The sequence below is a fragment of the Pezoporus occidentalis genome, unplaced genomic scaffold (assembly GCF_034315485.1).
Source record: "Pezoporus occidentalis ecotype Australia unplaced genomic scaffold, CSIRO_AGI_Poc_V1 ctg130, whole genome shotgun sequence".
In the NCBI taxonomy this organism is placed as follows: domain Eukaryota; kingdom Metazoa; phylum Chordata; class Aves; order Psittaciformes; family Psittacidae; genus Pezoporus; species Pezoporus occidentalis.
The window spans coordinates 2299143-2441389 of NW_026913104.1; the positions used below are offsets into that span (position 1 = coordinate 2299143).

The 142247-nt window shown below is 45.3% G+C and overlaps 3 protein-coding genes and 1 long non-coding RNA gene across 9 annotated transcripts; 2 read left to right on the top strand and 2 right to left on the bottom strand.

Moving 5' to 3' along the window:
• Positions 1-509: 509 nt before the first annotated feature.
• Positions 510-79865, top strand: FLI1 (Fli-1 proto-oncogene, ETS transcription factor). Of its 4 annotated transcripts, none has more exons than XM_062608767.1 (9): positions 510-964; positions 2840-2948; positions 45029-45240; positions 52132-52286; positions 55710-55913; positions 62231-62299; positions 75072-75134; positions 76395-76442; positions 77401-79865. In XM_062608767.1, exons 2-9 carry the CDS (start codon positions 2883-2885, stop codon positions 77928-77930), a joined length of 1347 nt encoding a protein of 448 aa, XP_062464751.1. In that variant the 5' UTR covers positions 510-964; positions 2840-2882; the 3' UTR covers positions 77931-79865. The 4 variants fall into 4 exon arrangements, with proteins under 4 accessions (XP_062464751.1, XP_062464752.1, XP_062464754.1 ...); XM_062608768.1 differs by having other exon boundaries at positions 2840-2921; XM_062608770.1 differs by lacking the exons at positions 510-964; positions 2840-2948 and adding an exon at positions 11231-11378.
• On the bottom strand, positions 12480-13641 carry LOC134158643 (uncharacterized). Its single transcript, XR_009962840.1, has 2 exons — positions 13548-13641; positions 12480-13422 (listed from the first exon to the last, which is right to left on the bottom strand). It is a non-coding gene; the product is annotated as an uncharacterized LOC134158643 (long non-coding RNA).
• Positions 79866-87362: 7497 nt separating the features above from the next.
• Positions 87363-103643, bottom strand: KCNJ1 (potassium inwardly rectifying channel subfamily J member 1). 3 transcript variants are annotated; one of them, XM_062608773.1, is made up of 4 exons: positions 103470-103643; positions 101644-101714; positions 101134-101213; positions 87363-90096 (listed from the first exon to the last, which is right to left on the bottom strand). In XM_062608773.1, the coding sequence occupies exon 4, from the start codon at positions 90080-90082 to the stop codon at positions 88967-88969; it is 1116 nt and encodes a 371-aa protein (XP_062464757.1). In that variant the 5' UTR covers positions 90083-90096; positions 101134-101213; positions 101644-101714; positions 103470-103643; the 3' UTR covers positions 87363-88966. The 3 variants fall into 3 exon arrangements, with proteins under 3 accessions (XP_062464757.1, XP_062464756.1, XP_062464755.1); XM_062608772.1 differs by lacking the exon at positions 101134-101213 and having other exon boundaries at positions 87363-90101; positions 103470-103641; XM_062608771.1 differs by lacking the exon at positions 101134-101213 and having other exon boundaries at positions 87363-90101; positions 101644-101752; positions 103470-103641.
• Positions 103644-118396: 14753 nt separating this feature from the next.
• On the top strand, positions 118397-137072 carry KCNJ5 (potassium inwardly rectifying channel subfamily J member 5). Its single transcript, XM_062608751.1, has 3 exons — positions 118397-118871; positions 126519-127465; positions 135252-137072. The coding sequence occupies exons 2-3, from the start codon at positions 126526-126528 to the stop codon at positions 135587-135589; spliced, it is 1278 nt and encodes a 425-aa protein (XP_062464735.1). The 5' UTR covers positions 118397-118871; positions 126519-126525; the 3' UTR covers positions 135590-137072.
• The last annotated feature ends 5175 nt before the right edge of the window (positions 137073-142247 follow it).

Sequence of the window (142247 nt, forward strand, 5' to 3'; positions counted from 1 at the left end):
ATAGTTTTGGTAACCCTTGTGAGGGTTACGTTTAGAATTGATGTTGTACTGAAATCCCTGGAAGTTTCTTCCCCAGGTTAGTGCAAAATAGCATCTGCGAACCCTTCCGAGGTGACAAGATGTACCAGAAACGTGACCCGGGGGGGATCCCTCTGTACTGAAGATGCTCTTCTTCTCCTTCCCTAAACTCGTTACTATTTAAGAGGGTATTATTAAATGGCTAAAAGGGGTCTGGAGAGAGAAATGCTGGATTCTGGATCCAGCAGAGGGAATAGTTTCGGGGGGATTTCATCTCACTTTCCCAGCCCCGTTCCTCTGCAGTGTTCTCAGTTCAGCTTCAGGGGGAAATGGGTTAACTGCTTTCAAGGTAGGAGTCGGGGAAAAAAAACAACCTCAAAGTAAGAAACGATGATTTAAAAACGGATATTTGAAACTTCCTTACTTTAAAAGGGGATTTAAAGTAGCACTTGAGCTCCACTCAGCGTCTCTTTTCGGCTTCACTTCTCAGCAGCATTTCTTTTTAAGAAAGTTGTGAATTTGGGAGTTTTATCCTTTTTTTCCCCTTGGTTGTTTAAAGTCGTGAGTAACGCCCGGTGGGCTCATTGGGCGAGGATGTGATACAGCCATGATTGATGAGAGGGAGCAGCTGAAATATTGATAAGGGGGAAAACGGAAATCAAATGAAAAGTGGAGGGCATAGAAGAGAGGGAAAGGAAAGCACGTCCTGGAGCTGCGAGCGTTACAGAAGCTCCCTGAGGAAATGCCTGGTTGATGCAGCCTGTCTGGATGGGCTGGGAATTCTGACTTCAGCGCTGCTTTGGATCTACCAAGTTTAATCTTCTGCTCTTTGCAAAGCTGCAGCGGCAGGGTAGTAATCCAGACCTGGTGGGGAGTTTTATTCCTAGTCTCAACCTGGATCTTTACAAACTGGTCTGCCACTGGTTGAGGGGAAAGGGTATAAAAGGTGAGTCATTTAAATAATAGTAATAAGAATAAGCGAAAGGCGGATCTTAAAAGTAGTTTAAGAGGCCCTTTTATATTGTGACTGATGCTGGCAGGGCGATACGATTGGCGGCTAATCCACAGCAGACTCCTTCAGACGGGCTCCAAATATGCAGATGTATTTATTTATATGAATTAGGGAGGTAAGCGGATGGGGGGGGGGGGGGACGCTGATCAGGGGTGCAGAGCGGAGCGGGGGAACCCAATACGTGAATCCTTGACCCTCGAAAATTTACTGGCTAAGCAAAATTACCCCGTCCCCCTCCACCCCCTGTTGCAAGTTCAGAAGCAAAAAGAAACTGGAATGTGTTAGGAGGGAGGACGACAGAAGAAAGAATTGTACTTATCAGAAACACATTGTCGATTTTATAATCGGTTGCCCTTTTGTGCCAGCTGGCTGCGTAATAAATGCTTTAAAAATCAATAAAAGGGGGTTTACGTGCAGATAGCTTTGCTTTTCCAGAGTTCTTGGGCTGGGGGGATGTTTTTTGCTTTCTTTCTCTTCTTCCTATGTTTTGAATCAGATGTTTGGCTGCAAAGCAGGGGCGCAGCTCTGGGGGCACTGACGTGTCCGCTATTGCCGGGGTGGCAGCTCCAGGAATTAGGATTTCTTCATTAATCGAACGAAGGTTTGCTCCGGGATTCCCCAGCAGTGGCTGGGTTGTATTAGATGCTGAGAAACTAGGTGCAGAGTTAGAATCACTGCCACACGTACTGACCACTTGTGCCCAACTCAGCAGGCGCATTTCTAATTGTGTAGTGTAATTGTCTTATAGTAAATTCTGATGAAGCCTCTTTTTCCATCCCACCCGGAGGACCAGCAGAACAGCAGCATTTAGGAGCTCCCTGCTAAGGGGGTGTGTGTGCGTATATATGGAGGGGTGTGTAGTGTGGTCGTTCTTCTTAACGATGCACTAACTAAAGTAAGTTAATTGCTTTGTGGTGCTTTCCAATGGGACTAAGGATCCTGAGGGCAGCGTGTAGGGAAAAAGAGCCCCTTGTCGCTTATTTTAGTGACTGCAGATCTATTTTTCCCACACACCATTCCATTTTCCACGATCGTTGTTAATCTCGGCATCTCTGTAGTGATGACTCGGGGAGGGGGGGGAAGAGAGGCAAAAAAAAAAACCCTGTTCATCAGGAGATCATCAAGTCTTAGAAGTACAGAAAAACAGATGTATTGCCTTGATGGGAGCCTGAGATAAAGCACCGCGATGTTTGACTGAGCATCCGAAATAGAGGGGCTGAGAGTGACAACCCTGGGGAGGGGGGTATTGCTGTTTGGAATGAAACTTCCGTTCGCTATTCTTAAAACTTTGTATTTACTTATAGTTTAATTATTATTGGTGAGAAAGGTTCTTTAAATCAATAGAGGCCGGCAGGTTAATGGCTCGGAATGGTTTCAATGAGTCAGGAAAGGCAACTGCCCTTCATTTAGCCAAGTGAAACCCTTGGCTACAAGTCAATAGGGTTAACTAGGCTCGACATGAAAACATGAGTATTTCAGCTGGCTTTTAATTGTTGGCTAAGAAATTCAGTTAATCAAATGTCAAACGTTTCCACCTGCTCTGGTGAAGAAGGCTCTTTTTCCCGGGTGGGGGAATCCAAAAGCAAAACCGGACTGCTGTTAAAGCAGAGAAATAAAACCTCACTTCATCAACTCCTGTTTGCTGCTCGACTTGTAGTTACTGTGGTGGACGTTTTTCAGAGTCCTTTCAAAGGTACATTTAAATGCTTGATCACTTCTTTTTAAGTTTTATTCCTAATGTTACTTTTATAGCAATGCTTTGTTTCATTACTTATATATATAACTTTTTATTCTTTTTTTTAATTTCAGGTCAATTTTAGGACCCTTAAATCTCTCTATTAAACAAGTAAGGATGTTTCAGACTGTACCAGACACTTCGTCTTACGTCAAGGTAAGACATGACAGCATCTTTAAACAGGTAATGTCAAAAATTCCAATCTTCCCGAGTTTACAGTGATTTGTATTACTTGAAAATCCTGACTTAGCAGGGGAAAAGAATCTCTCTCTACCTTTGGTGGGAGAGGGGTTGGAGTCTCCAGTATCACAGTTATCAGTCTATGTGGGGTTGAGTCAAAAGTTGTATCATCAGGGACCAATGCTGTGTTGAAGTGGCCTTGTCTTTTATAATGCATTGATGCTTGGTTCGATCGGTTATAGTATAAATCCTGTTATAGTGAGGGTGTTTTTCATTGCATTGCATTACAGTGGTGGTTTGTTGCTCTGAAACCAATATCAGAGTGGTGCTGTGCTACTAGTGTTATATCCTAGTGGTTTGTTAGATTGGCTTCCAATTTCTCAGATACCATTTAGTCTTGAACCAGAGCTAAATTTCATTTAATAGCCTTCTACTTCTCTGCTGCGCCAGCGACTGAATCCAATATGCAAGATGATATGTGTCTTTTGAGAGGTCCATTTCAGGATGGATTTAGAGGGGGAAAATATTTAATGATTCAAACCAAAACATCTCTTTCAGTTACTGCAGATTGTTGCACCAGGCAATGCTATGTAATACTGAGATTTCTTTGACAGTGTGACTTACGGTTTTCCTTGAGTAACGCTTCCATACAATTTAGTAGGCAAGCTGACTTTGGTTGGGTTTACTGATACTGACTGGTGCCAGACCTTACACTCTAGACAGTTGTTTGCATATCCTTTTTTTTTTTTTGCGTTAAAAAACAAAAGGGTTCTTAGAATGTATTTTGAGGGGCCACTTCTGCCTCTTTCTTTTCATCAGATTGAAACAAGCCTTGGCACAGCCTGGTCCTTTTATAACTCAGTCAAGTACTATATTATATTTGACATCATATAGGGTTTTTTCCACAACAGTTCCCAAGAATGTAAATAAACCAAGCCTGAGACATCTGTGTTACACGTTTAAGGCAAACCCTGCATGCAACAGCACTTAGGGAAAATCTAAAACACAAGCCTCTTCTCTCCCTGAAGAAGGCTGAAGAAACACAGAAGGGTGTTAACTAGAGCTGGGTGGATAATTTGTATGAATAATTCATTACAGGAATTTAGCCTCTTTTTCTGTCCCTCTTGTTAGTCAACCTTCCATGCACCAATTGTGATTTTCATGTACTCACACCTTATTGGAAGTGATTTATTGATTGATTTGTGTGTGGCTCATTCTGCGGGCAGTTTTGTATTGGAAATGCCAGCTCGGTGGGATGATTCCCAGGTGATGTGGCATTACTTGATTTCCCTGATTGGGTGAACTCATAGAGCTCTCTGGATTTGGTTTAGAGACACCATCCAAACAGGAATGGTCAAGGTTTCACATGCAGTTGATGTCCCCCAGCATCAGAACTATAGTTCAGGGAATGCTGGTGATTTAATTTTGCTTATTAAATTCGTATAGCTTTGGAGAAAACTCTGGAAGAATAGAAACTCTGTGGAAAGCAAATGAAATTCAAGTCTCATGAAAGCAAATTCACTCAAAGTTCAAGTGAAGAAACATGTTACACAGTCTGTGCCCAGCTTTAGCATTAATGTCTCTTTGGAGTTCCTGTATGTGGGAAATGATCTGAGATGTGTTCTGTTTACAATGAAGAGATGAAGGCCCTTTGACATCCTATATTATGGTATCATTGCCTTTTGTTGCGAGGCTAGATCCAGCCTCAGCTCCAGTTAGTAGCAAAATTCCTTTTGAATTAAGTGGAACCAAGATCCAGGCCTAAATAATTAAACATTCCAGCAGGATTGAGTGAGTCTGTCCATAACTGTGTCAGGATAGCCTTCTCATTAAGTACAATCCTGCAGGCAAAGTGCTTGGACAAAGTTCTCTTCATATAAGAATGTGTTTTATCCACCAGGAAGAACTCCTTCAGGCTATATTTATATCCAGTGTTTCAGGGGTGGAGGGATACATGAGCTGTGTCATTTGAAGCTCTCTGCCTTTTATTACAACCCTTCACCATCAGCTGCCCTTGTTGGGGGGGGGAAGTACCTTGTCTTTGGTGTTTTGTCTGTAAAGCTTCATTCACACCAGTGTCACTGTGCTTAGAAAACTCCACAGCATTTTGACAGCAGTCTCTTAAGTCTGATTCAAAGTCTTCTGGAGACAAAGGAAATCTCTATTGACTCCTAAAAGTTTTGAGTTGGGCAGCTCAGTGCCAGTGGGGCAAAAGGGTACCTGGGCAGCTCATTCAGACCAGTGAGGCTGTGCATCAAAGTAAGAATGTGGTTAAATTTGGGAGAACTAGAACCTTAAATGCACGGGTTAGGTCAACCTCTGGCCCCTCTGAGTTTGGTGATGGTTTCCACTGACTTAAAACGCATCCAGAGGCAAGTGGGAGATTCTGAGGGTGATTGGCTTATTTGTAGAAGTGGTGGGATTGGCTAATGATCTAGTTAGGAAATGTGGGTACGGATCCAAGCCTGATAGCCTGGTGCTCCTGAGCAAGATACTTCAACTCTCTGTTCCTCTGTTTCTCCATCTTTAAAGCATGGATGGAAGTGCTGTATAAGAACAACGCTCTGTTCACATGCAGAAAGCACCTGCCTTCTCTTTCCTGCTTCCCCATGCTGAGCTTTGTGGACTTCCCAAAGAAGTCTGGAAAGCAGGAGGTAGAGTTCCAATTGCTCTCTCTTCCCAAGTCTTTATTATTATTATTATTTCCATGTCATTCCTTCTCCAGCAAAATTTACTTGCTTGTCCTGTGGGAGGAGAAGTGTTTTATTTATTGCTTCCATGGGCCCTCGGCTGATGATGTGTACACTACCCCCTTTGCAGCAGAAAAAGCAGTATTGGGATCAATGTCTTGTATAAATCCTCTCAAACAAACGCACTACATATGTAAAATTTATACTTATCCTGTGCCTTCTACAGAGAAGGCCTCTGTATGTTGTAATCAGGAGGGGGTTGCTGGCAGGGTGCTCCCCAGCAGCTCCCAGGAGGAGCAAACTCACTATTGCAGCCCTGCGGTACAAAATAGCCTATGGCCACCTCCAGGCCACCCTGGTTTTCTTGCCATGGCTCAAAATGCAGAAGGGAGGGGAGGGACTTGGTGGCTGGAGGAGGAAGAGGAGGATTTCAGTTTTAGTATGGTTTGTTTTATCAAGGGTGACTTATGTTGAGTCATACTGGGCAAGTTCAGCTTCTTGTGTTGTAACCTTGATTTACATCACAACCACATAGGACGTGTGGATCCGTATCTAGCACACTGTATAAGGTCGTGACAGGAGCACTCTGTCTTCTCTCCATACGCATTTCTCCTGTGGACCTGAATATGATGGAGAGGTAGAAATCATAAATGTAGAAGAAGGCATTTTGATTCACACTGGTTTGTTCTATGTGACTAATGAAGTATCTCTATTACTCAGACCACTATGGACCTGCTGGTCTGCAAGTACTTATTAATTCACAGTCTATCAGAGGGTGCTAATCTCATCTAAACACTCGTATTTGACTGTACAGAATGAGACATGTAATATAATTGGGAAATTAAATTCTAAAAGACAGCGCTGGAATCCTGTCTGGAGGGATATGGAAAGAATTAGGGCTGTAAGCAAAGCAACATGACCTCCGAATACTGACTTTTTAATTATTACCACTGCCACAAGCTCCTCCGGGCTGCAGACGTCTCTGCTCCCTTCTGCACTGCCAGTTTGTGGTTTAATCTGTGTGTAAAGGCGGTGCAAAAGTAATTTTTTTTTAGTGGGGAGGTGTTATTGACCCGCGCTTTTCTTATGCCCTTCGGCAGCATCCTAACACTTATCTGCTCTCTATGCGAGGAGGGGAGGGATAGGAAAGTCACTGCTTCTGCTTTCGGTTCCCCGGTTGGACCCACAGCAGAGCCTGAAGCTCTGCGAAGCGTCCTGGGACCGGTGTGTCCCCTGCCGTGGGAGCCGGGAGCACCCACAAATCATCTTCATGAGGGGCTGCAGCCCAGAGCTCTGAAAGGGCACAGGGATGGGCTTTGCTCCGGGAAGGAACCTCGGTGCAAGTGCGGGTCTGTTCACTTTAGAAATAGATTTCATGCAGCCCTAACGTTTGTGGTAGTGTATAAAGAGGCATATTCATGGAGGCAAAATAGCCTGGGTGGCTGGAAACAATATTTGGGTTGTTCTTGCTTTCACCCTGCCTGGAAAGTTTACAGAAGCCCTAAAGAGGGGGTGTGTGTGTATCTTTTAGAAACAAAACAGGGAGATTTTTCCTGGAGCAAGCAGTAAGAAAGCTGCAGACAAACACGGACACGATATCTGTCCAGTAGCAGCAAGAGGCTGCTCGGAGACAGCTTACAAGGACAGAACATCCCGTTAATATCACTGGCTTTTGCAACAGAGACCTGGTAGCGGAGGTGGTGCCTGGGGAATCTCCCCAGGGGAAGTCGCTGCATGGGGCCGGCTCATCCCGCAGGTGCTCAGGGATGCGTGGATTCCGGGAATGCCGCTGGGCCAGGAACCTCCAAAGCGCTCTTGAGAGCAGCTTTAACCCGGCAGCAGAGGGGAAAGCAGACCCTTCAGGGTGTTTTTAACCCGCAGCTCAGGTAGTGGTGGTCCTACTGAGAGCATCCTCTAGCGCGTTAGCCGTTTCTGCCCCTCTTTTAGTACTAGTACTATTACTTCTCCCCCGTTCCTGGCGTCCGGCAGAACTTTGCTTCCTCCCACCCAGACGGGAAGGACAAGACCCAGAGAAGGTGGGGAAAGCCACTAAATTGTCAGACTTCAGCGAGTCATTGATTGACACCTTGCGATAATTTGGGCTCAGCTCTTGCTGGCACCTATCTGTATTTTATACAGGAAAAAATCCCTTCCCATTCCCCATTGTCCTGTGAATCCTGGACTTCCTCCCCGTGCTGAAGCCCAGGGAAAAGCTGGCGTTGTTTCTTCCCTGCTTTACCTTCAAGACACGGTTTGAATTTGGGTAGAGAACGTGGAAGAAACGCCGTTTATCCCCTGAAAATGCAGTCTGGAGCTTTGTAAAAGAAACCAGGCTTTCGGGCACAAGAGGCAAGGTCGTTACAGTGATTCGAGCAACCACCCCCCTCCCTAGCTCCGCGACCTTCGAATGGCTCCGTTCTCCCACAGTTGATAGAAAAACACCCCCCACCAACATGCTGGGTCCAGGGAATTTTGTATCCCGGCCTTTCCTGTGTTTGGAAAGAGAGGAGGTGTGGAGGGAAAGGGGAGCAGAAAAGGAATTAAAAAGAAAGTGATGCTAAAGGGGGGAGAGGGCGGGGCGGTGATGTTTTAAATCTTTCCTGCAAATCTCCAAGTATCTGAAGTCTGAGGAACAAATTCAAAGCAGGCACGGCCGCCTGAAGAGAAGTTAGGGAGAAATATTCCGTTCCATTCAAGCGCATCAAGGGTCTAGCTGGAGTCTTGTTTGGCTAAGGTCAGACGAGCCTGGGTTCTCCAATAAAAATAAATCTCAAATTAATTATGGCCTCAAGCGAGGGGCCAGACGTTTGGAGCTTGTGCGCTGCAGTCTGTTTGCTCGGCCTGCGGGATGCTGGGGGGGGTGTGCCTTAGTTTTCCAGTAATTGCGGGAGCGGGGAGGAAAGGGACATGGAGCCCAAATAAAAGCGGCCAGGACACTGCTCACCCTACTGCTCGCCTAATTGCTATGCAGCTTCAAAGCTACTGCATCTTCTCCACCCCACTCTTAAGACGTTGTGTTTTACTTAGGATCGATTAGCAGGGAATAACTTCCCGGCTTCAAGTTCCCAAACGGGGCTGTTCCTGTAGACCCAGAGGTGGGATAGACCCGATCCTGCAGCTGTGGGGCTGGAAAACTCAACCGATTTCCTTTTGTCACTGGGAAGGAGAGGTTTGCCCAACGAGTTTAGTTGAGAATCGGCATTTGTTTCTCGGGATCAAATCCCGGGGCTGGAGTTTGGGCTTTTTTCTTGGAAGAATGTGGGTTTCGAAAACAAACAAACCACGTCGCGCTTTTCATTCTGCAACGGAGCCGGTGCCAGGGGAAACTCAGCCCCGGAAATCTTAAACGTTTGCTGAAGCTGGTGGAGATTTTTCCCTCCAGTGAAGTCTGGAGCAGAACAGACCCCGGCCTAAAAAGGGCAAAGAATGAGGGTAAATATGGTCAATAGTTTTATATAGGATAGCATTTATAGGGTTATAGTATACACACGCACTATACCTGCCTAGCAGGAGGTGCATAACTACGTAGATAGAGTTAAAGAAAAAGGTACTTTCTAGGGACAAAATCAAGGCGCGGGGCTGGATCTGGGGTTCCTCCGCCTCGGTTCAAAGCGACAGTCCCTGGGCGCTAACGAGAGCTCAGGTGATGCTCTTCAGGTGATAGAGAGGGAAAAAAGCCGGCTCCCTTTCCCAGCCTCCGAAATGAGGATTTCTAACGTGACAACCACGGCCTGGGAAGGTTTTCATTACCTTTATTCCTATAGAATAACTACACGGTTTTAATTACGAAGCGATGACCGCTAATCCCGTGTGAATTACAGGCAGAACATCCCTGTTTGAGGTTGTGTAGTCCCGCTAAATACTGGCACTGAACTGCGCTAAAGGGTTAACTGCTTTGATGCTGGACGTGAAACAGTCACTGGCCATATCCCCCCTACCCCCGCAGTGTGTCCTTATTGATTTCAATCGGATCACGCCAAAAACGTCGGTTTCGGCTTCTCCGTGCGAGGCTGCAGCCGGTGTAACTGCAAGGACGAAGAGAGGAGGTGGGGACATGCCAAGCGCTTGAGCTCAAGATCGAACTGATTAAAAACGTGGCTGGTGAATCTCGTCTCATTCATAAGCGGAGTGAAAAAAGAAATAATGAAAATAGCGGAGGAGTAACTGATTTCTACCAGCTTGTCCCAATGGAAGCATTTGAAATCTTCCGTGGTTGCCAAGATCAAATGATTTTCCAGATGTCTGGTGGTAACCACATTAAAGAGATCGTAATTCCGGCGCTGTATATACATAATGCATCCAAAACCCCAGCATCGGGTTAAAACCTGAGCACGACGAGCAGCATCGTGCCCGGCGGTGGCTTCGCTTCCCCTGCCCATCACCGCTGCCTCCCTCTCAAAACAGTTAAACCCAAAGGCTGAGCAATCACCTGGGATGATTCAGAGCTTGGCGCACGGGGGTTATGAATATTCCAGCTTTCCCAAGCAGTTTGAGATAACTTTAAGGGTGTTATTTTAGGGTTTAGGTGAAGCAAAGGTTCTATCGTTGCGTTACTGGGGGGGGGAATAGATTGTTTCGCTTGTCTATTAGTATGTTTAAAAATCTGGCTCGTTACCTTAGCCCTTGGACTTGTCGCGGGTCTTATTTTAGACCAAACACTGGAGGTAAAGCGCGGCGCAGCCCTGATGGACCCGCTCTAACCGGTGACCTCAAAAGGGTCACCCCTCAGGCATCCCAAATAAGCCCCTGGGTTCGCGGTGCCCGCCTGGCACTAAAATCCAGGGTTGGGTTCCCCACATGTCTGTAGGCGGGATAGGGATGTGGGTGTGTGTTTGACATCCTGGAGAGCACAGGGCATCCCTGCCCGGGGCACGGGCTCCTTCCAGGGTATGTTTTTTCCCCTTCCTCTCGCGGTTAAGCTCCTCAGCCTGTCCTCTCCCTCACCCGTTTTTTTGGGAGGGGGCTGGTAGTGTTGTCTAAAGAGGAAACCATTCGGGTTTTGAAAGGATGCGTTTCACTCTTCCCTTTAACCTCTCGCTTTTCTGGCTGCCGCAGCCTGCCATGCGGTAACGCTGGAGGGGGGAGTATTTGGAGGCGGGGGGGGGGTGGTGATGGTGGTGGTGGTGGCAGAGAACAGGGAAAAAGAGTAATGAGGGAAGCAAAGGGTTAACCGTGATTTCTTTTAATTGAACTCCAGTTCTTGTGGCCCTAGGCAAGGGGGGACCTGACCCCGCTAGCAGCATCCAGATGTGCTGCTCTCCGGGGAGACCCCGCGATTGTAAAGCAGACAAGAGGCGGGGGGGACGGGGGGGCGGGCTGTCCCCTCCGCTCCCCCCGCTTCACCTCCCGCCTGCAGACGGCCTCAATCGCTGGCAAGCAGCGAGCCAAAACCTCCAGGTCTGGTCACGTTCAGTCCCGTGTCTGCATCTGAACTCCCAAATTGTAGCTGAATTGATGAGGCTAATTTCAGGGGAGGGGGGAGGGAGGGGAGGGAGGGGCAAGGGGGGACCCACAGCTCTCCCCTGCCAGCCTCCGTCTTGGAGAAATAAAGTATTAATATAAGGCATCTCTGCCGCAGCCGGGTAGGAACACTAGTGGCATTATTGCATTTCCCTTTTGGAAGGGGCGGGTGAGAATAACTTTGGATAGCACTTTGACACCCACCCTCCCCCTCCCCTCCCCGTGGTTGGACTAAAGACGGGGGGGGAATCAAAAAGACTGGACACAACTGGCACTGGACAAGGTAATCCATACCTCCCCCCCCCCCCCCCAAGAGATCCGATGTGCGGGAGCATCCTCCTTTCTTGGATTCACCCTCCCTTGTTTTCATCCCCCCCTCTCTTTGCTCTTCTCCTGCAGCTGCAGCAGTTTGCAGAAGTGGGGATGAAGGAGTGTTGCATGATGTGTTCCGCTGCTGGTTTTGCAAGGGGGGGTGGGGGTGAGCCGGTGGTGTCCCTTTCCCTCGGGTCCTTTGGATGGGTTCAGTTTTTCCCGGAAAAAAAGGGAGGGAAAAGAGTTTATTTTCTGCTGATCGCTCCCGTTTGAATGAAATAGAGAGAATTGGACGTCAGGGGCAAGCCGGGTCTAAAATGAGATTTAAAGGTTGGGGTTTTGTAGTGCCCGTTTTGCCAAGGTGTCCGGGAACGGCCAGCTCAGCTGCTCTGACAATTATTGTCAATTTGGTTCATTTTTGGCTTCTAAAGTAGCTTGATTTGGTTTGGTTTGGTTTTGTTTTCCCTGAGTGGGGTTTTAACAGCTTAGTGGGAAACTGGGACTGGGAGAGGATGGTGGAGAAAATGCTCCTAGTAAACGCAGTGAAATGGATGGGCATCCTCTGCTTCGGAGCCCCGTATCCCAGGGATGCTGGGAAGGAAAGGAAGGGGTGAAAGTGGGGAAGAGCCTCCGCAGCCCCGTTTCCAGCCTGTGTTTAATGGCACTCTCGCACTGGAGAGGGACCGGACCCTCGCCTCACTCTCCTTGATGGGAGGCGTGAAGCAGAGGGGCAGAAGTTGCGTTCTAAACGTGTTTTAATCCCCACGCTCTATATTTCCCCCCATCTGCCTGCCGCCACCGACTTGTATTTACGGTTTTCTCCCTTTCCTTTTTGCCTGTGACTGGAAAACGCATTAATGAAAAAATCTGTGGGAAGAGACGGAAATTCAGTGAGTCAGGCTTAAAGCTGCTCCAGCCAAGAGAAGACAAAATAATATCGCAAAAGCTCTGTTAAACTAAACTGTGGGATGACACACGGCGCTGGGGTGCGAGGCAAGGGCTTGGACAAACAAGAGCTGCCAGAGGTAGCTATTGTTCTGCCCCTTCTTATCTAAATGGAGCAAATATCCTGTATGTAAAATATATGTCTTTTTTCATCGAGAAGGCAGGACCAGCGGAGAGACGAAAGTTTCCTCCTCGAGTGACTTCACTTCCCAAAATTAGCAGAAAAAAACGGTTCATCCGGTTAACTGTCTCTTTTTCGCTCTGCTCTGCTGCAACAACCAAAGTTAAAAAAAGAGAGAGACGGGGAGGGAGGGAGGGAGAGGAGGAGAGGGGAGAGACGCAGACCCGCTGCAAGGGCAGGGAGGAAAGCGAAGGGACAGAGAAGGATCACACAAACTTCAGGAGGCTTCGGTTGCAGGCTAAACCGGGTCAATGTGTGGAATATTGCTGGTCCCGGCTGGAAGTTATTCTAGATGGACGGCACTATTAAGGTAAAGGGGGCAAGGGGGGCTTGGGGGCGCTGGGAAAGGCAGCGAGGGTTGGGGTCTGGCTCCGTCCGTCCGCTCTCATCCTCCTCCCGCTCCGCCGCAGCGCATCGGGGCTCTCCCCTTCGCCTCCCCGGTGCTCGAGGGGCTCCGCAGCCGGCAGGGAGCCGTCGGGGCGGCCCCGGGGCCCCGCCTGGCGCGGCGGGCTGCGGCGGAAAGGCACTGACAGCTCCTGCCCTGGGGCTGCGGGGGGGGGGGGAGCAACGAGCTGGCCCCAGATGTGTGCCCCCGGCTCGGGTTTCCTTGCCCGGCCCTGCTCGGAATGCGCCGCTGGTTCTGGGGGTCGCCCGTGGGCTTCCTCCGGCAGCTTTCTGGGGGGAGAAAGCGAGGGCCGGGGGTGGTTTGGGGTGAAACATCCCCCTGGCTAGCTTGGGGCCAGACAGGGGGAAGGGGAAGCCAAGAGTGTGGCAAAAACCCACGAACATAACCAGCCTCTGGTGGCCTTGAGCAACCGAGGACGCTGCTGGGACTTGGAGAGCGGTTCCCCCTTTTCTCCCCCCATCCAACCGGCCGGTCCTTCAGCCTCTGCAAAGATAAACCAAGCCTTTCCCAAGCCCCTGGAGGTGGCCGGCGGTGTTACTCAAAGCCCAGGCAGCAGGGGGCTGGCTTTCTTGCTCTGGAGGGAGGGGGGACCCTTGTGCACTTCTTACGGGCTCTTCTTGAGCTAGCGCTGCCGTACAGGAGCAGCTTGAACAGAAGAGCCTTGAAGGGAGAGACGCTGTGGGTGTGTTTGGGTTGGAGGATTTCGAAAGATGCCTATTGCCTGGGTGGGGTGTTGAGCTCTTCTTAAAACCAGTCTATTTTTTGCTGTTTTGGTCTTTCTTTTTTATGTTGTTTTTTGCTGACCTGGTGAGAAAGAAGCTGCAAACTGACAGGAACTGAAACTTTCTCCCTTAGGTTGCAGCTTGTGACAAGTGCACTGCTTGGAAGGGTCTCAAAAGAAGGCGGAGGGAAGGAGGTGGGCAGGAAGAGAGAATGAAAAGTGGGAAACAAGAGGGAATGAAAAGGTGGATGTCAGAAAAGGAGGAGAGAAAGCGGGAGTGTTGAAAGCATAGACTTCAGGAGGTACGGCAGGAGTAAGACATGTTTCCCCCGCCACCTCCTTAGATCTGTACCAAAAGGAACCTGGGCCTCATTCACGATACATTCAGAGCACCACAACCTTCTTTGATTTGTGGAGCCTGAAATACTGTGCAGTGAAAGTGCAGAAATCTCCCATCTGTACGTGTGCCGCGGTGCACACATGGACTTGCTTTGCTGCACAGGCCATGGGCCCCCCACACCACCCTCGGAAAGGTGCTGAAGTATTGCTACGACCCATGTAGCTCACAGTGCCTACTGGGTGCTCCTTCTCTCCCCATGCTGCAAAGTATTATTGCTTCCTTCTCAGCCCCTCTGGTTTGGAGATGAGGAACTGCGACACTGCAGCCAGGCCTATAGTCACGTTGGGGAGGCTGTGGTGAAAGGAGGAACTCGGCCACATCCCAGGTCGCTTCTAGTCCAGAAATACTTTGGCTCTTTAAACTAAGAGAGATGGGGTCCAGATACATCAGTCTCCTTCTGGGTACTGAGCAATTCCAGCATCGTCAGCAAGCTGCCGCAGGTCCCCATGTCCTATCATTTTCTGTATCATTTTCACTTAGATCAACGTTCCTCAGGATTATCTAATATTTCTCATCAGAGAATCACAAACAATTTGGGTTGGAAGGGACCCTAAAGCTCAAACAGGGACACCTTCCACTAGAGCAGCTTGCTCCAAGCCCCTGTGTCCAACCTGGCCTTGAACACTGCCAGGAATGGGGCAGCCACAGCTTCTCTGGGTGTTCCAGTGCCTCACCATCCTTATATCTGACCCACACATAGCCAGATTTGCTGCAGTCCACCAGTGAAAGGAAGGGGTTAGGCTACCTTGCCTTGCTTGTCTCAGGTGAAGGGCAATGGGAGAGGATGTGGCTTGAGATGCTTCAATGTTTTGAATATGCTGAGCTCCTGCCATAACCCATCATTCAGGGGAGATTTTCTAAACTCTAAGATGCAGGAAAGCAAAGTTGTACTGTAGCCAGAGGAAAGCAGTTGAAAAGCAATCGTCCCTTTAAATCTGCTCTGCCATAGGTGGTAGGCATTGATTTGTCTCAAAGCTGTGTGTTTATGTTGGGAAATAGGGCAGAAAGATGCACGTAAGTGACTAGAAAAGACCCAGCAAAAGCTCTGTCATTACTAGAGCAAGAACACAGTGAGGGACCAAATAAAATCTACCAGTGTGGTTAAGAAGGGCTTCCCTCTGTAAATTCAGCAATGTATCCCTCTGTGTAGAACATAAATGCTGTGTAGCACAGAAGAGACATGGGAGAGGGTTTTGCCTTCCAGATGGTTGTCTTCTTGAGCAATTTAAACAGTACAAGGGATTGTTTTCTCAAGTGTACCAGAACTATTCCACAGACTAATTGTTTTAATTGAGCCAAAGACATTTAATTGCACACTTGGCAGATGCAGGAGTCTGAATTCAGTCTACTATAGAAATCTCTCCTTTCGCCTTGCAATCTCTAGTATTCGGTTTGTACTTTCCTCTTTTTTAGGCCATTCAGAAGGAGTCTTAACAACTGGTTTTGCCTACATGGAATAATTTAACTGCAAACCTGCCCAGCTGCAGTGTAACTTAGTAGTAAAAGGGTACATCCGCTGCAGGCTTGACGTCTGTCCTAAGGGCTCACAGTTGCATGGTCCTGGAGGAACAGAGCTTGGTCGGTGAATAGATGTGGACATGTTTTGTGCACATCGTGTGCAAGTGTGAATTGAAGTCTTTTGCAGAGCTTTTTAACCCATAGCTCAGGGAATTCAATGGGTTTAAACATATGTAATGGGATCAGCCTGGACTCTAGGTCATTGTTCCCCATCATGCACTGACTTGCATCCCATATGATATTGCTGAGCCAATGCACCAGGTCTAGAACATGTTTTTCTTTCTCCACAAAGAGTTATTTATCCTGAGAGGAGTTAGAGCACTTACTGAGGAGGGGGAGGCAGGTTTTGCTGTGCTCTTCAAACTACCTGTTCGATATGAACCTAGCTGATGCTATGATTCTAATATCTGGCACAGGAGGTGGACTGATTGGTTTGAAAAGTGACCTCTAGAGCAATGCTCTAAGGTCTTTTATGGCAATAGAAGTGCAGCAAATCTATATCTTTATTAGTTTATTTCCATCTTCAGTTCATATTCTGCAAGCAATGCTTGCAAAAGATGATTGGGAGTCAGTGAAACTCATGACAGCTTGTGTTTGCATGGATTTCAAATCACTGGTAACATCTTTATTGCACGCCTCCAAATCACATCTTCTTTGGGTTAACATCCTGCTCTGGCTTAATTTATATTGTGTTTGCAGGGTTTGTTTTTTATTGCCCTAAATTGAATAAAAAATGGGTACATCTAATCTCAGCAAGATGCCCATGCACGGACTTCCTCATCATAACAAATGGTGTGGTTTTAAACTGTTTAATTGTTTCAGTTCCACTTTACATGTGGACAATAATTAAAGCAAATATACTTGCCAAAGCCTGTCTGTTAATTAAAAAGCCACATTTTGTGTAACTGCTGCTTTCATTCTGTGCAAACATGTTTGTCTTTATGTTCTGGACATAAGAGAGAGACCATCTGAAGGGCATTCAATGAACATTTTGCATTACTCAAGGAGATGACAACCATACTTGTCTCCTTCCATGAGAAGACAACTTGTGTGTTGGTGTTGCTATAGCAAAGGGTGGGGTAGGGTTCTCTTGCAATCACTGTTTCTTGTCAGTTGTGAACTGTGGGCGTTCGCCTCTGGGCCTGAAACTTGGCCATCAAGATCTTGATCTAAGAACACGCTTCCTTTCTGAGCAAGTTGAAGTCTCTGTTTTGCCATTTTTAAACTGCCCTGCCTTTGGCCCTGTAGAGATGGCCTTTCCTGGCACAAAAGCATTGACCTCGAGGGCAAGATTCTTCATCTCTAGAATGAAAAACCCCTACCTATAAACTAAGTTTGCAGAGACCTTTGCTGACTGGAGGTTTTCCCTGTTGCTGTCCCTCAACAGCCATTTTGAACAGAACCATCTGAACCATCCAAGGGATGAATGACGATATTCCCTTATACCCTAGTCCCTAGTCAGATGGCATTTGTATTGCATTACAGCTTTCTAATGGACAACAGCAAAACCCCATTGGAAATGTTTGTAACTGGGATATTTTTATAAAGCTACATCATTTTCCCTCTGAAATCTGTATGACCACGTGTGCCTTTTGCCTTAGTATGAACTTACAATCATGCGCTGCGTGCTGTTGACTTGAGGTGTTTGTACTAACTCCTATTTGCAAGTAAACCACTGGGAGAGTCTCTTCAGAGCCTGAGTAGCTCTGCTGCTCTGTGATGGAATTATTCCTGCTAAGGGAAGGCAGGTTTGTCTGAAGCAAACCTACAACAGAACAGCACAACTGCTTAGCTTTTAGGCACTTGGGGTTTCACTCAGAGCCTTTACAGAGGTGCTGAGAGTCTTGTATATAGTTTCTCCCCACCACTGTGGATTTTACCCTAACAGGATGTGGTCACTTTAAGTAGTAGCGTGCATGTCTTGAGGATTTCATGCTTTTATTTTAGTTATTTATCTAAATTTTGTGATCCTCCTTTGTCACTGCTTGGAGCATTTCTTCTAAGGAGAGTTTTGTTGGAGTTCTGGTGTGCAAGGGTGGTATTCACTGGGGTATTATGGGAAAGGGACAGAAAGCAAGAGAAGCAAAGGGGAAGGTTGCACCTCGAGGTGAGGTCTTAGATGACAGGCTGATAAGGTGAGATATGCTGGGGGAAGGGCATTTATAGCAGTTTTTGCAGGAAGCAGACTTTATTTTCTTCAGGTCTCTCTGTTCTTAGAGAAGGCTTTCCTCCTGATTTCAGTTCACATCTCAGAGCATCAGGCCTAGAATGAGGTATGAAAGCAGATTATGAACATACAACCTCCCAGCACCGAGCATCTTCCATGCTTTTTCTCCCAGTAAAACATCTGCAAGCGAAGTTCTTCTGCAGCACCTCATAAGCTGCATTGGACAAACAAAACTTTCTCATTCTGCTTGCGTTTACTTGAACACTTAAAGACCCCATGTTCCATCTCAGTGCAATCAAAACTAAAGGAGCCAAGGGAGCCTTAACTTCAGATGTTCAGATATCTGTGGCTTTGCTGCACACCTCATGTTGCAGAAGCACGGCGTGAGTACTAGAGCGTGCGTGAATGTGGGCATGGCTTGCCTAGAAAAAACAGGTCTAACGCATTAAGTTTAGCTTTACAACTTGGTTTGAAGCCAATTTCCCCCCCAGATATAAAATTCTCTTTAAATCTTTTGTTCCGAATCAAACAAGAGATCTGTTTCCAGTGTCTGTGCCGCTGTTGTGCTCTCACGCATGTGTGAACGTGAGCGCACAACGCACGTGATGTGAAAAGAGCTGCTTGCGGTGTACCTCTTGTACAAAGCCATGTCCCACTGCTATGGGTGATGCCTAAGAACTCTTTCTGAGTGAACAAATGTCTTTGTGCAAGGCTGCGAGTGCATATTTATAGCTGCATTTGAAAACACAGACTAAAATATCACCACACAAATGTGGTTTTCTGCCTCCTTCTGCAAACAGTCTGCCCAAACCTTTGCTAACTTGTGCACTGCATCGTCACGGACTCGGGGACACTCGGGGTGCTGACCAAGTAACTTATCACCAACCTGAATGGTCCAGACAGCAGCGTATGGTGCAGGACAATGTATAATCTACTGAGCTCCAAATATCAAAGCCTTCAAGGCGTTAATGCATCTACTGCTTATTTTCTTTCTTCCTCTCGTTACCGAGGCCACATAATTACTGATGCGTATCTACACAGCGAGTAACGCTGGTCTAGAAACCTGTCTCTTGTAGTAAAGCCACAAATGTTACCTCCCTTCTCCCCCACCTCCGCTACCAAAAGCTTTTCCTTTAGCTGTAAGACTGAGACCTAAACAAAAGGGTTGTACTTTACTGCATATTACTGTTGAAGACATCCAAGTATGCCCTGAGAAACTGTTTCTCCAGTGACAAATAGCACCAAAGGCAAAACTTGGCAACGATGACAGGGACCAGTGGTATCTGACACCAGAGACACTCTAATTCTGGTTTCCTTCAATGTTTGAAGCCAAGCCCCCAGAATAGGTATGTAAGTACATATGTGTCTAACTAAGCAAGCAGCTTGGTTTGTAACAATATTGGCAGTCTGTAATTCTCATTAGCTTTTAAAGGTAACTGTTCCCCCTGCCATCCAGGCTGCTTTCTAGGTGCTTACCAAAGTATTTTGCTTCTATAAACATGTTGATTAGGATTTGCAAGGCTGGCTAAGGAGCACTGAGTATACAGTTCTCACTGGAAATAGATGGGAGCAGTAAGGCAAAATCCCATGGGCAGCTTGCGAGATCTCAGCCTTTGCTTCTCTTCAGTGTTGGTATGATGCTGTGAAGAAAGTGAGCCTGGCTCTTCGTGTGCATCAAGAATTCTTTCTTTTCCTGATTCTGTTCTAAAAGACAGTCAGAAGCACAGCTTGGGAGAGGCTCCTGAAATAAATGCCATGGCTACAGCTAAGTTAGCGGTTTATTTGCATAAATCTTGTCCCTGTTCTTCCAGCATAGACTAATCCAGAGCTCAACTGACCACAGGGTTGGAAAGGAGTAAGAAAGTAATTATAACACCCCAACCCCAGCCTGACAAAGCTGCATGCCAGGAACTGGACATTAGCATGATGGGCCATGCTTGTCAGTCACACAGAGGGAGTGGAAATAACATAACGGGCAGGAGAGCCTTTAATTAGTCATCTGCCTATTTCTCACTCAGCAAAACCTGCCCTTCTGTGTTTGATCTGAGGAAGGAGACAAATCAGCAAGAATACAGGTTTTTAGGTTGGTTGATGAGTGAAAACCAGAAACTGGAGTAAGGAACAGTAGGGTCAGGGGAAGGTGTGGTGAGTTCAGGAAACCGACTTCTGCCCGATGAGAGAATTCTGATTTGAACGTTTTTTATAGCAGCTTTCTTTAAAAAAACATAAAAGAAGATAAGGAAAAGATTAGGAGAGGTTAAAATACCCCCTTTTTTAACAGCTAAAAGCAGAATTTGGCTCTCTGGTTTCTTCTGAATAGCTCCTCTTGTTGTTCCAAGCTTGATTGACTTATAACTGCATCTGAACCAACCTCACATCAGTTCCTTTTTATCAGCCAAAGTGAGACTTCCTGTGCTCCACAGTCTGGCTTCCTGATGTGTTTCCTTTTTCCTTTTAACAGAACAAAGGAAACTGTAACTCCTCCGCTGCTCCTGTTCCAAATCTCCTTGGGACTTCATATAATGTTAGCATCGAACATTTGCCTTTCATTTCTCTTCTGCCTGGTGTCTGAGTCAGGCTGCCTGGAGTGTTGGTGCCCTCTTCGTATCTACTTGAGTTTTGCATTGCCAGCTGTGGAGAGGCAAAAGCTGTGCTGCTGTTGAAATGAATTGACAGCCACCATGCCCTGGTCTAGTAAAGCAAAGCAGAAAGGAAAAAGTTTGGCCAAAAGCACTGCATGTTTTGTAATGTTCTGTTAAGGCAAATAATCAGGTGTTGCGATCTCATTGATTTGCATGGGCTTGTCTTTGTGAACTTATTTGGTATTTGAACATGGGGCTAGAGCTTTTTGCTGAAATATGTAGGCTACTGGCACAAGTTTGCTCCCCAGGATGGTTACAGATACACAGTATGGATGACATTGCTCTTGTGCATATCGGGACTGTCAGCCCTGTGTGCTTGAACAGGAATTATTCTCTTCAATCACCCCACTGAATGGCTGTCACTCTCTTCTTACAGCTATTTTTCCTTTAGCTGCTATAGGGCTGCAGTTCTGTTTCAGTCATAAAATCACAGAATCCCAGACTGGTTTGGTTTGGAAGGGACCTTAAAGCTCCTCCAGTTCCAGCCTCCTGCCACTGGCAGGGACCCCTTCCACTAGAGTAGGCAGATGCCTATAAAAGTGCTTCTGAACGTAACTAAAAGCGACAACAGACGTATGGAGCTATCTGTTAGTGCAAACTGGGGCCTGGTTCTGAGAAACATACACTGAATACCTGCAAATTCCTCCTGAAATCAGTGCAATTCCTTCGTGCTTTGACTTCACCTGTTTACCCAAAACACCAGCGCTCAGCAGGCTTAGAAAGAAGGGGGAGATTAGCAAGTTCAGCCTGTCCAGAATAGGCAGCTTATATCAAGGTTCATTTATCCAAACCATCAGCATTCAGGAATGGCAGAATATGGAATATGATACCAGAGTATGGACTTGCCCTCTTTTCTGTTTATGCCCTAATGTATATATGTGGTGTGTATACATGAAAGGGCGGCCAGAGACAGGCAGTGGTTAAACAGCCTGAAGCAGGAAAGGATTACTGCACCACATCAGTTAGCAAGAAGGCAGCTTCCAGGGAGCCATCCTCACCCCAGCCTAAGGGAGCAGCAGGAGCGATGGGACTTAAAGCAGTGAAAAGAATTAACATCATTGCCCACCCACAGAATAGCCTTTCTGCAGGTTTCAGTGCGCTGATTTGGGGTTTTCTTGTGTAATAACAAAATCCTACACCTTTATATTGAAAAATGTCACTTTGGATCAAATAACTTTAGATTAACTGAGGAAAGGTATCAGAAAATTATATCCCTTCTGTAAAATCCAGGGGAAGATCAAGGAAGTTTCACCTTTTCTGCTGTGTTCTGTTTATGGAACAATTTCTATACAGCACAGTTCGATTTCTATAAGAACTCCATTGATTTATTCCCTATTTGTCCATGAGAGCCGTGTTGCAGATCAGCTTTTAGGACTGACTCCCGATTAGAATCAGAAGTCATGAGTCATGATTAATTCCTTGTATTATGGGAGTTGTCCCCAGAGGCTCACACCAAGATGAAGCATGGCACGTAGATGGAGTAAGAGCCCACAACCTAAGCAGGCAAATTCAAACAAACCAAGTAGGAGCTGAAATGCAGGAAGCAACTGGTCACTCAGGAAGTCACCATCAGAGACTCAGAGTCCTGGTGGCCATTCACAAGTTGCTGGCAATAGAATTACCCAGGGATTTGGAGCAGGGGGTGGACCTTAAATGTGGTTTTACCTCTGATACACAGAAAGATCACTAGAGCCAGAAATTGACACACTTAACGCTCAAAAGCCACATTGTAGTGATCTCACAGCATAGAAATTGATCCCAAAGGGCTAAAAGTTGTTTTGAGTAGGCACCACAGCTGTTCTGGGTGGCTTTGAGGTGTTCTGGGCGTCTAGAGTACAGTCTGGGTGACCCGTGGTCCTTCAGAGAGGCTTTGCTCCAGCAAGGACAAGATGATGACACTCCTAACCTGAACTTGCTCCCAGAATTCACGTGACATGCTGGTAACATCCTTCCTTAATTACATCCACTGTACACATGCAGATCTTTCCCCAGCACAAATATTTATGTTTTGGTGTTATTTCTAAGAGCCATAAGCAAATACATCTGACTTCATTAGAACCAGCCAGGCTTTAAAGTAAGCATGCACTGAAGGGATTTGTTAGGTCAGAACTCTGAGTATCAGCCTGCAAATATAACCCAAACAGCCTGTAACAGCTCCACTGTGACAAGAGAAGGAACGATACGATGTTAAGTGAGGGACTGATGCACAAAGCAGTGTGTCTTATCGGGATCTGGGGTGCTTTTAATTGCACAGATTCCTCCTGAATCCCATTCTCTACTGTGCATGCAAATGTCGTGTGTGCTGCGTTTTATCCAAGCGGTGGTGAATTCCCCAGTGACACTGAGATTGTACTTGAAATCTGAGACGTCTCTAGTAAGCTGAAGGGAAACTGTGACCATCACAATGGCATGTGGCCCAAACTCCAGCTCCTCGCACCCTGCCGCGGATCCAGCGGCTGGGCTGAATCTCACAGTACCTTGGTTTTGTGCCACTGTCTGCCTCCTGCCTTGCATAAAGTGGAGCACAGACAGGTCTAGACTGAAATGCGTTACTCCTTATCCATGCAGTGATTTTACAGAAGATCTGGAACAGGGCTTTGCCTTGGTACCTTCTAATCCTTTTCTTCTGCAAAGCAGCTCTGTCCTCCCCACAACAATGATTCTGGGTCATCTGGGTTTTGAGTAGTGTTATACAGAAGGCTGTGTGAAACGCTTTCCCAGTGTGCATCACCACATGGCTCTCTTTTGGTAGGAAAAAGGGTACCTCCGCTTTTAACCCTGAGCCTCAGCAAACTCCTGCCTGGGACACGCAGTTTCTGCATGTCAGTATTTAGGATGTCACCACTCCACTGGTTTCCAAAACCCAGCTGCACAGCTACAGGGATCTTTTGCCTTCACAGCACTTCCAAAGCAGTGGGCAAAGGTTTTAACAAATGGAGAGCTCCTCCCCTTTGGAAAGGGAAAGCTACACAGTGAGTTCAAGCTTCCTTGCAGTGAATCCTCTGGATTTGCACCACTGCATCTGGGTGTATCTCACAGAATATGGGGTGGCCATTAATGAATGGGATAAGCTTGCAGTTAGTTCCTTGCTGTTTGTTTTTCTATCCTTATATGTCATCTCTACTTCAGGAAGGGTGTAATTATGGTTGATGGTTAGTGTTGTGAATTATCTGTGCTACAGTGGTACCCAGAGACCAGTGTGGTCTCTGTTGTGCTAAGCAGTGTATATAATGAGAGCCTTCTTCAAAATTCCTTAGGAGTGAAGAAAAGTTAAGGCACTTAATTTGAACTCCAGAGTGGAAGCAGTCCTTGAGCTCTGCTCTCTGCTGTCAGACATGACCATGCTCTACCATTCCTTTCCCAAAAGCTTCCAGGTAAAGGATGGATGCATTTCCTTTCCACCACCACTGCTCCCCATTGAAAAGGGCTTCTGTAACTTCATGCTGAGGTTTAAACAATTTCCTCTGGTTTTGGACTGACCTTTGCTTGTGACTGATTCATACATTTCTCACACCAGCACTAGTAGCTTAAACAGCACTTTCCCTTCCCTGATGTTATGCCCCCAGTGTGTTCACAGCCCACTGCTGAACCTCTCTGCCTTTGTTTTGCTGGGATAACTTAAAATTTGTGTCATAAACCCCCTTCTCCCGCTTATTCCTCAGCCCTCAGCTGCACCTGCTCCCGGTTGCATTCGTCTTTCCACAGTGTGAGTCACTGGAGTGGCACACGCTGTTCCTGGGGCTTGGCATTGACATACACTGGAAGATCCCTCCCTGATGCAATTCTGGGATTGCGATGCCAGAAAACTCCGTGAGCAGTTAATTCACTCCAGTCTTTGTCCTCAGCGGAGCCCAGCCTCCCTCAGCCCGTTAGGTTCCTGTGTGAGTTCAGGCATTTCACTTCAGCTCTCAGTTTCTCATCTGCAGAAGTAAGCAAGTGCTTCCTTCCCTCTCTGACTTGTTTGGTCGATCTGGAGTAGATGCTTTTATAAGGTGGGAGTGGGATTCAGAGCAGCAGCTACAGTGATCTCAGTGCAGGCACTCCTGCGATGTAATGAACAGAAAGAAACCCAGTGGTTCTTCCCATAATGTCCTTTATTAACACTCAGCAACCTCCGACCATGTTCCTGAGATATGGGTACGGTTATCCACCTTTTGGGTCATGTACTTCTTTGTAATGGGGGTTTGTAGCATTGCAGCTGTGACGAGCAGCTACGTTTTCCCTGAGACCCAAGACCATTCCGAGCTGTCTGGAAGGAGTAAGAAGGGTGTGAAGTCCCAGTTGGTTTTCCAGGTTTCTGCAGCAAGTGCCCTGGCCTGCCTGGTGAAGGAGCCCAGTAGAGTACATGCATGTGCTTGTGAAGCTGCTCCATTGATTCATACGTAGAGCACGCAGCTAAAGCTTCAGCTAGCTTTAAACACCAGATGGTTTCTTACATCAGCCAAACTTTTATGTGCATTAAAAGATTGCAGCCAGCACATAGTCAGGACCCCACTCTCTCTGGCCATTTCTTCCATTGATTTCTTGCCCTTTCATAATGTTGCAGCTCTAAGATTGGTAGTTTCAAAACCAGACTTCCAAAAGGAAAAAGGAATTAATAATTAAGATAACCCTAAAGGAATCTCCATGCTAGGAAGGTGCGTGCTCCTTTCAGAACCTCTTTTATGACACAAGAGCCACCCTCCAGTTCCCTCACATTTACATCGCTGCTTCAAGATGTGTCTTTCCAAGCACTCCTCTACCTCACACACAAGTTCTTGTAGGTGCTCTTCTCTACCTCTGTGAACTTAGATCTCTAATAGCAAGTACAAGTGTGTGTGTGGGATTTTTTATAAGACATTAGAAGGCCTGCCATAGTTTTAAGTCATCAAAGTCCAAAAGCTGTAAGGAATTAAACAGTGTGAAATGGACGGTACCTGAGTGTCAGGTGTATCTGCAAATGAGCTTTGCCTATGAGGCAGGATGGTACAGATGGTGGCAGTGTTTATTGATACAAGGCTCTCAGTGAATGTGCAATATACTAAGTAAGCAAAGGGCTTTTGAGTGTCATCAGCTCCAGTGGATGGCAGGAGCATAGCACTTCTACTTGGTATAATTTGCGGGTTAAACTGGTGGAGTTAAGCAAACAGCTGGAAAATGGATCTGTCTCAGGCAATGCTGATTTGCATATATGTAAACTGCATCTTTTACACCTTTGCTGTCCCACTGACTCTTAGAACTGACCTGAACTCAGTCAGTTTGGCTTAAACCTACTTGTTTAAGTGACTATTGCTGTTGATTTCTGTAACACTGCACACATCAAAAGCTTCAAAAGTGATTTTGTGGGACAAAACCTCTAGTTTTTCATCTGAATCTCTGTTACTAAACCCAGTACTGCAGTGAGATGGATTTGTGCAGCTACAGACCTGATATGTGCATGATATTTGGTCTGGAGCTGATATGGCATGAAGCAGGATGGCCAGCTCCCACACCCAGGAACTGTGTCCAAGTTGTGCACTTGGTTATTCACTCTTTGTTATGACTAACTTAATGGGTTATGGAGATAAGAGAAACATGTTCAGAAACCTGAAATTATCTATGATAAAGTTTTCTTAGCATCTAAGATCATAATCAGTCATCTATTATTTAGCAGAAAAATGAAGAGGAAAGATCTCCGGTCTGGTATCTGCTCAGCAGATAGCAATCACACTCACATGGCTTCAGAAAAGCTAGACCTTTCTGAAGAGTGCTGTTCAGTCATTAAAGCAAGCCCCCCTCTGCAAGAGGAGTCTCCTTGGCTTTATTCCTCTTTCTTACCCTGAAACCCTGAGCAAATCCTTAGAGGTTTCTGTGCCTTGCTTGTCCTAATTGTAAACTACAAATGGGTAATGCTCTTTGGAGGAAAGGCTGAAAACCAACAGATCTTCACAGAGATTGTAAGCTCTGGATAAAAATGCTGTAGGTGCCTCAAATGTCAATAGAAAATCCTCGCTGAAATGAAGTTCAAAGCAGCTGGATGTAAAAATGGTGGTTTTTTTTGCAGCTAGGAAAGGAAAGACACTATTTATAGGACATAAGATATTCTAGTCACTTATGAAACACAGAAAGAAACCAGGTTCTGCCCTGGAGCCCATATAACCTAAACCAATCCCATCAACAGATGACACATGACACACATATCAAGCTGGAACATCCACAGGCTAGGTGGTAGCTGCACCACACACACCTTTCTAGAAGCCTGTGGAAGAGCAGTGGCTGTCACCAGCTCAGGACTACACACTCAGAGGGACACTTCCTTCTTTCCAGCCCTGATAGTCAAAGATGTAAAAGCCACATGAGCCATGGGTTGCTTTTCCTGAGCAGAAGGGTGTATAACGTGCATGTGAAGCACAACAAAGCTGGTTGAAAGTGTGTGCTGAGCAGCAGTGGGGCAGAGGCTGCCGTGCCGAGGGGGCTCTCCGCCGTTCTGCTCACCAACCAACTCGCTGTCATTGTTTGATTTTGGCCTGCTGAGACAGGTGCTAATCAGCTTCCAGATCACACTTGGGTACGTGGCAGGCGACTTGTCATTAGGGGCTGCAATAACAAGAAGCAGCTCTTGTCTCTCAATGCTCTATAGAACTGGGAACCTCTTCTGCACGCACCTGACAGTGGCTGTGAGCAGGGGCGCAGCGCCTGGCTTGCTAAGGACAAGTGCTTCCCAGTGAGGGGGGGTTTGCATTTTGTCTTGTTTGACAGTCATTTAGCAAGTGCCATTTGGTGCAAGCTGATCCTTAAAAAACAAAGGGTGTGTGTATGTGTGTGTGAATGCAGCTAACATGAGTTTTGCCTTTTGAGCAAGCTCAGAGCCTGCCCCCGCTTCTTCATGGAACTCTTGAGTGCGGTTGGGTACGGGGGTGTTGGAGGAGTGGAAACCCTGACCTCAGATGTTTCATTGAGAGAGGCTGGTTCTTTCCTCATCCTCATGAAAAAAGATGCAAAAGGTAAAGAAGAAAATGCACAAGGCAACCTGAGTCATAGAAAGCCTGGTTTCCTGATAGTTATTCATTGCCATTCACAGTCATCTCCTGCAGTTTTAGATAGAGAATTATCTTGCAGGTTAGATGAGCAATGGAGATCTGAGGTGAGGAATGATGCATGTGGCTTGAGTAACACAAGAACCAAGTGAGATGCCCCTGCAGAAAGTAAGAGGGAAGCTTGGGCACCCACCCAAAGGCTGAGAGGGCAGCCCTGGTATTAGGCTTAAAAGCATTTCCTCTTTGCCAGAGAAGAACTAAGAAATCTGAGGACGGATTCAGTTGAGGAGAGTTATCAGGCAGGTGAAAACAGCAAACAAGGCCAGCACAGTTGTGAGCTGCCTCTGCGTTCATACTCTCGTGTCACCAAGCTGGGCTCATAATAAACACTCTGTATGATACAAGCACACGTGGCAGAAGGCACTTGGTTCTGGATACCACATGCCAGAGAGGCTTTGAGAAATAAGAGTAAAGAGAAGCACGAGACAGGACAGTGTGGGGCTAATCATCTTCTATGGAAGGACTGAAGTAGAAATGCTTGATGGCATGGCAGTGCTGTTGCCAGCTTTTGTGGTATCTGATTTTCATCTGGAAAGCCTGACTTGCATTCTAATTCCATAGGAATATCAGCATTTAGTTGATGAAAGTGAGTTTCTTCAGACTGCAGGGAAGAGATTGAGATGAGATGTGAGGAAGAAGTTCTTTCCAGTGGGGGTGCTGAGGCACTGGCACAGGGTGCCCAGAGAAGCTGTGGCTGCCCCATCCCTGGCAGTGTTCAAGGCCAGGCTGGACACAGGGGCTTGGAGCAAGCTGCTCTAGTGGAAGGTGTCCCTGCCTGTGGCAGGGGTTGGAGCTGGATGAGCTTTAAGGTCCCTTCCAACCCAAACCAGTCTGGGATTCTGTGATTCTGTGATGCACTGTGCTGGGTCCTGTGGGCAGCCCTGCCTAAAGGTTTAGACACAAGCCAGCGAGGGGAGGGCATGGGAGTGATTTGACAGGTAGGTGATGTAGGTGATGCCAAGGAAGTGCTGTGTGAGCTCCTCAGTTTAAAATTAAACCTGGCAAACCCCCAGGCAAGAAAAAGGAAAGGCCTTTTTGGGAGCTGAGGTCAGAGAAGTCATTTTGCCCCCCTTTCCCCACCCATTCCAATTCTATTATTCCTCTATTACACACATGAGAAAAGAAGGAGGGTTTTGAATCATGTTTATTAATTCAGAGTGACAATAGGACACCTGGACTAGCACCTGTCAGAATAGGATGCAAATTAGCCCAGGAAAGCTAGTCTTGATCAGTGCAGCCCTAATGAAGCACTAATAGAAGTGATAATGCTTTGAGGGGTATTCAGAGGAGCAAGAACTGCTCGAATATCGGCTCAATTGCATTAATGCAGCCCTGCTCACATTCACAGGGACTTCCTGATGCTTTTCTGCTGCTCTTTGGTTTTTAAACAGCCAAACGTGGGACTTATTATAATATTTGCAAACAGTGGGGTCGTGGAGATGCTGTGATTTACTGCAGAGATAGAGCGGGGGGGGGGTGATGTTTGAAAGCTTAAATTAAAGCAGGATTTGCTCCTGTTCTCTCAAAGGAGAGGTTAACATTTTGCCAATAACTGTCATGGGCTGTAAACGGCCTAAGTGTCATCTGATGGATTTTTCTGATTGCTTTTAATCGAGGTCTTTAGGCATCATGGGGTGTAAGCAAAGAAAGGAGCTGAACATTCACGAGCCTTTCATGAGTGGAACACACCTTAGATGTGACTAGGGTAAGAAAGAAACTGCCCTGACAATGAAGTAACAACAGGTTCTGTGCTTCCTGAGTTACGCTTTTTTATCATCATTATTTCAATGTTCCTCATTCTGTATCTCAGGGAGATAAACTGCTCTGCATACATGGATATAGGCTTGCATAGGTTTTGAGAGTAGGTGGAGGCTTTTTCATCCTGCAGAGATAGTAAGTTGCTGTGCTATCTATTTCATCTCCCATATGTGGTGGGTTTTTTTAGCTCTATCAAACTTCAGACCAAATTTAGGCAATGGGACTGCATTAGAAAACCTCACTTTACTATGTTCAGATCAGAAGAAAGACAGCAAAGCTGAGGCTGGGATATGTAGGTGATCTTCCCATGAAAATGATTCCTTTTTGCTGAGTGCCTTCTCAGGAGAAAGGAATAAATGGAAGGGAGCTCATTGCCCTACCTGAAAACAAAAGACAAAGACATGGAAATGATTTTCCAAACAAAGAGAATCCTGGGATTGGGCTAACCTGAAGATTGAGATAAAAGGGTTTTAGTGTCCTCAGTTTCTTTGTGAATAGGACCCCAAATGCACCAAAGGGTATTTGTGTGTAAGTGTACAAACTCAGCGGTTACGAGGGCTCCTGTTTGCACTGAGGTGTGGCCCTTTGGGTCAGCTGCAGAGGAGTTCTCGCACACAGTGAACCTTTAAAAGCAAAGACAGGTTTGGGGGGGCTGACACCAGGACTGGGAGCCATACAGGTTTAGCAGAGAGCGTATTGGGTGAAGTGCCTGCAAACCTCCAGCTGACACAAGCTGTATCCTCTCCCACGAAAAGCTTCATAATAATCTGTGCAGAACATCACTTTGGGATAAACACAATAATGCTATAAATACCCCAGGCCATTTCCTGTTGTTCTTGCTGCAGCTTGCACAGGGTTTGTGTCTGGGTGAGGGTGTGACTGTAACCCACATAGTAACACATACGTTAACCTTCTTCTCTGCTTCTCGCTGACTGCGTTATGGGATGGAGTGAAAACATGGGCTTTTTCTAACGAAAAGCATCCTTTGTCAGTTAACCTGTGGTTTGTTCCACTGAACACGACATTCATCATTAAGCAATATTCTTTATGTAAAGCATTTAGGGCAGCAAAAGGATTAGCTCTTGTGCTAGTGAAGCGATGAGCTGACTGCATATAGCGAGCCATGGTCACATATACTTCTCACTCTCATACTTAAGGGAAATTAAACACACCTTAGAACATGAATTGAGAGCAACACGAATGCAACCGTCTCGCTGAATGTTTAGGGTATTGCTTGGTATTTACTGAATTGTATATTTTAAGTGGGTTTGTTGTTTTACTGAAAGCAGGAGCAAAAGTTACCCTTGCACCTGCTTGCAAATTACATAAACACAATGTGAGGAAAGCAAACAAATTGCAGAGGGAGGCCCCTGACTCCTAATGAATGAATTCAGTTTTTAGAGGACCAGACTGGAAGTGCCTGGAACGACATCAACTTTTAACCCAGCACTTTCATTCAAACCAGTATTATTTTGGTTTGAAACAGCAATGTGCTGTTTGCTCCACAGAACAAACTGAAACCCTGGATTATGAATAGTTGCCGAATGGCTTAGACTTTTTGTCTAAGTTAAACCAGAAATTTAGGGCCATATATAAAGAAGAACTTGAGTACCTCCAAAGAAGATACTGCACTGCTTACATCTTTAAGAGTTCCCCCCTAAAGTGAAACCCAAACTCAGATTGACATTACTCCAAGTCCCTAAGCTTGGATCTGCTTTTGAAGTATGTGGTCACTTTTAACCAGGTAGTAAATCCCATCTCCCTTCAACAACAGCAATTATCATTTCTTCCTTCAGTTTATAGAGACAATAGTTAAATAAGATGATTTTGCCAAGAGAGAGATGGACAAACTGAAGAGAAACTGCCCCAGCTGTGAAAAGAACCAGGACCCATCATTCATCTGCTTGTTGCTGTCCCTGAGCGAAGAAAGAACTGCTCAGAAGCAGCATCTTTTTTAAAGGAGATCATTGTAAACCAATTTCCCTGTGATTGTGGCCAAATGAGGCAGAGTGGGTGTGTGCAATGGATATGTTTCATGTGAAAGGCAAGGAAGGAAATGGTAATAGCAGGCAAGTACAGGAGGGAAAGGCCTGATGAATGAAAGAGGCAGAATGCTCCACTCCTGCTTATTGAGGTTTTACCTCCATGAAGTTTAATATTAAGCAAGTTGAGGCAGAGAGTGGCATTTGCAAAAGCTTTAAACGAAGGGCAAAATGTATTTTGCTCATCTGATTCGTATTTGCCTCTGAAGATGCCCCTAAATGAAACACCTTACTTATGTGTCACATGGTGGCTCAGCACTGTGAGCAGTGAGAATCATATATTCTCAGCAGTGAGAATCCATACCATTGGGCTCTCAGCCTGACTTTACTGCTCTTGTGCTGTTTGACCTTCAGAGAGTGATGTCTCTGTGTCTTGCCTGATCGCATGTTAAAGAAAAGCTTTTCACAGGTGAGAAAAGTGGTGTGAAATCTACCCCTAAACATGACCTTTAGTATGGAGATATAGCAAGGCAATATTTTGACATGTTTAACAACACCCACTTCACATTTTTCTTTGATGGTACTGAAAGAATTGCTTCCCTGGTGACTAATCCTGTGGTCTGCTGGCATTCCTAAAGATGTTACATGTACTGTGACGTGAGGAAGTATCAGAGGAGAGTAGAGCATCTATAGCTTCATTAGTAAAACATATCTTGCCATGGCTGTTGCCCAGAGAAGCTGTGGCTGCCCCATCCCTGGCAGTGTTCAAGGCCAGGTTGGATGGGGCTTGGAGCAAGCTGCTCTAGTGGAAGGTGTCCCTGCCTATGGCAGGGGTTGGAACCGGATGAGCTAATAAATTTGATGCAAGTTTATCAAAGCCCTGTTCACTGAAAAGGCTGATTTTGGCAGTTTTCTGAAAGCCCTTCCTGGTGCTTTCTCAAGTTTTCCAAGCTTTGTTTTGAAACTACTCTTTATTTAGAAGCATAGGCCAATCACAATATTTTAAAGCAAACCGAAAAGGTTAAAACTGCAATGAAACACTCAGAATAGCTGAGACAAAATATTTCACTTAACTTCAGGTGGGCTTCTCCGAATCATCGTTTTGTCTCTCTGTCCAACATCAGGATTGGAAAATTTCCCCCAGCCTCCCTCATTTCCTCAGGCTATAACAAGCAGTATCTCACACATTCCAGGTTTGTCCATCTCTTACCCTGTCTTGACTCCTGCTTTTGCCCCTCATTTTACATGGAGAACTTTGACCTGAACAATTTTGCCGCCTGGATGGTAAATGATCCCACAGCTCCCAAACATCACTCCAGTACTGAAACCACAGAACCACCTTTTCTGTGCTTCCTGCACACTTCCTCACTTGAGAGCTGAGGAAATGAAGTATGTTGGTGTGTGAACATTATTAGTGTCTTTCTATTGTGAAAGCACTAAGACAGCAGAGATACAGACCATGACTAAAAATGGACAAGCGTGGCAAGGTGCTGGGCTCAGGAAGGAGAAAACTGAAATCCCAACAGTCAATTCCCCTGTGACATTTACAGAATATTCCTTGCACTGCCCTATCCACCTGGATCTGTGTGCAGGTATGGCCTGAAACTCTGAGTTAGGGCAAAAAGCAGTGTTAGTGCTGGTTTGGGTCTATGCCAAGGTGTGTCCCAATTCGGTTTCTTTTTTTAAGCCCTCAATTTCACTAACAAATCAGAAATGGGGCTTTGAAGGGTGGTTGGTCGCTTGGTTTTGGTGTTTTGTTCTTCCTTCAGTGCTCTCATTTTCTTTAGAAAGAACTGAGCAGAGGCAGGAGCAGAACCATACCTGTCTCTGAGCCAGCAGAAGACAGTGGTAAAACTCATACCCATTGAATTGACACCCAAATTCCTTGGGCCGGGGATAACTCCTTCAATGAAGTGGCTTGAAAACTTCCAGCCAGGCTGACACCTATTTGCTTTGACTCCTCCTAAGAGTTTTAATAGCTCGTGTAGGTTCTCACTTGTGCACAGAGCCCGCCGTTGCCTCTCTGTAGGGTGGCTGTCTGGTTAGCACAGTCAGAATTAAGAGGCAGGCTATTTTATTAGCCGGTAAAGCTGATTGATTTATTAGAGCAGAAATCTCTTGCTAGCTCCAACACAGGTTATTCTCCAAATGCAAACTCTATTTCATTTCACACACACCAAATAGCCCAAGTGCCTGTGCTATGAATAGGCCCCTTTGTTACCCTGCGAATCGACAAGACAGACTGTTTAGTTCATGTCTGTACATTAGCGAAGGAGGACGGGGTCTGTGAGACAGATGTGGCCTTTAATTGCATGGAAATATTAGAAGATCGTTAAGCCATTTTTGACAGGGTTTTCCTCTGACTAAGGGAGCAGAGCCTTGTTTCAGGGAAGGAGCAAGGAGCAGCCCTGTCTTGCCGGCCCCACAAATAGGACCTTGTCCTACTCCCTCACCCCAGTGCTAAACAAAACCAGAGGAGATTTAGTCAGAAGCCCCACTTCCCTGCCAGAGCTGCAGAACTACATCTCAGAAAGAGCTTGCTTTAAATTGCATCTGATAAAAGGCTTTTCAACACAGCTCAGGGGACTTGCCCTGGTAGAGATAAGAGCAGCCGTATCAGCTCTGCTAAGAACATGGAGATGTGCTGAGGGGCCTGCTTCTTATTTACATTAGCATGATTTGAGGGTAAAAAACTCTTCAGCAAAAGGAAAACTTACTGCAGTCATTGCAGCAAGCATTGGAAGCAGTCCTCCATAGGAAAGTGACCTTTTGGGGGGCCTGGGGTTCTGGTCTTAGTTTAGCTACATGCTACAAAATGACTTTAAGCAGAGTGTTCAGTTGCTTTGTGTTGGTTCCCATGCTGTGAAATTAGTGTGAGAAACTCATACCTGTCTGCATGGCACCTCTGAGATACTGGCTTGGTCTATTAGACACTTGGGTATGAAGGTAGGAGCCTGACAGCTCTGTATGTCACAGTTATCAAGTCAGAGCTAATGATCTTCATTCAAAAACCAAACCAAACCATCACTTCAGTTGCTGCAAGTGGGAACTTGCTCAGGGATAGCGTGGATCATGTCGAGATCGGAGCAAAGGTCCTAGAGATGACAGAATCCTGACACTCACCCCAAACTGGCCCTTGGATGTACATGTTTGTAGCATCACCTTGAGCAGAGGAGAAGGCTGGGATGCAGAGCTAAGTGACTTACCTGAAGCTCTAGCACTGAATTGCTCTGCCTGCTTCCCCTGCAGCAGAACATTTCAAACTCCCTGCCATGAACTCGATCCTTGCTCTACTTCGCCAGGACCAAGCCATTAGATCTCACAGGTGTGGATAAGTATCCCTGGGTGCAGACTTCTTAAGGTGGCAGTAGCAAGAGACCTCATTTATCTAAGCCAAGCCCAAAGCCCTTCTCAGAACCATGCTGATAAAGCCAACAGACTTTCAGTTAATGGTTACTGATAAGAGATTTGGTAAGATTTTTGCTCAGCCTCCCAGGAGAACAGGTTTTGTTTTGTCTAGCCCTAGGATATTACTTGTTACTTCTATGACCTCCTTCTTCTGATGACAATGGAGCACTCCACAAAATCTGAGCTCCTTTGGAGTCAGGCATCATATGTATAGGGAAACTGAGGAAAGGGGATATTAACACAACTATGTGTTTTCTCTCACCTCTTCTTGCTATGGAGTTAGCCAGGAGGCTGAGTGAGTCTGGTAGATGTGACAGCAGTGATGGAGTTAGATGTATATATTTATCATAGAATCATAGAATGGTTTGGGTTGGAAGGCGCCTTAGAGTTCCAGCTCCTAAAATGTAGCCTATGTGTTTGTCTTCAGCAATGGCTTTGCTGAAGTTTTGGCATCAGAAGTTATTTAACTATTGCAGTGTTGGTAGGATACCCATTTCTCTGTTATGCTCCAATCACTAGGAAGAGTAGCACCTTGTCAACTCCTTTTTGTGTTGTAGTGTTAACTTTGGGTTCCAGCCCAGGTGCCAGGATGGGATTTGGACTTTCTGTCCAGGAGGTAATGGTGATGGCTCTCCCTGAATCCTTCCAGGACCTTTCTCTTGCGCTGATATTAAAACATCAGTGTTTCTTTGTAAAGAAATCAAATGCCCCTGGGAACTTCCACTGGTGTAAACCAGCTTTTCCTGTTCAAATATCTCGATGGAGATTGACAAAGAAAATATCTCAGTGTAATCCTGCGGAGCTGTTTTCCTTGGAATGCTGCGAGCAGGCTTGTTCACAAAATCTCTGCTTTTCCTATAGGCGTATGCAGAAACAATCTCGTCACTGGAGCCACAGGGGCTGGGCTCGGTGCACAAGAAAAACACAGATCTGTGCCATCCCAGCGGGGTGGCAGCCCTCAGTTCCACTGCCAAGTGGAGGAGACCAGTTGGGAACTGGATAAGGAGCCAGCAGAGGCTGGGTATTCTGCAGGAGGCATCAATGCATGGCTTTATTAAGCGCTCAGCTGGGCATGGATGGCATCAGCTGGCAAAGAAAATGGAAAACCTGGTCTGAGTGCTGTTTCTAACTGCTCCTCTCTTGGCTGGTCTCTCTCATGAGGTTTAAATCAAATATTTCAGAGTGATTCAAGGGGCTGTGGCTCCCAGCTTCTGCTAAATGTGAGTGTGATTTGTGTAACTTCAGGCTCTTCTGAAAACCTCAAGGTCAGGACTTGTCCATCGCAGTAAATGCCACTTTTTTCTGGTTAAGGGGTAGCTAACAGTTTCACAGGGCTCTATCAAGCGCCTGCATATGCTTCTTGGGGTAGAAATAGGTTCTTATGTGTCCTGAACCACCTCCCCCATTTCCTCTTATCTCTGTACTCTGTGTGATGCGCGCTTGACAGCATGCCTAAGTAACCAGCTCTGGGCTGGAGGACTGAATTTATGCGCCGAGCATCATGAGCACTGAGACCCTGAACACAGATTTAATCCAAACGTAGCTCAGGGACCGAGGCCAAACCCAGAACTCAAATAGACTTGAGCCCTAACACTTGAGATCTCAAGCCACATCTGGTTAAGGATTCAGCTGCAGGACTGCCTTGGACTTGTATTTGCCCTTTCTGATATAGTGTCCAGACCTTGCAATATGCAGTGTAGATGTCAGTGATGGATTATGCCTTTTATTTCCTTTTGGCTGAACCTTTCCACTGCTGAGCGTTCCCTAGGTAAGAGGCTTTGAGAATTGCTCTGGGCTCCTACCCCTGTTTCAGGGGAGAAGCACATACTGCGCGCTCTCCTGGAGACTCTGCTTTGATTCTTTCATGCTGTTGTTTTTCCTTAGTCTGGAATAAGTCATCTTGGGCTGAAAGTGCATGTTTTGTTCTCTGCGGATGGAAACATAACAGCACCCGATGAATGTTTCCTGATGGGCTTCCTGCGATTGTGAAGGGAATGGTGTCAGGGAACAAAACAGGATACGAGTGCGGTGTTTGTGAATGTAACTGGGACAATGGTATCAAAGTGAAATAAAAAATAATGAATGGGCATTGCTGCAGCTGTGACTCAGAGCTTGGAGGAACCTGAAATATTTGTGTCTCTCTAAGCTGCCACCTCCCAGGTCTGGAATTCCTGGGAGAACACGGTTTTTACAGTGCTTTGCCAGTAGGAACCCTACCTGAAAAGACAGGATTTTGTGCTTGCACCTATTCCTTTATACTGTTGAGACTCTGCTTTACATCCTTTTCCAGGGCAGTCTGTGAAAGAGGAGGCACATGGATGTGACATACCCTCCGCAGTGCTTTCGGGTTTCTCATTTAACTGTTTTCCTTCCCAGGGTGAATTATCTGTAGTGAAAAGATTTGATTGCTTTTTGTATGCAGAAAACAAACCCAGCAGGATCGTTTTATAGAATCAGTTTCTGGTACAAATAAAAGTACCTCCAAAAAGTGAGAAATGGTGGCACTGTCTCAACAGGCAAACGCAGCTTAAAGGGCACTTAAGCCTCCTGAAACCAAGTGCTTGGTCAGCCTGCAAACTCCTGATACCTGCCACTGAAAAGCAGCCTCTGGTGCTGCATCAAGGAGAGTGGGTGCTCCAGGACAAAGCTGAGGTCAGCACAGGGTTTCTGCCTAGCAGTAGGCTGCATTTATTCCTTGGGATAGCTTGGGTTTGTCAGGGAGCCAGGCCCTGAAACCATCTTGCAGTCTCCCTCCATGTGTCTTCAGCGGCAAAGACCATAAAAACGCTACAATAATATTTACTGGAGTGTGTATGTTCACAGTTACATAGTTACATCCATGTGTCTCTGTTTACAAACGCAGCTGCTCAGTGCAAGCCCGTTATTGTACAAGGGTGAGGAAAGCAAAGAATTAAAAGGAAGGTGAAGTAGATCCAGGTGGATTTGACAGCCCAGCTATGGGAAGCAGTCACACATGTAGCAGCAAGTTATTCCTAGTGAGCATGGGCAGCTCTGGAGCAGCAAAGCTGCGGGCAGAGATCGGTGGTGATATAGAACATAGGGGAATGGATTCAAGCTGAAAGAGGGGAGATTTAGATTGGACATTAGGCAGATATTCTTCCCTGTGAGGGTGGTGAGACACTGGAACACCCAGAGAAGCTGTGGCTGCCCTGTCCCTGCACTGTCTGGGTTTCTATGATTCTATGGTACAAGCAGAGTAAACTGGCTGAGGAGAGTGTTAATACATGGCAAAGGCTCATTGATTTTCTGGAGACATGATACAGCTTGGAGAGGATTTTGAGAGCTCACATTGACCTCCCGCCTCAGCAGAGTTCTGTTGATTAATTCATGGAGGTGAATCCTTTTGTAGTGAAATTATCGGCCAAAAAATGAAACCTGGCTCAAGCCACGCCAATGGCAAAGCTTTACAGCACTTTGAGCAGGCTGAACGTTTACCTGCAAGGTTCAGTACTCATCCTAATTCATCTCACATGTCTTGGGTGGCAGAACTAGGGAGGAATTCACCCAAAACTTCTGGGAACAGAAGCCAGAAGCTGTGATTTGCCCCCCCTCTGCTAATGGGCACACACCTCATGTGTTGCTCCCAGTGTGTATCAGTACCAGCAGGGCATGAAGCACCAGAGAAGTTCAGAGTGCTTAGGAAAACCCTTCTCTATAGGTGCAGGGGTGTGGGTAACCCATCTGGGGACTGGCAGGGATGTTGCATGCTCCGAAGAACAGCTGCTGTTCTCTCTAAAGGAGAACTGCAGCACGCCTACAGGATTTAGGAACTTGCATGATGGAGCTGTGAACATCTATCACACACATCCAGTCTCTCCAGCCTCAGGTTTCATCATATTAACAGGTGAAAAAGCCACAGCAATAATTTGGGCAGGTTCTTTTTGTTGGGTTTGTTTTTTTCACTTCCTCTCCTGGTCCTGTGCTAAGAGTGCACAGGGGCATCTCCTGGAGACTTCCCATGGGGCTGTTGCCCTTAAGCCTCCTTATGATCAGCCCTAAGGCAGCAGCTTGCTGGGGAGGAGTACTGTGACCTGGTTATTCCCATTTGGTACTGAGCCTGTTGGAAACAAACCAAAACAGGCTCTGAGCTGATTTATGTCAAGTCTAGACTGAGAAAAAAAGCCATTGGTCCAGATCCTAGAAACGCGTGCTTGAAGTCAAGTGATTTTCTGAAACGTGAAGTAGCGGAGCATGATTTAATAGTTTTCCCTTTTTGAATCAGGTTTGGGGGATCCTGAGAACAAAATAATGCAGCATTCATTTTAGCAGCTTTCTTTTATTCATTTGACATGAAATTTCATGGAAATGGGGAATGCAAACATAAAAAAAGATGTATTTCCTTATGAGAAATTTTGCAAAAACCTTTTTTAGCTGTTTGATTTCAGTGTGGTTTTGCTCTTTAGGCCTATCTTATTCCTGCTTTGTTTCCTCTTAACATGAGTTGCTAAATTGTGGTTTCCCATTTGTCTGAATTGTGAAGACATGATGCTGTATTCTAAGACTGCCACATTTTGCTTCGGTGCACTAGTCTGGGTGGAAAGTGAAAGAAAGGCACCTAAGCAAAGCTGGTGTTGCAGTTTGTGCATTTAGTTGACCTGCTTTGTAGTTCTGAGCAAGTCCTCAGCACAGAGTAAGAGCAAAATTACTGCAGTGTAGGATGTCATCACAAGGATTAAATGAAACCCCTCCTTTATGCACAAAGAAAGCCTCAAATCTGCAGAAGCTTTGACACAGTCTTAAAAGTACACTGCCCTCTTGATCTTTACTCTTGCTGCAGCAGGGAAAGCAAGACTCTATCTCCCCCATCCCTCCTCCTCCTCAGGGCAGGGGCAGCTCTGCAGCAGGATTACCAGCATTTGGGTTGCCACAACCCGGATACCATCGGCTCAGCTGGAAAATGCTGTCAACAGAAATGTGGTTGGTCATTGTGCAATGCTGCAGAGCTGACAGAAGAGGTACAAAGTGATGCAGTTTGGCAGCGATGGCTCTCAGCCTGCTGTTTTCACTATAGGGTTATGATGGATCTCTGGTGCTAGCTGCAGCCCACAAAACCTCCACTGGAGAAACAGGCCTTAAATTGATTGTGAAGGGCATGAGATTGGATTGTGGTTGTTGGCAATAAAATGCCTATGATTATAATTTTCCAGGGGGAGTTATGTGGAGTCCCTGTACCAGTCACATAATATCCTGCAAGGAAGGTGGAGCAGCATGAGCAAACCTCAAGAAAAGTGTGCTGAAAAAGCTGCAGATTCCTTTTTGGTCTGGTTAGGTGCATTGTAAAGACTGGATAGATTAAAGTGTGGTATTGCATCAAGCCTTGCTTTGAATTATCCAAATGATTCCTGTTTGTGTTCCAGTAAGAGCACTGGACAAGGCTCTGTGCCCCACAGTGCATGCATGGGGCAGGACAACAGAGGACTGAAGGGAGAAAAGCTGTGAATGCCCCATCCCTGGCAGTGTTCAAGGTTGGACAGGGCTTGGAGCAACCTGCTCTAGTGGAAGGTGTAAGGAAGGTGTAAGGTCTCTTCAATCCAGACTGGGATGTGACTTGATGAAAATGAGGCACAGACAGGGGAATGCATCGCTAAAGGTTATGCCAAAGATCAAGAGCAGGGCTGGCAATAACACTGCCTTCCTGCCTCCTAGTTCAGTGCCCAGTCCCTCTGAATTTGCTGCTCTGAGATCAACACAGACTCAGCTCCTTTTTACATTTTATATTTGACTCATTTTCTTGTAAGTCTGATGTTATCTCTTTTCTGCCTGTATGAGATTTTGGCAGCAGAAGTGCTGACTTGTAAAACTGCAGTGCCAAAGTCATTTCTATTCAAGGAATAGATCCTCTGTGCTAACCTCAAGCTATGTGCAAGACTGGCTGCTGCTGGCACCTCCGATTTTGGTGTTTCCCATTGTACTCATGGGCTCTTCTGATGGTGGGTCTGTGTCAGTAACATAGTCTTTACAAAACTATTTCAGGAGTGATTTTGTCACAGGACTAGGGAAGGAAAAAGTCACCGCTCTGGAGGTGGGAGTTATCTTTCCATGCATGAAATGAGGGTTCAAGGTATTCAGCATTTTCTTCTAAGTAAGACTTTGTGGAGGAGGATGAACCTTTGATCTTTTGTGATGCCTTTTAAATGTGGTTATGGCCAGAAATGTGAATGTAAAGAGCTCAAAGTCTATATTCAGTGAAAAGGCATTGCATGCACCTGGGAAAAGCTGTTGCTGTAGATCCTGGGTTATACTTGGAATGAAAGCACTGACTACTCTCACCTCACCAGCTCTTGTTTTCATGACTCTTCTCCTACTGTTCAATCCAAGGGGCTTCTAGGGAGCTTTCCTTGCTAGGGAACTTTGGATAAGGTTAAAAGATTGAGCTTTTAGGGGCTTTATCCAAGGCAAACCTCTAGAGGTTAGTGAGGACATTAGGATATACTGGGGCTAGGTCTATTATTAGCACAGTCATTAGCGAAACAAAGACTGTGTTAGGGACTCTGAAGGGGAAGGACATCCAGGTAAACCATGTTTCACAGGTTTGCATTGAACAGTTGCCCCTGGTTTTTACCTAGGGGCTGTTTCTCTGATCCATTCTGTTCATATATGGGCTCAAACGTCCTACTCAGTTCATTAACTAAGTGAAAACTTACACTAAAGCTTGCATGCCATCTCCATCCCACAGTTAGGAACCAGGATAACTTGCTTGAAGCTTTAGTGGGCGGTCAATCCTCCCCACCATGCGACTAGCAGGACAGACTGGCTTTCTTGCAGCACCCAGGGATGCAATCAAAGTGTACCTCACCTTGCTGTGGCACTGAGACCTGGCACCTGGGGCTAGATGGCTCCTGTAAAAGAAGTTAAAACTGCAAATTCAACCTTTTACAACTATAAACTGTTATTAATAATGGCCGTATCGCATGGCCAAGGCATCCAGAGGTGTGTGCCAGCTCTTTGAGAGCTGTTTCTGTGTCACAGCAATGGGAGCCTTTCATTTGTGGTGGCTCAGCATGGCTGCCCTGCGGAGCCTGGGGCTGTGCTTCACAGCGCCTTGAACTTGCCTATCGCCGTGCTGCAAGCTGCCATAGACGGGACTTGCCACATTTATGCCAGGAATGTGATTAAAAACTGGAAAAACTGAAGCTAGCCTATTCCCAGAGGCAATATAATGTAACATATATGCCAGAATAATACACACAAGACCCCTGTCTCAGACTCAAGTCTGGCCAACTCAAGGACACAGCCCAGGAGGCAACAGCACAGGGGGAACCCTGGCGAGCTGTGGCCTGTCTGGTTAGGTTATGTTAGCACCTTTAACACCTCCATGTGTTTTCCCAGTTGCCCGTCACCAAAGACTACACAGCTCTTGCTTCCAGGGGATAGATTCCAGGGAATAGACATTTGCCCTCTGGTATTCAGTTTAACTGTTGATCTCTTCCTCAGCCAGAGCTAAAGCCAGCCACTTCCTGAGCAGACTAGTCCCTCAAAGCTGAGGCTAGCCAAGCAGATAGTGAGTGCAAGGGAGGTTGTACACAGTCCCTGTCTGGGTCTGCAGGGCCAGGCAAGCCCTGTCCTCCTCCAGAGAGGTAGTCCTCATTGCTGGGACCTTATCTGAGTGGTCCCCATACTCCAGCCCTGCCAGCTAAACTCTATGTGTTGCTTGCCACCCCTTTGTTTTTCTCTTGAGCCCTACATGTACACACCACAGAGAAGCTGATTGCAGCAGGGACTGGCATTGTGCCACCCAACTTCCCTTGCATGCAATCAGCAGTGCTTGTTTGCTATTTGGATGCAGGACCCCGCTGTAAGCAGGTGTTACAAGCCACTATCTCAGCCTGATCTGCTCTGTGTGCCTTCAGCTCCCCCAGAACCTCCAGTCTGTAGCTTTTGTGGCTGTAACTCACTCAGGGGTTTAATTCAAGCCATTCCTGGTTCAGTAACTACTTGAGAGTGCCCTGATGGCAGCCATCACGTTTGAATTGCTTCTCCTGTGTGCCACAGGTTGCAGTCTGCATGCAAGAAGCAAAATGCTCCCTGCCTGGCAATGAGATTGCCATGATCCCCATTAGCACCAGCTGCTGCTATAGGCAGGGCATTGCAGGTCTGGCTTTCAAGGAAGATCCTTACCTGAGGAGGCAGACTTCTCCATCAGATACGCTGTATATGAGAGAAAAGTGTGTACTTGCTTGTGTATTTGAAGATAGTTATACTTGGATGCAGACCTAATCGTTGATCCTAGACCAGGGTTGCTCCTTCGGGTGGGTTGTTTTGGTTTTGGGGGAGGGATATGGCTTTAGGCAGCAAAAGCGTTTTCCCAGGTGGTGTTTCCCTAAAAAACCCATCTTTGTGTGTATTTTTAGACTGGAAATCTCCAAACCCAAACATATAAATACTTTATCTCATGACTTGGCAGTGGCATGGTTTCCTTGCCTCTGACCAGAAAGACGCATAGCTGAGACTGGGTCTAGAGTCGTAACTCAGTCCAGCACCGTGGGTATTTGGGGTTCACCTACCGCCTACTGCCATAGTGTGGGGAACCCCACCTTTTTTGTACTGAGAGGAAGCGGGATGTACAGAAGATGTGTCATTTAGGAACCCCTGCCTGACATCCTGACTTCAGTCAGCCAGAGAAGCAGCGAGGCTTACCTCTTATGGAAAGGCAGAGCCATCACCAGAAGATCTTGTGCTCTTGTTCCTTTCTACACAGGCCAAATCTGTAGCCTGGAGATAATCTCAGCCTCTTTAAGGAGTTTCTGATACGAGGCTGTGATCATACAGGCTTACACCACATGGAAATTCTTCTTCCAGCACCTTCTACTGCTTTGCTCACTCTCACTATAGCAGAAGAAGCTGCTGGAGAGGTTGAACATGGTCTGCACTCCTTGTAACCCACCACATCAGGCAGTGTGTCCATCTCTGCTCATCAGTGTGAGAGGTTTTACAGCAGACTTCAGCAGGATGGGCACAGATGTCGGAGGGCTCCTCCGAATTCAACATTAGTCAGGCCACTTACATTCGAGGCTTATTTGGTTTGGTTACGTGATCTGAGATCAGGGCTGGAAAAGTGCTGATGTTTCTGAATGCTGAGCACTGACCTGACTCTTTCGAAGTGGGTTAATTTCAAGCTGAGAGGGATTCTCATGTTTACCCAGTAGAGACTCCAGCTATTGACATTTTCTGTGATGATATCATGAGCCTGGTAATATCTGATTTGCACTTAGATTCTTGTGTAATCGGAGGATTCCAGCAGCTGCGCTGTTCTAAGCTGTAAGATTTTCTGTCTCCCTCGCTGGTTATGAAAGAATTTGCAATCATTTATTGTTTCTAAAAGCTCGTGATTTGGGCCATGTCTTGTGAGCTTTGAGCACTGAGGGTTTAGCAACACACCAGCTTTCAAAGCAAAGACAGGGTCTGGATGCTCCCGGGTAACCCACCACTGCACCCACATCAGTGTTAAGGGTCTTTTGAATGTTCAGTCTGCAGAAGAGGTGAGTCTGTTGCTTCCTTTGTTTTGGAGGTCTGCTCCATTAACTCACATTAAAGTTGTGTGTGCTTTTAGTTTGGGAGGTTCCTCGCTCAGTTTCTGGCTTGCCAGCCATAATGGCAGCTGTGTTATGTGCGGTTAACTCAGCTCCATAAAGAACATGCAGACCTTGTCAGATGCACTTTGAATAAGGCAGGCCTGTGCCAAAGCCTTTATGAGCCTGGCATGCTCCATTTACAAAACCCAAGCACATCAACACGAGGAAATTGATAGTCAAAACTTTTTGTTAACATTTGGAATTTCTGCAGGGGGAAAAAAACAAAACCAGAAAGGAGAACAATTTCCTGTTTTTAAGCATTTCTAGAAATGCGCAGTTTGGTAACTCACCAGTCCTACACTTCCCACAAAACAAACAAAAAGTGTCAAGTAATGCATTCTTTGCCCCACCACTAACACCCATATCTGACCTGGGCTGACTGCTTCTCCTTCACTAGTAACCTCAAAACATAAACACCACACAGAACCCTCTGAAAGCAGATGTATAGACCTTCAAGTGACACTCCAGAACGGTTCCATGATGCACATATCTCTGGTTGGTTTTGGACCAGCAAGTGTGGGCAGGTGGGCAGGTAACTATGAAGCTGCTTACAGCAAGCAATGAGAATGGTGCACCACCAAGCAGCCACCTTTCCTCTTTGCAGAAGTTAACTCCTGCCCCTCCCAGAGCAGCACTGCAGCTCTCAAAGCAGCCCACTGGTTTTGCATAGGGGTTAATGGACCCCAAAGGATCTGATTCAATGCGTAATCCTGGCAGATGGCAATTTCAGACAGCGCTGGGCAGCTGTGGGGCCCTTGCAGGTGCTCACCAGCTCAAAGAGAGACTGAGAGTGGAGTTACTGGTTTAGTCATGGCTCTGAGCACTCGGTTCTTCTTTCTCCTCAGGAGGCTCTGTCGGTGGTGAGCGACGACCAGTCCCTCTTTGACTCCACGTACGGCGCTGCCACTCACCTCCCCAAGGCAGACATGACAGCCTCAGGGAACCCTGACTATGGCCAGCCGCACAAAATCAACCCTCTGCCTCCCCAGCAGGAGTGGATTAATCAGCCCGTCCGGGTCAATGTAAAAAGGGAATATGACCACATGAATGGATCGAGGTAAGGAGCTTTCCGCATCTGCTCAACCTTACGTAAAAGCAAAGCTGGTATCGTCCATTCGTGCTCTTGTCCTGCACATCAACACTCCACTCTTTGTGTAGGACCGTATCCCTGGGAATGTCACTAATGGCCTGCAGATCTTGCTCTTGCAGTTCTGCATCACGCAGCCCTGCCAGTTTCCATGAATGCTGCACAGACTGGGACAGGACAGAGTTCATGCTGCAGACACTGCTGTAAATCACACATTTCATCACTTAGTTCAGTATCCCACAAATGTGCCATGGTTCAAGGAGCTCCTGAGGATGGAGTCATGCGGTAATAGATGGTGTTTATAGCAGTGCTCCAGAGTGAAGCTAGTGGAAGGGCACTCCTTATTGCATCTCCAACTAGATTTGTGCTCCACCAGGGCAGAAGCAGCCATGGGAAACTGGAGAGCTATGTGATGGAGAAGGGAAAAAAGTGGAGACTGAGGTCCTTCATGGCAGCCTATGAGGTGTAACAAAACTAAAGGCACATACCCATGGCGTTGATGTGAATATGTGTGGCCACTGGTGAAACAGAGCTCAGGAGTAGATTTGAGCATCAAGGGGATGCCAGTTACGATGTATCATCTACAGGCAAAGATGTAGGTCTGCCCCCCATCATTTGTACTGAGTGCTGAGGGAGATGGATCGTTTTGCTGTTCAATGCTAAATTTGAAGACTTGATAACATTTTATTGTCACAGCTCAGATTCTCTCTTCTAAGAACATTTTTACAAGTCCAAAGCCTTGGAAATGAATGTCACCTTCTTGGACAAACTTCTAGGTGCAGAAATTTCTTTTTTAGCATTAGCTTTGGAGTTCCTTTTACTTTTAAATTTGATTTTAACTTCAAAGTCACCATTGTACCTCTAACGTTTGTACAAGGACAGTTGAACAATTGAGGGCTTTTCTGAGTAAGGGTTAGCTTAGGGCTTCTGCAACAGCCTATTTTCCTGGTTTCTGAGAAGCCAGCAAAGTGCAGAGTTTGAAACAGAAAGCAGCCTTGCACTTTCAGGGTTCTATAGCGAGATGCTGGTGTTAAAGACTTCAAATAGCAGCATGTTTTTCTTCCTAGTAAGTACACAGTAGATGCTGATTTTACTATCCGATAAAGATCTTTGTGACAGTTGGTCTTTGGTGGTGATCATTTGCAGTCTGAATTTGATCTTGCCCTGGTTGTACCTTAGGATTACTTCATAAGAACTGCATGGATTGTTGCAGTAGTGTTTCCTAGCTTAGAATTGAGGCTGAAACATGGGAAAATCAGTTCTTTCCAGAAAAACACCATCCCTGGATAACACAGTCTTTTTGTTGTGATCTTTGTGTTATGATTTCCTCATCTGCTCAGAAAGAAAGGGCAATAATACCACTTTGACCAACTGCTCCATTAACAACTGGAAGCGCTCTGATGCCCTTGGAGAAAGGCCCTTCAGAAGTGCATTTAGAAAGAAAAGGAAGTTTTCAGAAAGGAAATCCTTCTTCCTGGGCTTGCTCAAGACTGCAAGATTCTTAGGCAGAAACCAAGTGTCCTCAGTCTCTCTAAAAGAGGGGTAACAACTTCTCAACCTGTTAGAAAAGGAGAAAAGACTGTTTTGAATGTCAGAACCAAGCACCAAAATAGCTTCCATTCTTGCCTTTGACACCATTTTAGCACAAGAGCTCCAATCCCCCCAAGAAATGAGAATGTTCATCTGACTTATCCATCCTCTCCTCTTCATGGCTAAAACTTTGCCCTTTCCCTGCATGTCCATCACAGTTCATTGTTAGAGATTGGACCACTCTGGTTGCTTGTCCCTCCGCCCATCAGCTGCCTGGCAAAACCATCTGAGAGGCAAACACCAACCTCAATACAAACGAACTCAAAGTGCAGAGTGAATAACAAAACCTCTTCCCCCTCCCTCTTTCTGTGCCTCTCCTTCTCTCTCTTGTTTTTCAAGCACGCTCTCTTAGCGGGTTCCAGCTGCCTCATTAGAGGGAGCAGCCTTTATTCTACGTTTCACCTGTATTTGAAGCATTTTCTGCTTGTTGAAAGAGTGGTTTATGTACTCTAGGGAGTGATAAAGCTGTAGGAAACCTGGCAGTGAAGGAAGCAAGGGACAGTGTCCAGATTCTCTTAGCAGCCAGAAGCAGGTCTGACTGCCAGGAGGTAATAGTGTGATGAGTTGGTTTGGTCCTCAGAGCAGTGGGAGAAGGAGTCTTCGAAGAACCTCTCCAAGCCTGTTTTGCAGGCTAAACAACATGGAAACCCTCATCAACTTTCTACCCCATGTCAGGTGTTCCTGGTTTTCTCCCAAATTGGAATGAATATCCCAGATAACTGCATACTGGCTGTGTACAGGGGATGTTCAGGCAGTGGCAGGGGTCTGTGTTTTAGGGCAGAAGATGAGACTTGTGTATTATTACAAGATTCAGCAGTAGATGCAGTGTGTGGCCTCAAAATCTGCTGTTGCCTTTAGAGACAGCTGCTTGCTCAGAACAAAACCCCATGCTGCTTTTGTGTTTCAGAGTGATCCAAACACAAGGCAGTTAAAATCCAACATGGAAAACTTAGAGTCCTCATGCTTCTTTCACCCCCTTAGGCTTTGGGAAAGGGAAATGGTTTTGTATTCATAGCAGACTAAAAGTAGAAGTCCAGCTTTTCCATGGGTTTACTGCAAGATATTCTGCTACCATCCATCTCTCTGTGCATCCATTTGGGAACTGGAAGCATGGTGTGCAATCCTTATTCTTTGCTGGGTTTGCATCTTTATTTTATAGCATATTCAGGGAAAGATCTGTCTCCTGCATTGTGCAGTTCCCAACAGACTAGGCCTGGATTCCTCTTGGGCCCTCTAGATGCTTTTGTGATAGAAACACAATAATTCCTGTTTTCTAAAACAAAACAATCTTTCCCATTTTAAATTCCAGTGAATATTTAGAAAAACCCTGATTAAAGTTTGCACACGCTTTGGAGACATTCTCTTGCTTCAGCACATTCAAATAAATCTCAGGTTCAAGGATGTCAGAACTATTTTTATGCCCCAATAACGTGCTCAAAACAGAACAAAGGGACCATCTATGATGTCTAGAATAAAAATCCCCTTTAAGCAGCGTGTGAGCCCTCTAGTGGGATCCGCTGGGTTCTTCCAGTCCCCCGCTGCCTGTTTGCATTTACCTGCATGCGATAACCATGATTCCTTTAGATGTGACTGAGCCTCTGGGCTTTCCTCGTGCAGCTTGACTTGACCTGTGTGTCTTTTCCCATCCTTGTCACAGCTGTCCCTTCCTTCTGCAGACTTGGTGTTTTTCAGTGTGAACCTCCCCATGAGAGTGGGATGAGAGGCAGGTTAAAGCGTGCCTAAATGCAAGTTTCGAGGAGCTGTGGTTCTGCCCTGTTGGCTCTGTTCCGTGCCCTGTAAGAGGGCACCGCAGGCAGAATCACAGTATGTCTGTTCCTTCCTTCACCGAACAAACCCCCAACATTAAAATGGAATTTCAAGGGTAAAGGTTAAAGCGGAGGTGACCAAATGGGGACTTACACCAGCAAGTGGGAGCTTTAAAATAAATATAAGATGGAAAGGCAGGAGGGATGAAAGGATAGGAAGAAAGAGATAGAGAGCAGCAGGAGAAATAGCCCACTGATGGCTGCTTAGTCTGGTTCAGAAATCACTGTAATCCCTTCTTTTGCTCTTTTGAATGAAAGCTAAAGGTGATTCCTAGACAGAGGCCCTGCCTGGGATAGTTAAGTGTTTTCTTTCCAGGTATCTGGAAGAAGGCTGCAGCTTTACACAGGATTTATTAGTCAGTGCCAGGCTAGCTGCTTGTCCATTTTGGCCAGCCTGGCATAAACTTTCTCAAAACACCAAGCTCTTGACATCCCTGGAGACTGCTACTGGAACTGCTGGTACGGAGTCTTTGGAAGGACAGTAGGAATGAGTCCTGCTTCATATTCCTTGGACTCTGTCACTGCCACAGTGAATGTATTCAAGAGATCTTGTGAAAGCAGCTTATATCCATTTATCTTAGTAGCTCTGCAATGTTTTCTGCTCTGAGCAGGTCCAGCATGTGCAGCCACTTGAAAACCTGAAGTCCCTGTGAAAAGTCCAGGATTAATCTGGTACCTGGAGCACATTTAATGTCCTGTATGCTTAACAGAGTGGCTTCTCTTGCCACAGTGTTACATCAGGGTTTGCTAAGGGCCCCTCAGTCCCTAAAACTTCTTTTCAGATCTCTCTCTGATACTTGTTTGTCTGATTTTGGCTGCTGAGACATACAGGGCAAGGCAGAGGACTGGCAGGGTCCTAACTGCCAAGCCAAGAGTCTGCAGGGTAAAAAACCATCACAAAACCACTGAGGAGATATCTTACAGTGTTGGTGTTATTTCTGTGACTCTTCTCTATCAGTCACATGCAGAGAGAGCAGAGACGACCAAGATCCCTGCGGGCTTTGCATATTGTGTCATTTCATGCCACTGGAAACCATGATAGGCGGATAAGCTTTTCAGAAGATGTCATTGTCTGAGGGTCCGGATATATCCTATAGTTTGGTATGAGCATTATATCATAGAATCGTGGAATGGTTTGGGTTGGAAGGGATCTTAAGCTCAACCTGGCCTTGAACACTGCCAGGGATGGGGCAGCCACAGCTTCTCTGGGCACCCTGTGCCAGCGCCTCAGCATCCTCACAGGGAAGAGCTTCTGCCTAAGGGCTCATCTCAGTCTCCCCTGTGGCAGGTTAAAACCACTCCCCTTGGCCTGTCCCTACATCCCTTGTCCCAAGCCCCTCTCCAGGTTTCCTGCAGCCCCTTCAGGCACTGGAGCTGCTCTAAGGTCTCCCTTTCAGGAGCCTTCTCTTCTCCAGGCTGACCCAGCCCAGCTCTCTCAGCCTGGCTCCAGAGCAGACCTGCTCCAGCTCTCTGAGCATCTTTGTGGCCTCCTCTGGACTTGCTCCAACAGGTCTCAGAGCTGAATGCAGGACTGCAGGGTGGAGGGGGGTAAATATTGCAAATTTCAACTGTGGGGGTTATTTTCCAGGGAAATGTAATTATAGAGCAGGGTGGTGAGAGCAACACCCCCAAAAGAGGGACAGCAGGTCATTGCCAAGTGCTTACTGTTGTGTCTGAAGGAGGGACCACTTCATCCCAAAGGCAGGTGGGAATCCATATGCGGGGCTGTGTGTGTGTGCTGAGGTCTGCCCACACCATTTAACGTCACAGCTGGTCTCCAGGCAGGCCAGGCGAGGAGGTTGGTCATCTCCTGGGCACACTGAGTACTAAGCCCAGCAGGCTGACACCTCAAAGCATGGATGCTCGTGCCGTTTCACCAAGTCTTCTCAGGACAGGCTGTACCTCAGGAAAGAATAAGAACCTTTGTGCTGCTCCAGGGCTTTTTCGCTGCCAGTACAGGCAGCATTTAACACCTGACACAGAGTATTTGAGCAGAGAGTTAGAAATGATCACATTCCCTGTGAAAACCCTGGTGTCCCTGCAGTTGCTCAGACTCTCCTCTGACTGCCACGGGGACATTAAAACTTCAGCAGTTTGCCTCTCTGAAGGCGGATTTTGGTTCCCTGCCTGGAAAAACAGTAGGCGAAATAGTAAAACCTTAAATTCGAACATGTGTAAGTTATACATCTTATTTCCATTTTCAAGCAACATTCCCTCAGTAAGACATGAGGAAAAAATTACCATCTGCCTCAGAATATCTCGGTGGAGCATTTATCTCCCAGCCATGATAACTGAATCTCAGTAATTTCTCCCTCTCACCCCCCCCCAGTTCAGATTAAGAAACAAATTTGTTTAGTGTCCAAACGTGGAGGCTTTGCCAGCTGAACTCAGAGGGTGGGATCTGGTGCACTGTCGTAGTTCTTACCCTTCAGCAAATGCTTTCCTCCCAAGCCACTTTGCTGCTGCCAGAGAAGAAGGGTGGCTGTGCCATTAAAGAGGTGGACTAAACTGCACTGGATCTGGGCTCTGGGCTCACTTAGCCTCAGCCTTGCATGCCAATGCACCCTTGCAATAACGCTGCTCTTCCCTGGTAACTTCTTAACACGCTGTGTGCATGTGGCAGGCTGTAGACTGGTCTTTCAAGTGACCCTAGAGCTAAAAGCATGACTTAGTACTGCAGCTGGAGAAAAACAAAATCTGTGCTCCCTATCTGTGGTTCGGAGGCTCATAATTCTCCCAGAGCAGGACAGAGAAAGCCTCCTGCTTGCCAAGGGGCTGTGTGTAGTCCAGCTCTTAGCGCAGTGCCACCTGAGTTGTTAAATGTTCCCTCCTCATCACTCCATCACCTCAGAAGTAAAACTGGGGCCAGAGCCTTTTTTGTACACTGTTTCTGTGGTCTGAAGTCCCTGACTCATGGCTAAGGCACCTAAGCTGTGTGGATTTCCTATCCAAGTAGCAGACAAGCCTGGGACTGTTTCAGTGCTCAGAACAGACAAGATGCAGCCCTGTATAAGTGTGACTCTTGAGTTACCATGCTAATATGGTTGTATTCTCCTGTGACTACCCTGTCATTTTGGTGTGGGTGTTTTGTGTTCTTTGTTAACAAAAGGAAGGGAAAGGGGTATCTTTATTTATGGTTAGCTCTGCACATGTGTTGTGAAGTGGGCAGTACAGCCTTTCTGTCACTTGATAGACTCCCCAGAAAGAAGGTGTGCGGGGCTGTTTTTAACACAATGCAAAAGCATTAAGGTCCAACAAGGGCTCCTAGGAGCATCAGGCTATATCTAAACGGTTGCTAAAATGAAGCTGAGTGATAAAGGATAGAGAGGGAGTGAGGAATGTAACTGATAGACCTGCCATTTCCATAACCCAAACCTCCTTCTGTTACGGCAGGGATGAAAGAGGCATAATAATGATGAGTCATCTGTTTCCTTTCACATTTCAGGGAGTCCCCCGTAGACTGTAGTGTGAACAAATGCAGCAAGCTCGTCGGAGGAGGGACAGAGTCCAGCCCCATGAGTTACAGCACCTACATGGATGAGAAGAATGGGCCTCCTCCCAACATGACCACCAACGAGAGGAGAGTCATTGTCCCAGCAGGTACCACCAGCATCAAAGTCTTTGTGTCATATTTCCTTGCTATGTCTTCGATATCCAGCTGAAGAGATAAGGCTTGTTTATCCCCTCTCTGAGGAAGGCTCTTTCTTACAAACCATGTAAAAAGTAAGGAAGTTTCTGGCTAGTGGGAATCACAGAATCCCAGCCTGGTTTGGTTTGGAAGGGACCTTTAAGCTCATCCAGTCCCAGCCCCCTGCCACAGGCAGGGACACCTCACACTAGAGCAGCTTGCTCCAAGCCCCATCCAACCTGGCTTTCAACACTGCCAGGGACTGGGAATTTCCTGTGTCCCAGTATATGCTCTGCATAAGAAATGGATGATTACTGCTGCTTCTTCTTCCATTTTTTTTTTCTGGACTGAAGTGTTGTTTTGGTGTGTGGAACCAAATCCAACTCCCGTCATGTGTTAGAGAAGAATCTGCTTCCTGGGACATGTGTAGTGTGATCAAAGAGGCAAGAATAAGCATGAAGTAGACTCAAATTCTAACTCCCATGGTGCTCTGCAGGATCCAGATGCACTTTCATGTCACATTGATTCAAAAGGAGCTATTTTGTTTTCTTTTCTTGTTAGAAGTAGAAAACCAGAAAAAACGTATTTAGCAGGAACTGCATTATCCTTCCAAAACGTGTTCCACAGAAACATTCCTGCGCAGCGCTCTGTATGTAACATCCACATCTGCTCTCTGCAATTGGCAGGATGCATTTGATACATTTGGATAGTCGAGGATGAGAGCTGCTGTGGCAGACAACTGGTGGAACTGGGAACTAGAGCCTGGAACTAGAGGGAGTCTTTTCCCTGCAAAGGTTATAAACACCATAGATAGATTCAGGCTAACCCAGGAACTTGCCAGCAAGGGAGATGCTATGAGCCAAGCTCTACCGGAACATCCACTGCTTTCAAGGGGTGCAGCTTTTCTCAGCCAGTGTTGTGAGGGTTTCACCAAGGATTGTAGCTGATTCAAACAGATGTTGGCAGAAAGAAATGTACTCGTGGAATTTAGCTCCATTTTCTGATCGTGGCTTGACCATGAACAGATGACAATTCCCAAGCATTTGGTTGCCATTTAGGATGAAAAGGAAAAGCTTGAACTGAATGTAGTGAAGAGAAGGCAATAAAAGATTGACAGCAAATCTCAAAGTAGCATTTAAGTTGTTGTTAGGATCTGCCTAGAGGGACTGGCTAACCAAGCTGGTGACATATGAGATGTGTTCTCAGCATTTACATTGCCTAGAAAGGTGTTAGCTGATGCCAACTAGTCATTATGTTATTAAAGACATTCAAGAGGGAACTTATATCCTGCTCTTCAGCATGCCATTTATGCATATTTGAAAAGACCAAGGGTGGGATAAAGTTTAGCACAGTTGTTGAAATAGGAGAAATTCCTTTTAGTGCCCTCAGTGGAAGGGAGGGTTTAAAATCTTTTTCCTTGAAGGAAAGCAAAAAAAGGACTTTTTCTCCCCCCATGAGCATCTACAAATCAAAACCTTCAGATACTTGTGAAATAGCAGTGACTTACCAGACTTTGGAAGACAACAACGAGCATGATCCCAGATCTCTGGCTGCAGGATATGAGGCCAAATTCATTCAAGAAAGGCATTGGGAAATTTTAATATAATCCAGAGCAAAGATTTATAGCGCATTAGGGTGAAGATAGGCAAGAATAATGTCACATTAGGCTTGCAATAGTAATAATAATGAACTCTAAGCCATGTTTCAAGAAGGCAGCTTTTCAGAGACCATTCAGTGCCTTTTGCAGTGATAAATAGGCTGAACAAATAGCTGAAGCTCAAAAGCGTTTGTTTAAAGAGAGACCACAGATTCATTTTGCCATCCAAAACTTGGTTGGTTTTTTTTTCTTTTCGAAACTGAAGACAAATAACTCTTTCAATTACAAAAATAAAAAAAGAATCCTCCCTTGAATACTTGCATTGTAAAATTTGCAGCCTTGTGCCAGTGCTTCGAAAGCAGAATTCAAATTAGCTATTGCCAAAACATGAAGGAAATCCATCTTTCTTTCCCAAAGCAAAGGTGTGGGGTTATAACTGCCATGGTTAGAAGGCAGCATTAAGCAGCCCAGGTTTGCCAGAAGTTCACTGAGGAAAAGTCAGGGTTCTAATTTCAATATTCCTTAGTCTTGCTTCTCCATTTCAGGCTGTTATGCCAGAACTCAGGTGCCCAGGAATGCACCAGGTATAGCCACTACTTGACCTTTTGTGTCTAGGGATCCCTGCAGCCCAAACACATGCACTCTACAGTCCTGAGCGAAGGAACTGTTTTATACGCTATAAAATGTGTGGCAGAGGCATTTCTTGTCCCTCCCCAGAGCACAGCCTCCCAGCTACGTGTTTCTGCTCTGTTTTCGCAACTGCCTTGGGACCTGAGGTGTTGGAGGTTTATGTGAGAGGAATGTGTCAGCTATGATGGACAGATACATCTCCAAAGTTGAAGCGTGGCTTTGCAATCTTCTCCAGTTGCAGTAGAACATGAATTGGCAGCTTAGGTTTTGAGATGGGGAGCAGCAGCACAGGAAACGTCTGAAAGTGCAGATACGCTCTGAAAATGACTCTGTAAAAGGATATCGTGGCACAAATTCTTGCTGGGACTTTCTGATTTGATGCTCTTTGCAAAACGCAAAGGGTGAGTTCTTTTTTTAACCACTGATGCAGCAAACCATCACCATGGGGTCTGAAACTCCAGCCGGGTTCAATCTCTCTTGTACGTCACCGCCAGTAATAAAGATTCCACAGCTGGAGCTTTGCTGACAGTTGATAATGATGCATGAGGCAGTATAAAATCCACATTGCCCTCCAATAGGTTTTCCAGGGCTAGCGGAGGTAGGACTCTGTTCTTGTCAGCGGGGTGAATATTTGTGACTCAGAGATACATGGCAAGCTGTTCTGTTTAAGCAATAATATTCTTCCTTTTTCAGAGTCCCTTTGCTGACCATAAATACCACCATCCTCAGACTTTAAAATGCCATCTGTCGGGACTTTGTAATGTGCTTGTGAAGGATGGTGTGACTTAACACAGCACTGATGTCATTCTATAGCATTGCAGAACCAACACTGTGACATACCCTTTCACAGGGATGAATCTGCTTTTGGAAGCTTTATTCCAGAGTGAGAAAAGCCACAGTGAAATGTCACTTACGTTGTTCCCAAGCTTAGGCATAAGATTCAGGCAGGTGGAAGTCAATCAAAAGAACTTACCCAGAGGGTCAATGTGATTAGCCTGTGTGCCTTGAGTCTTGTTATAGCACAGTACTTGTTCATCTTGGCAAAATGCATTGGAATCTGTAAATTAAATACATTTGGTTGTGGAAACAACGGTTAATGCCTTGACTGGGCTACAGTGAGTGCTAAGGCTTGCATATAGCATTACTACCCTTTGTACTTTCCTGCCAGATCCCACCCTATGGACCCAGGACCACGTGCGCCAGTGGCTGGAATGGGCTATAAAGGAATACGGATTAATGGAGATTGACACCACCATCTTCCAGAATATGGATGGCAAGGAGCTCTGCAAAATGAACAAGGATGACTTCCTCCGAACCACCTCCCTCTACAACACAGAAGTTCTGTTGTCTCACCTCAGTTACCTCAGGGAAAGTAAGTACTGCCTTGACATAGCCCAGCCCTAGCACGACACGCTAAGAAGCTGAGTAATAAACTCCTAGAGGTCTTCCTGCAGGATAAATCGCAGGAAGAACGAGGAAGAAAGAGCAGAGAAAGGCAAGCAGAGAGAGCAAACAAGGAAAGGAGGAATAAAAAGTGGGTTGGAAAGTTAATTTTAACTTAGATGGAGTTACTGGTGCTATCAAGGAGGTGAAGAACTGAGCAGGACTCTTGAGAAGATTAGATGGTCTTACAGGCAATAAACCATCTGTAGCTGTATGATAAAAATACATAGATTTGCTCTGGAGATTAAACCAAATATTAACTGATGGGTCACGGGCAAATTTTCCCATAGCTTTGCATTTTGAGGGCTGTACACATTCCCCTAAGGCTCCTGGTAAACATTGCTTCAAAATAGGACCCACAACTGGCTGGAGCTGGGGATTTTCTGTGTTCCTGGAGGCCCAAATCTATGGAAAAGAGGAAAAAAGACAGGAGTGATTCCCTAAATGTAAGTGTGCTGAAGCAGACGTTGTGCAAACAGCCTAGTACTCAAAGAACAAGTTCTGCTGAACCTCCTTGTTGCTACTCTCTGCCCCATGCTAGAGTATGCTGTATTAAGCCCCTATGAGAGAAGCTGTGAGCTGTCTTCACTTCATCTACAAAATGGAGGTAAAAGCATTTCCTTTCTTCATTAAGGTGTGCTAGGGATGATTGTGTTATGATGAGGCCACAGAATTAGAGCTAAGTTCCTCATCCTCGAACATTTTTTGAAGTGAAGCAGCTTTTGTAGGAGTATAATTACTTGAGGACTGAAAAATCAGGAGAAAGAGCCATAAAGGAAGGTAGGAGGGCAGGGAGGGAAAGGAAAAAGTCTATTTTCTCCACTGAGCAATCAAATTGTGATGTAAAAGCAGCTGAAGATGTCTCCATCTGGCCAGTGCAATAAAGCAGCGAGGCAGCATTTATGTAGGGTGTTTCTTCAAAGCTCTTCAGCACTGCCTCTGCTAAAATCAGTGGGAGTTTTGCAGATGACAGTGGGACAGGAGTTAGATCACAGATGGGTGCCTCTGGAAGCCCCACCTTTATTTTTCTGGAGGAGTTGAGCCAAGGAAATGATTCACAACAAATAACCCAATTGTTGGATGTGAACAGTTTCTGTCCCTTGCAACTTCACCAAGAAATCGTTTCCCCTCCAAAATGATTTGCCCATTTCATCCTGTTTCATCAGCAAAGGGCTCACAGAACACTTTGAGATGATTGCAGATACAACCTTTTAACTAGGGTTTGCATACAGAATTACACACTTCTATGGGAAGTGGCAAGGCAGTTCTTAAAGCCAAACCTGCTTTGGCCAAACCTGCTGACTTTGGCTGGGAAAATCAGGTGCTTTGTAACCGGAAAAGTTGTTCAATTCCCACAAGATAAATACTCAAGTGAGACACTCGAATTGTCTTATTGATAAGACTTGAGAATTGACAGAAAGATATGAAGGAGGAGTTGTATGGGTTTTGACTCAAAGAACCAGGCTGAACTTGAAAAGGTTGGCAGAAGAGTTGAATTCTTCTGCTGCTTTAGCTCCAGACAGCATCTCCAGAGATAATCTCATGTGTTGGATATCCCCTTGCTTGGGGTGTTCAAAGAGAGTGTCAGGAATGAAATTCTTAATCTCATAGCATAACAAGCCTGAAGACCTCGATTCGTTTGCCACCTTTACCATTTGCTGCTGTCTATTTGTTCAGGAGCAAATTCCTGATTGATCCCACCTACCTTTCGATACCTCAAGTGCCTAAGTTAGTAGTCTGGTTACACTGAGCTCTCTTTTCTTTTATAGGAAAGAAGCAACAGGGCACACAGAAATTCAGGATGTTAGTCCCCTCATTCACACATTGCCTTTACATGCCTGAAATTAGGAGGAAGAAACCTTTGCCTCGGTTCCTCTGTGCTTACTTTCTGTAGAACGGAGCTAGTGATCCTGCCTTCTTGTTGGTCCAATCTGTGGGACAGGGATTGTGTCTCGTGCTTCTCAAGACCCAGCACCATGGAGCCCTAATGCAGTCACAACATGTAAGCACTGCTGCAATGCATGTTGAATAATCATCAGAAAAATATAGTGTTCTGCCAGGGCAATGCCTACAAACTATTACTTCTATGCTATGAAGCTAGTGCAAAACCCGAGCAGCTTTGCTGGCCTCAGACAGATCAGTTATTCCAGTTTTATATGGATGCATATGAAAGGAGAATTCAATCCTGGCCCATCCCCAGCTTTTATGTTTATAAATTTCTCCCCTCTCAGCCCCTTGGGCTGCTGTAAGACGTCATGCGAGCGCTGTCGCTATTAAAGCAAGCTCCTGTCTGAGTGGAGGTCGGGCAGCCTCTGAAGAGCATTCCTTTCCATGCAGCTGTTCCCAGCGCTGCCTTAATGACAGTCTGGTTTCTGGATTGCTGGTTAACTCCCTCATGGAGTAACGCCTCCGAAAGGAGCTTATTGTTTTTCCAGACTGATTTCCAGCGGATGTTTAGTGCCGAGCCTCTGAGCTCAGTGCCATGGGGAGATGGGCTTTTTGTTTCATGAGTTTTCCCCTTTTGGAAGGTTGGTTGTTTCTGAGACAACCAGCTCTGCTCCTGCTTAGGGTGGAGAGCACATCACAGCAGCAAAACCCAGGAGAACTTTGGGGATCTATAGGCTGGACTCCTTCTTGAGTCTCTCTCTTGAAAGGTGTTCATCCTCACAGGATGTTAAGATGGAGATGTGATGACTAGTGAATCCTCAGCTTTGGTGCTAGTGTTCCAAGTAACAAACCTGCTCTGAACTTTCCAAGCCTGTTGGCTAGCCAGGCAAGGAGAGACCCCCTGAAAATCAGCTTCCTCAGAAGGTTTTCAACATTTCACACTTCTGATCAGGGTGAAATCATTCTTAAAACTGCCCGTGAAGTACATTATTTAGGCACATCTGAGCCCAGATTGAAAAACTACACCAGTAACACACACAAGAGCACAACAAAAGCTCAATCTTAGGTTTGGCGATAGAAGGTTTAGATGAGCTGTCTAATACTGTCAGTACTAAACCAAACTCATAACACCTTTAGTCTTCAGGCATAACTTAGGTCTGGATCAGAATCATGCAGTTGTTTCCTGTTTCTGTGACCTATGGAAGCAGTCAGGGATATAGATGTCTCTGTTATGTAGATTTCAGGCTTGCACAACCCAGTTCTGCAGCATGCTCTATCCTTTGGAGGCTCTCAAAAGACTCCCCATTGTTTTTTCTTAAGGGAACTTACTGTCCACCCTCCTAAACCATTATCTTTGAGTGCTTCTTCCAGTTTCTTCTCCAAAACTGTGAAGCCATGCCTTGGCTTTTCCTTCTCGTCCATCCCCCTGCATCTTCGTTCTCCAGACTGACTGACTGCTGTGCTGGTATCTTTTTCAAACACAGTCTGCCTGGTGAATCCTCTCCAGCCAGCCAGCGGGCAGTGGGAAGGGAGATCTGAATGTTTTCATGCTATGTTTGGGATGAACATCAAAAGAACCCTGAACTGTCACCTCCTGTCCTTTTCCTTTCTAGTGATGGGGGGGTTGCTTGTGTGTGGTGTGTACAAATGAAAAGAGCCTGAAGGGGAAAGAATGAGACTGTGGCGAGAAGCAGAAGCAGAAAACTGCTTTGTGGTTTCGAGCCATATATTAATGCCAAACAAAACTAAACTGCTAAATGCAGCAGACCCTGATTCTACCAGAAGATGTGGAGGGAAAGCCACATGGCCTTCAGAAGGTGAGGCTAAAAAAAGACCTCCAGATTAAATAGACTTTGAGATGTTCCTGCATCTTGGGAGGATGAGCTGCCTTGTGCAAAGGAAGGCTTTGTGGGGGAACAAACTTTTCAGCTCCATTTTTCAGCCCTTTCCCATCTTCCCCTTTTATTAATGCAAAGGAAAGAAAAGAAGAAAGGAAATGGTGTGTGTGGGGGGGCACCATAGGGTGTAATATGTTTGATATTAATTATAGGAGAATAGCCCTGTGCTTTATTAATAATGCCAGTGTTTCCAGAAGGAGCTGATTTAATCTGAGGTGGCACTGACCCAGTGAGGGGCAGGGGGAAGAAGAACCAACCGAAACTTCACCGCACCATAGCTCTGCCCAGCGAGTAAGGGAGGGAGCAGCCTGGCCTCTGTCTGTCTGTCTGTCTGTCGGCCTCTCTCTGCCTGATCTGTGTCTCTGGCTTTCTCTCTTTTCCTCCTTCATTGAAAACCCTTAATAGGAAACACATTTCCTTTTCTGTGGTGTTCCCACCAGAAACCTCAGACTGCCGGGCAAAGGTGAGAACTTTGAGCAATTAAACTGGGGGAGGCGCCGTCCCTTTCCAGTGGCCTGGGCTGCATTTTCTTAGTGTAAAGTAGCTATAGGTTGATCCTACCGGCTTGTTCAGTGCTATTCATCACCCCACCCCCACCTCCTCAACCAGGCATTTGCAGCCTATTTAGTCATAGAAAACCCAGTTTCTGAATTCCCCAGCACTTCCCTGTCTCGCAGGGTCAAGCCAGGCTGGGCGCTGCGCTCAGGATCTGCTTCAAATAACCTGAAAAGGAGGAGTGGACAGGAGTTTCCCCACTTACTCAAGAAAGCAATGCCAAAGCCAGAAACCATCTGATGAAATGGTGGACAAAGCCGTTTTAATTCCCCCCCCCCATAGCAGCAAAACCCAGCCAGTCTCTAATTATTTAAGACAATCACTTTGGCTGTCTGCAGATTTCACAGCCAAAGGTACCCTTGGGTTCCCTTTGAACTCTTTACCTCCCAGTTCACCATGTTATCCATCCTGCTGTTTTGAAACATCCCCTGTCTTGCAGCATCTGGTAGCATCCATCCTCTAGTGAGTAGGCTTTGTTTTCCAACACCTTCTACCTCTGTGTACATGGTGGCTTGCACACATCTTTGGCTTTGTTTGCATTTGGGGAAGAAGATAAATCCATAGGAACACCAGGCCAGTAAGATCCAGCACCAGCAATTGGCTATTACTTCTGGCAGTGAACTGGCTAATCCTCAGCTCCCACAGGAAAGCAAGACATACTGTGAATACTACTGAGGGGCAAGTGAGGTCAGTGTTATTTGGGATCATGTGGATTAGAAGAATGTGGAGGCTGCACAGCTCAGCCACAGGATCCTAATCAGTTAGTGTTACAGTACCTGCAAAAGAGGTATTCTTAGCCCTGCCAAAGAATCTGGGGATGCTCAGGGGCAGCACAGCACTATATAGTATCTGTACTGTTTGCTCTTTGTGGCTTAGGACCGAGTACCTTAAATGGGACAGAATCTCACTGAGTAGAGGGCCATATAGGTATGAATAGCAGAAAGTGTCTGTAAAAGCGCTCCTCATACCAATCCATAGCAAGAGCAGTACCCTGCTCCAGTTCACAGCACCAGTCCCCACAGAGAAGGGCCTCAGCCCTGTTAGGAGCATTGCTGCCTGACACAGCAGAAAATATTCCAAAGAGATGCAGGAAAGGTGAGCCTAGATTATGTAGGGTAAGCACATATAACTAGACAACCATGAAATGTGTATTACATGGTGGCTTCCAAGAGCTCATGGGGCCTCTTCCTCCATATCCTAAAGTGTTTGAAGGAGAACCAAAGGAAAATGCTTAGAAAGGAACACTTTCACCATAGACAGTGCAAAACAAAGACCTTCCAATGGGTTCTTTTTTGTGCTTCTCTTGAATAGTTTTGTTCCAAGTGGGGCTGGATGGAAAGACCACTCTGAACCAAGAAAGCTACTTTCAAATTGCACAAGGCATGGGACGTGCTGGAGTATCAGTGATGGGTTTGCAGCTGTTGGCCCAAAACCAAGCATGTGACACTCTAAAAATGTTCAGATCCTGACAGTGCAATTCATGTCACTTCTCCTGCGTGTTCCTCAAACAGGAAAATTCTCTATCACAGCTAGAGAGAGAAAAGCTTCTTCCTTATCCTATTAACACAATCTGTGCCATAGTAATTTGTAGAGGCTCTGCTGTGACTGATATTGTACCTGTATAAATGTACTGCACAACCTTGCCCTTCTATAGCAGTTTTCAGCGGAGGACATCAAGACACTCAGTGATGGAAGGAAATGTCTTTTATTTTGCAAGTGGAGAAACAGTAGCACTTGTGTGACATTACAGCTCAAAGGCTTTTAAAGGAATTTCGTATCCATCATGCCTAACTGTCTGAAAAACTTGGTCTTTAGATCCTAGTGATAGCACTTCCTACCTGCCTGCACGGTTCTTTGCTGACAGAGTGCATTCAGACTGCAGTAACTCCTTTTCTTTTCATTACAGGTAGCTCACTGCTGGTCTACAATACTCCATCCCACACAGAAGCTTCCTCACGTCTTGCCACCAAAGAAGGTCAGCCTTTTTGATTATAAACGTCGCGACTTCCCATGCTCTCACAGTGGTTTTGACTGGGTTAAAACTAGGCTTTTTCCATCATCTCCTTGGCATGAAAGTGTTCTGATCTGCTATGCATGCAGAGCATGGTTAAAATAGAGTTATACACAATATGATGCTTCATCCGTGCTGAAAATCACACCCCTGCTTGTCCTTGGCAAAAATATCATGGCATAAAACATAGTTCTGTTCTTTTCACATGTGTATTATTGAGTTGATGAGCTGATAGCATATTTTCTGTTCTTTATGTGAAGCACTTTGAAACCTCAGGTATACAGCAAGAGCTGAGACACTATTTTTCTCTGAGTAAGCTCATAGTGGGAAGGATAAATTTTTCTCATGCTAAATTTCATTATAAAGTAAAGGCCACTCAGGTCTTCCAAAACCCATTCATAAATCTGTCAGCCAGTTCCCAGCAGCAAGGAAGACCAAAGTGTGCCTTTCTGACACTTTCATTTTGGAACATTTGGGTTTTCTTTTTCAAATAACCCCAATTTTTTACTCTATTACAAGTTCTGATCCCGTAGATAGAGCTGAGAAACCCTGAAGTTTTAAAGTTAATTTATGTTTGTGTATCCTTCAGTCAGGTTTTTCAGGTTTTCCTCTGCAGCTACAGCCCTTGTCCTTATTTTTAATGAAAAACTGGGTTCTCAGTCATGCTAAAATTATGAGAGTTGGTGTGAGGGGCATGATGCACATCCCTCACCTACATAAGACACTAAGTCACAGTTGGACTGATGAATTGCTTAAGGCCAAATAGGGTGTTAAAGACCAAGAATCAAGTCCTGTGTTCTGTAACATACTGTGTAGGACTGGGAGCCTTGAGTTTTGGTCTTCCTTTCCCTTCTGCTAACTGCGGGAACATTGGCTTCATTCACTAAACCATGTTCAGCTCCTCCATTTGAGAAGCTTCTGGGACAAGTGTGAAATCCCAAGGCTGCCATATGAGATAAGCCACCTAGAAGCAGTCTGCTCTTGTGCCGAGGCAGCTTCCTCATCTCATATATAAACATTTGTATGCTTTCCAGAGCATGGCTTCATTGATGAGCCACGAGTTTGCATTTCAAAGAATAGTGGGGAAAGGCAGAAAGTCTTTTATTGAAGTAGCTGGAGAGAGCCAGCACTTCTTTCTCATTGCACCACGCTATGTTTCATCCCCAACATCTGTCTTGGACTCTGGGCACAATATCAGCACTGGTTTTTAGAGCAGCTTCTTTTGTGCAGCATGTAACTACCCACTTGAGCTGTCTGTTCCATGGCATGCTGTTCTCTCTTCATGAGACAGGCATTAGTTGATAAAACATTGTACATTACAGAGACAAAACTGTTGAGGCTTTTCTGTGCCTGACTCCTTTGATGTTAAGAGTCATCTATTTAAAATTACTAAGAGCTAGGCTTGCTTCTATTTGAATAGAGCAGACACACATGCATGTGTTCCTCCCCAGTTCCCCCCCCCAAACAGATATGGACACATCCAAGACTGTGCTCTTTCTGTCTCAGGCCAGGTGGTTGCTAAAAATAGAGGGAAGAAGCTGTGATTTTTTTTTTATTCAAGAGAAATGCTCTGTGTAAAATTGCACTCCTCTGGATTTCCTGTACCCGTTATCTCTGCAAGTTGGGCCTAGAGACACTCAGGGAGAAAGAAAAATGTTCCTCCCCCTCTATTTTTACTACCCTCAAGTGTGTTTCCTTACTGCAGCTGACAGCAGTTTGCATTTGATTTCTGTCAGCCAGGCGTTTTTAACTTTACATGGTACTTTCATCATGTGTCAATAAAGGACAAAACACACCCACGGGACAGTCAAATAAAAGTTAAGAACTTGCATAGAAATGTTGAAATTCACCTATTCCTTTTCCAGTTCTTCCTGCAATGCAGAAATGTCCTCTGCATTCACTCATGGTCTAGAGAAACCATCCCACTTCAACCTCCCGCAGCCTATTTGTGCTCCAAATCTTATTTGTGAGATAAGGCGACAGGATAAGAGACATGTGAACATGACAGGCTGACAGATAAGGAATTGGGGGAACAGAGTGAAGTGTCTTGCCCAACATCACAGAAGAAACTCGTGATGGACGTAAAACTGGTCTTAGAATTCCTCAGCCTTTGTCTAGTCTGTTAAGCAGCAAGATTTTTCTTGCTTCTTTTTAGGGCTTTTTAATGGGCTCGGTTCAAGATGATGATATTCTTTTGGAAAAGGAATTTCAGCTTAAAAAATAATGATTTTTGGTTTTAATAAGTATTTTCTGTCTTCCTAACTTCTCAAAAGAGAAAACATTTTTCTTAACGTTAATGCATCTTGAATCTACTGTAAACATTTCTTCTCTCTATGCATGTGAATGAAACCAGAGAAACAACCTTTTTCCATCCACCTTCCCCTGAGGATTCCAAAGCAGCGGGAGGAGGTGATGAAATAGTACAATGCATGTCAGAGATAGGGAAAAAATACTGTTTTCTTCACTCCTCCAGTAATTCTTTTTGCACGTTCTCGCAGATCACACAGCTGATGCAAATAACCTGCTTGTGCAAATTCCAGGCGTGCTCTTTGCATACGCTTCCACTAGGCTTTAGACCGCATATTCCATCCGCATACTGTAAAAAGGAACCTACGTGGCGAAAAACTGCTTTCATAGCAGAAACAGATACTGTAAACTTACACAGCTGGTGCACGAAGGATCAGATAGGTAGAAACCTCAGGGTGTTCAAAGGACTCTTGCTGCCTGAGCTTCTTTGCTTCTGAGCCTCATAAACACTCAAAAGTATGGTATTTAGCGTCATTGGTACAAATTGTCTTCAGCTGCCTCTGAGAAAGAAATTGCTCTAATGAAAATCACCAGGATTTTTTTTGGCTGGGGAACCATTTTCTGGGCAATGAAACAAGGTCGCTCTCGTTGCTGAATGGAAAGATTTGTGTCCTGCTCCCAGCGCTCCACTGCCGAGATGGTCGGTTTCATTTTCCATCACTGTTTGGAGCAATGACTGACCTACTGTAGGTACTGGAGACATGCGAGAAGAATCTGAGCCCACATGGTCTGCCCAAGTCCAGGGGGATCTTAAATTGCTCGCCTTTAGAATGGTGTCATTTAAGTAGGTTTCCATAGGGAAATGGAAAGTATATTCACATACAACTACAGTTAGGAGGCCAAAGTGCTGTGTCCCGCATGGCTGTGAGCATTCTGGCCTCAATCCAAGGCATTTTTAAAGTCCATGCTTACTTTTAAGTATGTTGGGGTCTGCATAACTCCTGCAGCACTGCCCTCCATATGCCAGGCTCAGCCTAAGGCTGAGAAGAGTGGTAAACCAGCACTAACCCAAAGTCTCATAAATCCAACCTAAATTCAAGTAGCACACAGGAAAAACAGATCTGCTACCATCATTTTCAGAGAGGGAGGAAATTTGTATGTGAACACATGAATATGGATGTAGGAAATGAATGCGAAGGATTTAGTCTGTGGCTATCCCCTGTTTATGTTTGCATTATAGAAGTGTTTGTGTGAACAATGAGGATGTTTGGGTATAAGGTGTGTTTGCTTGTAGGTTTTCTTTGGTTGTTGGCAGATTTAAGTAGATAAACACATCGGGGAGCTCTGAAACTTACACAGCGTGGTTTCCTGTGGGTTTGTGCTTGTGAGCCCCTGAGGAAGAGTTTCCTGATGTTGGAGCATTTACTAAGATCTCTTACACAGATTCCCTGGTACCAGGCAAAATTTGAGGCCATGCAGCTGCTTTTCCTGCCATCAGGGCCACAATCTCTCTTCTCTTTTCCTTTCAGTTGGTGTAAACTCTTTAAACCCCATCATCTTGTCAAATTCAGTGACAACTTGGAATGACAGCCTCAAGAATTTGTGGGGGCCTGGAGAAAGAGAGGGGCAAAGCGACCACAGGCACCGTGGTTGCGTAAGCATGGTTCCCATAGGGAAAGAGTCTCAAATTCCCGCATAAAACGCTTCCCTTGAAAAGGCCATTTTTCAGGTGTGAAAAATACTGACCAGCTCCAGCGAATCCTTCTTTCGAGTGTGTCAGCAAGGCCTCGTGCTCGCAGCAAAGGTTGCAAACCCTGCGGTCTCGGCGGTGGCAGAGAAAAAGCAGCCGCGGCTTTGTGCCCTCTCCACTGTCTGTACAGGCTGAAACATTCGTCAACGATATTTGTGTGCCTGGTGATGAAATAGCCCGGTTTTAGCTCCGCAGCAGAAAAAGGGGAGGCTTTTTTGGTGCTTCAACTGTGTGGCCAACCCAGGGATTTATGATTTCAGGAGAGACAGTAGCAAGCGCTCCTCTCGGATTTTTCCTTTTTCCCTTTCTTTTTTTTTTCTAATTGTTTTCCTTTGAAATTCCAGAGTTAGTGTTTTGTCTGCTTTCTCCCTGACCCTCTTCGGAGGCAGGCGTGTGTTTTTTCACCAGAAAAACTGGGAACAAAGAATCGTTGTCTTTAAGCTGTAGCAGGCAGGAAACCCAACTCACAAGGGATCACCCTGAGCCAGCGCTGTCCCAGAGTAGACTCCAGTTCTCTGAATTCAACCTGACAGCTTGTCTGGAGCACTTTCTAAGTAACCATTATCCTTCCTTTTCTCCCAGCAAAAGAGCTATTATTTTTTTGCCTAGGGTGCACTGCAAGCAATGTTATTGCACATGGAGGGGGGGGTTTTGCATGTTTGCTGGGGTGCAGTCCCTCCTGTGAAAAGCTCTTGGAAGTTCTTTGCCTGGTTTACGAAGACAAGAGTAAATTTGTTTCCTGCTAGTGAGTTAAATGGGCAAACGCTGTGCAAAAAGCAACCGTGAGGTCTGCGCATGTGTCTCTTCCCTTCCCTTTTCTCTTTGCGTGTATTGCTGCATCTAGCTTTTTGCTGCAGGAGTACTTCTGCAATTTGAGTGGTTTGGAGCGCCAGCACATTAACTGGATGGCTTTATCTCCCTGCATGCTGTGGGGGTGAAATATGCCCAGTGCTGTTTGTGTGCAATCTGTATGTGTTTGGGATGGATGTGTACATAGATCCATGTGTGAAGGGTGCTCAGGAACGTGCCTTTCATACTGTGCAGTTGTCTGTGTTTTTACACAGTAACATGCCAGCGTATGGCTGTTCATGCCTGCAACTTGGCATAACATGTATGTTAACTGGCAAGAGACTGCTGCTCTGGGAGGGATTCTTAGGACACATACTTCATGCACTGTGCATTGGGACTTCTGCTGCTGCTATTAAGAAAAGCCACAACAACAACATCATTCTCATTGCTTCCTCTGGTCCTGTATAACGTGTCTTTGTCAGTGCTGCAGAGGGTGAGGCAGGCGGGGATCAGGAAGTTCCAGCTGGGGGTGTTTTTCTACCCACACTGGCACAACTGGGGGCTGTCTCCTGTGCCTCAAAGCAAACAGGGAGCGAGTCCAGATTTCAGGGGCCAGAGCTCTTGTCTTGAGAGGGGAGCAGAGCTCCAGGCTCTAGACTTGCAGTGCGTAGGAGCTCCTTCGTTTCACCCTGCCAGGACAAAGCTAGCAAGGGAGAGGGATCACAGATCCCAAGCCGGATCCCGGTGACCTGCCGCAGAAGGGACTTCCCTATGTGCAAGCAGAATGGAAGTCCTTTGAAAGTCCTGAATCCTGGTTCTGTGCATGCGCTAAGCTCCAGATCCTTGTGGCTTCAATCTAACGCTGAATCTAGTATTGGAATTATATTGAAAGCTTTTGATCGCTCTGATCTATGTTTCTCTAAGGACAGCAATGCATAACTGGGCTCTCAGCTACTTTCAGAGATTCCCCAAGTGAAATTTGTTCTTCATGCCCATGTTCTGCCACAGGTTTCTTGGTAAATCCAGCAGTCAGTCCCTTCGCACTTGGTTTGGATTGACTTCAGGTCAAAACCCAATGTTGTTCCAAGTCTGGACTTTGTGCCAGTTACCTGTAGAGCAGTTTAATAACAATGTAGAGATGTTTGAGAATATTGTTGTTAATTTTGAAATAATGGAATAGTCTGATCATGTAGAATGGGAGTTATATTGAAATTCTGCACTTAGCGTGTTTCTTCCTCTTAGTGGAGAGCCCTAGAATTACTTAATTCCACATCTGATCCCTGTGCTGGTGATTCTTTAGTGTAATGTTGTGGTCTTGAAGCAGAAATGAATGAGTTTGGTGCTTGAAGGCACTGCAAAGTTGAGAACAGTCAGAGTAATACTGGCTGTGAGCAGCATACCATGTGGCATATGTGCGAAGTAATTGTTTTAATTAGCAGAAACAGTAAGTTGAAAAGTAATTCACTGCAAAACAAATGATGCTGTGGCTGAGAGTGTGAGGCCACAGTGTACACAGTTAGGATACAGATGTTAACCTGTACCTGGGTGTGTGCCATAGGGCTAAATGCAGGGGAAGCTGGTTGCTAACTGCCTGAACCACCTCTTTGAAGAGGCCAGAGGAGTCCTCATGCTCTGCTTTCTAGTCCTGTTCCACTCTGTCAAACCTCCTACAGACAGATGACAGCATCCAGAGCCTTCACAGCTTTGTGCTAAGGAAAACTGCATCAAAGCAAACCTCTTGCTGCTGACACTGTAAGGTTTTGCTCTGTATGTATGGAGCATTTAGTATGTGTACTTGGAGTCAGAGTGGGCTGGGGAAGAACCTCACGGACTCTGCAACTTTAATGTTTGCTGCCATCGTTTAAAACAATGCGTCTAATGTTTCGAGGAGGAGCTGGAGGTGTTTTTGGCTTCCTTGCCCCTCCAGAAACCCACAGTCTAGGTTTCTGCTCTCCAACTGGCTTTAAACACAACCCCACCTCTTCAATGCGATCTCCAGGAGGTTAAACGCCGCGAGTGTGAGGGCTCAGCAGCTTGGCAGACCTTGCTTACATGTTTGCTTTGCAGCAGGAGTGTTTTTTGTTCCCATGCGCCCGCACTGGGGCTCTTCCAGGGTACCAGAATAGTGCCACCACACACAACCTTGCTCCGGGAGGGAAAGCGGTGAGGTCCCATGCCCTTCTTTCTCTCTCCCCCTATAAAGTAGTTGCCGCAAAATAGACCCCAAGTGACCACTTATATTAATCACAAGTCTGGATCCCCCAGGGCACCTGGTTCTGCTTTCCCCATTTAAAGAGGCTAATTTAAATTCCAGCCACCAAGCCAGAATCCTTTCTTTCTACTGAAGCAGAAGGACTCATGGCAAAAACCAGACTGTTCTGCATGGAGAATCCCATGGATCCCATAGCCCTCTTTAGATGGGCAGCCTGTTCCTTTCCCTTACTCTGATTTGCTTCATTTAAATGTGTAAGTAGAAGTCCTGTCTGGAAATACAGTGCCTGTGCTCCCTAACCAAGTAAGATGGGGGTGTTCTGTGTTTCTGGTTTGGGCTTTTTTTATGTCAGGAGAACTGTGGTCATCCAACCTTTGTTGTTCGTAAATCACCCCAAGATGCTGTGTTAAGGAATCCAGTGGATGATGGCTAAATGTCTACAGTCATTACTGTTGGTATTAATCGTCTGAGTTGGCAAGACAGACTTGGTCTGAGGCTGCCAATGCATTTCAAAGGGAAAGGCAGGCAGTGTCAGTGAGCAGCCAGACAAGTCACTGAGACTTGGGAAACTTACCTCTATTTCCTTCCTGGCTCTGTCTTCCTGACTCAGGACAAGCCACTTTCCATTCACTGGCTGTCTAATGTCCTTGGAGATATCAGCTCCAGTAGGCATAAATGGGGGGCTCTTCCTATTGCTTAGCAGCTGCCATACTAGTGAATCTAGATGCCTCCACGAGTTTGCTGCATGTGTGTTTCTCCAGACATCCTAGAATCCCAGAATGGTTTGGGTTGGAAGGGACCTTAAAACTCACCCTGTCCCTACCTGCCCTTGTAAACATCCTCTATAAAACTGACCTCAGAAAGATGGGGTATGAAAGCTTCTTGGGAGGTTTCAAGCCCTGTGACAGGGCTTCTCCTGAGGGAAATGTGATTTGCAGAGGCTGGGCTCAGTGTTTGGACGCTCCTGTGTTACATGTAGAGTTACATTTCAGGATGCTGTTCGATATGGACATGCAGTCCCATGGCTATTGTGTTAACCCGGCGTGTCACTGCCCATGGGGCTGACAGAGGAGCTAATGTTCAGAGCAGTCACTCTGCACCTTGACAGTGAGCCCCAGCAGCTCATAAAGCAGACAGTGGCTGGCTGGAAAAGAGCTGCTGCTGCCAGTGATGCCACGAATAGGATAAATATGCTAGGCTTTCCTTCCCAGCCTTGCTTGTAATTAAGGGCACTATGCCAGCACAGGCAGCATTTCAAACAAGATTCCCCTATAGCGCCTATAGCATTTAGTCCATAAATGACCCAGCCCCACTGCATCCATCCTAGAACAAAAAAGGCCTGACAAATGGGGATATTACCAGCCCAGTGCCCATTGTTCTCCTTCTTATCAAGGCTGGTAGCACAAAATAGTGACTGAATCTGGTTTGACTAATAAAGCTCCTATGGAGAGAGCAGGATGAAGGGGCTGTCAGCACTTAGCAAGCAGCTCAGGAAGCACAGGGACTGTGAGCCTGTTGTTCAGCTGAAATCCCCCCCTGGCTTCTCCCCTCCACCTCAAGCTCTCAGATTTATAATTTTTAAGAAGTTTCTAAAGCTTATCAGGGAGGCTTTGCTCTCTAATACATCATATCTTAAACACAGATTCCCCAATGGCTTGCTCATTGGACTGCATTCAGGCTGAAAGGTCTGCTAGGCATCTGGGATCATCTTCTCTGTGCTGTGGAAATCTGCTTGGGGATTTTCAGCTTGGTTTCCAAGGGAAGTGAGTCTGTGCGGGTCTGTCCATCTGCCCCCAGCAATACTGGAGCCTGTTAGTCTGTTTAGACTAAATATGATCCAGCGGTATGGGGAACAGAAGCAAAGTAGCACTCAAGCTGTGAGATGGGGAGGGGGTGTCTGTGGAGGTGGGCTGGTGGCTCAGTGGAGCCTGCCTTATCTTCCCAATGGCAGTGCCATGCCTCCCACACTTCCACAGCTCAATGTGCAGCCGTTCTCCTCCTCCACGTCCCACAGTCTCAGTCAGGGGATCCCTGGGATTCACTCCTTGGTTTCTACCCCACATCAAGCCCTTCTGTTGTTGCATCAGACAGCTTGACAAGAAGAGGTTTGGGTAATTTAGTTCATCTCTTGGACCTTCTCAATGCCCGCTGCTAATTTTGCCATGTTCTGAGCTTTTTGTCAGCCTTCTTTCACCACTGCGTTGTTTCTGATTTACATCAAATCACAGAGGAATCAATAGGCTTTGAAAGGGGAGTTGCACAGCAGAGGATGAGAACTTCCAAATAGCACGGAGGGTGGAGAGGTAGGAGCCAAGGGACATTTGGGGTGAGAAAGCATAGACCAAGGTTAGAAGGGGTCCAGAGACCAATGCTATGCAGTCTGCTTTCTGGGAAAGACATTTCATCTGGGAAAGGCATGTAAAGCCTGAGAAAAGTGCATTTATGCATGTAAATAAATAACATGATATTTAACCTTCTTCCCAGGCGTGCTGTGAGTGTGAATGTTTGCAAAGCTGTGAGATCCTCAGTTGAAAGGTGCTGTGAAAGTGCAAAGCATTATTAATATCCTTTACCTTACTCATAATAGCGTATGCATGCATTCTGGGGAGTTTCTGGACATAAACCAGACAGCTGCAGAATGACATTTCTTGAAAGCATCTATGATTTATTTTCTGCTCTTTAATTCCATTTTGTATTGAGCGCACATTTGTCATAGGACTGTTGTTCCACTGGGCCTTTCAAGTCTGAAACAGGCTTGGGGACCTGATCCTTAGCTGGGATAAATTTACCCTTAACTCCACTGCAGCTATTTGCTGCTTTACACCAGAAGAGGACCTCAGCACAAAGCTTCCTAATTGAATTTCCAAGTTTTGGTGTAAAATCCAAGTGGGTTTAAGGGCAGATAAGACTCACCCTGTCACTAACTGTCTGGCTGGAGTTCTGTAGGATCCTTTTGAGTCACTGAGTGTCAAGTCTTAGGAATGATGCTGTTTTTGCAGGAACTTGAGTCTCTGGATAGGTTCCTTGGCTCTGCCTTTTCCATTTTGTCTTAGACATGCTCAGCTTTAGAGCCTGGGCCTGGAAGCTGGGCGGGCTGCTGTGGTTCTGTCACACTGCACAGCTTTGTGTGAAAACAAAACCAAAATAGCTCAGTGCAGTTGGGCTTTGTTTTTTTGAGAGGGAAACAAAGAGTTGGAAACTCGCAGTAGCTGATTGCACACATTCAATAGCTGTGCCTGTATTGCTAACTATCATGTTTAATGATGCTTAGCTAAGCCTCAGCCTAACTGTGTGCTGGGCTGCATCCACAGCAGTGTGAGCAGCAAGTGGAGCTGTTGGAGCATGTCCAGAGGAGGCCACGGAGATGCTCCAAGGGCTGGAGCAGCTCTGCTCTGGAGCCAGGCTGAGAGAGCTGGGCTGGTTCAGCCTGGAGAAGAGAAGGCTCCTGAAGGGGAGACCCCTTAGAGCAGCTGGAGAACCACTCTGGATCCTCTAACACCCAAGCAGCCAAAGCAATACATGCCTGATCAGCACAACTGATTGTAATAATGTCACTTGCTGCTAAAAAAACCCTCAGGAGATGCATTTTACACACTTTCTGTGACACTGTGAGCAAAGCAAGCTCCTCCCCTGTAACAAAGTTTCTCCATCTGGAGGAGGAGGAGGATCATCTGTCCAGATGATGGCCTATTTGTTTGCTCAAAACATGCTGATGCATCTGAATCAACCAGCCCATCGGTAGCAGTGGATTCACTTGGGTCAGTTATCTGACCCAAAAGAATCAGAGAAAATGGAAAATTTTCCATGAGTGCTGCTACTTTTTGGAAAGGATTTTTTTTTCCCCTAATATGAAACGAAGTTTTCTGCTGGAAAATTAATTGCCACCTTTCTTCTGAACAGGATCACTGTGTGAGTGACGTTTCCATTAGAATTACCTAATGGTAAAGCTCTTTCCGACTGAGCTAACCAAAATGTACTTTAGCATCTTCATCAGTGGCAATTTCTGAAGATTTGCCTTTCTCTCAATGCAGAACTCTTATGGCTTTTTTCCAAGTATTTCCCCAAACATTGCTCTAACATCTCCGGTTGTAATACCTTGGAAGGATATCCCAGGGGAGAAATGAAAGTCAAAGACTGACTGCAAAGAGGACATGGGAAAAGCCAGTGGTTACTTCAGACGTCGTCCTTGCTCTCCTGCTTCCTGATAGAGCAGCAGCCCAAGCTCTGTGTGCACTCAGACAAAGTTGGGATTTGCACAACGGGTTTCCAGCAAGGAAAATGCAAACAGCATCTTATTTATAACAACTGCTGAGGACAGAGCCTGGGGATAAATTCCCCAGCAGCACTCAGCTGCAAACCCCTTGCCAGCCATGGGAGCAGGGACAGGGCTCACTCTGGAGACAACAGGGCTGGGGCTGCCCATTTCCCTCCTTCAGAGATGTCCCATCGTGTCTTTGTCCCGGGCTGGAACTGTAGGGGTTTGTTTTTCAGGCTGATCTATTTGCAGCGGGATTTGTGGGTTCTGTAAAAAAAAAACAACAAACCAATCAAAATAGAAAACTAAAAAAAAAAACCAAGGAAGAAACCAAATGAGGAAAATAAAAATAAAACCAGGCAGATTCCACTAGCTCCATGTTCCCCCATTCCCCTCTCTTCCCTCCTCCTCTTTCTCTCCCTCTCTTCCCCTCCCCTTCCCTCTCCCGGCTCTGTTTTCCTTTTCATGCCAATAACTAGAAGGCTGTAATTTCAAAGCTGCAGCGGCTTTCCCAGCGCCGGGAGGAATGTTCAAGTGCCTGGGATGTTTCTGCAGGGAGCTGTGCAGCCCCGCTGTGCTCTGCAGCCTGGCGAACCGGGGCACAAGGCAGTGCTCAGCCCTTCCCAGCAGCACGGGCAGAGGAGCATTAGGAGTGTCAGTCCGGAGGATGTTTTATCCTCTCTCCTTAAAATAGCTGCCTCGTTGTGCACGTCAAGTCTTTGGGTTTTAAAGTTGCCATGTATTTTCTGGAAATAGGTTCATCTCAGCTTCCTTTTCTGCCCACGGTCTTCTGTCACCTGGGCGCAAGCGAAAGGGTGGCTCCTTTTGGATGGGATGAGTTGCACCCCAAACTCCACTGAGTGGGGTGCAACTCCATGATCAGATGTGTCAGGCTCAGGCATCACCCAAAATGCTAGTCCCAGACAGAAATGATACGGAAGGAGGAACAGACATTAATGTTAAAGGATTTTATAGAAATGGCTGTGATGTTCTCAACAAGATCTTTGATTTGATAAACCCAAAAGTTTTTGTGTAAAAACATTTGATTAAATCCATTGATTAATTAATTTTTAATTAGATTAATTAAAACAAGAATTTGCATTTCAAAAAAATTATTGGAAAAAGTTCCAATGTGGAAGAAGGTCAGAATTTATACATTTAAAAAATCCAGGTTTCTGTTCAAAACATGGGTGTAAACACAATGGAAGGTCAGTTGAAATAAAAGACCGAAGTCACTAAAGGGATTACATACTATTTTCCTTGCCTCGCCTGCGTATTTTCATTTTACAGTGAAATCTTTAATTTCTAGTCAAATCTCTTCATTTTGTAATGCATTTTCAGAAATATCAGCTGTTGAGATTGGAAAACTTTTCCCATCCCAGTTGCTTTTATTCCAATTCAATGTATCTTGGACTTGCCTTGTTCTCTGCTCATTCCTCCTTCTCAGTTCTAGTACACATAAGATCTTTCTCTGTTTTTACAGGCCCTCCTGTTGCAGGGACACAGAATGTGAACAAGACAACAGAACAGCAGCGGCCCCAGCCAGGTAAGTGTTGATTGTGTCCTGCTGCATTTGCTAGGTAGTTCACTAGACCGGGTGAATACATGTGTCAAGCAGCACAGCACAGACAGCAGAGCCTGACAGGGAAGTCTCGGAATAATGAGTCAACAGCAACCAAACTGTTTCTGTTTTCCTGCGTTGTCCTTCCCCATTCAAAAGAAACATCCTTGTTTCAGCTGAGTCACGTGCAGTGCCCAGCACGAGCTGCATCTCCTTTGAAGCACCCCAACGTGCTGCGCTATAGGTGGGGAAGCAGCCAGGGGCACGGAGCTGCTGATGCTGCACTGGTGGAATGTCTGCTCTTTACCTCCTCACCTCGGCCGCAGGGATGGTCGGTGGAAGTGTCTCCAAACAGAATCAACAGGGCTTCCCCTGCGTCAAAGAAAACCAAATAAGAAAAGCGAACCCTGTTGGGCAGCAAGCAGTGGTGTTTCCTGCCGGTTTCCCAAGGGGCCTTTGAAAAGCTAAATACCACCTTCTCTGCTTTGCACAGCTGCTTTCTATCCCTTCTTTTTTCTTAGGGGGTTGGTTCTTTTGGCATCGATTCAATCCACGAGCAAATGCTATAGATCCAAATCACCAAACTCAGAGAGGAGCAAAGGAGAAGTGTAGAGATTAGGGCTGAGGAGGCCCCTGAAAAAGGGAAAGAATTCATTCCTAATAAATGCATTGTGGGGTTTTCAGGAAACACTCAGCCTCGTTGGAGCCAGTGATCAAAATCGTGTTACTCCCATCTGTCTAATGCCCTGTTTGCTTTGGTAAGGGGGAGTTGGGTGAGCATTGCTTTCCCTCATTTCAGAGGGAAGCAAGCTCAACTGCTAACAAGTGAATTTGCAAATCTCATCTGCTGTTCAGCTCTTTTTATTAGGAGAAATATATTTGCTCCTGATTTGTCACTGTTCTACTATCCCACGCTTCTTTTTTTCCCGTTTCATGTTTTCTAGCTGACACATAAGTGTAGGGTATGTCCAAAGAGATTACAGACTTTGAAAGCAGGCAAGTCTGAAAGCGGTGCCAGAAACACTGTGCCATTTGGGATTCCATAAATAATTAGTGGTTGTTTGCTAAAAAAGAAAGAAGGAACAACATCAGGTTTTGTTCCAGGCCCTAGGAGGAGAGACAGTAAGAGTAAAGAAAGAAAATGAACATTTGAACTGGTTTGCAGAATAAGCAACAATGAACTGTTTTTTTCTTTTGGATAAATCAGGTTTTAAAATAGCTTTTATTGGGTCTTCTTTTTTTTAGATCCCTATCAAATCCTGGGGCCCACTAGTAGCCGTCTTGCCAATCCAGGTGAGTTTGCTTTTACATTTCAGACCACCACAATCAAAAGGGTTAGCTACTGGATGAGTAGCTGTTGCTCTCTACCACCGGGGTAGCCATGAGAGACATTGACCATAGCAGCTGTGCTCTCATGAGTGCTTTTGCAAACCTTCTTACAGAAAAGTGAGGAAAGTGGTACAACATCATCTTTGTCAGGACAAAATCACCACCCTGAATGTTCTTACCCAAAACTAGCATTCTCTGAGGAGAGTTTTATGGGGGACTTCAATGCTGGTCTCTCAGATTTGCAGTGCAGGTTAGTTTTTCACTGTCTGCTATGGATTAGCTGAGTGAAAGGCACAAAACACCTCTGAAACTCACCATGTAATAACTGTCCCTAGAATGTCATCCATAGAAAACTAACTTTAGGTGGTGAGACCTGGAGTGAATGTTGCTTGTACTAAAGAAACTTGTACATGTTGAATGCTGATAAGGAAACTTCCTCATGTGGCTCTTTACTATGAGTATAACCACACCAAATAAAACCAAGAGTCACTTAGTCTGGGGGAGAAATAGTCTTATGTTACGCAGATCACCAACTGGAAAGAAAACTGTAGGTATCCAAAACAATATCCATGGAAAACAGTAAGAAACCAAAGAGTTGGAGTATACTGTGTTAACTGCTCCGTGAAGAGCTTTGCAGAGCAGTATGCTCGGGAAAAAGCCTGTTTATGAATAGCCCCAAGATTTTAAGGCCAAAGGCGACCATTATGAAATCTAATCTGACCTCAAACTCACGAACAGAACAAAGGGTTGACTAACTTGTTTGCTGGGAACAGTTTATCCATTCCTACGTAGGGCTTTCTAAAGCTTGAAGGACCAGTTCCCAGTAAAGATCGAGATAGTCCTTCTGTTTCCTGCCTTTGTCTTTGCTTTTAAGCAGGAAACACAATGTCATTTCCTTTCCTTTTTGGCTTGCCTCTCGCAGGGAGCGGGCAGATCCAACTGTGGCAGTTCCTTCTGGAGTTGCTGTCGGACAGTTCCAACGCCAGCTGTATCACGTGGGAAGGGACCAATGGGGAATTCAAGATGACGGACCCTGATGAAGTGGCGCGGCGCTGGGGAGAACGCAAAAGCAAGCCCAACATGAATTATGACAAGCTGAGCCGAGCCCTCCGATACTACTATGATAAGAACATTATGACCAAAGTGCATGGCAAAAGGTATGCTTACAAATTTGACTTTCATGGCATTGCCCAGGCTCTTCAGCCTCATCCCACTGAATCATCGATGTACAAGTATCCATCAGATCTCTCCTACATGCCGTCTTACCATGCCCATCAGCAGAAGGTGAACTTTGTACCCCCGCACCCCTCTTCTATGCCTGTCACATCATCCAGTTTCTTTGGAGCAGCCTCACCTTATTGGACCTCCCCTGCAGGAAGCATTTACCCAAACCCCAATGTCCCTCGCCATCCCAATGCCCATGTATCACCACACTTGGGCAGCTATTACTAGATGCTTTTATCTTCAAGTGGCCTTTATCAGTCTGGTTGGACCTTTTCTTTACTTCTGGGATTTTTATGTTGTTTTGGGGGACCCTTAATGGAATATTGTGGCCTTTCTGGGGAAGAATTAAAACTGGATATTGGTTATTCCTGGACCAAACCTTTTACTTTTGTAACTTTGCCTCTTGTGTCTTGAACTGAGAGATGGATGCTTCTTTGGGCCAGTACTCTGCATTTTCTTTGGTTTTTAACGCTTATGTCCTCTGTATGAATTGACTATGAAGATTGTTTGCCATTACCTGGAGCGATTATTAGCTTTTTGATGTGAGAAGTTTTTCAGGATTCAAAGGCTTTTGACGAGACATAGATCCAAGTGTGGGTTGTAGGAAAAGATGACTACATGGGGGTTTTTCTCACTGTGGAGAGGGTAGGACACTTGACCATTCAGTGGAGGACATTGGGCTGCAGGGGACCGCAACTGGAATCTTAGCTTTAAGGCAGATGAGGATGTTCACCCAACTGGAAATTAAATATATATATATATTCGTATATATATATGTACATGTATATTTTAAGAAGTAAAGGGCATTGAAGGAACTTTTCTAGAGTGTACAACTTCATTAGACTGTGTATTAACTCCAGAAACAGCAGCAACCAGAACAAAAAGTAACCTAATGTCAAGCACAGACATTCCTTGAAAGCAAAAGTGAAGGAAAAGAAATGACAGCAGGCCCCTGAGCTCTGCCAGAGCCTTAGGGATCGCTACAAGCTACCGATTCGCGAACGCTGTGCGTTTGTCAGACCGTCATCCAAAGGGTCAACAAATCAGAAGGCAAATTACTGTATAAATTATGCAGAGTTATTTTTTTCCCTATATCTCACAGTTTTAAAAGGAAGAGTAAATAAAACGAGTTGACCTCGGTCACAAATGCAGGTTTGTTGTTTTTTTTGTTACTGTCAGCTCAGTTGTTTGTGGGTTGGTTTTGTTTTTGTTTTAATGTAATTTGTACATCTTTTCAATCTGTACATTTGGGCTGGAGCTTTGTACTTTTTGCTAAAAAAAAAAAAAATAATAGAAAAGAAAAGAAAAATTAAGACAGGAGTAATGTATCTGCTGGGGAGAGCCTTGGTCCTGCAATTGGATCCATAATGACCCCCGAAGTAGCCAGAAACCTTCCAGATTTCCCTGGGTCTGTCTAGATGAGAGTTTGTTCTTGCGTTGGCCTGTCTGCAAATTAACTCCCCTTAGTTTGCATTGAAGTTGATTGAAAGCATGTAGCAGCAACTGTTTAAGTACTTTGGATGATTTTGCACCAAAATCTTGAACTTTGGAAAGATCTTAACCACTTCTTTGATAAAATTATCCAATATTTCTCCTAACATCTTTTGGAAAACTCTCACCAGGGCTTTTCGTTTCCAGTTTAAACATTCAAAACCTCTCAGGCATCTCTAATTTTGCACATGTTAGTTCGATGATCCACAAACGGCTATAAAGAGAAGAGTAAACCACAAGCATTTGTGTTTTAGAACAGATGTCTACAGGGGGGTGAGACTTCCATGTACAACCTATTAGCTCACTTGTATTAACTGGCAAGCAATTAACAGGATCACAAATATCTAGTCTAGACATAACCTCTGGGACTCTGTGTGGGTGAAAGATTTGGTCCATGTGCATCTGATTGCAGGACGGGAGCCTCAAACCAGAACGTTATAGTCTGCTCATAACTTTAAACAGAAGCACTGATGCCATTATTTAACAGAATGGAAAAATCAGATCGAGCTAATCAGTTTAGGTCTTAGTGCTTTCGGGGTGTTTATAAGTAACATTACTGCAATAATCGCAAAATCTAAATATGAAGAAATTACCCATTGAAATGGGGCTTTTGCTACTATATATATGCAATGTACTTTTTGGATATTAAAATATATATAATTTTGCAAGCTATCTTGGTGTTTTTTTTTTAAAAAAAACTGTATTAAGTGTTACAATGAAACTGTTGTATGAGGAGGATGATGTAAAAAAAAAATGTGACAAAATAAATGGTGGTTTTCTTCTCTAAGGCATCATATTGTCCCACTCTCTCCCTCCCCTCTCATACCTGCAGATAAAGCATGATCTTTGCCTCTAAATTAAATTGAGCTAAAAAGGAAAGCAAAGCAGCTTCGTAGTAGTGGCGATCCATCCTTATCACTATGAAACAATATCAACCTCTTAGTCCAGAAAATCCATGTCTCTGGAGCTGGTGTTTGTCAGACCAAATTCAGTTATTGAAGTGTCTAAATCCAAAACTCAGGCTCCATCTTTTGCCCACGGAGAGAGAGAGGGAGAGACACAAAGTGGTAGAGCAGCCAAAGCTCGAGGAGGTGAAGTGTCTTGCATAAGGACAGTGGCAGGCCCCCGTGATGGGGTCACAGCACTGTGTTGAGAGCCATGACTGCCCCAACAGACATCTCCATCTCTTTGCTCCTTAGAGTGCTCAAGAAGCCACTGACCCAAGGTAGATGTGCAATGCTGAATGTATTACCAGCCTGCTGCTCGTGTTTCCCACCTATCCCCAAACCCCAGGGAAAGCCAGTGCTCCAAAGCATTCCTGAGATGGAGTAAGAGGCTGCACAAACAAGCACTGCCAAGGAATCTTCTGATTGTGTATAAAGGTCAAGCAAAGGCACTTCCTGTATTTTTGCAGACGCACGGTGGTCCTGAGAGATAGCTTGATCTTTCTGCCGATTTGATAAACCCTTAGAAACACATAACTGCACAAGCACACCATTTCCTTCCTCCACACACAACCTTTTGTTGCTTCGTTTCTAGTACAATAGCTTTCGCTGGCTTGATTAGCAAGCCTGGGCTCTGAAAAAGAGTGATGTGAGTATGTTCAACCACCAAAGAGCTGTTCCCTTTGTGTACTCAGACATAGTTGCTCCATTTAGTCATTAGAGCGAGTGGTTTTTTGCTTATCACTATTGTTTTTACTATAGTGCTATCCAGATTCATTCTGGCTATGCATCATCAATAGAGATATCAACTGGTTTATTTAAACATGGTGTGCCTGCCCAGTTGCCAGGAATAGGAACATCTGAAGACTGGGGTTGCAAAGACATGGTGCAAGGCAGAATCCGCAGGTTATCAGAGTGCAAAGATGTCTTTGTAGGCCAAACTTGGGCAGCAGGATCCTTGGTGAAAAGACTTGAAAACAACTAGCGATTTAAGAAGTGTCTATTCCCAACTTGCAACACCTCAAAGGAGCCCAGACTGAGGTGGAAGGTGATCAGCAGCATCCATAGCGCAGGTCCTTTCTGTTTCCTTTCAATGCTTCTCTTCAGGGTACTTGGTGGTATTAATCTTTGCAAGGATTTCTTAATATTCAGCTTTAGATAGAGTTTGCTGCACACAGCAGGCTGTATTCCCATGGAATAAAGAGATCTCACACCAGTGTGCAGACAGCCTCAGACTGGTGAGGCACTTCCCAGGCACCTTTTAGCTCCTTCATAAGATCTTATTATTCCATTCCTCAGGTAAAGGACAAGTAATAACATACAGATGGGAGCAGTGCACCTGTACCCTGATAGCAGCCCAACTTTGCCATCTTTGAAGCTTTAGGGGTGATAACAGGGGCATCTCCCCTCACAACCCACATTTCTGGGACACGCTGAGAGAAAACAAACAAGGAATTTGATGGTATTAATGCTACTTCTTGCTTTTCCCAGGAGGAGCAGGCAGATGGAACTCAAATATTTCAGGCTTAAGTCAGAAAAGTTACCAAACAGATGGCTGGGATCACATGGTTGTGAGCTGTGAGTCAACAGGGATGGCAGAAAACCTTCCCTGCATTGAAGTTCAGAATTCAAACCTCACCAGGAAGCTCAGCTCCCATTGAAATCAGTGGTAATTTAGCTATTAATTTCTAGTGATTGAGTATTTCTGTTCTCCTCCCCAGGCTCAAACAGGGAATGGGATCTAGCTTAAATATGCCAAACTAGAATGAGCTTTACATTTCACCTCCTATAAACAGATATTTCCTATAATCCCTGGATGCCAGAACCCATCCTCTAGCAGCTTAACTGCTTTTATATACCTAAGAGTTGTACTCAGAAGGTGAATTTCCAAACAGCTGCAGATATCCAACACGCATCTAATGCACGGGAGAGGGATTTCCCCATGCCAGGACCTTCCCATTAGTGAAGAGGTGGAAGCATTGTCATACTGCTGCCCAACAAGCATACTCCAGAACTAATGGGATGTCAACCACATGTAAATTCTGTTGGTGCAAATATTTGATGTGAAACTGGACTGGTCTAGTAATACCTCATGTTATTCTTACCATTCACAATGAGAGTAAATGACTATGCCTGAAGCTTTGTATTAAATATATGTTTAATTAGACATGAGCCCAGCTGCTGTTCCCCACCCCTACCACCAGCAGAAAAGAGCCATTGGTCTGTAAATTCCAGGTTAAAGGAGCCAGCTTTGCTTTGTTGCACTATTACAATAATAGCTATTTACTTGCTGCTTTGCTGGGCAGATAGAGTATTTTTAATGACCTTTGTGAAATGAGTTTGTTTGCCTTCAGCCTGCTTCCTAACAAAGGATGTTCTCCCACATCAAACTGAGCATTGCTGCATTTGGTGTTAATTAGAGCTGTAAGGGGACTGGGGTTTATAAATTCACTTCAAAGACCCTATTTGTATACTTTTCATGATACCTAGCATAACATCCATGTTACGATTTGCATCTGTAAAAGCAGAACTCGCTGCAAATAAAACTCAGACTTTCCCATTACATTAGAAAAGAACTAGGAGACAACTAAGGTCACAGAAAGAATTCCACACAACACATCATTTACCTTGTGTGTTGTGATTTGTTTCATCTAGAGAGGTAGAAATCCTTGCACGTGTAATGGGGCACGGGGCAAGCAGGTGTGATGGTGACAGTGATTGTTTACACCTAAACAGACCCTTCAATCAGTATAAACAGCTGCAGCAGATAAGCCGGAAGGTTTCTGGGATAGGCTCTCTTAGAGGAGGGGGTTTAGGTGCACCTTGCTTAGGAGCAGGTAGAAAAGGATAGCAGTAGGTCATTTTCTATTTCAGGTTGTATTGCTGAAGGAGGAAGAATGACCCAGGGCCTCTAGAGGTTTGATGTGCAGCTATTTCAACACAAGAGCTTGCTTCTTCCTTTCCAGGAACTGCTTCAAACTTGTTATTTACTTTGGCTTTTTGTTAACTTGCTGTCTCCTGGAGCTGTAAAGTCTGATGCTGGAGCTACTTTAACTTCCCTGCTGCTGCAAAGCCCGACGTGCAAGCCAAAGGAGTCTCTTCTGCTACAGGCTGCTGTTGTCACATCACACCACAAGTGGGGATGAGCAGCTCCTCCAGCTCCTTGGGGAGCACAAGGTGGGTTTTCTAAGTGTCTTTGTGTGGCTGCTGGTTGTGCTCTGGCTGTTGGAAGCTTCAGGCCATAACCTGAACCCCTCACTCTTAGGTTTTCAGTCCCCCCCAAGGCCCATAGGGCTGATGTACCATAGTGTTAAGCTGAAACAAGTGAGAGGTGGAGGTTCCTATGGAGGGTACAAAACTTTTGGGGGGGGTGTGTGTGTGTGCTCCAGCTGCCTGTGTGAGATCTTCACAAAGCCCTGGGCTGTGGTCCCTCCTCTCAGTGTTTTGGAGGAGCAGGGATCAGGGGGCTTTGGAGTTGTTGGCAAGGCTCCTGGCATAGGAGCACGAAGGTGTGGATGTGATTTGGGCTTCTAGATACTGTCAAGGGATAAAATGGGTCTACAGCAGTGAATCCTTTGTGTGAGTGTCTGTAGGCTCGGTAATGTACCAGGAACACTTCCAAATCCAAGGGGAGCTCCAGCTGAGCAGATGCTTTTGGGCACTGTTGCAAAGCTAACACAGAGCTGGAACTCCCAGCTTTCCTTAGGTGGCCTGTGTGGCTGCTTTGGTTAATGCTGGGGAAACTGAGGCTCAAAGCAGAGAGTGATGACTTGCTTGAAGCTACAGAATGGTTGCATATGGAGTACAGGTCTCCCCAGATCCAGCCTTGCTGTTCCTAACTCTCCCCACCTAACTGCAGGCTCTGTTGAGGGTGCTTTAGATGTTTACAGCCCCCAACCCTCCACTTCCACATCACCTCTGAATTCACTGCAGCGAGTTTCAGGTCTCCCAACACTTCTGTGAAGTGGCTAAATACATCCAGCCAGCGGAGATCATGCCAAAAGCAAGTCACTAAATGCATTAAACTTTGTGTAATAAAACAAGGAACAGCCCCAATAAATCCTGGCTTTTTGCGCTTTCCAGACTGCCATAGCTCGCCCTGTTAACTTCGCCGCCCTGCCAAGGGGTGCTGCGTGTGTGGAGTTGGAGCTGTGCAGCTCATGTGGAGGTAAGGGCTGCCATCCAGCGGCAGCAAGGCAGAAGACACTGTAGGGGATCCCCCGCGCCCCCCCGACAGCACCCCTGCGTGGTCTCTAGCATCCTAACCCGCCTCGGGAGTGGGTTGTCCTAATAGGAGAATGCGGTGACTTTATCCCTGCAGAGCTCGCTTGGGATGCGGTCACCCGGGAGAGCAAGGGCTTTAATGCTTCCCACGCTTAAGTGTGGCTAAAACGAGTTGCAAAGTGTGATTTGTCTCATTTCCAGCCTCTCGTTGCTTGTCCGCATCCTGCAGCAGGGAGAATGTGATTGTGCAGCAGTGAGTTTGTTCAAGTCCCAAGTTTCCCCTGCAGATGCTTCCACCACAGGAATGTCATCTTGGCCACAGGAGACATGGTGTGTGTTCTAGCAGCCGAGTAGAGGGGCCTTTAGCCTTCCTCACAGACATTATGTGTGTGATTTAGGGCAGGTGATGGAGGTTCCCCAGGCTGCAGTGAGAAGCTGTAGGCACACACTAACCACAGAGTTTAGGAGCCTCCTCAGCTTCCCCTGTCCCTGCTGCAGCAGGGGCTCTGCTCACATTCCTTGTGCTGTGGTTTCTCCTTGCTTGTGTGGGGAACAGGAATTGTGCCAGCACCATGCCAGCTCGAGGGGGGGGTGAACTGGGGGGGGGCAAAATAAAAGGGAAGGGGAAATAAAGGCTCTTCCCAGCTGAATTTGCATGAGCCTAACCACATCGGTTTGCTGCTGGGGGAGAGGAAAGAGGATGTGACGCCTCAGCTGCTCTCACTTGTCAGGTCTTTGCATGCTGCTGACTTGTTTATGGGTGAGTAGCTGAGTTTACAAGGAAGTGGGTACATGCAGAAGTTATCCTTGCAGTTGTTGCTGGGAGCTAGTTAGCAGCAGTCCGCCACATTCCATCCAACGCAAGTCAGTAGGAGGAGTGGTATTTAGGGGTCTCTTTTCACCGGTTCCTACCAAAGGCGATGTGGATGCAGCTAACTAGCACATGTCAGCTTAGTAAAAGCAGTGACTTTAATTCATGGCCCTTTCTCCAGCAGTCAGCAGGATGTCTTATTCATTTGCCAGCAGGAGGGCAAATCCATTTCAAAATGATTGAAATATTATGCACAGCTTGAATGAATGTTTAAAATAAATACAGTAGAAGAAACATGTTGTTTGTGAAATGAGAAGATAAATTAAGCTTAGTGCAGACACATTAATCCCAAGCCCTAGCTGCTTGGCTGACACTTCCACAGCCTTAATCTAGCAGTAAGTACATGGTCTGACTTCTTCTCCTGAAGAAGAGACAGGACTTTCTCTTCAGTCCTCTGCTTTGTATTGGGTAGGCTCTTGGGCCTCCATATTCCATGTGGAAAGGGCTAATTGCTGCTGGGACAGTATGGACAGGCTGGATGGACAGACAAGGAGAACAGAACCCTAAGGCTTGAGATGTAGAAAAGGGCTTCATTTGCCAGTATTGGGTCTGTGGTTCCCTCCAGCCACTTCTGCTCAGCAAGATTAAGTTTATTTTCATCCTCTCAACTGAACTTTCTTTTAATGGCAGCAGGGGTGACAGCCCCCAAAATAGACTTCCTATGGAGTCTGTCCTGAGTGGCACCGTGTGCCGCATGTCTCCCGATAACCCTTTCTCCCTGCCGTGGGCTTTTATCTCTGTGGTGACAAACAACCCTCTCTGGACAGAAAGAGGAAATTCCACTCATTGTTCTCCTGCTGCTGGGCTCTGACTACAGAGCTCTATCTCCTGCCTGGTGCAGGGCTGGCAGGCGTTTCCTGGAGTGACAGTCGGCAGGAGGCTGATGGGAGAGATGAGGGCTTTGTTCTGAGATTCCCAGTTAGGTACCGGTATGATCTTCCCAGCCATGGCCCTGTCAGCTTTGGATCTGACCCCCTCATATCTTCTCTGTTCATGCAATAGCCGGTTCCCCCTCTGTAATGCCAAAACGTGTGTAAAAACACAGTCACCCTTCCTCTATGGTAGGCAGCACAACAGCATTTGAGGCAGGTGCAATTGTCCCGATAGAGTGAGCAGCAGGTACTCATCCTTAGGGTGAGATCAAGCATATTCTACTTGAGTTGTGGTAGCACTTAGGACTTCTAGACATGCACTTGTGCTGTAGTGACACAGGACAAATGGTTAAAAAGCTGTGTCATGAAGAACTTAGGGGTTTGGGATTTTGAGGTGGCTTTCCAAAGGCAGTGCCTGAATGTGCTGTTTAGGGACCCTTTGAACTCTGGAGGTGTACACCAGCTCTCAGACAGGCACTGGAGTAGGATTTGTTTGGTTTTTCCACTTAATACTAATATCCTAAACCAGCTTTTCTTAAAAAGAAAATGGGAATCCTTCCGGTCTCCTCACTGCACACCTGGGTTTGACCTTTTGAATGGATTTCCCATTGACTTGCTTTTCTGTACAGTGCAGATTATCTTTCTGCTTCTATTAAGGGCATCTTGGTGTATTTTTTCTCCTGGCAGTAAGAGGTAACTTGAAATCTTTGCGTCCTGACAGTACTGCTTTCTAGGGAAATCACTCACAGGACAACTGTACAGGAAGCCTAGAAAGGAAACGTAGAGCAGCTTTGGAAGGACTGAGCAGCATAGTAGCCTTTTGGTTCAGACAAGCCTGTGGCTCTTGAGACTTCATTTCACTTCACTGCTCCCTCCTAGATTTCTACAGATGGCCACTCGCCACTGCTTTGGTGTGCCATTCGGAGTGGAGGACGGCACAACTGCCCTTCCAAGGTACACTGATAGTTGGAAGGGCTCAAATGCTATGGTAGTTGGGACTGTAAAAGTATTTTCCAGTTGACAACGTTAGTTTGCAAGGTTGCAAGACCAGTACCCTTAAAACATGGGTCAGGATCTGTGAATTACCTTGAAGGTGTCAGCTGGTGGTTCAAGCATTCCATAGTTTCAGCCATAGTGCAGCCATTTCTAGTAACTCTCATGTGTGATGAGAACAGAACTCTGTGCTGACCTTTTCATCTAGAGGTGAAGGGTGTAACAGTGACACATGGAAGAGAGGAAAGACTGAGACTGTTGAGAGTTGGCTTTTAAAGTGCTTTAGTGACATAATTGTTCATACCATTGTTCTCTGTACAGTGTAAGTACTTTCTGTCCCATGTTACAGATGCCAAATCTGAGATACTTACTAAAGTGATTTGTTCTGAACCAACAGAAGTTGATAATACACTGGGACTGAGACCTGAAGGCTCTCGGTTCCCAGAGTTTGATTTCCATGCTCACACTATGCTCATCAGCAAAATAACTTTGTCTTGTCATCATTTGACCTGCTCAATTCTCCCCTTCTTATAAAACTGCTTGGTCCAGCAGCCTTTAAAAAGGCACTTCCATTTTACCACAGCGCTGGAAGCAGATGAGCTGCGTCACGTCACTGGGAAGGGTTCCCCCAAAACCTCTTCCTTTGGTCTGCCACTTGGACTCTCAGCAGAAGAACTAGTTGGAGGGGGTGGGGGGAAAGGCTGTGAGGAAGTGGAAGTTCACCAGGAAGTTACTGAAGCTTCTTGTTGCATTTGAAACTTTGATGTCAACAATCGTACCCCAAAATGTTCACCGCTACTGAGCAGGACTTGTTTCCTGTAGGGATGCACATCTTGCTGTGGTGAGATGGATGGTTTGGAACTAAATGTGAAGGCACCATTGGTGGGAGGCTCCATTGCTGTGTTTTTGTTTTTACAGGACCTTTGTGCTTCAAAGAAAAAGATAATCTGTATTTGCAGTATGGACACATCTAGAGCTGGGAATTTCCTCTCTCATTGAATTGCTTCCCTGCCAGATATGAAGCAGCATGTTCTTCACCTCCCCTTCTTTCTGGCTACAGATGTTTCCCAATTTCACAGTTATCCAGCTCCTGGGGAAGTGAAGGAAGAGTATCTGAAGTGACACAGGAATAAACTGCAAAATTCCTCGTCTCCCATAGCAGGTCTCTGCTTCTCCTTGTTTTTCACTTTCAGTTTCCATTTGGCTATTTTTCCCTGAAGGAATCTAGGGCTTTCACAGGAGAGAAGTCATAGTTTAGAGTTTTAGATGCAGCAGAATAGCCCAAGCTTCATCTTTCCTAGCTTCCCCAGCATGTACCATCCCATAATGCTCCATTTTGGTAGATGTACCAGCCTTCAAAAAAAGAAGGGATTGTTTCAAAGTGTTCAAAAGTGCTCAAATATTCCAGAGCCAGAGAGTCTGCTTTCATAGAGTACTTTGGCAACCAGAAATATACATCTGCTGAGGTTTTGGCTCCTAAGTCTCATAGGTTGCTATAGCTTTGCCTTCTGTCTCCCCTTTCCATGTTCCTATTCCAACAGCTATGTCTTTAACATGTCCTAAAGTTTCTCTCCATCTTTTCAGGCTTTTTAACAGACTTGCCTGCCTCTGGGAACTTAAGTGAGTTAGGCATTCCAACATAGCAGCTTCATAAAATGTCCCATTGGTATAAAAATAGAAATTCTATGGAATACATAGTGTTCTGGTGATCACTGGTATTCTGTTACTCTTTGATTTGAAGGTTTTGAGAAGATCAATGCTGTCTTAGAGTAAAACCAAGTCTGTGTTCTTTTCTGGTTTCCTAAGTTATTAATCCCCTCAACACTGAATTCATTATGAGCGAAGATACTGTCCCATGAGTATCTGGAACTACATTTTAGTGTCACTTGTTTCACTAACTTCTGACAAGACAAACCCAGGATTGTCATAACCTTTCTTCTCTTTGGCTTTAGCTTCTTTCTCATTGTAGAGACAGAAGGCACAGTGGGGAGTCTCCACAGCCACTGTCTTGCTGAAATTCTGGAAGTCTACTCTGTATTTCCCTTCTTTGGTCTTGGACACAATGGGAGCAAAGCGGTAACCCCAGAGCACCTCCTCTGGGATGTAGGATGTCCTCACTTGACAGGTAGCGCTCGTGGCTTCAACAGTGCCATCTAAAAACACCACCAATTCAAAATCTTGCTGTAGAATGGTTTCTGCTGCCATATGGAAGAATGGGCTGTTTTTATCTATGATATGATAAATAGTTAATGGGGAAATGAAGAAGAGATTTTCGTTGCCAGCATCAACTACAAATTCTATGTTGACCTGGTCCAAAATGATTGTTTCTCCTTCTGGGGTGATGGTGGTCTTGAGAAGCTTTCCATAGATGTGACTGCCAATCAGCAAGCTCTTCCTGAGGTTTGCCACCCGAATAAGGAGGCAGAGCTTCCCACCACGTTTGCTGATGACAGCATTCTTGCTGAAGGTGATGGTCTTAGCCCGGTTTTTAGACCTCGATATCTTGGCCAGGATGGCACCACACATAAAAGAATTGATGATCACCCCCAGGATGGACTGGAAGATGAGCAGGAAAATGGCAGTGGCACACTGCTCTGTGACACATCTGAAGCCATAACCAATGGTTACCTGGGTCTCCAAGGAGAACAGGAAAGCTGAAGTGAGGCCGTTGATATTGTCAACACAGGGGGTGTGATTTATGGAAGGGTTGAATTCTGGCAGGTCTTTGTGTATGTATGCCACGACATACCAGAGGAGACCAAACAGAAACCAGCTGCCTAAGAATGCTGAAATGAAGATAGTCATTTTGTATCTCCATCTGAGATCCAGGATAGTTGTCCATATATCAATCAAAAAGACAAACCTTGACTGTTCTACATTGCCAAACTCTATGTTACACCTTCCATCTTTAGAAACAAGCCTTGCTCTTCGCCGGCTCCGTTCTCTGATGTGGCTGGCAAAGCGTTTCCGGAGGTAGCTGAACATTCCCTCTGTTGGTAGTGTTCTGGAGAGTAAGAAACAATAAAGGTTATGAGTAATGCAGGTTTCATTTATACCTGCAGGCAAGAAGCAAAGACTGATGATATCCCAAGACACTTGTTTAGGAAAAAGCATTTGCATGTTTTCCCTCAGCTGGTGGGAAAAAGTTCCAGTAAGTAGATGAGGAAAATACCAGTTTCTTGCCTAAGGAGCATTCCAGCAAAAAGTTATCGTTTTCCCTTGCTCAGTCAACTGTTAATATTGTCCTCTGCTTAGGTGAGTAGGAGGAGAGGCACAGAGAAGCAGGTAACTGTCATGGACATACATTGGAAAACAGGTGGCTGGTTTTTGTGGAGGTCTTGCTGCCTTTTAGATGATGATGTGAAGACTAAAGGATGAGATTCAGAAATCCATCCTTAAAGGAAAGGGTAGCTCTGTGTCATTTTGTCCTTTATGTTTGGCCATGTTAATGAGAGACCCAGGGAATAAGAGGCAGTGATGGAGAAAATACTACAGATGTGTTCAGACTCCAATTCGGATCAACCTCCACTGGGAAAATTCCCAGTCTTAGTGACTCGGACGTGCAGGCCTCGGGAGAGGCTGATCCACTGGCAGGTTAGAGGTTGCCTGATATGTTCATCTAGGGTTCAATTTGGACACCAGATTTCTGCTTAAAAAGAACTGACATGAACAACTTGAATGGAAAGTAGTCTCACTGCTGTCTCACACATAGGATATTCTGAGTTTACTGTGTCTAAGGGTAGTGTCTTCAGACATGCAGAGACCTGACTGTTTTGGGGACCTGCATCTGCTATGGATGATCTTTTCTTTAGAAGGACCTGGACTTGAGTGCATCTCAGATAGGAGGTGCTGGGGGCTTTGTGATGGTTTGCTACTGTCACTTTACAGATGCATTTACCCTTCCCAATAGACGGTGACACAGCCTTTTATTGGGAAACAGCTCTTAGGAATGATGTTTGCAGTCAAGCTACAGCTCTTACCTAAAACCCTGCATCATATCACTGTCCCATCCAGGCTTCCTTTTTGGCTAGAAGCAAAGTGCTCAGGCTCAAACAGTTGTCAAATGCGCTGCCCTAATTTTACTTGATTTCAGGGGTAGTAATGTGCTGGAATATCTGTGGCGAGAGTAGCTTAGCTCCCTTAAGCCCTAACTTTATAGCTCCAGAATGGGGATAACCCACAGGCATGTAGTGGATTAGACATACTGGTGTGAGTTATGTAGTGTGAAATGTGTCTCATTTAACTTGAGCCACTTCAGTGTTAGATAACTGCCTGTGCCAGTTGTACAGCTGACTCCTGACTGACAGTAAAGGAGGCATTTGCACTCTCTGAGGGTCCGCTGCCCTTCGTAAAGCTACCATGGGGATGAGAGCTGCTGCTTGGCAAAGTTATTTTACTCTGTAGGCATCTAAATTAATTCAGAGAAACTGCCTGATATTGTAGCCAACTAAACTAGAAATCCTTCCATTAGACATCATTAACAGCAGCCAGAGAATACCTTTAGCTATGGCAGTCGGTAGCAAAGGAAGTGTATTAAATTATCAGTGATGAAGTCTAAGTACAAATTAATTACATTTGGCAAAGCCAGAAGTAAATTCTTTATTTGATGTCCTTGTTTGTGGCAGCAGCCTTGAGAATGACTTTGTCTCATACAGTTGCTGCTTTTCTGTACTTGGCCTGAAATCACAGTTCTCTGCTCATTAAAATGAGGATGAAAAAAAAACGAAGGTCACTCTTGTTGTAATGTAGCTGTTCACTGTTCTAAGCTTTTGCCGTTGCATTTACTGGCCGTGACTGTAGCTGGCAAAGGTTAAACTTTAAGCGCGTACCCCAGGAAGGGGGCAAAGAGGTCACTCTCTAAACAATCCTTAAGTTTTGTTTTCCTGACGTGCTTTTAATATGTTCATGTTAATGCATAGTTTGAGCACCAGTTAAATAATCTCATGCAACACACTACGCAGGGAAGTTTTCCACTATTTAGCTTCTACCAGTCCTGTTGTTCAAAGCCATATGGCTCTGCAGCTGTCACAGGCATTTTGTCCTTTCCTGCAACAACATGAACACAGTCACGACCAGAATCCTGTGTGAAATGCTGGGATGCCTCACCCTGTCCATCAAACCCTGCATGTGCATACCAAGGATTGGGATGTACAATTCAAAGATGATAATGACAGAAGAGAGCACGCTGGTCAGCATGGTTATCAGACTGGAACCTGGGAAACAGAGCTCCAACTTTTACCCTTCTTTTCCTGCCTCCTTAAATCTTAACTGCACACTTCAGAGGCTGTTTTACAAGCCTGGCTTAAGCTACCCCCAAATAGATCAAAGAAGCAGAAGAATTACACCCTACTTCAAGCAGGATGACAAAGGAATTCTCCCTTCAACCAATCTTTCTTGCTCCCACACACAACTGAAGTGTGCTGATGTGCTTCAGCAGGAGGAAAATTCTCTTCTGTCTAAGCATGCTACGAGTAGATCAGAGACTGCCCAGAGATTATATAAAGCGAGTTGTATAATACAGCGCTTAAAGTCCTTTCAGTTTAAATCGGTGAAGATAACCCAGCTACATCTTAGCTAATATTTACCAGGGTATGTTTCCTTTTGGGCCCAAATAAGCATGGTATTTATGTCTGTCTTGCATGTGAAATTCTGTGTTGCAAGAGTTGAAGCTGCTGCTGTCCGCAGGCATTGTATGTTTATAAAGCTGTACTACTCATTCTTAAATGAATGGGGCATTTGCCAATAAAGCTACTCAATGAGTAAAGGTGACATGTCAAGGTTAGCTTGGAAAACAAGGAGTTTCTGTTTCCCTGTTGCAGCCTTGTAACTCACAGTGATCACTGGAGTAAGCAGAAGCTTCTTAGATTGCTGTTCTCAAACTCCTGATCTTTCCGAACTGACCTACCAGTATATTTGATAGATGCCTATAAAGTCACTCATTGGAGATGCATTTCTACCAGTTCCTTTCTCTGTGTTCCTGCAAGTAGGTAATGACAGTCACAACTGTTCCTGATGGCTATGTAGCAGCTGGAGTTCCTCTACTAGCTCAGAGATGTAACTGAGTGATTCTCTTTGCTTTTACTTGCTTTCAGTTGTTTTGGGTTGAAACACTGGGGAGAAATGACCAGGCTCTTGAATGGCTGGACTCAGTCTTAAAGGTCCTTTCCAACCTAAATGGTTCTATGGTTCTTTAATTGTTCTTTGGCTAAAAACCCTTTGTGCAGCGCTGTGTGCAGAGCACGTTAATCCAGGGAAATAGCTTTAATCTCAGCCACGTGCAGCACTTAAGGAGATCAGTGACTGAAGGAAAGGGAAGGTATTTAATGTCTGGCAGGAGCCTGCCCAGAACAAAGTTCTCCTGCTATTTCTCTGAAGTTCTCATATCCATGGCTTCACACACATTTCTTCCCTTGCAGCAATGGATGGAGGAACAAAGTTGGCAGAACTGAGACAGCAGAAATGAAAAGCAGCCCACTGAACACAGCTTTTGTTAGAAATCCATCTTTGTTCAGGATTCAGAGGAAGTTCTAAGAAGCTTAGGGAGAAGAAAGGGGGATACAGAGCTAAAGGATTATTTTTTATTTTTTTTCAGTCCTGTTCAGGTCTTTTCAGAACTCTGATCTTTCTGTGTTTTTCCTTCTGTTGAACTTTCTCTGAACAAAGAATGTGAAAGATCCAACTCTTAATATCTTATAAACCCCCTTTTTTTTAGAAAAGCAAACAGTAACGCTTGGTCTCATGGTGTATTATCTGCTGGGTGCTTTACTACTGAGCCCTTTGGACAGTACAGCTCCTTTGTCCTTTACTAGCTGCAATGGCTTATGCCTCTTGCGATGGGATGACAGGTGTAGCATCCTATCTCCCTGTCTTGCTGCTTATATCAGAATCAAGGACTGTCAAAGCCCTCTCTTGAACCAGTTCTAAATAGAGCAAAAATATAAGCTTGCCTAAAGCAGCCAGTCAGCCCTAGGGGCACGTCTAAAGAGAATCTGATTTACCCCATCCTGCATGCCCACTTTATTCTTGATGGACACATCAGCAAAGGGACAGGTCCTGGCAAGCTGACACAAGCAAGCTTTCTTCTTGGACTTGGCAGTGTTGTCATTATTTATTCCTGGTAGCAGATCTGAGTGCTGAATGCGGTTGAAATGCCAGTTCCATGTGGGGAATAGGATCCTGTGATCCAGCTCAACATGTTAATCTGCGAGCCTTGTCAGCTCCAGCCCAACTGACTACGATTTGCCAGCCTAAGCTCCAGATGGAATTTATAGTGGATACACCAAAGGATCTTAATCCTGGCCTTGCCATCTCTCCTGCTCTGCAGAATTAGTGGCAGATGCCTTTTCCCATGGCAATGATGGCCATTTTCAGGAGGAAAGGTGAGGCGGTGCCTGCCTGCCTGTTGTGCATTAGGACATAACTTCCACTGTGAATATGGAGTCTCTTTAGAGCAGATGTCTTTCATCTCGGCTTACTGTAAGCGCACAGGTATGATCCAGCCAGCTTTCTGCGAGTACCTACTGAAGAAGTCCTCTTAAGTACCCAACCTTCCTCTTTAGATAGGGGGGAGGTTTCATCCTGCTGTCTTTTAACCCGAGTGACCCAGGATTGTCCCAGCCCACCCCAGCAGTAATATGGCAAAGATGTGCTATCCCCTCCCTTGATTCCCCCATGCCCTGACTGTTTAAGGGATGCTCTGACATGTATGGGATGTATAGACTCAATGGATCACTTCACAATGCTGTTCATACCTTGCCACCCTTTAGCAGGGGGGTTCTGACCCTCTGCTTTAAAACTGTATCTTCTCAGTGTGCTTTGTAGAGCTTGCTGCTGGATGTATTCTGCTGCTGAGCAGCTCTAGCATTACTTGGGTGCACCTTGGAGTCCCGCTTCCAATCCCAAACATCCAGGAAGGTTCTCACAAAGCATGCATGTGGCATTTGGAAAGACAGGCTGCAGTTTCACCTCGCCATGTTGGCTTGAACTAATTCATTCATGAGAACACAGGCAAAAGAATAAATGAAAGAAGAGGCGCTGCAGCAGTGGACACTCAAGCAAGTCATGTTTTCTGAAAGCTTCGGAGTGTTTGAGGTCTTCAAAGATTAAGAAACTTACTTCAGGTGTATAAATGAAGGATTTAGAGCAGTGAAGGCAGTACTGTCATTGTTAGCAATGAGTAACATTGCATTGGTGCTGCACAAAATGAATCCATGGCTGCATTTACTGGGGGAGATTGTCTAAAGGCTTCAGCTGACTGAGGAGCAAATGACAGGTCTCGTATAAAAGAAAGCCTCACTATTTGATGTTTTTGCAGTGCCAGACTAATTCTATGGCTCCCGTAGCACTTTGTACAGTGACAGACAATTCTCATGCAAGCAGATGATCAGAGATGCAGTCATGCTGGGGATCTTGCCTCTGGAGAGCAGAGAACTGGGAGCTAAGCTGTCTTTACAGGCTTTCTCAACAGAGCTGTTTCTATTTTCAGACAATTGGGTCGCCCCTGGAAATACTAAATTTTTAGCAAGAAGCGGTTTTCTGGGAGAAACTTCTCAAGCAAATGATATCTTTAGGGTTGTTTTTTTTTGCTTTGGCCTCTCATTGCAGTGGAATTGTGTGTGATGGGGTTGCAAAAGGAAGAAAGATCAGGGATTTAACTCGCCACCAACTTTCTAAAGGCAGGTTTTGTCTAGTTACTTTTCCTCTCTGTTGCCACAAAAAGGCATTGCACTCCAAATAACGTGTGGGAAAGCAGCCTGTGCCAAGTTCTACCTGCATGACTGAAAGCAGAAGCTGTCACCAAAGAGCAGTGGTGCAGTGAGATGTGGGCTGGGGAGGTGATGCCGCATGAACAGCCCCAGTAAAAGTCATTGGGAAAATGGGCAGAGTCATGTGAACCAATTCGGCATGTTCTCTCACTTTGCTGTTCCTTGCTGCAGTTAAGGGGTTGAATCATTAACCCACAGTTTGTTTCTACAGGTTGGCAATGTCGGGTCTCAGTCACCAGTGCGGGGTGGCAAAAGGGCTTCCTGCAGAAGCCCTGGAGGCTGAGAGGCAGCTGACACAGGCATCAGAGGCCATGACCAAAGTCAAAACCTGTGAGCTCTGACGGTTCTGACCCTGCTTCAGCATCTGAACTCCAGGTATCTCATTGGCATCACGTTGTCGTGTAAAAGTGTTTGCTCATATATGCTTTTTCTTTCCAAAGTGCTGGTAAACTCAAACTGATGGTGCTTAAAGGTCACCTCTGTACCTTCCCAAAAAGGACCCAGCCCTGGGTGTGGGGGAGCTTGCTGACAGAAAACACTTAGCACTGCTGCAACAGCTTCAGTGTGGTTGGAAAAAGGTTCTTGCTTACTCAGTGCACAAGAAAAGCATGACGCTGCTCTTTCTGTACTCTGCACAGTACTAAAGGAACAAAAGCAAGAGAGCAAATGTTGCTGTGATAGAAGTCTTCCTGCAGTACTTCACAGCTCCAGGGCACAGACAAAGGAGAACAATACTCAGAAAAAACCACAACAGCCTTGCTAGCCCTGCTGTGCTCAGCCCACCTCAGAGACAGGCTTTGATGTCCTGTTTGTCAGGTCTGTAATGCTCCCTCAGTGTGAGCCTGAGGAAGGTGAGGAAAAGGGAAATGAGCACTGAGCCTGGATGATACTGCGGTAGGAAGAGTTTTTGCTATTGTGTTTTTATGATACAGACTGTACATAGCCTGTCAGTGCTCCAGAAAGGTGCCTGGAACTCAGGGTATGAATTGCATGCTATGGTCTCATTACTCTGCTGCAGTGTTTCATCTGCTTATAGCACCGGGGTAAGCAGTGTGGTTATCTTAGTCAGAAGCTTAGGAATATTTTCATGTAATGCTAAGAACACTGTCCTATTGCAGTCCTTATCTTTAATTAGGCTGTAATTTCAGTATCACAGTCTTTTATGGCTATCAAGGTGACTTTGATTTCTAAACTGGCAAAACCCACTATGCTGTGCTGGTTTGTTGCCAATAAGCCAACCCATAGCAATGTGGGTGGGACTGGCATGGTGATCCTGATACGCCACATTCAAATCCCTGCTTTGCCAGGCTCCCATTGGGAGCCTGAGTTCCCAAGTGGAACCAGCCCTGAGTGTTTCTCAGACAGTAGGATTGTGAGAGGAATATATATGCTATAAATACACATTACTGCTATTTTTTTCCACCCTGAAGACAGTTCTTTCAGACTTGATTCTATCGCTTTCTTAAGGTAAACAAAGAACAAAGCGAGGGAGGTTTTCTCTCAAGATGAAAGTGTGTACGTGTGTAGTGCTCTCCTTAGGGAGTTTAGATCACTGAGCTGTGGGTAAAGAAGTTTTCCATGTCTTAGTTGCCAGAGATTAAAGGCATGTGATGTGACAGTGCCAGTTCTGTGATGTGTCTTGGCGCTTCTCATCCCCCTTCCTTTAGTAACTACCACACTCAGAAGCGAACCCAGCATGTACAGTTTATAGAGCACTTTTCTCCTGTCGCTTCTTTTGCTACTTGTCTGTCTGTTCACTGGTTCTGTTATTTGCATTGATTTGGCATTGGTTTGCCATCAAGTTGTACTGAAGATCATCTTAGGAACATTAAGAGCCCATCTGCTTTGTGAGCATGTGTTAGGTTCCTCTTTGTCCTGTCTGTCATTCAGTTTTCCAGCAGATGTGTTTGAAAGGAATATCATTCCAGATTTCTCTCCATTAATAGGCATTTGGGACTTACTTGTCTTGAACTTGCTTTTTACCTTAGAAGTAGAAAGAACCACCCTGATGGCCATAATCAAAGGTGGATCATAGCTAGTAACACAGGGAATGAGAGCATCTGGGAGGGAGAATGTAACCTCATAATTCTTACTGTACATCTAAAAAGCAAAGAAACCAATGATGAAACCATAGAATTGATAGAAATGGAAACGATTCATTGCATTCCTGAACAGAATGTGTTTTCTTGTACCCTTTTGGGTAATACAGGCTCACAGGAGGTCCTCTGTGTATTTGCCCATCTGATGTTCTGAGCTTCTATTTAAGCACATCATCTGCTACCTGTTGATCTTCTGTGTTCCCTTCCCTGCTCACTGGGCCTTCAAGTCCATCATGTCACAGCTGCCAGGTAGACTGGCACTTGCTGCATCTTTGATGTTGAAGCTCAACAATAAGAGCATGAGGCACCAGTAGTTTGGAAGATTTCTTGTCATCATATACTGCTCTGCTCTGCTTCACAAGTGCTGGCAGCACTGCAAACTTGGATTGGCAGGTTTTGTCCTGTCTCTGGTTCCTGAAGCCGGATTTCTATGATGTTCAACCAAGCTGTCTAGATACATCTTGTCCCCTTACAGTCTCTCTTGGCTGCTGCATCCTGCTGTGGGTAACAGCCTTTTGGAGGCATGTATAGCATAGCCTGCAGCCCCTGCTGTGGCTTTTAAGGTCAGTTTATGTTCCAAAGACATGGGTTGTGAAAAAGCCTGACTTCAGAGGTTTCTTCAGAGGTATTAAAGGCATTCAGTGCTGTGATGAAGCAAATGCTGTGCAGGCGAATCAGGGTCTGCTTGTGCCTAGTAGATGGGTTAAAATGTTCCTGTGATTCATTGTAACTGAATGCCATGAAAGATAAACATATTTCAGGAGCAAATCTTAAGGATCAAATCTGAGTAGGCAGTATTTGCTTAGCGTCCTACTTTCACATCTCCTGCAGGAAGCAAATGGCTTTTAGCTACCTGAGAACCTGAGTATTCCCTGAAATACTAGAATTGCCCCTTTTAAGGCTAATTTCCTGCTTTCTGCCAGCTGCAAATCTAAAGACAGGAGCAGTCTGCTTTCCCTGGGGGCTGCAGTGTTTCAGCAGCAGAGCTTTTTCGATTCCAATCCTTCAGTTACTTTTGTGTTTCTAATTATTTCCCTAAGTGTAATTGACTTGCAAGATATTCTTGGCTTTCAGTATGCATTGAGTGAATTATTGACCCATCACATGAGTCATTGATGTGAAGAGATGTATGAACAAACTGGGTGTAAAATAGCTACTTTGCATTCTTAATAGCAAATGTAAGCCATTAATAACTTTGCTGCTTGCTGCACTCAGAGCCTGCATAGTTTTAGTTTGACATGCATATGGCTGAGTTCATCCTTGGTGTAATTTGAAATTCATTGGGCATGGACTTCATCTCCTTATGCTGCTTTAAAATCTCTCTTGTGTTAAGATGTGAGATGCTAATTCCAGAGTTGCTGGCTGACTTGAGATGTTACATTTGAAAAATCAAATCCAATTAAATCAACTTATTACAGAGGTCAGAGACCAGTGTTCAGCACATTCTATTCCTTGCTATTTTGCAGCAAAGAGTAAACGTAGTGAGTGTACTGTATCTCGGTCCATAAACAAACTAATCTGCCCTAATAAGAAGGCTTCTGGTTCCAGGACGGTCAAGGAATAAAGCATTCCCCAGGGTCCAAATATCTGAGCTTAGTTCCTGGCTTTTCACTGTTTTTTTGTGTACTGTGGGACAAATGTTCTCTCTTTGTGTCTGCTTCCCCATCTGTTTGTAAGGTGGAAGTGAAAAATGGTGTTGTGGGGATAAATGCAATGGTTTCAAAAGGCTTTGAGACCTTTTGAATGTGTTGCTGTTGACTGGCAATACAGCATCAGCTTGCTATAGTTATAACAGAGAGAAGGTTTTTAGGAGGCTATACATGAGAGATGCCTGATTGCTATCCTGGCAGAAACTTGTTTATTATCCAAGAAAAGCTTCTGTGTGCATAATATTTTAATATTCTCAGCAAGGAGTGAAGCGGGGGAATGCATAGTACGGCTCTGAGATGGACAAATATTAAGCTGATTTGCAGATACTTTTGCAAATCAAAGTCTTAATTTGAGATTTATTATGAGTTCCCACACTGTGCAAGTCTTTGTATTTAAATCACACTATCACCAAGTGCTCAGTGGCTCTTTCTGCCTCTTGTTGTTCAGCATTTAATGCGTTTCCTGAGGAGGTCCCTATGTTCCAGACAAAACCAGACAAAATAAAAGGGAATGTTGAACTCTTAGATACCCTTTACATATAGCCTGCTGTCTCCTTTCTGGTGCACAGGCATCTTATACCTTTTCCATTCATTTAGGAGCTTTGGAATTTTCTATAGTGCTGATTCACTCCATCAGTCTAAGGGAACTTACTGAAGTGCCCACATTAGTAGCTCAGGTGTCTCAGAGTTCTTCTCAGTTGTAAGAAACTGGCATTTCAAGTTGAATTGCTTCCATCCAATTACTCCCCTCAAACTTACCAGTTTCTAGAGCTACACAAAGAGCTATAGGACCCAAGACTTCTATTTTGAGCTAAGTCTCTGCTTAAATGCCTTATTTGAACCTGGGACTAAATTACTTGCAAAAGTGAGGCTCTTAGCTCAGATATTGATAAGCTTTTTAAAGTCTTGCATTGGTTGCTCTAGTTCATATAGAACCCAATTATGTAGCAGACTTTGTGATGTTGTTTGAGATTTCCAGACTCTTGGTAAAGTGGTATAAGCCCGGTGAAGGATTTATTCTCACCTTGCTCTATGCCTCAATATTAGAAAAGCCCAGGCAGCTCATTTGAGACACACAAGGGTTAGTGTAGAGAGGACTGGAGGAGCTGTCCTTCATCTCACCTGCCTGCCACCAGGTTGTGTGAGCAGCCTGGGTGACAAGATTAGACATAACCTCCAAATTCTAGGTGAAAGGAATTCATCTTCCCTGTTTCATCTCTTGATGCATTGGGAGACATTCACAGAGAGGGTGGCCATTTGGGTCACGGGTAGCTGCATCCTATGTGGGTGTCACTTGTATAACTGCTTGCTTTTCTCTTTGTGACAGAAATTCTAGGGCTGTTTGTTATTGTTCCACAGTTACCCTGTGCATGTTTCTCTCTACAGCACAAAAGAGAGTTGAGAGGGCTCATTAAACTATGAGCTGACTTAAATTACTTTGCATTTAGCATGGAGTACTGCTGAGAAAGCATGTTCACATGTCAAACCCCTGCGCTGTGAAATCAAGAGAGGAATAAAACCAGCTTGCCTCTGTGAGCGCTCAGTACGGAGTGTGTAAACTCATCAGCCACTCACAGCCTGAATGTGGTTCGAGTGACCTATTCTGTAGAAAAGACTTGTGAAGATACTTGGGTGGGCTAACAAACCCCTCTGAATCTTAACTAGAAAGCTCCTTTCTCTAGCATGCAGGGTGAACTATAGTCCTATTTCATGGACAAGAAATGGAGCCTCAGGGTATATAGTGCTAGTATGTCCTGCGGTGTGTTGTGCTGCTGAGGTAACAGACAACTGGCATAGCTACAGCTTGGAAAGTAACTATACATTCCCATGTCAAACTCCCCTCATCCTACTGTAGCCCAGATACTTAAGGATGCACCTTAGTTATTGAGTGTTAAGGTGAGCTGCTGGTAACAGTTGAAACACAAGAGTAGCTTTCAGGTGCAGGGTGCTTTGAACTCCATGGCTGGAAGCGCTTTCACTATGACCACCCCTGTTCAAGAGCCACCCAGTCCCCCCATCATACTGCTGCTTACCAGCTATAGGGATGGGTCCACAGAACTTCTGGCTGGAAATGTGAATTCCCAGAGCTGCTGTTACATTGCTCCTGAAACAGGGAAGGACAAACCACGGGTCTGGATGGAGCTAGAAACCGGCAAGAAACTCAGTGCAAAGCAACGAGGCATGAGAGCCTCTCTCCACCATCTCTCTTGCCACCTCTCAACTGCCCGTCTCCTTCACACCCAAATACAAATCCATGCTTAAGACTTAGTGCCCTTTGCCCTCATCCTTTCCCGCTCCACACATGGCTCCCACTAAGTAGGGCTGTATTTCCAAGTCCTCACATGCTCCCCTCAGCTTCACGGCGTCCACTTTTGACCTGAGAGCACAGCTCAAGAGTCTCATGCCCTCTGCTCACCGATCTCTAGCCTAAACCTTTGTGCTGCCCTGTCTTTGCCCAGGAGCCCAAACTGTTCTGGTACACACAACAGCAAGCTCTGTCTAACTAGATGCATGACTAGGTGTAGCTGGGCATTGATGCATCAGTGTTTAAACTGAGCTGTCAGTTGCTATAGTATAATATAAACAGTATAATACTGTTAAGAGAAGCTGATGACCAAAACTCTTTTGCACTAGACCTTATTAGGATGCTATAACAGAATTTAAGGAAGCAGAGGCAGTTACTAGCTAAGCACCCGTGGAAAAAAGGCTGTGGTACAGGTAATAGGAGCAATCAGTACAGAAGAGGTACCTGTAAGATTCTGATCATTCAAACCATTGTTATTTTCATAATTTGATTCTATAATAGACATTTTCCCTCTCTTGTACAGAGAAGTTGCCTCATGCAGAAAATAGGTTTAAGTAAGAACTCTTATGGTGGCTGTCATCAAATGCTCTCCGAGAGCATTACTAATAATTCATTAAAGCAGCACTGTCAGCTGGAACACTTTTAATTACCATTTTCTGACAAGTCAACCCTTCAGTGGTGTGCCCTGATTTTTAAATTCATTGCTAACACATATGCAGGTCTTTCTTTTTCCCTGCTGCTGTTTGTATGGGTTGAGAGAAGTAATTGACTGAGATGAAAGAAGTGAAAAGTGCACTATGCATTTTCATGCCCAAAATGGAGTATAATTTAAGGTTGGTTCCTTATTTTAACAGCTAGCTCGAGAAACCAGGCAGTGTAGTTGCTGAACATCTTAGTGTATCTGAATGCAGGGAACTTCTACACTCATGGCTGGGAGCCTGAAACACATTGAACTTAAGCTACAGCTGTGAAAACCATGAGTTTCTACTTGTGAACTGCATACATGTATAGCCCTTAAGCAACTCTAAGCTGAAGATGGGCTGGCTGGTCCTAATACAGGGTTAAAACAACAGTCCTGGCAGTTAGTACACAACAGCTAATACGCTGTAAACGCGTGTCAGCTTATCCCACCCTAGTTTGTTTGCATAGCCTTCGAGGCTCTTCCAGCCCTGTGTTGCTGTCAGGAGTACTGCTTGGCATTCCCAGAGGAGAGTAATGCCTGAACCGCCACCTTCTGCCCTCTCTATCTGAGGTGACTACAGCAGGAGCACAGATTTTCTTTGGCAATGTTTTCTTAAGCCTCGGTAGCCTGTTTTATGGGAGCAGAAACTGGAGAAGGGAACTATCAAGAGGGTTGCCCAAAGGAAGGTAAGTCAGTGAGTAAGCAGACTAGAATCCAAACATCCTGTTCCACAAGGAGGGACTCTTTAGGTCCCTTGCTGTAGTCATTAGGTGGCAATTTAGTGGAAGAAAACAGAAGGGACAATGTGTCTGGAAATACCAGTTTTTTTTCAATCAGATATTAAGAAAACAGTACAGCACTAAGCCTCTTACCTTGTGTCTTAAGCAGTAAAGTTGACTGCAGAAGGGAGGCAGGGGGAAAGCTGCCTGGCTTCGTGTCCCCTACACAATCCAATTTCCACAACTGTGTGGTCCAACAGCTTCTGTATCAATGGAAGAGAGCCCAGGGCCCTCTTTGGCTTTTATGTGTGGCTGTGTCAGCTCGGACTGGTTGCCAGCTCATCTATATGCAATGGCTCATTAACGTTGTGGCTCAGTTTATATATTGTATGTGAAAGGCAGAGGAATGGCTGCTGGATGGATAAACGCCACAGTGGAAGTGTTGAGCTGCCAGAGTAAGGGGAAGTAATGCAGTATTACCCAAAGAGGCTGACATTGGTGTCACCAACATCAGTCTCTTGTCCCATCCCACCAGTACAAGCACAGCAGAGGTGCCTTGACTACTTTTGGTTCTTTTCTTTTCATAGGCAGTGTGGTTTTGGAAAGAACCAGATGCCTGTTGATACCTCCCATATTCTGCAGAACCCTTTGGTCTTGGGATTCATTTGGTATGTGCTATATTGGTATGTGTGCCCTTGCCCAAATTCCTGCTTTGATTTTCCTTCCCAGATTTGAGCTGGAACTCAAGGTCCCTCTGAACTATTTGCAGAGGACTGACTGCAGGAGTTAACTCATCGCTGTAAAGTTGCTGTTACTTGCTCTGCGTTGCTGTTGTCTTGGAGCTTAGAGAAATGTGCATCCCTTCTATTACCCAAACCCTTGGCAGGGTGCCTTTGCACCTGGTGTTAAGGGATTGACTGATGTAAGCCTGGAATCTTACCTATAGGCACAGAAAAATTAGGTGTCCAAGGAAGCTGGGAACAGGATTTTTATGTTGCAGATATAAGGAATTAAGCTCTGTCAGGAGCCATCCAGTTGTTTTAATAGCTCTGTCATTTATAATAAATTTGATAATATTCAAGCAGCACTTTTCATCTCTAGAGCATGTTAATCCATCTGTTACACCTCTCAACATTCTTAAGACAGGTACCTTTAGTGATACAAACACATACAAGCTTTTATAGCACCAGGAACTGATGATGGATTTGCTTGGGATACTTTTGCCAGGTGCTACTTGATATGATACACTCTGAAATAACCTGGTTATTTATATCCTGTGCCTCATACCTGCAGGAACTCTGTCCTCTCCACCTCTTGGCATTTTCTAATGGCACCGATTCATTTTCTTGCATCACACAGTGCACTGCAGATTGGTTGACATGATTTTTTTCTGAAGAAACACTTCTCCTGCAATGAAACTCAATGGGATTTTTCCCCACTAGCTTCAAAGGGCACAGTTGAGCCCTTAAAGGGATTTACTTCTGTTAAATATTACCCTCAAAACTGAGAAATGAAAAGCAAATGAGCTTTCTTCCTTTTTCCTCTAAGACACGTCAGAAGAACATTAGGAAAAAGAATAGCTTTCCACAGCTTTCAGAACCTCCCCGAGTGCATTTCAATTGCAGGTTTCGAGGTAAGAGTGTAATTAACAAATTTATTCGGTCTCAAGCCAGAAAATTCTTTCTATATTTAGCATGAGAAAGCAGAGCAGGAGGAGGGGAGTAAATGACCTAGATTTTCACAAGTGACAAATGACTCCTAGGTGCTCAGAGACCCCTTAAATGCCAGAGATTCCCCCAGCAAAGCAACTTCTCTTCGGTGTTTGTCGCATGGGATGTTTCAAACCACGCAAGACACTCAGAAGCATAGGCTATCATGTTTGTTAAACTGATTGGCAATGTTACCCTAGGTAAAGAAACTAAAACTGCATCCATAACCAAGCAATTAAACCCTGTTTTTAGAAGTGATCTTGGTATGCCACCAGTTCTCCTCATTCACAACATCCCCCCTTTGCCTGGAAATGTATGCTTGGAGAGCATCTTCATAAAGAAGCAATGAGGAAGAGGAGATGTGACTGAGGTAGCATTTTCAGAATGGCTATTGCTGGGTTGGCAATCTTTTCTGGTTTTCAGTGTTCTGTTTTCAACAAGAAAGTCATTTGTCTACAGAAAGCAAGTCCTCATTGAAAAGCCTGTTTCCTTAATAGCAGTTTTCTGTATAAATGTTGATAATCTATTTTTTCAAAGACAAATTTAATGCCTTTATCTTTTGGAATGATTATCTATAGATGGGGGGGGCTCCCTAAGATATATATTTTAGGTACAGTAGGGAACTGGGTACTGCAGGCAGTTGTTTATTCATTAACCTCAGTGTAACCAGGCTGGCTGCCTCCCAGTACTTACTTTGTGCTTACTGTGGGGAAGGATTCGAAATGCATTGCAGTTCCACACTGAGTCCTGGGGGAGATGATGCTGTCCTTCCAGTTAGGTCTCATTTTGTGTGAATAAAACATGAAGCATGTTCCAGGTAGTAGTGAAACAATGAGTACAGCAGCAATGGGAGGCTGAATATTCAGTCTGGCTGTACAGTTGTAATTCCTTCCTAAAACTTTCTTTGCTGTGAGCAAGCCCCTCTAAATGGGCAAAACTTAATAGCCATGCATGCCAGCATGCAGATAAGCTTGAAGAAAGCACAAAGCTCCAAGACAGGAAGTATCTGAAATGTAAGAACAGCATAATGGATGCAGTTGATTATATCCCCCATCTCTCCCAGCACCTTCAAGTATTGCTACTAATGAATGTAAAAGGTTCCTAATCACTTCAAGCCTGCCTTATTCTTAGACAGCAGGTAGTTGAAGTCCTTGGCCTCCTCTTCTAACTGTAATGACAGAATTTAAATGCATAGGCTATTTAAATTCAAGAACAAAGCTGGCTGTAGTGCTGGCTTGGCAATACATGTGGAAATCCAGAAAGGCAGAGACTTGCTGTTTAACTCCTTGAAGTCAGAGTCAATAGCTGAACAGCAACAGAGGCTTCATATTCTCTGCCCGCTTCCTTACAGAGCAGTGCAAGTGGTATTGGGAGGGGGGAATACAGTACTTGTGATTTCATAGCATGAAAGAGAAACCTGCTGCCCACCGATGAGTTGGTTTGTGTCTTTTAGACACTCACACACTTAATTTTTCTGTGGGCTTTCAGAAAGCACAGAGAGCTGGTGGCAGGAATTTAGCACCGTGTTTAAGTTGCTATGCTAGAACAGCACAGATGCAATAAGGAGATCCTGAAACTGTGTGGCCTAGAATGCCCCCCAGGCAAGCCTGTGAGGTGGAACACCTCTGCTGATGATGCCACGTGGGGAAAGTGGGTTTTATGCAACTTGGTGCATGGAGGAAATCATGCCACCTTCTCACTGGAAGGAATAAAGCTCATTACTTGTAATTCAGCAGCTTGGCAGAGCGGGTTAGTGCCAGAGAATCCTTACTTCCCTTGAAAATGTAGGGCACGGGTGGACTGCAACAAAGGCACTTCTTTGCTGCTTAGTGGGAGTAAGCAGGGTGTTGAGCACAAGGGTGCTCAGCTGGATCACTGAGCACCTTGGAGTAGTGCGAGGCTGTGTAATCGCCCATGTAGAATACAGCGAGGGACGTTAAGTCATGAGTCACTTCCTTTTTTTTCCAGTCACTGAATCCTCTTTTTAAAAAGTCAAGCTAAGCACACAGCGAAGAAAAGACTTGTATTGATAGAAAGCACCATATTGTTATATTGCCAGTTGTGTCCTTGTCACCTTGCCCCTTCTCTGCAGCACTCCAAAGCAAAACAGTCTGCGATGAAAACATGACTGTGTGATGCTACAAACCCAGTGATTGCTCTGAACAATGACACTGACATCTGACTTGAGGATGTTTGAAACCTTGTTTTTCTACTTGAGGCTAGGTAAAGGGAAGTGTAAAGCATTGTATGTAGGATGCCATACAGCATTCAAGGTCAGGTTGGATGGGGCTTGGCACAACCTGGTCTAGTGGAAGGATGAGCTTTAAAGTCCCTTCCGACCCAAGCCAGTCTGTGATTCTATGCAAGTGCCTAAAGTTATTGAACAACCAATGTCAGCTGTTAAAGGTTTGTTTCTAGAATTTCATTTAGCTTTGCCTAGTAGCATCAGGCTTCTGTATTAGCCATTGGCTCATCCCTCTAGTGTATACCACTTAAAGTGGTAACTAGCTGCAAATGAGTGACAATGTTTATTAGTCGGCCAGAGGAATGAGCACACCTCTCGGATAGACACTGTGCTCTAACAAGAGTGTTTTGAGCTGCAACTGATCAAATGGCATGAAGCCTTATAATGGGATTGCACTTTGTTTCATCCTCTGCTTATTTCCTCTCTCATGTCTCTCCCAATAATCTGTTGGCTCTAAAAAGGTATTTATGGAAGTTTATGTTGTTCTCAAAGGCATGAGATGTTTCTTGAGATTTCCCAAGGTGTTGTCCCTGCCTTGACCTTTGAGAGCCCCTGTGGCCATTGAGTCCAGGTTAGCTCTGAGCACAGATGTGTCCAGCCAAAGACTTCTTCTGGAGCATGTGATACCTTGCTTGCTTGAGCAAAGCAGATAGCTTGATAAGGAGCTGTATGACCAGGCATACCTGCATGGGGACTGTCTCCTGTCTGCTAGAAAGCAGGTAGAGGAACAGGAATAAACAAATAAGGGTATATTGTACTTGCAGTATGCCCTGTTACATATTGCCAACAAAATTCAGACCTGAAGAACTTTAGTTCTGGAGAACTGAATATGGCCATTCCCTGTACTGCCATTCTTTAAGGTCCCTGGCTCAAAACCTCCCAGATATTACCATGCTTCCAGTGTCCTCTGAGGCAGGACCTTCTGGATGGTGGTTGTGTCCCCCTTGGGATGTAGCTCTAAGGTTATTTTTGGGTCAACTGCCAATTGCCCACTGCAGCCTTCCCTTTCATCCAGCTTCAGAAATTCATTCCATCTGTCGTCTGTTTATCTGACAGCCCTCAGCTGCATTTTATAGACTGTTAGGTTTTGTTTGGTTTATTATCATTACTGGTTTTATGTCAGACAATGTCCCGGTTGCCTAGCAAGGTCAGTAAATAGGTGCTTTGAAAAGAAAGAGTAGAGCATAAGCTTTCTGCGAGGTAGAACACTATATTCTGCTTCACATGGAGTATTTTCTCTGCAAGTCTCCACGGACTCTATTGGCATTAATAAATGAAATTCACCCTCTCTTTTGGAATGCTGGGGAGGGAGTCATCAGCCCATTTTTCACAGGAAAACACCAAGACAGAGAAAGGCAAAGCAAGGTAGAAAGCCTGGTCTGATATCCTGCCTCACTGAAGTCAGGCATTGATCTCTCATGGGAGTCATGAAGAAAGCTGAGAGCCTGTTGCTTGAAAGAATTTGAGCTCTGCTGATTCCCCTTTGCAGCTCATGTGTTGAATGGAGCTCACAGTGAAGAAGTAAGAGTAAGGAAGTGAGAGGGTTTGTGGAGTGAGTGGTTGGTTATTTCCCAAGAGTAGGAATATGGTCCCAAAAGCAACAGAGACATAGGACAGGGTAGTGAAGAAATCAGCACATCCTTTTTACATGTGTTATGCTCTTTGTTCTGTTCTTTCATTGGGAAAAGGGTTATCCATGATTGTCTTCCAAGTTCAGTCCAAAGTCCTGGGGAGCCTTGTGAAATTTAGGCAATGCCTGTATAGGAAGAGCTGGATCCAGCAATGAAGTCTGTACTTGTGAGCAGCGGCAAGTGTGACCAAAGAGTGTGTAAGCCATGTAGGCAGTGCTAATGGGAGATAGAACCATATGGTTCCTGCCCTCCCTCTGCTTGTCTCATCTTGTTCCCATAAGAGTTGCCATTGATTTTGTGTGTGGCTGCTGTTATAGAAAGAAGAAAATATGGAGAAGCATCCTGGGCTCCCCCCAGAGCCACAGGTCCTACAGCTACATGCTCTCTTGCTGGAAGCACAGTTACTAGATGATCATGTGGAACCCCATGGCTTTGCTGTTGAAGGTCAGGACATTAGAAATAGGCGTGTAAAGAATGGCTGTTTTACAATGAGTGAACCCATCCAAGCGAGTCACTCGGGAGGGCAGTAACAACAGGCTGGATAGCAGAGCTCATAGCACGTTTGGGAATAGAAAGCAGCCTCAAGTGTCTGCTCCTGCCTGCTAGTTTTGCATGAACAATAAAAACAGCCAGTGAAGTGGCTTCATGTATGTAGGCTGGAAAGAGCAAAGTCACTGAGGAACAGCAATACTGTGGCTGAATCCTTCCTAGCTCAGTGTTGGACAACTTGCTCTGGCGATACAGAGCTTCCTTCAAGAGGCAGCTGGCTTTGAGCCTCTGCCTTAGTGCTGGAATAGGAAGCAGGAATGTCTACAACTCAAGTTTGGCTGCTTGTCTCTTTGGCCTGACAGTTCCATAACAGAGTCAATGACAAGGTTACGTAACTGAAGACAGTCCTCTGTCCTTCCTCTCACAATGTGTCCATATACTGAAGTCTCTTTGTGCTGAAGTTTCCCCTTTACTGTAGGGTTTTGTCATGGAGCCATGAGGTGCTTCCTGAAGAGGAGCTTAATTTATGCCCAGGAAAGCACCTTAATTTCTTGTAGCAGGAACTTCTGTAGTGCTCCATCAGCCACACTTAGGTGAGCCTTAGCGTCCTGTGGCCTATTCTGTAAATGGTTGTCCTGCGCAGTAACTTGTAAGTACTTTATAAATTCATATATAAACTCATATCTGGGTAAAGTACGTAAAATTGGCACATGTTTCCATGGAAAAACTACGGGAAAATACCCGATTTCCGTAAAGCTTCTGCTTCATGATTAACCTTTTGTATCTTCTTGCAAACAGGATGCACAGTTAAGTAATGTTTCAAAGGGAAGTGTGGCTTTAGGAACGCCAGGGCAATAAAGAACCAGTGTGGCTGCCCACCACCCTCTACTGGCCTGTTCAGGGACTGCTGTAGGCAATGCTAGCTCTGCATGGGATGCGAAAACCTCTCAAAGGGGTGAAAGAAAGATGAAGCTTTGAGCAGAAAGCACTTCTGTTTGCATTTTCACACCATACCTGCCCGAGTACCACAAAGCTCCATCTTTGTTTTCAGAGTAGGGCCAGTGTCATCGACCTAACCCAACCCTGGTCAACCTTTTCGTACATGCCAAAATGATTTTGCACAGCAAAAATCAGAGACTGAGCTTTTAGGTTTGCTTTGCTGATTTTTGAGGGGATGGGGTGGACAGAGTGGGAAGTGTAGTTCTGAGTTGAAACAACTCAGAGAGGAGCACTATGTGTCTGTTTGCTTTGGTATTTTATCCTTCTCTCTGCCCTTACACCAGAAAGCAGTGTGACTCACAGAGTCATTGAGTTATTTCCATGGTTGTGTTGCAGGCTGTGAAAGCTTTATAATGGCCTGAGATTACACTGATTTCCATCTCAGGTTATAGCAGACAGTGGGCAGATTTGATGGCTACCAAAAAAGTAATTTCATCCATTTGGGTGAAGCACCTTTTCTGGTACACTTTTAGCCTCCAATTCCAAGTCAGTGCATCGAGTGGCAAAGGAAACCCAGGCAAATCCAGCCAGCAAGGAAAGCTTCACTCGGGCCCTGCAGGGAAGATCCACCAGGTTTGCTGCAACTTCAGTGAGCTGCTGCTGCGCACATCACAGCATGGGAGGAAGCTCAGGATGCTCAGTTTGTGCTCCAGGCTTGACTGGCTGTGTAAAGGTACAGGGTCTGGCAGGACTCAACAGCAGGCATCTGCATTGCTCATCTTTCTGGGGAATTGGGCTCCCATAGTCTGTAGCATCATCTGCCTTAGGCATGTCCCATCGCACAGCTTGAGGGAGCTGGGTCGTTGCAGCTGCAGGCTGCAAGAGGTGTGTATTTGTAGTGATGGCTGCCAAGCCTTGCTGTCACAGCAGCAGTGTTAGTCCCACAGCAAATGCTTCATCCTCGCTGGCCTATGTGAATAGAAGGGAACCTACCCCCGTTGTTGCAGAGCAGGGAATACAGGGGAGGCAGGAACAGAAAGACTCAACTCAAAGAGTTTTAGCACATATTGTCCTTAGTGCTTTAGCCAGTTGCTGCCTGCACTATTGGATTTATGCACCTGGATCAGGGACTGCTCGATAGGTCTTTAATTTCCTCTGGTTATAGCCTGAACAGGGCTCTCTAGGGACTGAAAGCACATTTGCAGTGTTACTGAATGTCACCTCTGTGCAAACGGAACAGAGGAAAAAGATTCTAGTAATAACTGTGAACTGTATGGAGGGCTGGTAGGCTTTCTGGCTGCTGATGGGGGTTTTGGTATCATTTTCCTCTGAGTTTCAAGGTCAGTTGGCTCCACAGATACAAATATGCCAAGAACAAAACATACAGCTGTGCCAGGAGTGTGGGACATGCTGGCACTGCAAACAGCCCTGGATCATGGCCAGCAGCACCAGGCAGCGGGCGCACAGGACTGTTCCTACAAAGGCACTTTATTACACTGATACCAAGATGTATCTTTTCTCTCCATTGCCCCATTAAACATGAGTTATTCATGGTTTTTGTGGAAAAGCCTTGATTCAGCACGATTTGGAGGATGGGGGAAGCTTTTATTCATGCACTACAGAATCACATAGCAATACCTGAGTGTATAACGGGCAGCTTGGGTCCCTGAATTAGTGCCTACAGTAGAAACCAGAAGCCTATTTTCTCTCCTGATTTATTGTGTACAGAGAAAGCTTTCACTGTAGCTGTTGCGAGTTCCTACAGGCCCTTTACTTTCCCTCCTAGGTATGTTTCCTTTTGTCAGTTATGTGCTTGAACTATCAACCAGTCAGGAAAAGCTGGAGTTAGCTTCATCTAGAAGCCTTTGGCAGACTTCAAATATTAATGCATTTTATAGTGTCTTTATTTTTCCCAGCTGTCAGTTATTGCTACCAAGGCAGGGAATTCCTTATAAATATTGAATGCTGCTGCAAGGTCTGGGGAGAAAAAAAAAGGTGTAGAAATGGTTCTCAAGCTCTCAAACAACTGAAAAACTGCTGACAACCTTCCTAATGTTGGCAAATGCTGTGGAAATCCAAAAGCTGGAAGTTAGCAGGGTTTTCTAGTGAACAGTCATAGTTGTTGAGTTTAGCCAGTCTGTGCAGATGCCTCCTTGACATAGACACTTTGGGGAAGAATGGAAAAATTGGGTTTCTTCTTAAAGTTGTTGTAGTAAGATGGGGCTCAGAAATTGGCTTTAAAGGTTTATTGCATGTAAAAGGATAAAACATTGCAGCGGAGATGAACTGCTGGAATTGTGACACAGCAAGTGGTATGGCAGCAGGAATTCATGTTTGGTTCTTTATGGACCCTCCCACTACCCTTCTCACACCAAAAGAATCCTAATGCAAGGTATAGTTTAGTCTCTTTTTAATCAGAGCTGTGAATTTCAAATGGGGTTTGAAGGTTTCTCACCTTTATATCTCTAGTTCAAATCTAGCCTGGGTTAACCACAACTGAAGCCCTAAATCCCTACTGATGTCAGTCAGATCCTAAGGGCTAACTGAAATAGAGAAGCCAGGGGTTAACTGCTGGGGTATTGCCAGCTAATCTGTCTATCATGCACGGTGCTGGCTGGCCTCTAATAGAGCCCTTCTGGCTCGAGAGCTGCTCCCTCCAGTGTCCTGAACACACTTGGGGTGTAATGAAAGGGCAGGTCTAGAGAAAGGCTGTCCAGACAGTACCCATTTGTGGCTAAATAGAGGCCTTTTGTCCCCAGGGCTGCAAGTCTGCTGCCAGGCACCCACAGAGGAGATTAAACAGTAATAAAAAGACTTCATTAGAGACAGTGGGGGTCATTTTTTCTGCAGCCATGGTAGAGCTGAAAAGAATCCTAAAGTGAACTCAGAGCAATGACGTGTGAGACCTGCTAGAACAAACGCTGGGTTGCTTTGAATTCCTAACAGTGAGCTGCAAATAGCATTAAAGTCTGTCAGTTAAATAAGCTAGGTATGCTGATGTGCATTGCTTAAAATCTATCCTCAGGTTAGCATTTTTGCCCTGTAGATTGTGCTTTCTACACAGAACATGCTGGCAGTGGCTGGTTTGTGTTGTGCTGATCAGTGATGTTCAGTGCATCGTGGTTTCAGGTAGTGACAATCTAGGGCTTCAGGTGTGCACATCAGGCTTTGGTTGAGCTCCTGCCTGTGCCCAAAGGCGAAATATAGTCTATTACACTCTCATGCCAAGACATTTGTAGTAGATTTCTCATAGTGAAATGAAGGAGGTGCTGGCTCTACCTCTTGTCTATCTCATATTGTTGGGAAAAACACAAGCTGGAGTTGAGATCCTTTTCCATTGAAAGAGCTATGTTTTTAGATGAGCTTGAGAAACAGCCTGTACCTTTCTGCTTACATCCTGTCTGCACCCATTCCTCTCTGCAAAGGGAAGGCTGTACCTTTTTAGGAGGGAAGTTAATGCAACAGAATTCCCACCTGAAAGAACCAAGGCATTTGCTTTAGCAAATGAGAAGTCTTTTTGCAGCCTGGCAAGGAAACTGTGTCCCTAAATTTGCCATCACTAGCAGTTTACTGTGACCCCTGCATTTCTTCTGTTGTTAGGGAACAGCCAGGCACTCTGGAAGCTGAAGTTGCAGTCTGTCCATAGAAGAGATGTCACACGTGTGCGAGTTCACACGCACTTGGTGCCCTTCACTTGCATTTTCTAGCCCTGCGGCTACCATGGGCCTCAATGGGAAGTTTGGCCTCTGAGTGCACTTCAGCCTTAGGTTCTGTTGCTGCACCTGCAAAATGAGACCTTCATTAGTGTTAATTGTAACAGCAGTTAACCAAGAACTGGAGGAACAGGCTTGGGGGCAATCCGGAGGATAGCAAGGGCCTGGGATGTGGAGTGGCTGCTGCACATCTGCTGGCAAGAGCCCCGTGTCCCTCTGAGAAGAGCTGCCTCTTTCCCCGGCTTAGCACTAGCTCCTCATTACCATTTCAAAGGCAACAGACTCCTCTACACACGCTTCACAGAGGCAGGGGAGTTTATTACAGCAGCTTTTCCTCCCATTTGCCTGCCTCTGTTCCTACTTCCCAAGTCGGGTTTTGAGTGTGGGGTTTGAATAAGCCCCAAACCACAACAGGATGGCAGACAGAGTGGGTGCCTGTCATATCCATATCCTCAGAGCTTTCAAGTAAAGCTCAGCTTCCCTTCAGCTGAGTGCACCGGGGAGAGCGTGGAGGTGGATGTGACAACCTTATAAGCTCTTTCCAGCTGTGTTTTCTTCTAGTGGGATGGCAGGATAATGGGTGACAAACGGGAAGAGACATCGCTCCTTCCAGAGCCCAAATTGCACAACAAATTAAAATGCTCCCTGAGGGCACAGTTGCTCCCTCTTCAATCAATACATGTAAAACCAAAGACAGCCTCCATGGATTTCAGTGCAAGCTGCAGCTCCTGTCAGTGTTCAGACTGGAGACTGTAACTGTGGGTAGTAATTGTCATGGGCCAGTCTGCGCTCATCAAGGTGGGGAGGCTCATTTAGGTGCAGTAAAACCCCAGGAGACTGGAAGCTACTCCCCACTTGGTTCATGAAAGCTCAAACCTGCTGCATTCTATAGGAACCAGCAATAATCCTCACTGTTTGCTTTACAAAAGCTTTTTATGTACATAATATCCTCAGAGAGCTATTTAGTTCTACCAAAATGAACTTAAAGTTTGTTCTTCCACATCTTGTTGTTCTGTTAGCATATCTGGGAGCTAAGTGTTCCACAGTTGCCATAATTTCACCCTGTAAATAGCCCTGTAGGTCCTCTGAACAATGAAGCACAGCTGGTAGAGCTTGAGAGCACCTGGAGCACACTCCTGGAGTTGGATCATTCATCTCATTCTAACGTAAGGGTCTAATTTAGGTGCCTTCTGATGCTACCTGCATCAGTTAGAGGGGAAATAGCGTGGCTGTTTGGATTTGGACCTGTGCATCCTAAATCGCAGTGCCTATGTTGAATCCCATCCCAACCACTGAGAGAGCTTGGAAAAGCAATCTTTCTGTGTTTCCTTGTTCACATCCTAGCTAAGAGTATACCCAGACTGTGTGTACTGCCATTCTGTGTTACACCTGCCCTTCTGTAGCAAGCTTGTACTTGGAGTTCTCTAACATACTTCAAACTTGCGCAGCCATTGACAGCTTTTGAAGCACTGCAGCAAGGGCAGGTTGGTGTCACTGCCTCACTGAAGTGTAGATTCCAGCTGGAAAACTCTCTCCAGGTCTGGATTGCCTTTAATCAGTACAAATTGGAAAATGTAATGGCTGCTCCATCCCTGGCAGTGCTCAAGGCCAGGTTGGATGGGGCTTGGAGCAAGCTGCTCTACTGGAAGGTGTCCCTGCCTGTGGCAGGGGGTTGGAACTGGATGAGCTTTAAGGTCCCTTTTAACCGTAGAACCATTCTATGGTTCTATGAAACACTATATGTAGCAATGTGCTAGTTTACAGTGTAAGAATAAGGACACAAAAGTCTACCAAGCTGCACTCATATGCACCCACGTAGAAGGTACTAACTGTCTGGTGATTAAATAAGTGGCTCCTCAAAAACCTTTAAGGTTGATTGAAGTAGGTACCTTCAAAGTGCCCTCTTTTGTTGCCTTTTCTGTGCTCTGTATGCTGTCACAGGTCCTGTGACAGGCAGCAATTACAGCACCCTAATGCATTTAGGACGTGTGCAATCCCAATCTCCAAACCACCATCTGGGCAGAGGTGTAATCTGCACAGCACTAATTGCATCATGTAGTGGCAGAGCTGTAGCAAAGAGAAGTGCCAAAATTATATGCCTGACAAATGCCATTAGGGAAGAAGGCTTTCTTCCCAGCTGGATAATATGTCGGGAATCGGGGATTTCTGCAGCCTCACAGAGCGGTGGGAGCTTGGAAAACCCACATTCGGCTTCAAACCCTCCCTGTGCCCCACTTGTGTCAGGGTTGGTGGGGAACCGGTGGAAGGACACGGTGCCAGCAGATGGCAGTGCCTGTTAGCAGTTTTATTTGCCTTGCATGAGGCTCAGTGCCCCCCCGTCCACCTGAGGGCTGGCAACTGGGTTCCCAGTTGAAGCGCACTGGATAAGTGCATGTGGGAGCAGGGAAGGCTTCTCCCTGCCACACAAGCTTTGCAGAGCCTCTGTTCCAGGCTGGACAGCTTTTCCTAGCACAAAAGTTCATTCTAAACCTCGTTAAAAGACACAAAATGAACGAAGAAGCAGAGCTGATGCCTTTCGGAAGGTGACACTTCCTTCATGCTGATGAAACAGCACCCAAGCACTCATCTGAGTGCCCATGTTATGGTTCTGGGGTGACTGACTCTCCTGCCATGTGAATTAATGCTTAGTGCTTTTGAAGTCTGAACACTTATTGCCCCCCCCCCCCCCCCCCCCAAACCACCCAATCCAAACTGTGAATGTACTCCTCAAATAACTCTTCTATAAGGATAATTCATGTATCATTCTCCCGAAAGGTAAAATAAATACCACTGAAAAGAGTGTTCCTTGCAGTTCTGAGCATGCAGATCCGATGTGATTTCATAGGATTTAATGAACAGTTTATTGCTTTGCCTTTTGCTTTCATTGAGAATAGCTTTACTGCTGGTGTGAATTCTGTTCTCTGTGCTGTTCACAACCTAGATGGGGTATTGCTGTCCTGATGCCTGTGAAGCAGGAGCCAGACTGGCTGGTTGGATCTCACTGCCCATACTGTGGTGAAGTGGGAAATACAAGTTAAGCCAAATTACAGCTGCAAAACTGATTTTTAATGGCCTAAGTCCTTGGTCTGGTTCCAGATTCATGTCCCAGATCCAAACTCCACGTACAGAGAACGAGAGCCCTGGTGAAAAGCACCATGTGTATAGAGATGTGTGTAGAGATTGATTCTTAACAAAGAGCAGCATGACTATTAATGGTATTTAGAGCTGTGGCTATTTCCCTTTCTTTAGTGTGCCTGTCTTTGCATTGTCCCAGCCTAGCTTCCATTAAATACAGAGTTCTATTTATTCTAGGTTGAGGATGGTTATGAATCAGATCCTCTCATCTCCAGGAAGTTCCACTTGTTCAATTTGTTTCCTGATCCACACCAAGAACGCTAATAATAAGTCGCAAGACGTCCATACAGTCAAATGAAGATGTCATTCCAATGCTGACATGTTCCATTAGCAACAGGATAATTTAAAAACCCTAAAAGATGAAAGTCTTTCAAAGCAGAACATGGGAAAAGAAAAAGCTTTTAGGTTCCAGCAATGCTGACCTATCCCTGGGCAGTGCTTTGGTTGTGACAAGTTCTCCTTTCCTAATCAGCTTCTCTGTGAAAGCATTTCTGATGGCCTGTAATGTGTGGGGTCCTGGAACAGAGAACTGGGGGGAAACAACAGGGGAACAGGGCCACAAAGCCTGAAGGGAATCTGCAGTCACCAGGCAGATTTGTCTTATATTTGCAGCTGACCTGACATTTGCTTTTCAGAAGGGGGAATATTTTTACCAAGCGAGGGACACAGCAGGGTATTATCGATGATTAAAAAAAAGGGAGAGAAGAGACAAAATATACAGCGAGAGCTTTGAGAGCATTCCATGGAAGGAGCTGATCCCAGGCAAAGAGCACCCTCAGTCAGCAAACACCATTCCAGCAGCTCCATGGTTGACAGGCCAGGGAAAGGTGCCAGAGGAATCACGCTCTCCCTCCTTCTCTTCCCAAATTCCTTGCTCCAGCCTGGAAGGGTTTCCACACCTTATGCGCACATCCTCCTTAACTGTGCAGCTTCTGCATTCTCCTTATCCTCCCTCTCTTCCTGTGTTTTAGGACCTGCTTTCTGTTTGTGTGATTTTAAAAGAACCACCACCACCCCCCTTAAGAAAGCGAAAGCCCAATCCTGGGAAGGAGAACCAGGGAAGGGAGAGCCGAGAAGAGACGGGAAGGCACGGGAGGAGGTAAATCACAGCTCTTGGGGAGCGGGCAAGGAGGGCACAGCCCAGGGCAGGAATACGCCTTTCCCCCGCCCCAGCCAGCCCTTTCAGTGCAAAGCAGCGCTTTAAACCCCTCCCCTCTTCGCTTTCACTCCCGGCCCCTTTCCCTTCGCTGCTTATTCAGAAGAGACGATGCTCCCCATCGCACTCGGTCCTCTCCTCTGCCCCCCCTCTTCCCCAGCCCTTTGAAAAGCTTTCCACTCGCAGGAATTTGTATGGGAGAGAGCGGGAGCAGGGAAAGGCAGCGTTTGCCAGGCAAAAGTAAGGCTGCAGCAGTTGAGGTGAGGGTTTGGAGCACCCTTCTGCTCTGACAGAGCCAGGGAAACCGGGAACACCGAGGGAAAGGGGCGTGGGCATTGAAGCCTTCAGTGCCACATAAATGCTTCCTAAACACAGGCAGAGGGACGGAGGAAGGAGGCAGCCCCGGGATCCGAAGACGACCGCAGCTCTCTGGTGATGGCATGGATCGGGCGCTGGTTTACCTACCTCTCGGTCCTGCCACCGTCCATCACCCCCCAAGTGCCAAGGCACAAGACTGATGCGGAGCTGCTCTTAGCAAGTAAGTTACCTGATTTGTGATTCTTTTTTCCAGTTCACTTCTACTCTGACTTCTCCTGCCCGGAAGGCAGCAGGACAAGCAGCAGAGGTGTTCGTTGAGCTGAACCCCAGGTTTCTGTGCCCAAACCTGCCAGGGTGTGAGCTAGAGGTGTGCTGTAGCTCAGCAGCTGCTAGGGAACTCTTTGGGAAGCCAGAGATTAGACGTTGATCGGGGGGGGGAAGCACGGTGAGATCTGTAAAGGTGCTGTGCAGGAAAAGATACTGGAAATGATTAACTGGTCAGATACCAGATTAGTGGGGACCAGTGGAATACAATGGGCAGGGGGAGACGATCAGAAGCAGCCCTGAAATGTGTGGAGCGACTCCATAATCCTCACCTGGAGTCAAAGATTCAATTAATGTATAATTAGGATACTTACTAATCAGCTTAATGTTTAAACAGCCCTTTCATTTAATACAGTGGGAATACAGTTTGTAGCTCTGGGAGAGAGAAATGTGACTTCTTGTTTTACTGCTGTCCTTCTCACTCGTCAAAAAGGTGTCGAGTCCTCCTGTTTGTATCAGCACATGGTGGCTGGGAGTAACACGCAAACTTTTGTGTCTCATCCGGCTTTGACCTAAGAGTTTCAGGAACCGATTGAGAATTGGCAGTAACTGGTTGTGTTCCACAAAGCTTAGCATCCGACTTTGGGGATTCTGTAATCAAGCAGGTCCTTCCTCCTGCACCCTTTTAAGTAGGCAACTACACTGGATTGGTAGTAGATCAGCTTGGAGGGCAACAGAACTGGTTTCTCTCTCTAGTTCAGTCCAAGCAACCAGTATCTTCTATAATGCATGGGAAGTGTGTCTGGTAGTGTTTGTGTTGGCGGAGTTATTTCACCTTTGGGGTTCAGTTCTTTCTCCCACTGTTCCTACTCAGTTGGAGTTAAAGGATCAGGATCATTTCAGTTTCCCCATCTCTGGAAGGTTCCAGCCCAGTTATGAGAAAGGAAACAGAGTTTTGGAGTCTTGTTCCAGGACAAATCTCTGGACTCTTTTTACATGAGAATCACCCACTTTCTGTTCAGTTTGAGGCTGGGAGAGCTGCTTGGACGTTTGGGCTGAGCACTGGCACTTAGCCGGCAGTTTGGTATTAGGCAGGTCAGTTTGTCTCTCTGTGACTCATCTTTTGTCTGCACAATGGGTTCAATAGCACGGCCTTGGGGCAGAAGGAGCCTGTATTGGGTCACTTCATCTTTAAACTCTTTGAATGCAAGTTAATGGAGAAGTATGAAGTGGTGTTAACATCCTTCATTCCCAGTTATTGTATTGGTGAAATATCTAATGGTGGAGAACAGGAATGCGAGTGCTCCGGGGGCAGGACTTCCTCTTAGGGTAGATGTTCTCTTTTCCCCAATGCTCAGTATGTGCTGTCTGTAAACAGCCAGTAGCTGGAGAACCGGGAGTGTCTTATCAGGTCAGAAGTGTCCCTTTGTCTTTGGTCAGTTGTGTTGGATGAAAGATAGCGGTCACATTCTCAATGATGCCATAAGGTCCCCCTAAAAATAGTCTGGGGTAAGAGGACAGAGACAGAGAGGCTGCAGAGTGCCTCAGGCAGGCTCTTCCTTGGGGCTGCAAGGATCAAACTGGCATATTTTCAGGCTTTATTTGTTGGGAAAGTTATTATATCAAAATTAGGGAAACCACCAGGAGTATGATATTGTGATTGCATCCTTTGCACACGGGCTTTTCATGCTCAGCTCCTTTAATCACTCAAGTATACGGTAATTGGCTGGAAGCTGTATGGATTATATCCTCCCATCTGCCCTTTGCATCTGAATTGTGCTATGTCAAGTAGTAGATACCTCTTATAGTGTGGAAACTCCATGTTCCCCAGTCCTTGTTCTATGACTGATTGTTATAGCCTATACACAGGGGTCATGATGATGTTTCATAAGGCATTTTCTAGTTTTCACCTTGTTTTCTGGGGAAAAACCCCAACAACCCACCCCAGTTTCTATTCTTACTCCAGTTTAGTTTCTTCACTCTTTTCTGCATTGGTCTGAAATCAATCTATTTAATGTAACTGCAAACTTGTGCTGTGTATGGGATTTTTTTATACTTTAATCCATAGCAGTGGTGGGTAAAATCAATTTGAAACCTGTAGCTACTTGAGAGAACAGAAACATTATTTCTTGGTGTTAGAAATCATCTTGTTAGGTTATTCCTGCTGATAGATCAGCCTGTGTAGGCTTTTTGGAGTGATCTTTAGGCACAAATGAAGCAGACAGGGATTGTTCACTGCTGTTGGCTTGGTGGAAGGGGATTTACAGGCACTCATTTGGGATTTTGGAAACTCTAGGTTTAATTCCCTGCCCCACCACAAACTCCCAGCATGAGCATGGAGTGTGTAAGTGTATTTGTGACTCACTTCCCTGTCTTGAAATATGGGCAATAGAGCGTTTCCTTGCTTCACAGATCTCAACAAGGAAAATGTTAGGACATGTGATAACCTGTGTTAAACACTGAAATACTGGGATACTCCAGGAATGACAGCCACATTGCTACCTCACAGCTGCCCATGAAAGGACTGGGGGATCTTAGAGCTGTGATTGTTCAGAAGGGTAGACTGGGAGGGAATTAGCAGGTAAAAGTAAAGTACAAATGTTCATGTTGTCTTTGTGTTGCAGTCCTTCGAAAGACTAAATACCTTCTGGTTTGGTATTTCAGAGCCTAACAAATGCTAAGCAGAGAGGCACCATCATCAGCCACACGTGTACTTGGTGGGCATCTCCTCTGGCCCCACAGAAATCCCCTTGTACAATCATACCGGTTAGTGTGTTAGAAAAGCAGTGCTGTGACTGAACGCAAACTCAAAGAGGAAATTAAAGGGAGGAATCTCCCTGCTTCAGTGCTGAGTGAGATTACACTTTGAAAAGCAATTATTTGGATGAGGAAGGTTTTGAGCCACATGTTCATTAGCCAAGTGCCAGGAGTCTTCCTTCTTGTGCAGTTTCCTTGGGTTTGGATAGCATAACTCTTCTGCATCATTTTTTCCACCAGTGGATCTCCAAGCACTTTCCAAAGAGGCAGCCCCCCATCTCTATTCATAAATCAGAAAATGGAAAGATTACATGATTTGCACAAAATCTACCTGCTTTTCTTTTTCTTGCATGCCTCAAAGGGTGACCTCATGTTGCATTGTTGAGGGTTCAGTCTCAGTTGTACACAGGCAGTAAATAAAAGGATAGTGGGAGAGATATCTTTCTCAGGGAAATCAGAGCCCCTCAGTCAGTCACCACCATTTATCTTCAGAGTTTTAAAGGCCATCTATTCTTAGTATTCCTTCTTCCTCCATCTTTCTACTAGCACTCTGTTCAGCTATCAATGCCTTTATTCTCACTGGGTGCTACTGTTTTAATTTGCTCTCTTCCTCTCCCAGCTTTCCCATGTTGCTAGTGTCTGTCATTAAGAGTTTCAATCCCTCGCAGCAGTATAAAGCAAAGGAGAATATGTGCCCCAGAGGAACCTGGGGACCATAGCTGAGGCTCTGCTTTTATGTGGTGTAGGGCAACAGGCAGCAAAAGAACCAGGTCAGATTTTTCAGTAATGAGCTCTTGAATTTTACCGCTGTATTGACTGCTTGTTGGGCAGTATAGGGCTCTTTGGCTGGGAAAAGGGATGACAATTAAGCAGAATCCAGATTTGAGAGGTTTACTGAAGAACAGTTGCTCATTTATTCTCGGCATGCAAGAAAACACGAGCATCAGGTTTAAAACAAACAGAAAGAGGTACTTTTTTTCACACAAACTTGATGACAAATTCATGTCTTCAAGGTCCTGCCTGCCAGTTCAGACCTCTCCTGTCCCCACTGAAACGTGCATGCCCTTAAGCAAGATCAGTGCTTATTTACATTGAAAAAGTCACCATGGTCAGCAGGGGGGAAAGTTCCTTTCAGGCTTCTCTTGGAGCTATCAGAGCTCCATCAGCTCTGCAAAACAATGCCTCCTGAAGACACTTAGGTAAGCCCAACCTGACTCTTCTTCAGCACATCCAAGAGCCCTAAGTGTCACCACCTGCCCCACTTCTGTTGTCCGGGCAGAAGCTGAGCAACAGCAAGTCTGATAAAAAGCCTCTCTGAGAGGCTGGTAATACGCTGCCTCGCCTCTCCTTTTGCAGTAGCCTGTCCAAAGGGAAAGCAGCTTTGTACAAAAGTGACATTTTTATTATCCTGGCCTCTTTTAACCAAAGATAGTAAATGCCAAAGAAACAGGAGGGTGCATGGAGCGATTAGAGGCAATTTCACCTGAGCTCTCTTTGCTGGAGGGAGCAGTGATTTACAAACTGGAGTCTGAATCTGTGGGAGACGTTCACAGAGTAATTGCTGTTATCTGGAAGCGATGTGTGTGCTCAGCAGTGGCAGTGTATTATCTGAGGAAGGAGTTAACCAAATCCTCGCACAGGTGCAGCGCTCCTTTTATAGTATCTTGCAATTTGGGCTAATGTTTCCCAAAGCAGTTGAAACAATAAGGGAAGGACAGCAAATTTCCTAGAAGATTCGTGTGCCTTGGATCTTACAGACCTCATATCCATACAGGTGGGGAATCAAGGCTCACAATTAGAGAGAAAATACTGGAATCATTTGGAACAGAAAGCTGGTGGTCTGCAGACGCCCAACCCTGCTCTCAAACTGCTGACCAGTGTTATTCCTCTTAAAGAATCCAATGCCAAGGTTCATCTGCTGAATTATTTCCAAAAGCCACGTGCTGAGGTGATGCTTCTCCAAGGATGGGAGAGCTGAGGGTTAAATATAAGGAGCAGTCATAATGCCACCGAGGCTGTCAGTAAAGTTCATCTACAGCAGGAATTGTTCTGCTTTACTGGACCACTTGTTAGGTGTTCCTGGAGCTTTCTGGAAAGATTTCACTTGACCTATTGTTAAAGATCAGTAGCATTAGGAAAGTGACGTTGCTGGTCCCTTGGGTGTTCTAGTCTAAGCAGGTTTCCCTGCGCTTTCATTAATGTAGACTGTTTCACCACAGTGATATTTCTAGGGATTTAACCTTTTTGATTTTTGTATTATGTTCTGCTCTTTTTAATACCATTCTAGATCCTTTTGGCCTCTTTGGTATGAATCAAATACTGGAAACCTTCCACTGTAGATTAACCTCTTGAAATTGATGGTGCTCTCTTCCGTAGTGTCAGTGAAACTCAGCTGCAGATAAAACTTCTGCAACAAAAGTCTCTTTAAAGCAACTGTTTTGAAATTAGAAACATGCAACACTTGCCTGGCTTTGCATTTCCGCACATATATTCATCGAAAGCTTTTTTAGTCCAAATGGAGTAATTTTAGATTAGTCAAACAACGCTGACAAAGATCAAAAGTAATACTGATAAGAAGAAAGCAAAGAGGTTCATCTCTATACCTAATTCTCTCTAAATCAGTGCATAGGATGTTTCTTTCCCTATTAAAGAGGTGAGGAAAAAAGCGTGTGATTGTTCTGACACGCACTTGGCATATGCGTTTGCATGTTGTGATGCAAGATCCAGTGTGTACCCTTAGAATTACAGACTGGTTTGGGTTGGAAGGGACCTTAAAGCTCATGCAGCTCCAACCCCCTGCCACGGGCAGGGACACCTTCCACTAGAGCAGCTTGCTCCAAGCCCCTGTGTCCAACCTGGCCTTGAACACTGCCAGGGATGGAGCAGCCACCTTGGCAGCATCGAGCAGACGCTTTGCACACAGAGACACACAGTAAGGCATAAGGCAGCAGAGAGCCAGACCAATGCTCCAGGCATGCTGGATTAGCAACAGGTAGTAGAAAATGGCTGAAGATGTATCTAAATATACTATGAGCAGCTCTCAGGCGTCCTACCTTCAGAGTGAAAGAAATAGAGGTAGGGATTAATATTCTACCCAAATTCCAGATGTTGCTGAGGAAGGGAACAGCACAGTCCCGGGGTACCTATCCCACATCATGTGCAGGGGGGAAGCAAACCTGATTCCTCCTAATTTACCATCCCAGCATCATTAATCCTTATTATTTCCCCCTTCCTGTGGCTGCACTGGCTCAGCCCTGGCTCAAACTCTTCCAACATGGCACATGTGCCAGACGGAGCAGCTTTGGGACTGTGCTGTGGACAGATGGCTGGGCTCCCTGGTGAACAGAGCCAGCGGGTATGGTTCCAGCAACAGGCTTCATTGCAGTAATGATTGATGGTGACTTATACAAGGGCTAAGAGTAATTCTTTGCTGTTAACCAGACTTGGCTACAGCAGAATGGAAGTGGAAATTTGTTGCTTCATTTATTCATCCTGCCTCTGCTTCCTTCCCACCCACCCTTTGTGCTTTTTAATACCAAAAAGATGAAGCTACTTTGCTCGGTCTTAAAATTGTCTTTCCCAAGATACTCGTAATTGTATCTCTGCACCTTTTCTCATTCACAGGCACATAAGAAGATTAAAGATAGAGGTAGCAGTAATAGATTTAGTTGGGTTTTAATAGGATTTGCAAGGACAATGCAGAGAATGAGCACCATAGAAAATACTGCCACTCTCTCTTTGATACCCCAAGGCTTCTTTAGGTAAGCTTTCACAGAGATCTTTGTCTGTGCCCTGCATTCAGAATCAGGACTCTTGTTTTTCAATAGAGCATATGTGGAGTATCTAATCATCTTGGTAAACAGGATGTCACATTATAACCTGCAAAAATCATTGCAGCCATCATTTTGTGTTATTTCTTTGTGTCTTGTGGGGCAGTTTTGCATGTCAGCAGTGGGCTTTTGAATAGCTGCTTGTTACATTACTGAAAGTGTTTGTGTCTCATGTCAGATGAGTAAAGGGGTGGTTCTGATCTATCTGATTAACTGGATTCATCACACCCTCAGATGTGGAATTCAAGATGCTAAATGAAATGCCTATTTCACTTTTGGAGCCAGAAGAATTTGGAGGAGGGGGTGGGTGCTTCCAGAAGGTGATTCAGCATTCCTGAAATCTGAATTATCCATGGAGGTGTCTTTCTCTGCTGACTGTTGGGGAAGCCTTCATGCATAATTTAGACTTCAGTGAGATGTAGGTAGACAGCGGTGCTCAGCGTTTTCTGTTCATTACTAAGGTTTTTCTTGGTATGCACCCAAACCCTGAGGCATCAGAAACCTCCAGACAAGTTGCTGTATCTTCACTTTGCTCCTAGTTGTGATCTCCAGCAAACTTTGGGTGTAAAATAAATCTGAGGGCAAAAAACAACACACCCCAAAAATCCCTTTAACAAGATTTCCCCATCTCATGATTCCCAGCCTTGCCCATCACCATGTCTTCTGAGGTTCCAGTAGTGCATTAAGCAAAGTGGCAGCGGGTTCGTGTTTGCAGAGGCTGTGTGTTATGAATCAGTATTTAACATCCAGTTTCATGCAGCATTGCCTTTCACAAGTGGCTGTTGGGAGAGAAGTGCTGAAGCCTTTCAAAGTGTTTCTGGAGGAAAGACATAGTCCTAGAAAAAAGCTTTCCTGATGTAGAGTCAGCCTCTATCCCAGCATGGGGCAAAGTCTGTCAGGGTAGCATTAAGATTTGCTATATTTGTTGTCATAATGGTTCAGACATTAAAACAAACTGGGTTTTGTCTCAGCTCTTTTCCTCCTATCTCAACCTTCATTTGTCTGTTCTCCTGCAGCACAGCCATGGCCGGAGATTCTAGGATCTTCATGAACCAGGACATGGACATCGGAGTTACATCCAGAGAGCCTAAGAAGATTCCCAAGCAGGCTCGGGATGATGTCCCCATTGCCACCGATCGAACCCGCCTCATATCAGCAGAGGGTAAGAAGCCACGTCAGCGTTACATGGAGAAAAGTGGCAAGTGCAATGTGCACCATGGCAATGTCCAAGAAACCTACCGGTACCTTAGTGACCTCTTCACTACGCTGGTGGACCTCAAGTGGCGTTTTAATCTGCTTGTGTTCACCATGGTCTATACCATCACTTGGTTGTTTTTTGGGTTCATATGGTGGCTCATCGCCTATATCCGGGGAGACCTCGACCACCTTGAAGATGAGAACTGGATCCCCTGTGTTGAAAATCTCAGTGGATTTGTTTCTGCTTTTCTGTTTTCTATTGAGACTGAGACAACAATTGGGTATGGCTATAGGGTCATAACAGAGAAGTGCCCAGAGGGCATCATACTGCTCCTGATCCAGGCTATTCTGGGCTCCATTGTCAATGCATTCATGGTGGGGTGCATGTTTGTTAAGATCAGCCAACCAAAGAAGAGGGCTGAAACCCTCATGTTTTCTAACAATGCCGTGATTTCCATGAGGGATGAGAAGCTCTGTCTCATGTTCCGTGTTGGAGACCTCCGCAACTCCCACATTGTCGAGGCTTCCATTCGAGCCAAACTGATTAAATCCAAACAGACCAAAGAAGGAGAGTTTATCCCCTTGAACCAAACAGACATCAACGTGGGATTTGACACTGGAGATGACAGATTGTTCCTGGTGTCACCTCTTATCATCTCACATGAAATCAATGAGAAAAGCCCCTTCTGGGAGATGTCCCGCACCCAACTGGAGAAGGAGGAGTTTGAAATTGTGGTCATCCTGGAAGGAATGGTGGAAGCAACAGGTAAGAACATGTCTGGTCACAGTTTTGAGGGGGGAAGGGGAAAGAATGGAGTGCATTTTGGCCCTAATATTTTATTGTCAGTGTCACCTGCACTGAGAACATGTTGGGATTTGTTCTTCTCTAGTGACTGATTTAGGTGGGATATTATGGTCTGAGATAACCAGCAGTTAAAAGATGGCTCCTTTAGCTCATGTTATAGTGTTTCACTCTTTGTAAGTCCAGGATTCAGATGAAGGGATTGGTCCATGATCATTTAGAGATGATCTGCAGGGAAAAAAGTAATGGACGAAGGAATTAATGCTGCCTCCTCTGCTCTTGTTTCCTGTGATCAAAATTCATGGTGCCTTTTTCCATTTCTTCTCTGTATTAAAAATTGGCTGTAACTGTGCTATTTCAGGTATTACTGTCGTGCTGCTTTTTAATGGAGGCAATGAAGGAAGTGGCCAGGTATTACTATATCCCATAAACCAGCATGTGCCGAAACCAAATGACTTGCATATGATGCAGGACATGCATTTTCAAAAGCAGCTCAAAGAGGAAAAATAGAAACTATTTTTGTGACTCTTGCAATCAAGCAGCTTAAAACAATGCTGTGTAATGGGTAGATTTGGAGATCTAGTCAGTTGATTCCCAGTTTCCTCCTATTGGGGTATTTGTGGCAGGCAATGAAAGAAGTCTGTGTCTGTGTATAATAAATCTACACCTAGCTTTCCAAGGTGTAGAAAAGCAAATGAGTACCTTGAGCTGAGAGAGTGGATGGCTACAACAGCCTCCAGGCTCCTGGCCACAGGTGGGATGCAGTGAATCTCTGAGGGGTCTGTGCAGGGGTGAAGATGCTTTTACTCTGGACGTGGCCCCATGGGGTCATTTTACCACTTGCAGCTAATTCATTTATGCTGGCCTTTGAGGAAGAGCCAGATTCTGGCCCTTGGTTACTATTAATGCTCTTCCCTTCTTGAGATTTGTCCTTGTTAGTCTCCTAACAGCCAGATGCAAGTGGAAATATTCTCTTCAATTCTTGCACCTCAGCCCTTTGCTCTTAAAGACTTTGCTCTGGAGAGCTAATTCAGTTTCCCAGTATCTCCTTTCAGTCATTAGGTGAACAGCAGTAGCTGACTTTCCCAAACAGAGCTAATGAGAGGTTATGTGTGGGTCGCACTGTACCCAGGTTGGAGTACTGTGTTGCAGAAGTGGAATTCATTTGGCATTACTAGGCAAATACTCTTTCCGAGCAGAGTATTGCAGAGCTGTGGCAAAAGAAGGGGTGGGTGGAAAAAGACTATCAAAGGCAAAGATTTGCAGTGGAAGCTTATTTTGTAGCCTAAACGTTTACTAGATACTAGAACCTCCTAATCTGAGCATGGAATGCAGTTCCTTGTTTGTGCAAAGCCTCTTTCCTCATCACACAGTGACACTATCAAATGCTGTTTGAACAGCTACTGCATTGCCTTCCTCTTCTGAAAGCTCAGCTTCTGCTCGATCTGTGTGAGAGGAAGTCATTATCAATAACAACCTCAAAATTAAAAGCATGGCATAGGAATAATACTGCTTTACAAATGGGCTCCTCTCCCAGAGGGATTGTACAGGCCAGTGCGTAATGATATTAAGAAGCAGACATCTGTGAAAATGAATTATTCTCATCTCGGAAAACAGGCTGTGAAATTCCAAAACTGGGGCTAGAAAAGCCAGTTTGCCTTGAACTTAGTGCAGCCTGGACCTCAGATGATGCTGTTGTTCGATTCAGACCCCGAGATGAGGGTTTTCTGCATGACATACAGTAACTGGCGAGGGGGGTGATTCTTTGCAGTAGTGTTTGTGCTTCCCTGCCTTGTCCTTACACTTTGTAATATTGATCAAGCAGTTTGGGGGACATTACTCCCTACCTCTATACCTTCAAATTTGCTCCAATCAAGTTCTTTGAGTTCTTTCCTTCCTATTGTATTGTTCAAGTCCCATTTGCTCTCAGGAATGGTATCATTTACTTGCAGCATGACTTCTATGAAATCATGAGACCGTTATAGCCTGGTCAGGTTCAGGGCAGTGTAAAAATGCATGAGACCATTTGTTCCCTTAGTAACCCCTATGAAAAAGGAGGACCCAGCATCCCAGTGCTGGGGAAAATACAGTTCTGTTTATTCATAAGGTATTTTGAAAGCACATCAAAAAGGCAATTGGCAATGTTCAAATAACTGAAGAATATAACTTTACCCAGTAGCTTTAACCAACCATGCACATATTAAACGTGTGATGTGTTGTCTCCTCTCCAACCACCACCTCTTCTTACTGACATTGAAGCGTAATTCTGGTCCAGTAGAAGGCAACAATGGTAAACAGCTTCAAATGAAAAGCATGGAATAACTTGACACTTGAAGCCGTTGGAGATCGTTTACAAAATGAAACATTGTGGTTTGAAACAACGCTTTTAATTTCCAAAACACTTCCAGTTGTTTGTTTTGTGTCTTAAACCCATGGGTTTGTTTTCAAGCTGACTTGGATTTTAATAGAAACACATGAGAAACACCCTGTTTGCAAAGAAGAGAATACATATTCTGTTATTGCAGTGGGAGCTCTCTAGAGACCCCCTAACTAACCCACACAGCAGCAGAAAGCCACTGACATAGGGCTTTCCAGTCAGTATTTGAGTGTGGTTGAGGCACTGTGACTCCACAAGAGGTTAAAATATGCCGAAGGGAGACTTCAGTTTCTGGGCTGATCTGTTGTGATCATTGCTGACCACTGTAAAGGCAAAATCAATACAGATGACAAGTGCTCTGACTTCCAGGGCTGCTTCATGGGCAATTTGGAAAGCAGCAGCATCACTCACAGCGCTGCCTTAATGAATTGGTCACAGAAATTACTTTAGGGAATTAGTTCTCTTTTGCCTTATCTGAAAGGGATGCTTGTCAAGATCAGCTTGTGATGTGACCTGCAATAAAAAAGAAGAAAGCAAAGGTGGAAAATGTGCTTGCGAAGGGAATGCGGTTTTGTTTGCACTGTCTTTCTGCTTCCCATAGTGACAGAATAGGTCTTGGCTGTTGCTGACCAAACCTCTTTCCCTTACCCTCCTGGTCATAAACCAGGGCTGCTGGATCACAGAAGAGCAGTGGAGATTCCTGATTTATCAGTCTCTCTCCTACAGACCTCGCTGCTGCATCTGCGGTGTCCAGCATTGCTATTGTCTGGGCACAGAGACACCAGTGCTTGTTACTCTTGGTTCTCACTGGTTTTCATTAACCTCTTTTCCTCAGCACCATTAAATAAGCCACAAGAGACACTTCAGGTGCCCAATTAGTCCAGTCACTAAATGGTATTTTAATAAACTCTTAGGAAAGGAGAGGCGTATATATTTCTGGCTTAGAATCTGTGTGATAAAAAGTGGTTTAATGATTAGAAGTCATTTATCTTGTGCTACCCCTGTGAGAGCGTAGGCAAACAGCGGCTTTTTTGCGCCTCAATTTATCCATCTTTACAGAGGACATAGTAAAATTTCCTGGCTGTAAATATAGGAGAAAAAGAAGTAGCATAAGATATCCTGAAATCAATCATCATTTTTGTGAGAGAACAAAGGAGGGGTGAAATGATGAACCAGACTTTTCAGGCATTCATCATCTGGTTTGGGTTGTCTGCTTGGTTTGTTTTGCATTTTGCATATAAATAAGTTTTCTTTTCTGCAAGAAGGACCTCACAGAACTGTTACGGAAACTGCTTATGCAATTATAGGGAAGAGAGGGACATTTTGAGTCATTCTTTTCATGAGCTGAATCATCCTCCAGAGGTAGATGTTGGCAGGGTAGTCACAATAAATACCTTTGTGAGGTGCCTGAAGGTGTGAGCTTGGTGCTCTGTTTGTCCCTAGTAGAGACATGGCAACATAATCCAAGGTACTTAAATCATAAGGCCCTTTTTTTTTCTTCTCCATCTCCAGTGCCTGGGAGCTTTCACATGCCTGGAGAGCATTCAGATAAATTAAAATCCTATTACTTTCCTCTTGCATAAAAATCAAAGTGAATCAAGCCCAGACTTGTCCCCCTCGGAAGGAGACAAGGACAAATAATTGGAGGACCGTGCTCCTACCTTCTAATATTCCTTTTCAAGTTGGAGGAATACGGACTTTGTGGAGGTTACAGTGTTCTTTGGTCGAATTAACACATTTTAGAACCACCCAAATGTTGATGCTAATCTAAAGTCATGATATTGCTTAAGTGGAGCGATAGAACATTACATTTTTATAACTACTCCTTGCCATCCTGACTTGGATCAGCCTGTCACTGTACCTCTGAGTCCATCCCTTCTTTCTCTGTACCCTTGTAGTGTAGGTGGAGTATGTATTATGCAGCGTTAGTGCACCCAGCGCAAGGGGAAAAGTCACCCCGCGCGCAGCAGTGGATGAAAACAAGGACAGCGAAGTGAAATCACTCCCAGCAATATCTGTGTCTGAACTGCACAGAGCCCAGCAAATCTGGCAAGCACACAGTCAGCGTCCACATGACATTTTGCCAGCAGATAATCACTGAGCTCTGTGGCATTTAAATGAGGAGAGTTAATTTTAGGCTGATGAAAAATGTTGTCTTGACAGCCCCAGGGGTTGGGATATCTCTGCCCACTGAGGAAGTTCAGGCCGCGGAGCAGTACTGAAAGATTCAGCTGCACTGCTGATGTGATCAAACTGAAGCCTGTGGCAATTCTGGATCTGGTTGGTGGATCAGGTTTTGTGGTCTCTTCACCCTCTCCCATTAAAATGCCAGGAAAGGTACTGGCTGTGATGGAGTGTTTGATGGAAACGGACATTCTCCATCTCCTCTCTCTTGGAGAGAGACTGCTGGTTCATGCTGGCTACACCACCAGCTGCAGCGGCAGTTAGATTTGCCCTGTGATAATGAAGTTTGATTTTAACTGGTAACCTAAGGGCATACAAGACCTGGAAATCGGGAGCAATCCCTAGCAGCGAGCCTCTGCTCCACTTGCATAATCAGCGGCACCGCAAGCACTGAGATGTTCTGAAATCAGCAACTCCCAGCGAGTTGCTGCACAAAAACCAGGCTCCTCACTGCGAGAGTCATCAAGTAACTGCTTTTTGTCAGCACGCATTAACATTGCTTTGTCTCTGGCAAAATGCAAGCTGCTTGATCCCAACTGATTCCGATGACAGGCAGGTGCCTTATTGGTAGCGTTCCCTGACACCTATTTTACACACCAGTCTTGCCTCAGTGACTCTCTGCTCTGGAATGTAATGAAACACCTGGTTTAATACACACAGCAATATATTTGGTATCTTTTCATCTACTGGAAACCAGAAACGAGCCACTTAGAAGGGCATCTATGGCTGCCTTAAGCAGGCACATGCACAAGCTCTGTATTGATGTAGTGACTGCAGAGAGCAGACAGAAAAATCCACTTCTTGGGATTCTGCTATAATGAAATTATCATTAAAACTCTATGAAATGTTTATTGAAACCAGGAGACAGTCCTCTGCTCTCCAGCTGTATTGATACCTTGGTGCATCTGCTTATACCTTTGTATTTCCTGGTTTCAATCCAAATTGAGTTTTGTTTGCAGCTGAAAGCTGAGTAAGAAATGAGAAAGCTCTAACTAAAACTTGAAAGCTGAAGATTTCACATTTTCCACCATTGTACACATTTATATTAAGCATGCTTTATATTTAAACCAGATTGTCACCAAACACTTCTCTCTAACTGTACCAAATATCTGTACCATTTAAACCTAGAATGTGTAGTTATATCTGCTTCAAGAGAAGGATCAACAGCCTTTATCAAGTACTTATTATAAGTACAGTGATGAGTCTTGTAAGAGATTTTTGAGCTTTTGAACTCCTCCCTCAGTTTCTTGTGCTCTCAAAAGATGTCCAGGTTTCAGGGGTGCTACAGCACCGAGGTACAACAGCAGAGGCAAAGTTGGCATGGTTCTTGGTGGATAGGAGCAGATGGGGTAAGGATGCACTACACCCAAGGTGTCCCATGGCCCTCGATATGCAAGGCTTAGGAAATGAGACAGCTGGTTTTTTGCATCAAGCTCGCAGCCAGGTAAGAAAGATCTCAGTCTAGTGAGTTAATCCACCCCACTGCTGGCTGAACCTCAGCTACTCAGAGCAGAGAGGGCACAGTGCACATTGTCTGCAAGTGGAGAGTGGCTGCATCCGTATGCCTTTAATAGAAATAATGTTTATTGTTTCCACATCTCTTCTGTCATCTTTTTGCTGTCAGAGAGGCAACAATTAGCTAGGGACATTAGAGATGCGTTGATTAACCAGGGTGGAAAGCACAGGGCAGCCTGCAAAGCAGGCACTTAATGGAATTTGAAGCAGAGACAATGGTGTTGTTTACTGGGTAGTGTAGGAGTTGCCAGGCAGGATGTCCCCACGCAATTAAAACACCACTGCACATGTGCTAAAAAGGAATATTTGAATGGGATTATGGAGCAATTACAAGTTGTCTTATTGTGCTGGCTCTGTGTACCCCTGGGGTTACAGAAAGCAGCTACTGCAGGGAGCTGGCAGTGTGCTGAAAGCCTTGTATTGTTCCTTTCTTAATTGAATACTTACAGCCGGAGATAGCTGTGGTTGTGTCTCTGGAGTTCAGGTTAACTGTCAGGTTCTCCCCCAGGCAAGGAGCTATTTCAGGCCCTGGTTATAAGCAGGAGTTCCCTTAGGATGCCCACATCTAGCAGTATCCCTCCATCTTGGCCTTGGGGACTTCTAAAGGAGACCTTTCTGCTGCACTTGGAAGGCCATGGTAAGCATCAGCCAGTTCATTCAGGGACCTAATCTGAGTGTTCTCCTCTCCTGCTTTTGTTGCTGGGCTTTGAAGCCTCAGAGCTTGGAGAAGGCACTCGAAGGCCTTGATTTCTGGTGCAAAACCTGCTCTAAAGGCAAAAGGACAAGTTTAACTTTCTCTTTACCATGCATGCTGCTGGTTGTCTGGCATTCTGGCCTCTCGGCATGAGGGAGCAGCAGCAAATGGGATTAACCTTGCAGCCCTGGCCCTCAAAACTGCCTGTAATAAAAGCCGGTGCCCAGGGAGGTCAACAGTGTGTCAGCAACACAGCAGGACTCAGATGTTACCAGACTCCATGAGCTGCTCTTTGCTAGCTGATAAAAGGGAGTGAAGATAAACCACTGTTAATTCAATCCACGGTCCATCAATACACGGAATGCAATACACTCATGAGCTTGGCTGTGTGGCAAAATGGGGTTTGGTTCTGCCAACCCCACACAGTCGGATTAAACCCTCCAGAGGTACGTATAAGCCAGTTAACCGTATAAATCTATAGGAGCTTTGGCCCTCTCCACTTTCAGGATATGCATCTCTCTTAACCAAAGTGCAGGACGGAATTGCTGACACTTCCCTAGATGCGGAGGGATGGGGTCAGACACAGTGGTGGGTCACCTGCCATGGGGCCATGTGGGTCAGGCTGTGCGGTCCCTTGGCAGTGTTGGATGTCATTGTAGCTGTTAGTATCAACCATGCAAGCAGCACCTCAATAGAGCAATGTGAGGACAGAGAAGCTGCTTAGTAATACCAGACTTCAAAATCACAAGAGCAAGGTTCAGGGAGCAGTCTGAAGATGCAACGATGAATCCGTCCCTTTCCCTTTGAGTGCTCAGCTTTGACATGATAGAGGCTTTTGTGAGGCTTATTAAGGGAAGACCTTTTCTGTGCCTCAGAGCAATCAGGTATGGAGATAACATGAAAGTGCTTTTAAATGAAAGCAGTGGTTGGGTGAGCATGTAAGGAAGCTTTGCATTTAACATCCCTCTGTTTCCACCCAGGGATGACTTGCCAGGCTCGCAGCTCCTACATGGACACCGAGGTGCTGTGGGGACATCGCTTCACTCCCGTCCTCACCCTGGAGAAGGATTTTTATGAAGTCGACTACAACAGCTTCCATAGCACTTACGAGACCAACACTCCTGTGTGCTGTGCCAAAGAGCTGGCTGAGTCTCGCCGGGAAGGGCAGCTCCTCAGCCACCTCTCCAGTGCCACCCTCCTCAGAGAAGCAGAGACAGCAAGAGGGCAGGAAGAAGAAGAGGAAGGTGTCAGGGAGCCAGCAGGGTTGAATGGAGCCAATGGGACAGCAGGAGAGGTGAAAGAAGATCTGCTTGTATAACACCTGAACTGCAGGACAGTAGGTACCCACGTACATGTACTGGGAGACTGGTGAGTCAGGAGTTGACTGGGAGTCAGCTGAGATTTATGGCTGGATCTCTGCTGCCTGCTGCTTGATCCTGGCCAGTCACTGCCCAGCACTGTGCCTCAGTTTCCCTCCCCTTTTAGCTGTACAGTGAGCTTTGCACTCGTTTGCAGGACGTTTTGATCTCTACGAATGAGGCTCACTAGACATCATCACTGCTAAATCGAAATTCCCACCCATGGTCGTTGCAAAAGATGTGCATTGGGTGTTCAGAGCTCTTCCCCCTTGAGAGGGTATTTCAAAAGTAAAAGTCGAGAATGTCCCATCTCAGTGCGAAGAATGTGGTTTCATACTTTCACTTAATTTGTGAGTCAATGTATTGTAGACATTGTTACTGCTAAATTAAAGGAAGAGGAAAAAAAACCCTCTCTGGTGTGTAGTGTTTTGCTTTCATGATGTTTGCAAACAGATCTTTAGCATTTTCCTCCAGGATCACAGGCGATGTGTGACAATGTTCCCACCAACCCTTCAGCATGTTCAGCCCATGTTTCTGCCTGTCTTCTCAAACTGAGGTGCTATCTTTACATGCTCTTCTCATGGAGTCACTGACACGTTTCGTGTGCTCTCAGTGAGCAGAGAAAGTTTAGATCTTGCCCCAGTGTAGGTTTCTGTCTGGATGTCCCAGTTTCAGTTCGGGCTGATCATTTAAAACAAAGCACGTAGCCATCTGGGAGTGTGAAAGTATCAGTCTGCAAGATTCTCTGCTCCTCTGTGAACTACGTATTTAAAATGAAGGTTTGGGTGCTGATGTTCCCATGGAACACGCACTGACATAACTGATGCCATGATGAAAAACTGCTACAGATTTGAACAAGATGTCAGAAACATGGCCATGATGGGGAAAATCTCCTCCCTTACCACCCAAAATCTGGTGGGAAATACAAGATACCTGCAGAATTGCTTCTGTATCAAAATGGATTGAGGAATATGTAATATGCGAGAGTTGCTTTCTATGTAGGAAGTACTCTATGTATATCTGTGAAGCAAATGCACATTGTATTACAGCTGTACACTAGAGATCTTAAATATGGGTTTGTCTCTTTATTAATACAAGGACAAGATAAGCTGGAAATAGAAAGCAATAATCATTTCAACATGTGAACAAAGAGGAGAATACTATCCATAGGGGTCAGAGATACTGTTTAATTAGAGACCTAATGTTATAATGTAGATAGAAGACAAATTTGTATGGTGGAAAGATGGCCGTGACATGACTCTGTTGTACTTGGTAAGAACCAGCAGTCAGCTTGGCCTCCAGGATGTAGGAATTGCCATGATGTTATACGGTAAGTTTGGAAGTGAAGCACCTTCGTTTGAAATGCTTGTTAGTTGTAGAAAGCATTTTGCAGACTTGGAAAGGTTTGTGTCTTTCCAAAGGGTCTCATTTTAGGTTTTGTGCTCAGCTTCCTCCTGTTTTTTCCACACTAAGTCTCAGAGGAACAGAAGGAAGAAAATGGGGAGAGAAACAGGAGAGGGATTTGTTCTTTTTCTGAGACCCTCCCTTCTCACCCTACCTCAGCAAAACAGTAAGGTGTTAAAATTGGGTTTCAGGATGTTGTTATCCTGTAGCTGAAGTGAACTGCTAACGTAGGGGATGGTAACAGGAAGTAAAACTGGAATGGATTGTGCAAGTCAGAGGCAATTTCAGCCCCTCGGAGAGATGTTGCATAAGCTCTACCCAAAGAGCTGACTTGTCCAGCTCAATTCAACATGAGAGAGAGCTTGCTGTGTGTCCCTTACATGATGCAGGAGAGATCTTGGAAAATGGAATGAGATTCCCTCTGTGCCTTTCTTCTCCTTCATGCTTGTCACCTGCCACAGAGAAGCTATCCATCTTTAAGTACCCTGAAAGTTCTTTCACCTGCTCATTGCTCTTGAGACTTCACCCCACTAAACTGCTCTTTCCTAATAGTGTTGAGTATGAATGGTGCGAATCTATTGTGATGTATGGGAAGGAAGACAAGAAGTGGGTTTCTCCCCTCTTGAGCAAAGCCCTTAAGCAGCTCTGTACTCTGTTGGCTTCACAGACTATTTCTGTGTTTGCAATTTGCAGATATGCCCAAGTACCCTGTTGAATCAATGCTTCAAACAGTGCCTGTGTGAGCAGCAGCAAAAGAACTTCCCTGACTTCTGTAGAATAGGAGAAACATCCTCCTGTGGTTTTTAATAAGCTGAGCAGCTCTGGAAGAGGAGGATGTCCTCCAGAGTTGAATGCATTTGATGTGTACATGGTGGGGAACCATATATTCAAGTTGTGCAGCATGGCAAACAGGTATGTGGGTTTTGTAATGCAGTACAGTCTCAGGGGCAAAGCAGCCCCTGGACTATCCTGTGCTCTCCTTGTCCTGAAAGAGAAACTTAATTTACTGAGTGTATTGAGCTGTTCTGAAAGTAACAGAGAGAACCTTTTCCAGAGCTGTCATCTCTGAAAATGATCTCAGTTTCCCTGCTGTTCCACAAGCATATGCAGGACAATGAACTGTGGGAATGGAAGCATAATAGACCTGCTCTGTGCTGTAATGAACATTCAAATCCAAGTCTGCCTCTCTGATGTGAGTTGAAATAGCTCACATAGATATGTCCACCCACATGAATATTCAATATATACTCTACACTCTGTACTTCGAAAAATATTAACTAATACTCCACAAGAAGCATTTGCAATGTGTAAACACGCTCTTTGTGTACAAATAACCATTCACATTTATAGAATGAGCCCAGTAAACAAGCTAAAAATACATATTCAAAATACTGAATGACTGCATCTGCTTTATAACTATCACCGAGAAGCTGGATGATCTTTCAGGTAATTGAAGTCACTTAATTTCAGCTGTGTTTTTCTGTCCTGCAATCATCAGTGAGGGCTTCCCAGTGGAACAAAAGCTGCATTTCTTATTCTCTATTTTTCTCCTTCTAAACAGGATAGTTGGGAAACACCTTTCTAATGCAGAAGAGGTAATGAGCTGTGAATGGAGGCAGGGAGAGCTGCTTACAATAACTGTGCTCTGTGATTCTGCCTGGGTTTTTTTGGAGGGTTTAAGGACTGAAGTGGAGGGAGCTGCATTTCCTTGCATCGGTTCCTTTCCCAGGGCTGGCTGTTTAACTGGTGTGGTCCCGTGCAACGCCACTAATGCTGACCTATGTGCCTTGGATGCTTTTTCTCCTCCATGAGTTACCGTACACCTATTAAGCCTATTCATTCTGACTAAAGTATGTTTCTTAAACCAATCTGAAGATGCCTAGACATGAAAAATACAGTGTTTTGCCTTGGTAGTTAGTTCCAGGGGTTAATCAACATGACTGTTAGAAATGGACTTTTAGTTTTCATTTTAGTTTGCTGGCTTTAACTTCCACTCATTGCAAGACCTGTCACTCATTGTTTCCTCTTTCTTGTTATTACAAATATATAAGATCTTTCAGGTCCCTTCCAACCCAGTCCATTCTGTGAATCTGTGATATATCTCCATGAGAAACAGTGCATCACGAAGCTGAGGTAAGAGGGAATGATATTTATACTGAAGTCATTAATACCCCACGACAAGCTCTGTGCAGTGCCAGCCATATCTGCTGCAATATATGAGAGGCATGTGGCCAGGATGTGTTAAACAGCAGCTTGGCAGATGATGGAGACGACACTTAATTAAGTTCCAGCGGAATTAGGCAAGCTTTCAGTCCATGCATGAAAGTGCAGTTTCCATTCCAAGGCGAGTGAAACAGTCTGAATCTGATATTTTGACTGACACTAGCCAGGACTTATTTCCAGGCGTGCCTGGTCATTTAGATGGATGTGGGAAGGAGGACCTAGCTGTTGGCATATAGAAGAGGTCAAGGGCAAATTCCGATTTCATTTAGGGTGGTTGTACTCTCTCTGGGAAATGGGGTGATGTTCCATTGGAGCCCAGTGGGTCCCCCCAGACCACAACTCAGTTCTTCAGTAGCAGTGATTGTGCTTTCAGGGAAGGGAGGGCTGCATTTTCAGGCTGTATTCTAGAGCCACTGAAGCGATGCCACTGGTTTAGCAAGCACGGAAGGTCACTGGTATAAGCAAACACAGGCTTTAGTTCAGTGGGGTGATCTGAATTGGGGGGGGGGGGGGGGAGCACCAGCCTGGTTTAATTGCTTGGTGATGTCAGAACCAGGACTTGGAGCAGTCAAAAGGTTGGAAAGCTCTGCTTTTACTCACAAAGGGTTTGAATCGTAGGAAAGAGAAGAAAATCAATGCTTTCTCCTTACCTGTGTGTAGAAATGAGGTGATCAGTGTGTGTCATAATCATAGCGTTAGATTTGCTACTCTCTAGGTATCTCTTCACTCCTGAAAGTAGACTGGCTTTGTGCATACCTGATGTAGAGCCACTCTTTCTGCTTCTGCTACCCAGAGGGGGCAGGTGCAGCAAAAAGCTGAGCCTTTAAATGAACACTCACATACTGTAAAGAACAGTGGGCAAGGAGGAGAGGAAACACCATAGCTGAGCCATCTAAAGAGGGTTTTATTTGCTAAAGAGGATGGTAAAGTGTCTCCTGAATGAAGCAGCGGTCAGTTTCCTCACAGCAATAGCAGGAAGGGATAGCGAGGAGACCCCATTGATACCCAGGGCATGTGGAGTGTCTGTGGCACTTGAATTTAATACCAAATAGCACAAGTTATTTAAGGAAGGGTGATTCAAAATTGAAAGAACTCTCTTCTTCAGGCCTCATCTTGTAACTGAAATATTCATACAGCTCCTCATTCAGCATATAGCCATTGCAGGAATATCTGCAGTATGTCATGCCTTTTGCAGTTGCAGTGTGCAAATTCAGCAAAGCTAGCCTGCATTTTCTGAGTGCAAATACATCCATTTGGACCCATTATTCTTTCAATATATTTTCCTTGAAGGCACTTTCAATCAGTTTGAATGAAACTGTGTTTTTATAGTATGCACAAACAGCAACTACAGGCTCCCCTGAGAAGCCACTGAAATCACTGTGATTGATGAAAGGTTTTGGGGTTCATGTCAGAAAATCCCATTCTTAAAACAGGGTTTAATTTTACCTTGATCCTCAAGTCCTGCATGGATTAGAGCTCCCAAACCTAAATGCAGGTAAAGGCAAAGGTTGATAGAAGATTCTATGAATATGTTTCTGTCCCATAGACGAAGCAGATGCTTCCCCCTTCCCACCTTTGTTACCCAAATATCCAGTAGTGCCTACAAATCTTTGTGTACAGCTCAGTGAGCGGTGAGGTCGACGTGGCTGTTCCAATTGCCTGAAAGTGGGAGAAAAGCACTATAGGAAATCATAGAAATAGTCTGTCAGATAAAATACCTGGTGAGAGTCAGGATGACAACTGCAACCCTCCATGTTTATACAGGTTCATCCCTGAATGAGAAAAAACCTCAGAGTAACAGGAAAATTAATGATGGGAAAAGCTATTCAGTATTCCCCCCCCAACCCCCCCCATGTTTGTTCCGGGTTATTCCATCATGTGTCCATCATTGCCATGCCAAGCAAATGAGCAGTACAATCACTACTGGATCCGTGCCCCATCTGCTGCCCTCCCATACGGTAGCAGAGCTCAGCTGTTTCTCTTCCTCCCAGAATAGAAAGAGGAGAGGCAGATGCCAGGTGCAGGCAGGGAAAGTCATTGCCTGATGGACCCGAGGAGGCAGGCCAGGAGGGGTTTGGCCTTCCAGAACAAAACTCCTCTCATCGCCAAGCTGAATACAGAGACCGTGGGGCTCCAACAGTGATGGGGAGAGGAGCAGGACCAGGACCCAGATCCCACGGGGCAGTTGGCACAAGCCTTTTATAGCAAAGACTCTTTTCCCCCCACATTTAATTTCACAATGTCAGGTTGTATTGAATCATAGCTCCCTCCTGCCCTGTGCTTCCCCTGTCTGGTTTTATTTACCCATCTGCTTTCAGCCCTCTTGCAGTGAGGTTGCAAGCTGTTGTGCCTGCAGAGTTGTGAGCGCAGCAGGGCTGAGTCTTGCAACACACGTACTAGAGGAGCATAACAATGAACTGAATGAATCACTGCTCCTAGCTGGTGTAAATGAGCAGCCAGCCCAGAACAAAGTGCTGGGCTCCATTATATACAATAGTGAAGAAGCAACATAATTGGTGGCTAAGGCAATGGGCTGTGACTCTGAGAACTCACGTTTTATCCCTGACTTCCACTGACCTTTCCCTGTATGCTTCTGTGCTAGTCTGTGCTTACACATGTTGCTTTGTTTGGTGTATCATTACAATGCTGCGAGGGCTGGAGCAGCTCTGCTCTGGAGCCAGGCTGAGAGAGCTGGGCTGGTTCAGCCTGGAGAAGAGAAGGCTCCTGAAGGGGAGACCTTGGAGCAGCTCCAGTGCCTAAAGGAGCTACAGGAAACCTGCTCTCGTGGAAGGTGTCCCTGCCTGTGGCAGGGAGTTGGAGCTGGGTGAGCTTTAAGGTCCCTTCCAGCACAAACCAGTCTGAGATTCTGTGATTCAACCCCACGACTGAGCTGTGTCCCTGCATGGAGCAGTCTGTGCAAGGAATGTTATCAGCTTATGCCTTGATTTGATGGTTGACATGGGGTGTTTGTAGTGCTCAGAGTAAGGACAG

Excerpts from the sequence above, each read along its gene's own strand:
- FLI1 (XM_062608767.1), top strand. The coding sequence starts at position 2,883 with ATGTTTCAGACTGTACCAGACACTTCGTCTTACGTCAAGGTAAGACAT. Across the intron at positions 2,949-45,028 it reads ATGACAGCATCTTTAAACAG|GAGGCTCTGTCGGTGGTGAG; the intron begins GTAATGTCAAAA and ends CTTTCTCCTCAG. Across the intron at positions 62,300-75,071 it reads ACGTCTTGCCACCAAAGAAG|GCCCTCCTGTTGCAGGGACA; the intron begins GTCAGCCTTTTT and ends CTGTTTTTACAG.
- KCNJ1 (XM_062608773.1), bottom strand. The coding sequence starts at position 90,082 with ATGTTCAGCTACCTCCGGAAACGCTTTGCCAGCCACATCAGAGAACGG.
- KCNJ5 (XM_062608751.1), top strand. The coding sequence starts at position 126,526 with ATGGCCGGAGATTCTAGGATCTTCATGAACCAGGACATGGACATCGGA. Across the intron at positions 127,466-135,251 it reads AGGAATGGTGGAAGCAACAG|GGATGACTTGCCAGGCTCGC; the intron begins GTAAGAACATGT and ends GTTTCCACCCAG.